This window comes from Quercus lobata, chromosome 6 (genome assembly GCF_001633185.2).
Source record: "Quercus lobata isolate SW786 chromosome 6, ValleyOak3.0 Primary Assembly, whole genome shotgun sequence".
NCBI lineage: Eukaryota > Viridiplantae > Streptophyta > Magnoliopsida > Fagales > Fagaceae > Quercus > Quercus lobata.
The window spans coordinates 8378515-8522693 of NC_044909.1; the positions used below are offsets into that span (position 1 = coordinate 8378515).

The following is a 144179-nucleotide window of genomic DNA, read 5'->3' on the forward strand; positions in this document are numbered from 1 at the left end:
TAACAATGGATTATTCTTTTGAATATAACCCATCTTTCTATTATATTGGTTTCTTTATCAAATTGTAACATAAATTGAAGTCATACAAGAACAAATTATCATGTAACGGTATAGTTTCATAATCAATTTAAGATTTTATTAAATTATTTTAGTCTACTTCACAATTAGGTAAGTTCCCGTGCATAACACGGGTTAGCGACTAGTTTCAATTATACAGTAAAGCACGAGGTACTTGATTGCATTTATAATACCTAGATGATATCCTGTGCGATGCGCAGACTACTTTATAATTTCATTTGAAATCATTTTTATGTATATTAAAATTTACATATAATACTTGTGGGGCCAGAGAATTCGCGGCCCAGGCCCACTCTACATTAGGGCCCAAGGCCCAAGCCGAGGAGAGCCATTGGCCAGGACGACCTCATGCTCGGCACCTCATGAAATGCTTAAAGAAAGGGGCAAACTGAGTGTAGGGGCAGGGTAAAGGAAAAAGCTGCCAACATCATAATACAAAACCCTGTATCTGACAAATCCATACTCTAAACCATGCCCTTTAACTTTTCCAACGACCCCAAACCACTCTAGGTATGGGTTGACAGGACAGGTTTGCACCCCAAAAAGTAAAACTTACACGTGGACTCTAAAGGGGGAAACGAACACTAGTATAAAAGGGAAACCCCTCAGAAGAAAAGGGATCCCTGCAAAAAGGGAGAAAAGGACGGATACAAGGCTCCTCGGACGCCGTCCAAAGACTTAAGTCCTACAGCCCGTACTAATGGAGGGCTTAGCTAGTCAAGCCAAGCCCACCCATATAAGAGCTTCCATAGAAGCCATGATTAAACCGCCCACCTGTGCCCAAGGTCATGTCTTTCAAGCCCACTCTCTACAAATCATATTGTTGGGGCCCTTTACATACGAGCCTAACGTCATTCATGGGTCGTTACAAATTGTGTCCCGACATATATGATTACACAATAGAGAAATAAAAAAATAAAAAAATAAAATTGATTACCTTCAAAAGAATAATGCATAGTACAATTATTGAAATCTGCTAAACATGTTGAAATATAATTACAGAATAAGTTATTGAAACAATTTAAAAAAAAAGACTATTCAAAAGAGAAATATAAGAAAAAGAAAAAAGTACATGAACTCATGAAGCAATAAATTTTAAATTTTAATGGGTCTAAAAAAAGAAGAAGAGTTTGTTGCAAACCTATTTGTTACATTAGCTTATCGCTTTACGTGAAGAGAACTACATCACCCAAACCTGTTGTAACCATCTTAGGTTTCTTAGCATCTTTGGTGTTGTGTCTGTCCATGAGATGTTCTCTGTAGGTTCCTGTGGTGGTATTATGACATAAAGACAATCTCCTTGAAAGAAAAAACAAAATAACATAGGGTTTCAAAAAGAAAGGAGGCGGCTACAAATAGTTTGAGAACTATTGAGTGATTACAATTTGGTGTTTTCTCCTTTAAAAAGAAATTGGTTTGTAAATTTTAAGAAAATAAATTAATTCTTAAATGAAATCTTGCAAATTTAGAGATAAATTACCAATATTTGAGTTTGAGTTTAAGTTGGATTTGTTAGAGAAATAGAGTTTTACTCCTTATTAAGTTTGTTTAAAAATAATAATTTTTTATAAAATTTTATAATTTTATTTAAATATTGTGTTGACGTGGAAAATTGTGAGAGTTTCAAAGGCTTCGGTTATATATATATATTTATAAGAAAATAAATTAATTCTTAAATGAAATCTTGCAAATTTAGAGATAAATTACCAACATTTGAGTTTGAGTTTAAGTTTAAGTTGGATTTATAAGAGAAATAGAGTTTTACTCCTTATTAAGTTTGTTTTAAAAAAATAATTTTAAAAATAATTATTTTTTATAAAATTTTATAATTTTATTTAAATAGACTAAAATTGATTATGAAACTATACTATTGCGTGAATTGCTCCTATCTTTTTGAGTTACAATTTGATGAATAAGCCATTACTTGAACATGCAATGGGTTGCAAAAAATCTAGTTAACAAATTTAGATATTGAAAAAAATAACTAAAAAATTCTGATGTTAAAACGTCCGAAAGGAAGGAAAAAAAAAAAAAAATTACTGGCACTGCCTAGAAATTATTGAAACAAAATAAAATATATATGACTACCAAATAGAGAAATATAAGAGAAAGATAGGTTACCCTCAAGAGAATAATCCATAGTTATAATAGTTGAAATTTGCTAAACTGTTTCAGATATTGCAAAAAATTGAACCAAAAAATTTAGATGGTCAAACTTTCAAAAGGCAATAAAATTAAAAATCAAAAGATTCAAAACCTACAAATTATGGTTTCAAAAAAAAAAACCTACAAAATTATAAAAACAAAACAAAAAAAAAAAAAAGTCATTATTGTGAGACAATTTTAGTAAGGATGGAAAGGTTTTCTAAGTTTTTTTTTTTTTTTATCTAATTCTTCCTAATTGATGAAAAATTTGGTTCAAACATTGTCAAACACTTTGAAGGTGCAAATAATATATGCTTCCAACATAATCTTTAATTAATAAACAAAGAAGCATGGCACTATAAGAGAAAACATAAGATAACATATAGTACATATACCTTACTCCACAGCTGTGAAAAAATATCCACACAAAAGGAATTGAAAACTTGTACAACAAATGCAATAAGCTACTTCTGATGTGAGACAACCTAACATACGTCTCCATAAGGTAAATCTTAAGATTATTCAATCTAAAAGAATATAGAATATAGCATCTTTGAACCACACAAAAAGTTAGCAAACTTACTACAATACTTGTAGTTATACTATATATTGTAAAGTACTACTCCATCGCCAATGAAAGTCATGTAAAATCCCATGGGGCCTGGAAGAACAGACAGCTGCAAGATCACCTCCACCAGACACAAAACAAAAGCAAAAAAAAAAAAACTTCTTCACAAAAAAGAGAAAAAACAATAGCAAGTGTACCAAAGAAATTGAAACTTAGGGTTTTTTCTTTTAGTGGAGACAGACAGAGGAGATTGCTTTAGGGTTTTCAAAGATTTTGTCTCTTATATATATATATATATATATATATATATATATATATAAGAGATTTCTGTTAGGACTCTTTCACTATTTAGTTTTAAAAATTAAAATTTTTTTAAATTAAAATGATGATGTGGAAAATTGTGGAAGTTTTAAAAGTTTCGGTTTTATTCATATAAATAATAATAATAATAATAATAATAATAATATAGATTATTAATTATTTATATAATTTAAATAAATAATAATTAAAATCATATATATTTAATTTGCTTGAAGGTACATTAATAATTTTGCAAAAAAAGAAAAAAAAAATGTACAATGAAACCCCTAATTGATAGCACACCCTAACATCAATGATAGTAAAAGACTTAATTAAATTCAGTTGGATTTTAGTTGATAGGTGGGGAAACTAAAGCATACCTTGCTTAGAAAAATTTTCATTTTGATAAGACCAAACCTTGAATGTCACAAAGGGATCAGGCCAATGTTCTTATCTTCAATGCAAGGTCTCAATAGAAATTCCCAATAAGTTTAGTCACTCCGAGTCCAAGCAATTAAGAAGAGCTTAATTCGAATAATTAAAGCAAACATAATTCATAAACTATGAAAGATGTAACCAATAAACATGTAGACTTTCATGTTCAAAAAGTCATATAATTGAAGGTCTATGCAATAATAAAGATATAATTTTGGTACACACATACCTTTCTTTTGGCTGATCTTCTAGCCTCCAATTCTCTCTCAACTTCTTCTTTCTTCCTAGTTGTTTATTTTTTTGCACTCTCTCTTGTCGCTACAATAGGATCCTTAGCAGCTTGACTATAAGCTCTGTAGGTACATGACTTGAAAACCCAATATGGATAAATGTTTTCTTGGAGGCAGAGGGAGACGCTGGCAAAGAAGGGTTACGTAAAGAGAGAAATAAAGATGTGTTCTAATTGGAATTGGAGCAAAAAAATAAAAATGATGTGGCAAATAAAAAGAAAAAGAAAATAACGGTGACGTGGAAAATTGTGGGAGCTCTAAAAGTTTCGGTTTTATATATATAGATAATACATAAGAGTTCAACAAGTTGAGAGACCACATAGGCAAAAGTGATTGATGATGCAATGAGCTTTGTGAAATATGGGTTAAAAAATGACCCAAGCACAGTCAACGATGACCTATGCAACTAGAATAATGTCTTGGGTTGACCCAATTCCAGAAGCATAGTTAACAAAGTAAATGATGCTGCAATTAGTCTTGCGGTATTTAAAGCAGAGGAAGGTGATATGACTCTAAATGATTACCTCTACCCCCATTACTCCAACCCATAGGAACATGTATCACAAACATTTGTATTTTATGGTATCAAGGTAGAATATTATGGGAATTTTTGATTAACACTGATAGATTGTCATGTGTAAAAATGGGAATATGTTTGTAATGTATAATAGCGGCATACACATGCATGTAGTTCATCTTCCAAGCAGACTGAGTTATTTTGTTTGATTATAACAAACTTCTTACCCTTTGCAATCTCAGATCTTTTTACACACTAACTTGGAAAATTTTTAATTTTTTTCTCCAGTATATATTCGTAAAAAAATAAAATAAAAAATGAACTACCTTTCTTAACAAGAAAATTGAATCAGATTCCAACATCAAAATAAACTTTATTCACTTTGATGGAGGGGTGTGGTGTCAAGGAGGATGGGATTGAAAGAGAAATTAGTGTCATTGAAATAGTAATTGAAGATATTATGTAACAAGTAAGATCAGACCCTTTGAGTAAATTAGTTATTTAAAGATCTATACAGATTTAACATGAAAGATCTATCCAAAAATGAATTAAAAAAAACAGGGAAGAGAAACTTATTAAAGACTTGGGTACTTATAAGGTCAATTAAGTGCTCGTTTGGTTAGCGCATTTTTGGTCAAAATAATGATTATATTTTCAAAACGTGATTTTTTTTTGGGTGTGTTTGGTAAAATTTTCAAATTGTGCTTTTTGGTCCAACAAAGGTGATTTTTGGTGTTTGAGCAATGGAGCTCCTAAGCAGAAAATCCAAATCCTGCGTTTTGGCCTACCACTTTTTCAAAAAGCAAGATCAATTGTTCAAGAGTGTGTAAACTTTAAAGTCAAGATTTATTTGATATTCAGTCAATGTTTTGTATTTAAAGTCCTAGGATAGGAACTTGGCTCTTATACCAAGTTTAGGGGTAAAACATGAGAGATTATGGTTAAAGGGGAGAGAGAGAGAGAGAGAGAGAGAGAGAGAGAGAGAGAGATTTGAGAAAAAAATTTAGGGCTTAATCAATTAGTTTCTCAACTTAGTGATATGAAAAAATTACAAGAATATTAAATGCCCCTATATCAAAAAAAAAAATATATATATATATATATATATATATTCATATAAGAGTAACTCTTAACAATTTTTTGGGCATGGAAACATGGACCAAGTTTTTTTTTTTTCAACTACAAGTCAAAATGTTGAACTAATATTTTAGGAATTCACATCCCAAGAAATAGAACGTAAAAAAAAAAAAAAAAAGAAAAAAAAAAGTGAAAAACATTCATCAAATCACAAATCAACATCTTGAGTCTTGACTTTGGAAGGTTGAGTGCAGAGAGGCTAGCAGCCATGTTTGAGAAACAAAACAAAACAAGGGCTGGACCCATTTCATGACTTTTGGAAATGACAACCCACTAGTAGAAACCTAGTGCTCACGCAAAGGTGTGCTTTGCTTGCTGTGCCTACTTGCCAATGTCATTACCACAAGTTATTGGAGGAAAGAAAACTTCACCTCCCTTTCCTCCAAACTATCTTTTTCCAATAATAGCTCTGTGTTTGTCTTTGGGGTTAGAGTTTGAGGGTGATCTCAGCAAATTGGTTCAATTCACAAGCTTAAATTGCGATTGCCCAACATGATTAAACAAATAATTTGTTGAAGACAAAAGCAAACCAAAAAGTGCAACCATTGGAAGAAAGAAAAAGACAAGCAAGTGTGTTAGTACTAGTAGTAGATTGTGTGTGTTCATGGGAGCTATTCTTAGTCTCTTTTTTCATGAGTGGGGAATGTGAAGAGGACCGTTAATTTTGCTTTCGTTTTACATAAGTGAATTGTGAATTTGGCACGTTTGTTTGTTTGTTCACATTCATTGAACCTTACTGCAACCCTTCTTTTTATGCATGTATAGTCCAACCTTGAAGTTCGAAGTTTATAAAATATTATAAATAAATCACTCATATTGTTCACACTAGAATATGGAGAAAACTCTGCAATTTTCTTTTGGCGTTTGCTTGCGCAAGAAAAACAAATTGTGCAGAACAGGACAACTTGTGATTATTATCCTAGAAATAGTTTCAGACAAATTTTACAAAAAAACTTTATTTAAAAAAAGAAAATAAAATTACTTTCGCCTCTAAATTTCACACCCGGCTTATGCGACAGATTATTAGTGATAAGTAAAAAAGTGATGTCAAAAGTGGGTTCAAATAAGAACCAGTAAAAGCTTGCCGACAAAACTCAATTGGTGTGAATTTCCTATCATAAAGATAAGTAGAACCTAGTTAGGCCTACACCAGCAGTGTGAGTCAATTATTTTTTTAATGATTTTCTTTTCATTGTTTGGTCTTTCAGTTAGCCTCAATTGGGTTGCAAGAAGTTAGTCTCGCACATTTGGACTAATCACGAGCTGTTTACCTGCCTAAGAAGTTGATGCCGTGTCAAATTGGTTAAAATAGCACATTACCACTCATACATTTCATTATCATGACCAAAATTGCAAATCTGAGTGAGAGCTACCTCCATCTTTGCCTGCCAACATAATTTGAGCAAATATCAATTTGGATTTGTTTTTGTTCATAAGGTAAGTAAGGCCTTGAAATTATTCTCACAACAGAAACGTTAAAAGATTCAAAGCCTTAAAACTCTTTATGACCTTCCTATCTGTTATCAGAACCCCCAACACCTTTAGGATTGAAATGAAAAATTGATGTTTTATAATTGTTACTTTCATTACAGAAAAGAAGTTAGGATACATCTAAATTTGCCAGCGGGCAGTCTGACAGTAAAGAGGTTCTATGTAGCAGCTGAGTGTATCGGCATCGACAAAATCAGACAGGACCAAACAACATAATTAAGAGGCAGTGAACAATTACAGCAAGTAGACAGCTACTATGCCTGTTTGTGTCTAAAAAATCATTTTGATACAATGACATCAAAGACATGCAAATGAATGGAGCTTGTGGTGTCTGTGTTAGAACCCCTCATTCACTCTTTAAAAAAAAATGCAAATGAGTTCAGATCTCATCAAAACTGTACATTTATAACAATGACTAGTTCTCTCCACATGCAAATGAATGGAGCTTGTGGTGTCTGTGTTAGAACCCCTCATTCAATCTTTAAAAAAAAATGCAAATGAGTTCAGATCTCATCAAAACTGTACATTTATAACAATGACTAGTTCTCTCCCCACAAATTTATTAGGGTCTTTGCATATGATGGTTTCTGGATACTATATAATCATACATCACAATACATAATTACCAATTGACAGGAATAATGGCTCCAACATGACATCACAATCCATGACTGACAATTGATTGGCAATAATACTTGGGGCTAACGGCTAGGAATTATTTAAATCCCATAAAGTGTGAAATTCATCCTGATCGTGTTTGAATACAGAGACTGATTTCTAAAACCATGAGAGAATATGAAACTCATTTAACTGTTGTAAATCCAACATAAGTCCCAAGCCTTGCAATTAAAGAATAAGCATCTTATGATTCTGGTTCAGGGACTCGGAATTTATATTAAGCAAATAAAATTATAGAAGGTCTACACTAATGCACAAAACAACAGAGCAATAAAGGCTTGCATATGGAACATCCATCTGATAGTTTCAAGGATTGACAATAAAAAGGCAATGATGAGTAATATTAAAGATACACTTTTCATTTTCTGCCCGCGCGTGGGGGGGTGGTGGAGATAAGCAATTAACAAGCAGGCAGAAACTAAGTCATGAGATGGACGTTACAAAAAATTACAACACCAAGATACAGGGCGGGATCCAACTGGTGCACTGGACCACTTTAAAGAATCAATTACAATTTCTCCAATCTGGGTGCTCAATCTACAGTAGTTGTCCATTACCTAGCTTTCAAGGTGAAATTTACAAGCATTCTACACTTACAGCTTCTAAGCAATCAACAAAAAAAGAGGCACTCACTTAGTGGCATTTATATACAAGCCTTTGCCCTCTCTCTCCACCATGAACTGACCCCTCTTTCTTTGTTATTTGCAGCATTAATAGTCACCAATTCATTTGGTGATAATCAACTAGGACACCTCATGCCAAGTATCTGAACAAATTAGGGTTGTCCTTGTCTCTTTCCAAATAATCTCGAGTGATCAGATCATCAATGCGCTTCTTTATTGCCTTCAAATCGGGCTGCATAATCACATTTCAAGCAATAGCAGTGAGATACAGCTGATTAAAAGAAACAGGACATAAATTATATATGAGGAAAAGAGGTGCCATAAAAACCTTGAACATGCGACCCAACTGCTCAACACACTCCATGACCAGCTGCTGGTGGTCTAAAACTTTACGGCTCTTCATGATGCGCACAATCGAGGCATCAATGGCATACCGTCTGTCTTTGTCAACATCTTCAATTACTTTCTTCTTCTCATCCACTGGAGGGACAGGAATCTGCACATCAAACCAAGCAATAGATTAAATATGCCTAGCAAAAATCAGTAAATTGAAAAGGCAAACTGGAACTAGACATTCAGAAAATAGCTCAGTACCTTGATTCTCCTCATTTTGTCAGTAAACATTGAGTTGAACTCAAAGTAATCAGTAGGAGATATTGTTTTCGTGTTAGGCTCCTTGTTCAGAATCTTGTACTTCGCACATGACAAGGAGTGGAGAAGTCTAACAATGTCATTATCGGTCAAGTTTAATTCTGTCATGATGTCTGAGTAACTCAATCTATCTGAGGAATTGAAAAGCAACAGGGCCGAAGTCTGTCCCACAAGAAGAAGAATTAACCCTCTATAATAGCAAGAAATAAATCCATTCGGAAGTGGCACTCATAACCACATAAAAGCATTAACAGAATAGAAATAAAACTTTGTGAACATATCACCTGAGAAGTGGTCACAATCAGTTCCATAGTTTTGGGTTCAAATTTCCCACTGATATTACAAGTACCCAAAGAGTATATCCACGTAAGTTTTCTGTGCTTTGTTTTTGTTTGATAGAATTCCTGGAAAACTTTGACACACTTGACCTAAAGCAATAGCAGTAAAAGAGAAGGATGTTAGCGACTTCCACAATAATTAACATTTGCAAAGTTATATCATATCAACAAAAGAATTCCAAATTACCAACTCTGGTGGAAGGTTGAGGTCAAAAGACTTGTAACTTGGCCAAAAGCCAGTAGTCAGAACAGTAACAGTCAAGTCAATCCCTGGATTTGCATGTGAATTATTACTCAGATACTCCTCAAAGGTGGTCTGGTTTTCCCTGGTCAATGTTAAGTCGGTAACCTAAAAAATTCAATGGAATAAGTTTGCACTAGAGTACTATTTTGGATATTGAATAGTGATAAAATATTGGGATCCATCAGTATAAAAAAAATGTACTTCATTAACATTAAAATTTAGTTCCTGAACAATTTTAAGGTAACTAAACATTCTCTCCATCTTTGAGGTGAACTGGCCACCAAATTTCTGCTTAATCTTCGTCAAAATACTCCTCTCATGGTCATCATTTGCACTCTCGTCAAAAAGAAGCCGTCGGGCAAGCTTCTTCCTGCCATAAATTAATCATTTACAACTTCTTGTTCTTAAAGTAAGCATAAAGCAATAATCAATGCAATTTCAATTTTAAAAAGAATTGATTGAAGACAACAGATATTTGAAAATATGACTATTTACCTATAGAATTTGGTGAACAGGTCCATATTGCTGATATAGTCAAGCAACTTTACTACCTGCAGGTTGATTAGAAAATTATGAAGTTCTAAAATATTTCTATTAGAAGCTAAATAGTATATCTCATCAGGAGTGAAGGAGACCTTTTCAAGTGTTTCTTCAATGTCTTCATCACTCAGTTTCCCACTACTGCCTTTTTTAAGAATGTTATCACAAAAGTTAGCAAGCAATTCTGCACTTGAGCTTCCAGAAACCCCCATGTTGCAGAAGACCTCAAAAGCCTCCTTGAGCACCTAAAATGAAACACAGAATATTTAGATGTAGAGAAACATATGTGTGTGATCATGAAAACCCTGAAGGCATTTTCTAACACAAACCTTACTAAAAGTGTGATAATCATTCACATACGCTAGGTATTTTTCATGCAGCTCAATCACTTTTCTGACAAAAACCTGAAGAGCACACAATCTATAACAGTTTCCAATAATTAAACAGTCCAGACAAATTCTACAAGTACAATCTTCATACAATTACCTGTTCCTGCAAACCAACCAAGTCCTTCTTCTCTGCATGTGAAAATAAGATAAGAAAAAACAATAATGAGCATTACAAGAAAAATGAACTGTTCAAATACTGGCACATATAAAAAAGATCAATTAAAAAAAGAAAAAAAGAGTAGTATGCAATGGTCAAGATACAATGGTCTGGAATAAGTCACTGATCTTATCATTCTGATCATTTTTCTTGCATCAGACTATACTAAGTCACTAATGCTAATATTATTTATCACTAATCATAAGATGATATGTAATGTGAAGGTATTTAAGATGTGGCTCAAATTGTAAGCCTATTGGAACTCACCTTTTAGATTGCAAGTGAACTTACAAAGTGTGATTTTCTGTTGGATTAAAAAAAAAAATTGAAGGATTTTCTCACTTATTCTCAAAAAAAAAAAAAAAATGGTCGAAAAACTCAGTAATAATTGGCTGAGTCATCTTTACATTTATCAATCCAATCAGGTTGTTATTTACTCATTACATTTTCTTAAATGATTAGCAACGGGTCGTTAAAAATGAGTAATTAAGAACTTAGAAATAATTTTAATTTTGAAAGATCATACACATAAGCCAATTCACCCATATAGGCTATGGTAACCATACACTTTATGGACTCATACTTATAATGGCTGTATTCATAATGAACTTATAATGACTGTATAAATTAAAATTAATCTGTTTGCATGTAATTATTTTTTTATATAACATTTTCTGCGTCTTCATGCCTCACTCTTTGGATTCCAGTATTCCACTTTGTTGTAACAAGTGATCTTTACACGCTTATTTTTATACTGTTATAAGTTTTGTTTTATATTTCCATATATACCTATCACATCTCTGAAACATATTCATATTGGCTAACTAGTACTCAACCTCAAAATCAATCTTCAAAACAAGGAACAAATTAGAATGTAGCATATGGCCTCAGATTACTGAAATTTCTGCCAGAGATCCCATTGGATACTTCAGACATTCTAAAAGTTTACCGAGCAATAGGGCAACAAAAAGGCCTACCAATTAAGTGCAAACAAAACACAAAAGTCAAGTAAATCAAATGCATCTAATCTTACATTTTGTACAGGGAAATGTACCATGTCTGAAATAATTCAAAGTGTTGCATGTTGTCACCAAGATTTTAGAATGGCTCCATGAATATAAGAACAAAAAAAACACTTATGTGAAGAAGAAGTATGGTTGCCACCTCAAGGTTATGAAAAGAAAGTATTTGCTTATTCGATTCCTACTGTGGTATTAAGTGACCAAAAACACCTTCTTGGAAAATCATTGAAAAGAAATCAAGGCACAGACCTTCTTGTTGCTTGCTGCATCTTCTGCTTGTTTGACCAAGGCTGTTACTTCAGCAGTGACATGCTGCATTACAGTGGAAAAAACAGCTTTAATGAGAAAGAAGGAAGATGTGCCACGCATAAGATCCCTTGTAAATTGAAGACAAATGGATAAAGCATAAGCTGGAGGCTACTAACCTGCTTAAATATGCTGGAAACTGGTTCTATGCCTTGAGGTATTTTAAAAAGAAGCCTGAACCTTTTTTTATTTTTTGATAAATAAAAAAGAAGCCCGGACATTCTTGACAAATCTTCCACCTTAGACATCATTAAACACAAAAATATAATAATAATAAAGTGATAAGAAAGCAGCAATTACTGCCAAAATTTTAAATAATCTCAACAAAACTATTTCAAAAATAATATAATTACTAAGTACCTTGTCGTCTCTAACCAATGCATGGCATTGGGAGTCATCTTTTTCAAGCAGTTGGGTCGCATATACAGACAAAAACTCATGTTGAACTTTCTAAAATGAAGAAAGAAGAAGTCATAATAACAAAGTAGCAGCCAGATTTACAGATTTAGTAATAAAATATTGAAAGGCATTGCAAGAATCAATGAGCATCACTAAAACATTTAATCTTTCATCAACCTAATAAAACATCATTCACAGGACTACTACACCAGGATAGCTAGATTACTTTTTTTTTTAAAATATAAAAGGTACAAACCTCCAGTAGCTTTGCCTCAGTACTAGAATGCAAGTAAAGAGAAACCCCATCTTTCTCTCGTCTTAAGCACTGCTCAGCCTGGAATTCCCAACACACATTAGGAATAATTCTATATTTATAAGAAATCACTTTTTACCAAATAACAAGGGCATATAAAGTTTACTTTGAGCATATAATCTGGACAAGAATCTTCTAGAATCCAGCTGGAAGCTTTCTGAGAATAGTAAGCAACAGTATCTTTAAGAAACGCTGCCTCAAAATCATTTTCATACTGATCCATTTGCCCCATTCCAATTGCAACAAATATATCTAAAACATTCCTCAGTAAAGCTGGATCAACCTGCTCTCCTTCACGTTCTTTATCGATCTGATTGAAAAGAATTGTTTTAAGTAGACTTATTTCAGGGCTATACAAGTGCAGTTTATAAAACAGGCAAAAGTACAAACATACCAGAGAAATTACAACATCCCTAATTTTTCCATTGAACTCCTGGAATACCTGAAATCAGAATTAAAAATTTTTTGATAGGTAAATAATACTTCATTCCAAAAACATTGAAAAGGTACAATGAAAAAGCCAAAGCACACAGGCAGCGTGCTTAGAACCAAAAAAAAAACTAGGATGCATGAAAAGCACAGCTATCTAGCAAATCTGGTAATTCTGTATCACGATTTATATTTCTTTTGAAGGAAAATGAACATAAAATTGGATGCAAGACTGTTAGGTCTTAATTTGGAATGTGAACTAATCCATTATCAAGAGGCAATAAAAATAAGAATGGCCTATACAACATTAATCAAGATGGAACCATCACATAGGGGTTCAGACATGACATACCAGATCACGGAAGCAAGTAAGTCCAACTTCATTAAGGTGCGGAAGGTTCCTCCGAGCAATAAAATATCGATCAAGATAACTGAAGAAATGAGAAAGCCATCTCCCCAGAACTTTGTAGATTGCCCACCTTTTCACAAGCTCTCTCAACATAAATTCATCATGCTTCTCTTTTAAAGATGGTAATACCTGTACAGAAGAAGAAACCGTTAGAAGTTGATTGCAAGAGAACTATAATTACATTTTATTTCTTGGTAAGTTACGCACCCAGTAGGTTTTGAACCCACAAACTCACCCTCAATCCCATTATTATTGGAGAAGGAAGAGCCAATTGAGCTATAACTCATTGGCAAGAGAATTATAAATACATACACAAATATATATATATATATATATTTATAAATACACATGCACACAAACAATATATTAGAGCAAAGATCCATGGCATTGCTTTAGCTAGATGTGAGATACTGATCCAGCAAATGTCCTTATCTTGTTAATTACTTTCAAGACAGTTTTCCTCACTCCTCATAGATAACTAAAGTCTAAAGACTAAAGTGCTGATATGATAATACTAATCTCAGAACCAAACAAACAATAACTGGTAATACTTCTTTTCCAAAGAAAAGAATAAGAACGCTTTCTTCATCTTTTAACATAATCACAAACCATTGATAACTTGAAAGGCGGAAAGCTTCTGAGAATGGTATAACAAGCAGTAACAATATTAAATTACAGTGGATGTGTAATATTACCTTTCAATGTTTCCTTAATCTCATTTTTGTATGCAAAAAATGGGCAACAAAGCATGAACATAAAATCCAATCAACATGCAGCAGAGGCCATCAAATGATTGACAAGTAAATGTGAAACCTATTGAAAATTAACAAAATTGTTCTCCAATCCGAGAATGAGGTAACTCAAAGAAATATAACAGCCACTTCAGAGATGGGAAGGATGCTCAATTGTCTTGACAGAGAGGCCAAATGTAGGGATCTTGGATCTGTGAGGGTGAATATAACACCTTAAGAAGTCTCATTTTGATGGCTCGATCTGTTGGTAGTGACCAGGTGATAATATTTACTCTGATAATAGTGTTAGTATCATATGTAATTATTCTATCAAATCTCTCCTTAACATTTAAGCTTTCCATCACACCACATCAAGCAACACTCTGACTAACCTCCCTTTCAAATGGAATTCTTTTTCGTAATAATTTAGGTGTCAGTGTCACAACAATCCAATGCTTGCCATTAGAGTGCCTTTACTCAATCATCGACCCATTGGCTCATATAGCGCATATGGATTTTAGGTTTTTGAGAGTTGAATGCTAACACCCTAAAGAAATGCTTCCCTTATTATAAACAAAAAATGTGTTTCAAAGTAAAAAAAATAACTGCCAACTCTGCTGACAGTAAAATAAAGGTTGAGCCTGATACATTTAACTCTTTAATAAAGCAAAGGTTAATAATAATAAAAAAAGAACTCCTCACTAACTATGGTATCAAGAGACCTCAGTCTAATTCTTCATGTTCAAAATAATATATCCAGTAATAGCATACTAAACATCTCTTAGCAGAGATCTGTCAATGCCTCACTATGTAATAACCTTCCCTTGTGGGCTAGCGAGATTTCAATTAGGGCAATAAACCATTGTCTTCGCAACCCACAACTGAACCAACCCAAAAACATAAAGGATAAAACCTAGTAAGGAGAACTCCAATTCTCCAATGTCACACAAGAATAAGATTCAACTAAAAATATTTGTTGCTTCCAAAGATGAAAGGAAGCCTGACGTCTTCCCTGATTTTATACAACTCACACTGCATTTCCTGTTCTGTAACCATTCAATCCTATACCACACATATTCTACAGCAAGCAGTTCTATCACACACATTTCTTCAAGCCACTTCAAAAAAAAAATCGCAAGAAAACATGTAGTATTCCTCACCATTGAAGTTATGTACTCTTCAAATGTTTCCCGGTACTTATAGTAGATCTGTTGGGAATAATCATGAGGAGGACTCTGTGTACACATGTTATAGATGGTTCTGTGCATATAACATCAAGCAAAACAAACAACATCACAATCATTTCCATCAAACTCTAAAACTTTAAAACACACAATTCATAAAAAATAATAATAATTATAAAACAAAGCAAATAAAGCAAAATGGCAAAGAAATCAATACGTGTAGAGCATCATGTAGTCCTCGCTGCTGAACTGCAGCTCGGGCAACCCTTCTAGAATGTTCTTCAGCTTTGTGATCGCCTTCTGCATAAGCTCCCATCCTTGCTCGAAGTGTATGATCTCTCGCTCACCCATTGGCATACTGCTATAGCCATAATTCCTTAACCCCCAAAACCAAAACCTGCAAAATAAAACACCCAATATCAAACTTTCACTCACATCCCATTATTTCAATTACAAAATTTCACACAAAACTTGTTGAACAAGAAAGAAACCCCCAAATTGAATTTCCCAGATGCTTGAATTGAAAGCTAAACAAAATTTCCTCTATCCTCAGTCCAAAAACCCTAATGCTCTCTGTTTTCTCAGCTGAGGAAGAGGAAGCATGAAAGTACAACTGAAAGAGCTCAAAATAAAAATTGGGATAATCTTTGTTAGAGAAAAAAAAAAAAAAACACCTTTCAATACAAAAACATAGCATAAAACGAATCAAAATGTTAATTTTTGAAAAAAAAAAAAAAGGATGAAGATTACAGAGGAAATTTCAAACAATTTTTTTTCTTTCTTTCTTCCTCTCTAAAAGAGTTGTGTTCTCTCTCTCAAAGAACACAAAAAGCTGTTATATGAGAAACCCATCAAAAGAAAGTAACAAGAATCAAGAATGCAACAAGAAAAATGCACAAGAATTCAACCAAAAGTTCAGTGCAAGTTGGTAACTTTGTAGAACCCAAAAAAGAAAAAAAAAAGAAAAAGAAAGAGTTTTTATTTGGCAATTCCTTCTTTGTTTGATTCTCCTAGAAAGACTTTCTTTGCTTGAAATGGCAAAGACTAGGAAAAAGAAAAGAGTACATTGACTACTGTGTGTTGCTTTCTTGATCCTTCTCTTTCTCTTCTCTTCCTCTGTGTTTTTGAGAACGAAAGTGAAGGAGATGGTCCCTTCTTATTCTCTCTCACCCAAAAACGAAATTCCTTTTTCTGTTTTTTCCCGCGGGAAGACAATGTGAAATTGGGTTTTAACTACAAATTGGAGTTGGAGGAGCCGTTATATACTCTCAATTTTTCATTTGGCTCCTTCTTTGTTTAGCTAAATTACAATTTTTGTACGTTTTAAGTTTGCGTAAAATTCAATCTAGTCCTTTAACTTCATTTTTTTCTCAATTTAATTATCTAATTTTTTAAACTTTACTTAATTCAGTCCTCTAAATTTTAACTTTATTTGAGTCATCCCTCTCTGTCAAAATTGTGGTGTTAGTGCCTTTGAAAATGACATAATTTTGGTTTTCTTTGAATTTTGTAAGTTAAAAAAAATTAAAAAAATAATAAAATACTTTTTAAAATTTTTAAAATTGTTAATTAAAATTTGTAAAAAAAGATTTAACAAAAAAAAAAAAAAAAATTAAGCCCAAAACACAAACAAATAAACAAATTCAGCAACAAAATCAAGCATCTTGCAAATTATTTAGTTGAGGTAAAAATCGAGCAAACCTAGTATCATAACCCATAACCATAATCAAGCAAACTCAAATCTACCATAAACCTTCAAATTGGACCCGAATCTTTGTCTTTGTTGTTGTCATGATGGAGCTTAGCGAGCAAGAAGATGCTCTAGAAAAGATCTAGTTGATGCAATACTAAGATCCCTAGAGTTTCCACCAAAGACATCAATTTCTTGCAGGATTTTAAGGCTATGTTAGAGACCCTAAGACTTTTGGTAAGTTTGTGTTATATTTTGAGTTATGCTTATAATGTTTAATTATAAGACTTGGTTTAGGTCCAGTGTATACAGTGCACTGGACTCGATCAGATAATGATATGTGTCTAAAAGTGAACACATGTCATCATCTTAACAGGTCCAGTACTACTGGACATTGGACCTAATCCTAACCCTTAATTATAATACATTGTTTAAGATGGCAATCTCACACTTTCATGACTTAAAAAGACACATAAGGGATGAAAAGTATATTGCAAAATTGGAGGCATGATTGAACTGGTAATTTCAATCAAGTCATACATATAAATCTCATGATCTGTTTAAAGGAGATTAGGAGTTATTTTAAATCCCATAAAGTGTGAAATTAATCAAGATAGCATTTGAATACACAGACTGATTTCAATAACCATGAGAGAATATGAAACTCATTTTACAGTTGTAAATCCAACTCATGTCCCTCCCAAGCCTTTTAATAAAAGCATAAGCACCTTACGACGTGAGCTCAGTGACTTGGGAATTACATTAAGAAAATAAAATTATGGAAGTACAGACTAATGCACAAAACAACAGAGCAATAAAGATTTGCATATGAAGATGGAGTGATGTACCATCCATCTAATAGACAATTAACAGACAAGCATAAACCAAGTCATGAGATTGGACATCTATATCTATTTATATATATATATATATATATATCTAAAAGCTAAAACGTAGTATTTATCGCTGTTACACTTTAGTTGAGCTACATCATCGATCATGATTCATGTTACATTTTTTATTTTCCCGTCATTTTTTAAACAATATTAATATATAAATAAATAGTACAACTTTGCACATTCTCTAACTCATTAAATCCAACTTACTATGAACAACCTTACACATTCTTTAACTCATGAAATCCAACTCACCATTAATTTGGCCTTCTTCCAATTCTCAACTCTTCATTTCCCCCTTCAATTACTACTCCTGTGATTAACTATGTTATTTTTAACATTATAAATTTCCAGTTGCTCTCTCTACATCTGCAGAAGTTGCCAAAGTAGCATTAGATTTGGAAAGTCCCTTTAAGGTGTGTTCTTTCCCTTTTTATTTTTTCTTTTCCCTCCAGCTTTAGTTTTTCCATTGGATTTCTAAAGTTTGTGGATAATATGCTTTTTTGTGGGTTGTTGACAATGTGATCACTTTGGGGCTATGGGTGGCTAGGATTGGTTTGTCGATTATGAGAAGGGTTTTCAAGAATTAGAAATCTCTACAACAACTTCTTACTTCATATTCATGCTTTACAATTTTTATTTTATATTTGTGTTTTACCCGTTCAATTTGTTTATCTTTGATATTTTAGTTTTCTTACATTTGACATTTGTTTAACTCTATGTAAAAAATAAGAAGAAAAGAAAACCTAAGTTTAATGTATTATACTCCAATTATTGCTTTCATGTTTTTTGACTCAATGGCTTTTTTTTTTTTTTTGTGGGACCTTTCTCAATTTCTGTTTGGCTTCAACAAATATTAACGCTCTGTTTGTTTTAGCATAAAGGTTTTCTAGAAAATGGTTCATTTTCCAAAGAGCATTTTCTAGAAAACTGTATCATTTTTCAGTGTTTGGGAACGACTTTGAAAATGAGCTTGAGAATGTTTTCTGGTGTTTGGTACGCAAATTTTTATTTTTATTTTTTATATTTCTTGTGTAATTTAAAACATGTGTATTATGTAAACCATCTAATGTAATCAATATAAATAAAATAAAATAAAAACCAAGAATGAATTTGGTTTTCATACTAAAATTTTGACAATAGATACAATCAAAATTAGTTGTTAAATTTTCATGATCTCTACCACTCTTTTTGCTCATATATATGGACAGTAACGTCCATACATACATACATATATATATATATATATATATTTATATCTGTATGTATTTCAACCATTTGTCTATATACATAAAATTGACATGGGAATATATATTTAATAAGTACAAAAAACAATAACTTTTAATTGCCTATTCTTTTTGTTGGTACACTAATTGTCTACTATGGTCAACCACAAGTCTTTAATATTACTTGAAATTATGTATTTATATAATGTATCTACATAATATATCATCACTGTATAGTATCTGCATAATGTATCTACCAACAAATACAATTCCCCTAAACAATTATCATTCATTATATAACAATATTATTAATTTACCGTAAATATTATCCTATGTAAAAGCAATTTAGAGCCGTATAGGCACTATGTTCAAAATTTTCGTCTTTTACTTTATTCATTCTTTCTTCTTCTTTTTTTATTTTTTATATATTTTTAGCACTTTTATGTGCAAAAAACAACTACCTGAAATCCATTAAACCAAAAATTTCTTAGAGAAAAAAATAAAATCAAGTTTGAAATTCAAAGTAAAGAATTGAGATTTTGGTAGAGAGGAATGATTACCGTTGCAAATATGTTCTCCTTTGCAAGTTGGTAGAGAGGAATGAAATAATTACTGAGCAATGAGGGGGAAAAAAATCTGATCAGAGAACTGTGTTATAAAGGAGAAGAGAAACATGGAGAGAGAGAGAGAGAGAGAGATCTATGGAAGAGGGCAGACCAGAGTTAGTGACAAAGAGGGTGTGAGGAAAGAAAAAGAAAAGGGAAGAGAGAGAGTGAGAGAGAGATTGTTTTCCAATTTTTTTTTTTTGGAAAACAACCTATAGAAAATAAGTTTTATTTTTATTAGGATTTTCCATTGACTAAAGATAGTTTTCTGTTGAACAGTTTTTTTTTTTTTTTTTGGTGCTACCAAACACTGGAAAATGTGAAAAACTATCTTTACAGAAAGTTTTCCAGCAAAACAAACAAAGCGTACGTTTAGTACACTTTTTCTTATTATGTGCAGCACATAATAATTTGATCTTGCAGTCCAATAGACAATAAAAAGTCTATTTCAAAAGTTTCATTATGAGGAAATAGAAAATCTCAAAACATGATTGGGGGTTTAATTTTTATCTGATTTTGATAATGCTAAATATGGAATTTGGTTCTTGCAAGGTTTAGGATCATTGACTTAGATAATACTTCTAAAAATAGTTCAATTTTTATAGAGAACAAATTATTTTCAATATATTTAAAAAATGAAGCGTAACATTTATTGTTGCTATACTCATGGTGAGCCACATCATCTACCCATTTCAACATTCTCTCTTGTTTTAAACTCTTTTTTTTTCCTTAATTTCCCAACTTATTGTTATACTTTCTCTAACTTTTTCTCTTCCTTTTTCCTTTGGATAAATTATAACTTACTCACCTATGGTTTGACTGAAATTTAAGTTGCCTACCTGTGGTTTGAAATTTCATGATGCAAGTGTTTCATTGGCTTTTTTTTTATCTGATTTGATCTTGTATTTTCATGTATTTTTGTGTTTTTGGAGGAAATAGATATAAAAGTTGAGTAAAATTACATATTTAGCTATGTTTATAATCCCAGTCTACAACTACAAAGGTTAGGCCCTTTTGTAGTTGTACTCTGGTTATGTAATGTATTATAAACCCGGTTTAAAATACTAATATTACTATTTTCGTGTATATTCTAATAAGTATTATTGTTTACTAAAAAAAAAAAACCTAAGCTAACCTCAGGTGGGTAAAGTGTCAAATTTCAAACCATAGGTAGACAATTTAAATTTTAGCCAAACCACAGATGGGTAAGTTGTAATTTGCCCTTTACCTTTTCATCTCTCCACTAATATCTACATTAATATCACTTTTCATCTATCCTTTTATCTTCTTTTAATTTTTGCTTTCCTTATTCCCCTATTCTTACTATAAATTTACAATTCTCTTTCCCATTCTATACATAGTTTTCCCACACAAAATGTTATTTTTTTCTTTCTCTCTCTCAAATTTTTTATTTTTCATTTTTGGTGGATTTTTTTTAAAATATTTTTCTTGCATCTCTACTTTAGGTTGATAAATTTTTGTATTATTTGGAACTCTACTTTGTGTTGATGCGATTAAGTTTTGTATTTTTAAGTTGTTATGTTGTTTACTCTCTTTGATTTTATAGATTTTATCATATTTAATTATAAAGATAGTATATGAAAATATAATGCTATTTTATTACATAAAATGACTAAGATAATTTGGTGTTTATTACTATATTTTTTCCATTTTTACTTATTTTTCTACTTGTATTATTTTCTATAAATTTCTTATTATTTTCTCTCACATCCTCTCTTGAAAAATTGGTTATTCTCTTTCTCTTAATTTTTTTTTAAATTTTTTCTTCAAACTCTACTTTATATTGATGAATCATTGTGATTTTTAAAACTCTATTTTGTGTTCGTACATTTTGATGTTATATATTTTTAGTTCTCCATAACAAGTACTCTCTCTCTCTCTCTCTCTAATAAAATTTAGAGAATAAATTATACATATTCAGTATAAGTGTGATATGAATTTTGATTATCACGATAATCTCTTTTAAGAGAATGAATAATTTGAATAATTTATTTAAATAAAAACTATGGATACATACATATATATATTTTGTTTAAATGTATAATCAACCTCGTGCAATTCATTTTAAAGTAACGATGTTAAAATAAATGAATAACTTCCCTAATAATTACATTTGTATATTCATAACTTTTATGTTTAGAAAGACTTTCACTTAAATTTAGTCGTTTCGAAGTGAACTAAAATGCTACGATAATGTGGCTTAACAAAAACATAATAACAATAAATACTATGCTTAAGATTTTAGATATTACGAATTTGAGATTTATATTTTTTATAATAAATTTGGATTTAGAATGGGTGGTTTTAACCCAAACGTGTTTTTTTCCCATTATGTAAGTGCACATAAATAGATCAAAGTAGACCAAAATGGACTGAAGTAGTCTGAATGGAACAAAGTGGACCGAATGGACATAATAGGACCGAAAGAAACAAGGTGGACCCAATGGACAGATTAGGACCAAAGTGGACAAATGGACGGAACAGGACCAAATTGGACTAAATAGGACTGAAGTGGATAGACTGAACTGAAGTGGCCGTAATAGGACCAATGTTGACTGAATAAGACCGAGGTGGACAAAATGGATCAAATTAAACCAATGTGGACCGAATAGAACCAAAGTGGACAAAATGGACCAAATAGGATTAGAGTGGACCAAATAGGACAAAGTAGGCAGAATGGACTGAATAGGACTAAAGTGGACCAAATAGAACCAATGTAGACTTAATAGGACCAATGTGGATAGAATAGGACGGAAGTGGACAGAATGGACCGAAGTGGACTAAATAGAAGTGAAGTGGACAGAATGGTATAAATAGGACCGAATAGACTGCATAGGACCAAATTGGACTAAAGATGACAAAATGGACTAAATAGAACCAATTTGGAACGAATAAGACTTTTGAATATTTATCATTTTTATTGCATTTTTAGGGCTTATATTTCTAATTTCTAATGTCCAATTTCTTTATATTTTTTAACTCAAAACTAAAGAGTTTAGCCCAAATATAATAAAATTTTATACTTTTCAACCCAAAAATTAAGAAAATAATAATAATTTTTGAGCTAAACTTGAAAATGCAACCTACAAAAAAAAAAAAAAAATCAATTTAAGGCCCAATTAGTCTAAAATGGACTGAAGGGACCGAAAATAACAGAGTGGACCAAATTGGACCGACGTAGACCTAATTGGACCACATTGGATTGAATGAGACTAAACAGAAATAGTTTAATTTTTAGAGAGAACAAATTATCTTCAACAAATTTTAGAGAAAAAAGTATACATTATATTATAATACAAAATAATTATTTATTCTCATGCATCTCGTAGGTTTGCAACTAGTCTATATCTATATATTACTAAAAGTTGAAGCGTGACATTTATTGCAGCTGAGCTCCTATTGAGCAACCTCATCGCCACGTCATTTTCTACATAATTATTATTTATTCCTATTTTTTTACAAAAAAATATATATAAATAAATTATTGATTTTACATATTCATTTTTGTCGGTTTTAACATCTATATATATATATATATATATATTTTTTTTTTCGGTTTTAACATCTATATATATATATATATATATATTTTTTTTTTTTTCTTTTTTTTTCCAATTTTCCTATAATTTTTTTTACATTCACTTATTTTTTAAATATTTACACTTTCTTCAACCTTTCTTCTTCTCTTATCTTTTCATCTCCTCACTACCTTCTACTATAATATTGCTATTCATCGTTCCATTCATCTTCCTTTATTTGTCTCTTCTTATCCCTTCCCTCTTACTATAAATTTGCCACTCATTTCCATTCTTTGCTTAGTTTTCTACCGCAAAAATGTTCTCTCTCTCTCTCTCTCTCTCTCTCTCTCTCTCTCTCTCTCTCTCTCTCTCTCTCTCTCTCTCTCTGTTTTGGTGGATTTTTATTTTTTATTGCATCTCCGCTTTAGGTTGATAAATTTTTGTGTTTTTAAGAACTTTAATTTAGGTTGATACGATTTTGTTTTGTGTTTTAAGTTATTATTACTATTATTTTGCTCTTTGATTGTTAATTTTTATCTGATTACATTATAAAAAATTAAAGATAGTAGATAAAAATAAAATAGTATTCCATTACATAGCATAATTTGGATAATTTAGTGTTTATTGTTATATCTTTTAATTTTTCTTATTTTTTTCTTCTCTTCTATTTTACTCAATATTGAAATTCAACCACATCCTCCTTATCATTAAATTATTTATATTTTCTCTCCTTTTGTTTTAAAAAAATAAAAAATGTAATATTTTACTTAAATTCAAATAAAAGAAAATTGTGCTCATCAAATTGTACTAATTTTTTTTAACATTTACACTTTCTCCAACCTTTCTCCTTCTCTTTACCTTTTCATCTCCCCAAAATTTTTACCTTGATATCATTCTTCCTCTTTCCTTTTATCTTCCTTTATTTTGTTTCTTTTTATTATCATCCTCTTAGTATAAATTTGTCATTCACTCTTCCATTCTTTGCATCATTTTCTCTCACAAAAAAGTGGTTATTTCCTACTCTTTCTCCCGTGGATTTTTATTTTTTTATTTTTCTTGCATCTCTATTTTTGCTTGATAAAGTTTTGTATTCTTTAGAACTCTATTTTGGTTGATGGGATTTAGTTTTGTGTTTTAAGTTTTTATTTTTATGACTTTGATTGTTAAATATTATCATGCATTATAAATAATTAAAAATAGTATATAAGAATGTACTATTATTATATTACATAGAATTATTTGGATAAGTTAGTGTTTATTGTATTTTTTTTCCATATCATTTTATTTAACATTTAAATTCTGCCACATCCCTCATATATATCATTAAATTATTTATATTTCCATTCCTTTTTTATTATAAAAAATTTAAAATATAATATTTTGGCTAAATTAAATAAATAAAATTATCCACATTAAGTGGAGTAATGCCAAGAAAACACCCATTCTCACACCCAATGCATCAAAAGAAGAATGAAATACAAAACAAATCAAGTTAGAAACACTAAATTAAAAAAAAAAAAAAAAAACTAATAATGCATATTTAATGTCATAGAATCATCATCAAATTTTGGAAAACGATAGGTTACCAATGGAGAGAGAGAGAGAGAGAGAGAGAGAGAGAGAGAGAGAGAGAGAGGGTATAGAAAAAAACCAATACAAAGTAATAAAGAGTAGATAAAGAAAAAAAAAAGAAGGTCAATTAGTAATCGTTGATTGGAAAACAAAGAGGTTGTAAGGAGAACTGGAGAAGTAAAAAATAAAATAGAGATTACCGTGTGAAAAATATTAAAAACTTTATAGTGTAGTAACATAAACCATTAAATAAACTTAAAAAATTAAATCAACAATCAAAAATTAAATACAATCAGAGTACTAAATTTAAATTTAAAACTAATCAAACTCTAATTATGGAAACCATATTAATCATAACTAAAAAAGAGATGTTCTTTGATAGTAGTAGAAATTACCTAAGAAATAAAGTTAGAAAATTTAAAAATCCATTTTTTGACATTTCATTTAACCTTATATATACATATATATAAAATTTTCATACACTATTACTTTCGAAAATCTAATGAACAATGCTACCTCTCATTTATCATCTTTGTTATGCAAATCATTAGTTAGTAAATATATGATAATGGTAAGAAGTGTTACAAATGAGATCACTAAAAAAAAAAAATAATAATAATTAGCCACTATCATTATGGAGTAGTGGTCTATAATTTTACGTATTTAAAAAAGTGGAATATATAGAGTTTTCTTAAAAATATGTATAAAGATTCACTATATATATGTGTATGAAGGTAAAAAAGAAGAAGGTATATTTAAAAACTAATGAAAAACCAATGGTTAATAACTAAAATTATAGTATTAATGAATTATCTCTGAAGGTTCTCGGTAGGTAGAGTGGTTCCCTCTCTTTCCTCACTATAGCATAGTTTTGTCCCTTCCCGAGGGAGGTAGTTTGTCCCCTATAGTAGCTGTGGTTACTAGTACGGCTTCAGTAAAGTTTTCTCAGTGGGTTTGCGAAGTGGTTTGGTATGGACGAGCTTGCTCAGAAGTGGAAAAAGCTGTCTCTCACTAACGTAGAGGGGAGAAGAGTTGATTTATCGAAGAAGAAGAAAGCAGGTAGTCATGTAGTGGCAGCAAAATTCCTAACGCGTCGGAATATTAATATTGAGGTTGTAGCTCGCACCTTCCGACCAATATGGAGAACAAGAGATAATTTTGAGATCAATGATGCGGGTGGAAACGTGATTCTTTTTTATTTTGAACTGGAGGTTGATGCTGTGAAGGTGTTGATGGGTGAACCTTGGGCTTTTGATAGGCATCTAGTAGTCATGGAGCGGTATGATAGCTCAGTACCGATTCAAGATTTGAAGTTCAGTTCAACGTCCTTCTGGGTGCAGATACATGAACTCCCATTCTCCTTTATGTCAATGGAGGTTGCTATCAGCATAGGGGAGTCCATTGGAGATGTAATACCTACGAAGGATTCATCAGAGTTGAAAGGTAGTAATTACATGCGTATAAGGGTTGTTATTGATATCACGAAGCCGCTGTGCAGGGGACGTAGAGTCACATGGGACCAGGATTCAGATGGCTGGGTATCGTTCAAATATGAGCGATTACCAAACCTCTGTTACTGGTGTGGAAGTTTATGCCATGATGATAAAGAATGTATCCTCTGGCTTCAGAGTAATGGGACTTTATCAGTGGAGGATCAACAGTTTGGACCATGGATTCGGGCTACTCAACTGAATTAGATGAAGAAAACTTCAATTGAAGTGCAAGGTTTCGAGGAGCATAGCCAGAGAACAAAAATTATGTCTCACAGAGTTACGGAGAGGTCGATACTAGGAAAGGATGTATCTCCGGTGAGTAATGGTCAAGTTACGAATCAGATGACAGTGGTTGTGTCCGAGGTTACATCAGAAAAGGGGTCGATGGCAAGCAGAGAAGGCACAAAACTGAATCCGGTTAGTCCGGATTTTGAGGAGGTTTTGCGGGATTTGGATGAGTCAATTAACGCTTTTCCAGGGACTTTAAATGCTGATTCGAATATATCTAATCATCGTGAGGAAAAAGGGGAGGAGATGACGCTTTTGGAGGTACCGGTGTTACAGGCGAAAAATAAGTTGATTCTAGAAGACAGATTGCATGAAAGTGGGGGTATTCAAAAGGAGATAATTTCGGTGGGCAGGTTCCAAGTTGGTTGGACAGTTGGAGACGGAGAGAAAAAAGGTAAAAAGAGTGGTGGAGGCAGAAATAAAGATAAGACACATGCAAGGAATAAAAGTCCATCTAAGGGTGACGTAATAAACCTGAATACTCTAGATTCTATTCCTGATAAACGTAGTGGGCAAAAAAAAGGTACTTGGTCCAGAATTATGCTAAGGCCCAACTCCACGAGTGAGATGGATTGCATGGTTGAAGAGATAGGCCCAAAACGCAAAGACAATAAGTTGACGGATGTTGAGGTCGTGCCGCATGCAAAGAAGTTGAAGAAGGCAGAGAGTTTTGTTGTACAAAGCAATGTTGCGATTAACCACTCAGGATCGGCGGAGGTTGTGGAGCAACCCCACCGGGTCCAATGAGTCTCATAAGCTGGAACTGCTGAGGGCTTGGGAACTTTCGGACAGTCAAGGCTTTGGAGAGGATGGTTTCCAAAGAAGATCCCAACTTTGTCTTCCTTATGGAGACAAAAGCAGACATGGAATGGATGATTATGGTTCGTGATAGATGCAAGTTCAAGAATGGTCTCATTGTGCCGAGTGAAGGGAAAAGTGGTGGGTTGGCTTTATTTTGGAAGGAAGGTATAAAACTGGATGTTCAAACTTATTCTCAATCTCATATAGATGCATTGGTTCATGGTGGAGGAGAGGTAGGCTGGTGGCACCTGACTAGGTTTTACAGTGATCCGGACACAAATAAGAGACCTGAATCATGGAGAAAACTTAGGCACCTTAGTAAAACATCAGATTTTCCATGGTTAGTTATTGGCGACTTTAATGAGATTACAAGTGTTTTTGAGAAAGAAGGTAGTAGTGACAGGCCACGGCAACAAATGGGTAACTTTGTGGACACAATAAACTGGTGCAGTCTTAAAGGTTTGGGCTATACTGGTCCAAAGTTCACATGGCTGTATCAAATTGTTGCTGGAGTTCAAATCAGAGAACGACTGGATAGAGCACTTGCTACGAATGGGTGGACGGATCTCTTTCCGGAGGCTAAACTCTTTCACCTTACCTCTGCGGCCTCGGATCACTCTCCATTATCATTGCACATGGTAAGGAGGAGGCGAATGTGAAAAATGGGCCGGGTGTTTAGGTTAGAGTCAATGTGGCTAAAGGAACCTAGATGTGAAGAGATTGTCCATGAAGCTTGGGATGAAGGTAAAGCTTTTGCCTCGGATTTTTCATTGATGTCATGTTTGGACCATTGTAGGGCTAGATTGGAGGATTGGAATAAGGTGGAGTTTGGCCACGTGGAAAAAACTATTGTTGATTTGCAAAAGCATTTAGAATGGCTAGAAAGACAACCTATGTCTCCGGAGAATATACGGTCTATGAAAGCAACTTGGGTTGAACTAAATTGTTGGTTAGAAAAGGAGGACGCCATGTGGTTGCAAAGATCTCGCATCAACTGGTTACAAAATGGTGATAGGAACACAAGATTTTTCCATGAGAAAGCGTCATCTCGCTTTAGGAAGAATTTTATTGAGGGCCTATTGGATGAAAATGGGCAGTGGCAAGAAGATGAGCCGTAGGTGGAGAGCATTGTGGTGGATTATTACAGAAGCCTTTTTCAATCTAACAACCCTATGAATTTTTCTAAAATTTTAGAAGTTGTTCAACACAAGGTGAGCCCGACGATGAATCAAAACCTCACTAAAGATTTTAGTGTTTGTGAAGTGTCGTGGGCCCTAAAACAGATGTACCCCTTGAAAGCGCCTGGTCTTGATGGCATGCCTCCTTTGTTCTTCCAACACTTTTGGCCTAAGGTGGGAGAAGAGGTCACAAAGACAGTTTTGGATTTTCTAAACTCAGGTATTGTTCCTCCAAACTTTAATGAAACTCATGTGGTGCTTATTCCTAAATGTAAAGAGCCAAAAAGAATTACTGATTTTAGGCCAATTAGTTTATGCAATGTGGTGTATAAAATTGCTTCCAAAGCTGTTGCCAACAGGATGAAGAAGATTCTTCCTTCAATTATCAGTGACATCCAAAGTGCATTTGTGCATGGCAGGTTGATCACTGATAATATTCTTGTAGCTTTTGAAACGATGCGCCATATTAGTCAGAAGAAAACTGGCAAAATTGGTGAGATGGCTCTAAAACTGGACATGAGTAAAGCCTACGATAGGGTTGAGTGGTGCTGGCTGGAGAAGGTAATGCAGAAGCTGGGTTTTGATGACAAATGGAGAGCTTTAATCATGAGATGTGTTACGTCAGTCACCTACTCTTTCAAGATTAATGGTAAACCACGTGGGAGTGTCACTCCTAGCAGAGGAATCCGACAAGGAGATCCTCTATCTCCATATCTCTTTCTTTTATGTGCAGAGGGATTATCAGCAATTATAAAGAAGACAGTGGACTGTGGTCATTTGAGAGGGGTAGCGGTTTGTCGAAATGGCCCTAAATTGTCTCATCTTTTTTTTCGCTGATGATAGCTTGATTTTTTGTAGAGCTTCTCTAGAGGAGTGCAATGCTCTTCAAAGAGTTTTACAGGTCTATGAGAGTGCATCTGGTCAGCAATTGAACCGTGCGAAAACATCGCTATTTTTTAGTAGCAATACGCCAAGTCAGATCAAGATGAGATTAAAATAAAGTTTGGTGCTCAAGTAATTAAGCTGCATGAAAAATACCTGGGATTGTCGTCTCTAGTAGGTAGACACAAGAGGAACACATTCAATGACATCAAAGAGAAGCTGAAGAAAAAGTTAGCCGGTTGGAAAGAAAAACTGCTGTCTAAGGCTGGAAAGGAGGTTTTAATCAAAGTTGTGGCTCAAGCTATACCAACTTATACTATGAGTTGCTTTAAAATACCTGACTCTCTTTGTGCGGAGCTTACTGGCTTGATTCAGAATTTCTGGTGGGGCCAAAAGCAGGATGAGAAGAAGATGTCGTGGCTGAGCTGGGATAAACTGTGTTCTCCTAAGGCAGAAGGGGGTCTGGGATTTAAGAAGTTAAAAGAATTTAATCTAGCTCTTTTAGCAAAACAGGGTTGGCAGCTTCAAAATAGACATGACACCCTTGTATACAGAGTGCTCAAGGCCAAGTATTTTCCACACTGTGAGTTTTCTCAGGCCTCTCTAGGTAATAATCCATCTTATACATGGCGCAATATCATGGCAGCACAGACAATTGTGAAACAGGGTCTGCGATGGAGGATTGGAAATGGGGAGCATGTATGGGTCTGGGGAGACAAATGGCTGCCAACGCCCTCCACTTACAAAGTCACCTCTCCTAGAATGTTTTTGCATGGTCAAACAATGGTGAGTGAGTTGATAGATAAGGAGAAGGCAAGCCGAAAAACAGAGGTGGTTGATGCTCTGTTTCTACCTCATGAAGCAGAGGTTATAAAAAGTATTCCTCTGAGCGCGCATCTCCCAGCAGACAAGCAGGTTTGGGCATGTAGTTCTAATGGTGTCTTTACGGTACGAAGTGCATATTGGGTGGCAGTGGAAATGACGAAAGGGGTGGGGAGTGGGTCGTGCTCTGATGATAGGCAAAATAGGAAGTTCTGGAGAAAGATATGGGAGCTTGCTACACCTCCGAAAATCAAACATTTCACCTGGAGAGCATGCCGGGACATATTGCCTACAAAAGCAAACTTAGTTCGGCGAAGGGTGTTAATGGAAGATGTATGTGATGGCTGCAAGTTGGCGTCGAAAAATTCGAATCACTGTTTCTGGACATGCAAGTTTGCACGTGAGTTGTGGGAGAGTTCTAAGCTAGCTCTGCCTTTTGAACCGGGTTGCGACTGTAGTTTCAAGGATATTATGTGGGGCTTGCTTATGGAGGAGGATAGTACACCGGAAATGGCTGCCAAAGTTGCGACGTGTGCTTGGGCATTATGGGGGAATCAGAATGAGGTTAGAGTGGGTGGGCAACGCAAATTCGAGCTGACTCTGTTTCAGAAGGCAGTACAATTCCTAGAAGAATACTATGCGATTCTGGGTACTGACACAAGCACATGCACGCCAAGACCTCAACAGTCAACGTGGGCCCCTCCACAAGGTTTGGTGTATAAGGTGAACGTGGATGGGGCAATATTCTCAGACCTGAAGGCAGTGGGTTTTGGAGCTATCATCAGGGATGAAAAAGGAGTTGTAGTAGCAGCTTTGAGTAGAAAATTCCATGCTCCGTTGGGCGCTGCAGAAGTTGAAGCAAAGGCTGCGGAGATGGGGGTACAATTTGCAAAAGATATTGGCGTGCGTGAGATTATCCTGGAAGGTGACTCTTTGAACGTGTACCGTGCACTTCAAGGCTTGTCAACGCCTCCTCCTTCAGTTGATGCAGTGATTCTTGGTGTGCAAACTGCTTGCTCAGAGTTTCGTTATGTTGAATTCTCCCATATTCGGTGTGAAGGAAATAGACCAGCTCATCTTTTAGCAAAATATGCCAAAGGCATTGATGATTATTGTACTTGGATTGAAGAGTTTCCTTGTTTTTTAGAACATGCTCTTATCCATGATGTAAATGCTATTCCAGTGAATTAATAAAGTTTTCAGTCTTGCCATCCAAAAAAAAAAAAAAAAAAATTATAGTATTACTAACATATTTAATGAGACCATCCTAAAAAAATTATCACATGCAACGCATGGGTATATAACTAGTTATAATAAATTACAACACAAAGATACAGCGCCGATCCAACTAGTGCACTGTACCACTTTATGGAATCGATTACAATTTCTCCAACATGGGTGCTCAATCTACAGTAATTGTCCAATACTTCTCTTCCAAGGAAAAATTTACAAGCGTTCTCCGCGTACTGCTACTAAGCAATCACCAAGAGAGGCACTCACATGGTGGCATTTATGTACATGCCTTTGCCCATTTTCTTTCCACCACGAACTTAGCCTATTTTCTTTGTTATTTGCAGCAGTAATAGTCACAAATTCATTTGGTGACATTCAACTAGGCCACCTCATGCCAAGTACCTCAACAAATTAGGCTTATCCTTGTCTCTTTCCAAATAATCTCGTGTGATCAGATCTTCAATTCGCTTCTTTATTGCCTTTAAATCGGGCTGCAAAATCACATTTCAAGCAACAACAGTGAGTTACAGCTGATTGAAAGAAACAGGTCATAAATCATAAATGAAGATAGTGACATAAAAACCTTGAACATGCGACCCAACTGCTTAACACACTCCATGACCAGCTGCTGGTGGTCTAAAACTTTACGGCTCTTCATGATGCGCACCATCGAGGCGTCAATGTTATACCGTCTGTCCAAAATAACATCTTCAATTACTTTCTTCTTCTCATCCACAGGAGGGAGAGGAATCTGCACATCAAACCAAGCAATAGATTAAACATCCCAAGCAAAAATCAGTAAATTGAAAAGTAAACTGGGACAAGACATTCAGAAGATGGCTCAGTACCTTGATCCTCCTCATTTTGTCAGTAAACTTTGAGTTGAACTCGAAGTAATCAGTAGGAGATATTGTTTTCGTGTTTGGCACCTTGGTCAGAATATTGTACTTCGCACATGACAAGGAGTGGAGAATTCTAACAACGTAATCATCGGTCAAGTTTAATTCTGTCATGATGTCTGAGTAACTCAATCTATCTGAGGAATTGAAAAGCAACAGGGCCGAAGCCTGTCCCACAAGAAGAAGAATTAACCCTCTATATTAGCAAGAAATAAATCCATTCGGAAGTGGCACTCATAACCACATAAAAGCATTCACAGAATAGAAATAAAACTTTGTGAACATATCACCTGATAAGTGGTCACAATCAGTTCCATAGTTTTGGGTTCAAATTTCCCACTGATATTACAAGTACCCAAAGAGTATATCCACGTAAGTTTTCTGTGCTTTGTTTTTGTTTGATAGAATTCCTGGAAAACTTTCACACACTTGACCTAAAGCAATAGCAATAGAAGAGAAGGATGTTAGCGACTTCCACAAAATAATTAACATTGCAAATTTATATCATATCAACAAAAGAATTCCAAATTACCAACTCTGGTGGAAGGTTGAGGTCAAAAGACTTGTAACTTGGCCAAAAGCCAGTAGTCAGAACAGTAACAGTCAAGTCAATCCTTGAATTTGCATGTGAATTATTACCAAGATACTCCTCAAAGCTGGTCTGGTTTTCCCTAGCCAATGTTAAGTCCGTAATCTAGAAGAAAAAAAAGAAAAAATTAAATGGAAAAAGTCTCCACTAGAGTATTATTTTGGATATTAAATTGTGATGAAATATTGGGATCCATCATTATAAGAAATGTACTTCATTAACTGTTAAAATTTTAGTCCTTTAAAGATTATAAGTTAACTGACCATTCCCTCCATCTTTGAGGTGAACTGACCACCACATTGATGCTTAAGCTTCATCAAAATACTCCTCTCATGGTCATCATTAGCACTCATGTCAAAAAGAAGCCGTCGAGCAAGCTTCTTCCTTCAAGAAATTATGCAACATAAATGAATCATCTACAACTTCTTGTTTTTAAAGTAAACATAAAGCAATAATCAATGCGGTTTGAATTTTCAAAAGATCTGACTGAAGACAACAGATATATGAAAATAAGACTATTTACCTATAGAATTCAGCGAACAGGTCTTTATCGCTGATATAAGCAAGCAACTTAACTACCTGCAGGTTGATTAGAAATTATTAAGTTCTAAGATATCTGTTAGAAGCTAAATAGAATAACTCATCAGGAGTGAAGGAGACCTTTTCAAGTGTTTCTTCAATGGCTTCATCACTCAGTTTCTCAGTTCCACCTTTCTTAAGAATGTTATCACAAAAAGTGGCAAGTAGTTCTGCACTTGAGCTTCCAGCAACACCCTTGTTGCAGAAGACCTCAAAAGCCTCCTCAAACGCCTAAAATGAACACTGAATATTTAGATGTAGAAGAACATAGGTGTGTGATCATGAAAACCCTGAGGGCATTTTCTAACACAAACCTTATGAAAAGTGTGATAATCATTCACATATGCTAGGTATTTGTCATGCAGCTCAATCACTTTTCTGACAAAAACCTGAAGAGCACACAATCTGCAACAGTTACCAATAATTAAACATTACAGACAAATTCTACAAGTGCAATCTTCATACAATTACCTGTTCCCACAAATCAACCACATCCTTCTTCTCCGCATGTGAAAATAAGATAAGAAAAAACAATAGTGAGCATTACAAGAAAAATGAACTGTTCAAATACTGGCACATATAAAAAGATCAATTAAAAAAGAAAAAGAAAAAGATAATAGTACGCAATGGTCTGGAATAAGTCACTGATCTTAACGTTCTGATCATTTTCCTTGCATCAGACTATACTAAGTCACTAATGCTAATATTATTTATCACTAATCATAAGATGATATGAAATGTGAAGATATTTAAGATGTGGCTCAAATTGTAAGCCTATTGGAACTCACCTTTTAGATTGCAAGTGAACTTACAAAGTGTGATTTTCTGTTGGATTAAAAAAAATTGAAGGATTTTCTCACTTATTCTCAAAAAAAAGAAAAATGTAGGTTGAAAAATTCAGTAATAATTGGTCAAAGCATCTTTGCATTTATCAATCCAATCGGGTTGTTATTTATTCATTAAATTTTCTTAAATGATTAGCATCGGGTCATTAAAAATGAGTAATTCAGAACCTAGAAATAATTTTAATTTTGAAAGATCATACACCTAAGCCAATTCACCCATGTAGGCTATGGTGACCATACACTTTATGGACTTCTTATAACGGCTGTATTCATAATGAACTTATAATGACTGTATAAATTAAAATTAATCTGTTTGCATGTAATTATTTTTTTATATAACATTTTCTGTGTCTCCATGCCTCACTCTTTTGATTCCAGTATTCCACTTTGTTGTAACATGTGATCTTTCCACACCTACTTTTATACTGTTATAACTTTTTTTTTTATATTACCATATATTTCTATCACATCTCTGAAACATATTCAAATTGGCTAACTAGAACTCACCCTCAAAACCAATCTTCAAAACAAGGAACAAATTAGAATGTTGCTTATGGCCTCAGGCTACTAAAATTTCTGCCAGAGATCCCATTGGATACTTCAGACATTCTAATAGTTTACCAAGCAATAGGGCAATAAAAGGGCCAAACAATCAAGTGCCACATAAATGACACATATCCACACACACAACACAAATGTCTAGTAAACCAAATGTATCTAATCTTACATTTTTGTACAGGGAAATGTAACATGTCTGAAATAATTCAAAGTGTTGCATGTTGTCACCAAGATTTTAGAATGGCTCCATGAATATAAGAACAATAAAACACTTATGTGAAGAAGTACGGATGCCACTTCAAGGGTATGAAAAAAAAGTATTTATCTTTTCAATTCCTACTGTGGTATTAAGTGACCAAAAAGACCTTCTTGGAAAAGCATTGAAACAATAAATATGCAGGAAAAAGAAATCAAGGCACAGACCTTCTTGTTGCTTGCTGCATCTTCTGCTTGTTTGACCAAGGCTGTTACTTCAGCAGTGACATGCTGCATTACAGAACAGTGGAAAAAACAGCTTTAATGAGAGATAAGGAAGATGTGCCATGCATAAGATCCCTTTTTAATTGAAGATAAATGGTTAAAGCATAAGCTAGAGGCTACTAACCTGCTTAAATATACTGGAAACAGGTTCTATTCCTTGAGGTATTTTAAAAAGAAGCCTGAACCTTTCTTTATTTTTTGATAAATAAAGAAGAAGCCCAGAAATTCTTGACAAATCTTCCACCTTAGACATCATTAAACACAAAAATAAATAAATAGAGTGATAAGAAAGCTGTAATAATTGCCCAATTTTCAAATAATCTCAGCAAAACTATTTCAAAATAATATAATCACCAAGTACCCTATCATCTCTAACCAATGCATGGCATTGAGAGTCATCTTTTTCAAGCAGTTGGGTCGCATATACAGACAAAAACTCATGTTGAACTTTCTACAAGGAAGAAAAAAGAAGTCATAATAACAAAGTAACAGCCAGATTTAAATCATTGAAAGGCATTGCAAGAATCAATGAGCATCACTAAAAATTTTAATCTTTCATCAACCTAATAAAACATCATTCACAGGACTACTACACCAGAAAAGCAAGATTACTTTTTTTATATATAAAAAGTACTAACCTCCAGTAGCTTTGCTTCACTACTAGAGTGCAAATAAAGAGAAACCCCATCTTTCTCTAGTCTTAAGCACTTCTCAGCCTGGAATTCCAAACACACATTAGGAATCATTCTATATCTATAAGAAATTACTTTTTACCAAATAACAAGGGCATATAAAGTTTACTTTCAGGATATAATCTGGACAAGAATCTTCTAGAATCCAGCTGGAAGCTTTCTGAGAATAGTAAGCAACAGTATCTTTAAGCATCGCTGCTTCAAAATCATTTTCATACCGATCCATTTGCCCCATTCCAATCTCGACAAATATATCTAAAACATTCCTCACTAAAGCTCGATCAATCTGCTCTCCTTCACGTTCTTTATTGATCTGATTGAAAAGAATTGTTTTCAGTAGACTTATTTCAGAGCTATGCAAGTGCAGTATAGAAAACAGGCAAAAGTACAAACATACCAGAGAAATTACAATATCCCTAACTTTTCCATTGAACTCCTGGTAGACCTGAAATCAGAATAAAATTTTTTTTTTTGATAGGTAAATAATACTTCATTTCAAAAACAATGAAAAGTCCAAAGCACACAGGCAGCGTGCTAAGAACCAAAACAAAAAAACTAGGACGCATGGAAAGCACAGCTATCTAGCAAATCTGGTAACTCTGTATCATGATTTATATTTCTTATGAAGGAAATGAGCATCAAATTGGATGGAAGACTGTATAGTCTTGGTTTAGAATGTGAACTAATCCATTATTAAGAGGCAATAAAAATAAGAATGGCCTACACAACATGAATCAAGATGCTGCATCACATAGGGGTTCGGTCATGACATACCAGATCATGGAAGCAAGTAAGTCCAACTTCATTAAGGGGCGGAAGTGACCTCCGAGCAATAAAATATCGATCAAGATAATGGAAGAAACGAGAAAGCCATCTCACCATTACTTTGTGGTTTGCCCACCTTTTTACAAGCTCTCTCAACATAAATTCATCATGCTTCTCTCGTAAAGATGGCAATACCTGTACAGAAGAAGAAACCGTTAGAAAATGATTGCCAGAGAACTAAAAATACATTTTTTTAGTGGTAGGTTACACATGCACCTAGTGGGTTTTGAACCCACGAACTCACCCTCCATCCCATTATTAGGGGAGAAGGAAGTGCCAATTGAGCTATAGCTCATTGGCAAGAGAATTATAAATACACACACATAAATTAGAGCTAAGATCCATGACAGTGATATGATAATACTAATCTCAGAACCAAACAAACAATAGCCGTTAATACTTCTTTTCCAAAGAAAAGAATAAGAATGCTTTCTTCATCTTTTAAGATAATTACAAACCATTGAGAACTTGAAAGGCAAAAAGCTTCTGAGAATGGTATAACAAGCAGTAACAATATTAAATTACAGGGGATGTGTATTTTCCTCCTTTTTTAAAATTTATTCTGACAACTACGCCTGTAATATTATTACCTTTTGCTGTTTCCTTAATCTCATTTTTGCATGAAAGTAAAAGGGCAACAAAGCATGAACTCAAAATCTAATCAACATGCAGCAGAGGCCATCAAATGATCGACAAGTAAATGTGAAACCTATTGAAAATTAACAAAATTGTTCTCCAGTCTGAGAACGAGGTAACTCAAAGAAATATAACAGCCACTTCAGAGATGGGAAGGATGCTCAATTGTCTTGATAGAGAGGCCAAATGTAGGGATCTTGTATCTGTGAGGGTGAATTTAACACCTTAAGAAGTCTCTTTTTGATGGCTTGATCTGTTGGTAGTGACAAGGTGATAATATTTACTGTGATAATAGTGTTAATATCATATGTAATTATTCTAAAAAATCTATCCTTAACATTTAAGCCTTCTATAACGCCACATCAAGCAACATTCTGACTAGCCTCCCCTTCAAATGGAATTCTTTTTCGTAATAATTTAGGTGTCATGTGTCGCAACAATCCAATGCTTGCCATTAGTGTGCCTTTACTCAATCATCGATACAACTAACATGGGAATCTTTTCGCAGCCAACGAGTTCTATCTCAAACGGCATATCCTCCCCCCAAAAAGAAAAGAGTGAAGTGTGAGGTCATGGATTCAAAAATCATTGGGTGCATGTGTGAAATTACCAATAGAAAAAAGGGAATCTTTCTTGCACTACTACGAGAGCTACCAACACACAAGCATAGTTGCGTTAACTCATCACTTTAAAGTCTTTACTCAACAATGGGTAGGACAACATAGGAGTCTTCCTTGCTCTTATGTGGGGGCACCAACAACATGCACGATCATATCAAACACTTGTCTAGTCGAACCATTTGCTCATATGGCACATATGGATTTTAGGTTTTTGAGAGTTGAATGCTAACACCCTAAGGAAGTTCTTTTTGACACCTTGATAGACCATGATAACACCCTAATTAATAATATTATATTAACTACTTACTCTGGTAATTACTACCTGATATGTTACTTGACCACTTAACCAAACACATCATTCATACATGAATATGCAACAACATTTGACTTGTGCAAAAATCAAGTCGTTTGACATGCAATATGCAAGTTATATCACAATTAAACATTTTTTTATTATATGATACTCTATCGCAAGCAGTTTTATCACACATTTCATATTTCATGCTATGCCAACTTATTCAAGCTACTTCAAACAAAATGAACAAGAATACATGTCAAATTCCTTACCGTTGAAGTTATGTACTCTTCAAATGTTTCCCGATACTTATTGTAGAGCAGTTGGGAATAATCATGAGGAGGCTTCTGTGTAGTCATGTTATAAATGGTTCTATGCATATAACGTCAAGCAAAAAAGATAATATCACAATCATTTCCATCAAACTCAAAATCTTCAAAACACACACAATTCATAAACACAAAGCAAATAAAGCAAAATGGCATAGAAATCAATACGTGTAGAGCATCATGTACTCCTCGCAGCTGAACTGCGGCTCAGGCAACCCTTCTAGAATGTTCTTCAGCTTTGTGATCCCCTTCTGCATTAGCTCCCATCCTTGTTTGAAAGGTATGGTCTCTCGCTCCATCATACTGCTATAGCTTTAATTCCTTAACCCCCAAAATTTAAATTAAAAAAAAAAAAATCCCGCAAACCAAAAAAAATTTCACACAAAACTTGTTGAACAGAAAAGAAAACTCCCAAATTGAATTTCCCAGATGCTTAAATTGAAAGCTAAACAAAATTGCCTCTATCCTCAGTCCAAAAACCCCAATGCTCTGTTTCTCAGCTGAGGAAGAGGAAGAGTGAATGTACAACTGAAAGAGCTCAAATTACAAATTGGTATAATCTTTGTTAGAAAAACACCTTTCAATACAAAACCATAACATAAAACGAATCAAAATGTTAATTTTTTGCAAAAATGGATGAAGATTACAGATGAAATTTCAAACATATATATTTCTCTCTCTCTCTCTCTAAAAGAGTTGTAATCCAAAGAACACAAAAGCTGTATATGAGAAACCCATCAAAAGAAAAGCAAAAATTAAAAAGCACCAGAATTCAACCAAAGTTCAGTCCAAGTTTTCATGAAACTTTAGGAGTAAGTTCTGATGAAACTTAATGCGAAAGTTTTACATTTTAGCCAAAAAAAAAAAAAAAAAGGTCTAGTTTAGTTTTGTTTGTTTGATTCTCCTAGACTTTTGACCTGGAAGTCGTTATTTGAAGTCTGAGTGGTGTAAATAGCAAAGACTAGGAAAAACAAAGTGTACATTGACTACTGTGTTGCTTTCTTTTTTTCTCTTTTTTTTGAGAAAATGTTGCTTTCTTATTGATCCTATATATATATATACTAGTAGTAGTAGTAGTACGAGTACGCAATTATTTAGAGCACCCATTTGGCTTTTCCAAATGTAACTCTGCTTCTCACTACTTTTAAGCACCCTGGAGCAGTACTGGTCTCCTATATACTAGTACTAGTAGTAGTAGTAGTACGAGTACGCAATTATTTAGAGCACCCATTTGCCTTTTCCAAATGTAACTCTGCTTCTCACTACTTTTAAGCACTCTGGAGCAGTACTGGTCTCCTCTTCTCTCTCTCTCTCTCTCTCTCTCTCTCTCTCTGTGTTTTTGACAACGAAAGAGAAGGAGAGGGTTCCTTCTCATTTAAATAAAATTCTTATTAACGGCTAAACCACAAGTATTTAATCTGTTGTAATTAATAATTATCCCAATTTTTTTTTTTTGGTTGCTGCCAAATTACAATTTGCACACTTTAAGTTTGCTTAATATTCAATTTAGTTATCTAACTTAGGGCCTGTTTGGTAGAGGAGTTTGAGTAGTATTATTTGTAATTTTTTGAAATACGTGTGGATAAAAAAGTGTATGGAAATGTGTATAATGTTATTTAAAAACTAAAAATGAGTGCTTGAAATGCCCTACCAAACGTGCCATTAATTTTATTTAATTCAGTATTATCTATTCTACTATTTAAGAGACTTCTCTTGTTTGAATTTTTCTTTTTTTTAGTTCAAAAATGTCCCTATACCCCTATATTTAAGTAGATACAAAACTAAAAGACAATCCGGTAAAAATGCAACTCTAACTCCCACTAAATATTTGCCTAAAAAAAAGGAACATTTTTCTATTAATTTTCAAATTGTTTTATTTATTTATAAATTAGATTCTCAAAATAAAAATTATATATATAAAATAAAAACACAAGATTTTTTTTTTTTTTTGCTAAAAAAAAGCCTCATCGCTCGCGCGAAATGTGTGTAATGAGGCTAGTAACTTTTAATTTTAATCAATTTGGTCCTCTAAATTTTAACTTTATTTCATTCAGCATCTAATTAGTGTCCATTAAAATTGCGTCATTAGTGCGTTTGAAAACAATCGTTGTCTTTGAATTTTATAAACTAGTAAGTTACCTGTGCGATACACGGATAATACTGTACTGTTTTATGTAAAATGGTTTTGAAGAATATTGTATCTGTATTATAGCATAATTACTATAGAACTTTATTAGTAATGAATTCATCATAAAAAGTAACAGCTATGTAAAATTTATTTTTTCTAAAATTTATGTGAATATTATTTTAAGTGTAATTTTTAGTGAGTTTTGAATTTGATGTCCAGATTAGGTTGTCAAAATTAGGATCCTACATAGAATCGTGAGAAGTAGGTAGGATTGTGGATTGTAGGATTAGATAGTGGACCTTAGATTTTTGCAACTAATAACTCATTTAATAGTTAATACAAATATTAATACAAACTCATATATATATATATATATATATAGATAACTCTAAGCAATGTTATACGTGGTGAAACTCTAAGCAATGTTACTACTCAATAACTTGGTGTTGAATTCATATTTTGAAAATTCAACCGTTGAATTACATGTTTTATACGTTCTTAACATGCATGTTAATTTTTATGCCTATATATATATATATATATATTGTTTGCTAAATTACAATTTGTATACTCTTACTTTACTTTCATTCATTTCAATTCTCTAATTTTTAACTTTACTCAATTCAGTCTTCTAAATTTTAACATTATTTAATTCAGTCATAGAATCGTGCCATTACTGCCTTTAAAAACGACGTAATTTTGGTTTTCTTTGAATTTTATAAATTAACCAAAAAAAATCAATAAAATAATAAAATACTATTTCAATTTTTTAATAATTATTATTTAAAATTAAGAAAAAAGATTAAATCCAAAACACAAACAAATAAACAAATTCATCAACAAAAATCGAGCATCTTGCATATTATTCGTTTGGGATAAAATTGAGCAAACCTAAAATCATAACCGAGAAAAATTGTATAACCTCATAACTTGAAAAATTGAAAATCACTCAGGAAAACCCATAACTATAATGAAGCAAACCCAAATTTGGCATAAACCTTCTAATAGAACCCGAATCTTTGTCTTTGTCGTAATAGAACTAACAAGGCAGAATATGCTCTAAAATAGATCGAATCGGTGCAACGCTGAGAAATCCCTAGGGTTTCGGCTCCGGACATCAATTTCTAGCAAGATTTTAAGGCTATGATAGAGATCTTGAGGCTTTTGAGCACAGTCTGAGAGAGGAACGTCTCAATCTTGGAGACATATTTACATGGTAATTGCTAACACTTTTCTTGGTTTGTGCTATATTTTAGGTTGTACTTATAGTGTTTAATTATAATACTTTTATTTTCGTTATTTATGTTCATAGCAAAAAATTCTTGATGAAGGTGGCAATCCCACACTTTCATGGTTTAGAAAGACATAGGTATGATGACTAGTATATGTCAATATTTGAGAAGTGAACAAATAATTTCAATCAACACACACACACACACACACACTCATGATCTGTTTACAAGGAGAATAGGGGTTATTTTAAATCCCGTGAAGTGAAATTAATCATAATAGCATTTGAATACACAGATTGATTTCTAAAAGCATGAGAGAATATGAAACTCATTTTACTGTTCTAAATCCAACACGTGTCCCAGGCCTTAAAAAACAAAAGCTTAAGCATCTTATAACGCTGGCACATTGACTTGGAAATTACATTAAGCAAATAAAATTATATGAGTACAGACTAATGCACAAAACAAGAGAGCAATAAAGATTTGCATATGAAGATGGAGTAATGGACCATCCATCTGATAGTTTGAAGATTGACAATTAAAAGGCAATGATGAGTAACATTAAAGATATACTTTTCATTTCCATTGGCAGCCGGTCGCAGGGGGTGGGGTGGGGATAAACAATTAACAGAAGCATAAACTAAGTCATGAGACTGGATATTACAATAAATTACAACACAAAGATACAGGGCGGGATCCAACTAGTGCACTGGACCACTTTATGGAATCAATTACAATTTCTCCGGCATGGGTGCTAAATCTACAGTAGTTGTTCATTACTTGGCTTCCAAGGAAAAATGTACAAGCATTCTCTGCTTACTGCTACTAAGCAATCACCAAAAGAGGCACTTACATGGTGGCATTTATGTACATGCCTTTTCCCCTTTTCTTTCCACCACGAACTGACCCTCTTTTCTTTGTTATTTGCAGCAGTAATAGTCACAAATTCATTTGGTGATATTCAACTAGGCCACCTCATGCCAAGTACCTGAACAAATTAGGGTTATCCTTGTCTCTTTCCAAATAATCTCGTGTGATCAGATCTTCAATTCGCTTCTTTATTGCCTTGAAATCGGGCTGCAAAATCACATTTCAAGCAACAACAGTGAGTCACAGCTGATTGAAAGATACAGGACATTAATCATATATGAGGAAAAGAGGTGCCAGAAAAACCTTGAACATGCGACCCAACTGCTCAACACACTCCATGACCAGCTGCTGGTGACCTAAAACTTTACGACTCTTCATGATGCGCACAATCGAGGCATCAATGGCATACCGTCTGTCTTTGTCAACATCTTCAATTACTTTCTTCTTCTCATCCACAGGAGGGAGAGGAATCTGCACATCAAACCAAGCAATAGATTAAATATGCCTAGCAAAAATCAGTAAATTGAAAAGGCAAACTGGAACAAGACATTCAGAAAATAGCTCAGTACCTTGATCCTCCTCATTTTGTCAGTAAACTTTGAGTTGAACTCAAAATAATCAGTTGGAGATATTGTTTTCGTGTTAGGCTCCTTGTTCAAAATCTTGTACTTCGCACATGACAAGGAGTGGAGAAGTCTTACAACGTCATCATCGGTCAAGTTTAATTCCGTCATGATGTCTGAGTAACTCAATCTATCCGAGGAATTGAAAAGCAACAGGGCTGAAGCCTGTCCCACAAGAAGAAGAATTAACCCTCTATATTAGCAAGAAATAAAACCATTCGGATGTGGCACTCACATCTACAAAAAAGCATTTGTAGGATAGAAATAAAATTTTGTGAACATATCACCTGATAAGTGGTCACAATCAATTCCATAGTTTTGGGTTCAAATTTCCCACTGATATTACAAGTACCCAAAGAGTATATCCATGTAAGTTTTCTGTGCTTTGTTTTTGTTTGATAGAATTCCCTGAAAACTTCAACACACTTGACCTAAAGCAATAGCAAAAGAAGAGAAGGATGTTAGCGACTTCCACAAAATAAATTAAAATTGCAAATTTATATCATATAGAATTCCAAATTACCAACTCTGGTGGAAGGTTGAGGTCAAAAGACTTGTAACTTGGCCAGAAGCCAGTAGTCAGAACAGTAACAGTCAAGTCAATCCCTGGATTTGCGTGTGAATTATTACTCAGATACTCCTCAAAGCTGGTCTGGTTTTCCCTCGCCAATGTTAAGTCCGTAACCTACAAGAATTTTTTTTTTTTTAATTAAATGGAAAAATTCTCCACTAGAGTACCATTTTGGATATTGAATAGAGATGAAATATTGGGATCCAATCAATATAAAAAATGTACTTCATTAACATTTAAAAGTTTAGTTATTTAAAGATTAAGTTAACTGACCATTCCCTCCATCTTTGAGGTGAACTGACCACCACATTGCTGCTTAAGCTTTGTCAAAATACTCCTCTCGTGGTCATCATTAGCACTCTTGTCAAAAAGAAGCCGTCGAGCAAGCTTCTTCCTACCAGAAATTATGCAACATAAATTAATCATCTACAAGTTGTTTTTAAAGTAAACATAAAGCAATAATCAATGTGGTTTCAATGTTCAAAAGAACTGATTGAAGACTACCAATATTTGAAAATAAGACTATTTACCTATAGAATTCAGCGAAGAGGTCTTTATCGCTGATATAAGCAAGCAGCTTTACTACCTGCAGGTTGATTAGAAGATTATTAAGTTCTAAAATATCTCTATTAGAAGCTAAATAGAATAACTCATCAGGAATGGAGTAGACCTTTTCAAGTGTTTCTTCAATGGCTTCATCACTCAGTTTCTCACTTCCACCTTTCTTAAGAATATTATCACAAAAAGTTGCAAGTAGTTCTGCACTTGAGCTTCCAGCAACACCCTTGTTGCAGAAGACCTCGAAAGCCTCCTTGAGTGCCTACAATGGAACACATAATATTTAGATGTAGAGGAACACGTGTGTGATCATGAAAACCCTGAAGCCAATTTCTAATACAAACCTTATGAAAAAGAGTGTGATTTTGGAAACAATCATTCACATAAGCTAGGTATTTGTCATGCAGCTCAATCACTTTTCTAACAAAAACCTGAAGAGCACACAGTCCATATCAGTTTCCAATCATCAAACAGCCCAGACAAATTCTACAAGTAGAAGCTTCATACAATTACCTGTTCCTGCAGACCAACCACGTCCTTCTTCTCCGCCTGTAAAAATAAGATAAGAAAAAACAATAGTGAGCATTACAAGCATAATGAACTTTTCAAGTACTGGCACACATAAAAAGATCAATTAACAAAAAAAAAGAGCAGTATGCAGAGGTCAAGATACAATGGTCTGGAAAAAGTCACTGATCGTAACATTCTAATGATCATTTTCCGTGCATTCAGTCTATACTAAGTCACTAATGCTAATGTTATATATCACTAATCATAACATGATATGTAATGTGAAAGTATTTAATGTGCGGCCTAAAATGTAAGCCTATTGGAAGTCACCTTTTAGATTGCAAGTGAACTTACAAAGCGTGATTTCCTATTGGATTACAAAAATGAAGAATTTCCTAATTTGTTCAACCAAAAAAAAAAATGAAGGGTGAAAAATTCAGTAATAATTGGCCCAGGCATCTTTACATCCATCAGTCCAATCAGTCTGTTTATTTAGCCATTACATTTTTTAAATGATTAGCATTGGACCATTAAAATTTCAAAAAACATGAATAAATTCAGAATCTAAAAGAAAATTTAATTTTGAATGATCTTTTTTTTTTTTTTATGGGTAAAATTTTGAATGATCCTATACATAAGCCAATTCGCCAGTCTAAACTAATTTGTTGAGGATCCATAGCCGACCTCAAAAATTTGGGACAAAGGCTTCATTGCTATTGCTATATATATAAGCCAATTCACCCATATAGACTATGGTGATCATACACTTTATGGACTCATATATATAATGACTGTATTCATAATGAACTTATAATGACTGTATCAATTAAAATTAATCCGTTTGAATGTAAATATTGTTTTATTCAACATTTTCTGTCTATATGCTTCACTTTTGATTCTACATTGTTGTAAGAAGTGATCTTTCCAAGTTTACTGTCATACTGTCATAAGTTTTGTTTTATATTTCCATATATTGCATCTCTGAAACTTTATTCATATTGGCTTTAACTAGAACTCACCCTCAAAACCAATCTTCAAAACAAGGGACAAATTAGAATGTAGCTTATGGCCTCAGGCAACTGACTTGTCCGCCACAGATCCCATTGGATCAGACATTCTAAAAGTTTACTGAGGAATAGAACAACAAAATGACTCACAATTAAGTGCACATAAATGACGCATGTTCATACACAAAACAAAAAAGTCAAGTAAACCAAATGTCTCTATCTCACATTTTGTGAAGGGAAATGCAACATGTCTGAAACAATTCAAAGTGTTGCATGTTGTCACCAAGATTTTAGAATGGCTCCATGAATATAAGAACGATAAAACACTTATGTGAAGAAGTATGGATGCCACCTCCTTAGCAAGGGTATGAAATGGAAGTATTTGCCTTTTCAATTCCTACTGTGGTATTTAAATGAGAAAAACACCTTCTGGGAAAAGCATTGAAACAGTAAATAAAGAGGAAAAGGAAATCAAGGCACAGACCTTCTTGTTGCTTGCTGCATCTTCTGCTTGTTTGACCAAGGCTGTTCCTTCAGCAGTGACATGCTGCATTACAGAACAGTGGAAAAAAAAGCTTTAATGAGAGACAGAAGGAAGATGTGCCATGCATAGGATCCCTTTTAAATTGAAGACATTGGATAAATCATAAGCTGGAGGCTACTAACCTGCTTAAATATGCTGGAAACAGGATCTAAGCCTTTAGGTATTTTAAAAAAGAGCCTGAACATTCTTGACAAATCTTCCACCTTAGGCATAATTAAACAGAGAAATAAATAAAGTGATCAGAAGCAGAAATAATTGCCCATTTTCAATTAATATCAGCAAATCTATTTCAAAAACAATATAATCACCAAGTACCTTGTCGTCTCTAAGCAATGCATGGCATCCAGAATTATCTTTTTCAAGCAGTTGGGTTGCATATACAGACAATAACTCATGTTGAACTTTCTACAAGGAAGAAAAACGAGGTCATAATAACAAAGTAACAGCCAGATTTACAGATTTTTAAATAAAACATTGAAAGGCATTGCAAAAATCAATGAACATCACTAAAAAATTTAATATTTCATCAACCTAATAAAACATCATTCATAGGACTACTACACCAGAAAAGATGGATTACTTTTTTTTTTTTTTTCTAAAAGAAGGTACAAACCTCCAGTAGCTTTGTCTCACTGCTAGAATGCAAGTAATGAGAAACCCTATCTTTCTCTCGTCTTAAGCACTCCTCAGCCTGGAATTCCCAAGTCTCAACAGACATTAGAGATCATTCAATATCTATAGGAAATCACTTTTTACCAAAAAACACGGGCATATAAAGTTTACTTTCAGCATATAATCTGGACAAGAATCTTCTAGAATCCAGCTGGAAGCTTTTCGAGAATAGTAGGCAGCAGTATCTTTAAGCATTGCTTCTTCAAAATCATTTTCATACTGATCCATTTGCCCCATTCCAATCTCGACAAATATATCTAAAACATTCTTCAATAAAGCTCGATCAATCTGCTCTCCTTCACGTTCTTGATCAATCTGATCGAAAGAATTGTCTTAAGTAAACTTTTTTCAGAGCTATACAAATTCAGTCTATAATACAGGCAAAAGTGCAAACATACCAGAGAAATTACAGCATCCCTTACTTTTCCATTTAACTCCTGGTAGACCTGAAATCAGAATTAACGTGCCCTCCGTATCACAATTGATATATCTTATGAAGGAAATGAGCATCAAATTGGATGGAAGACTGTAAAGTCTTGGTTTAGAATGTGAACTAATCCATTATCAAGAGGCAATAAAAATAAGAATGGCCTACACAACATGAATCAAGATGGTGCATCACATAGGGGTTTGGTCATGACATACCAGATCACGGAAGCAAGTAAGTCCAACTTCATTAAGGGGCGGAAGTGACCTCCGAGCAATAAAATATCGATCAAGATAATGGAAGAAACGAGAAAGCCATCTCACCATTACTTTGTGGTTTGCCCACCTTTTTACAAGCTCTCTCAACATAAATTCATCATGCTTCTCTTTTAAAGATGGCAATACCTGTACGGAAGAAGAAACTGTTGGAAAATGATTGCAAGAGAACTATAAATACATTGTTTTAGTGGTAAGTTACACATGCACCTAGTGGGTTTTGAACCCACGTACTCACCCTTCATCCCATTATTATGAAGTGCTAATGGAGCTATAGCTCATTGGCAAGAGAATTATAAATAAATATACTTACACATATATATACATTTATAAACACACATGCACACACACAGAGAAGAAAATAGAACTGAGATGCAAGACATTTCTTGAGCTAGAAATGAGATACTGATCAAACAAAGGTCCTACTTATCTTGGTAATTGCTTTCCCAACAGTTTTCCCCACACCTCTTAGATAACTAAAGTCTAAAGTGCTTATATCATAATATTAATATCAGAATCAAACAAATAATAACCATTAATACTTCTTTTTCAAAGAAAAGTACAAGAAAACTTTCTTTTATCTTTTAAGATAATGGCAAACCATTGAGAACTTAAAAGACAGAAAACTTATGAGAATGGAATAACAAGCAGTAGCAGTATTAAATTACAGTTGTGTTTTTTTCCTCCTTTCAGTCATTATTCTGGCAGCTATACTAGTAATATTACCTTTTGATGCTTCCTGATCTCACTCTTGCAAGCCACAAAAGGGCAACAAAGCATGAGCTTAAAATTTAATCAACAAACCGTAGAGGCCATCAAATGATTGACAAGTAAATGTGAAAGCTATTGAAAATTAACAAAACAGTTCTCCAGTTTGAGAAAGAGGAGGTAACTCGAAATACAACAGCTACTTCAGAGATAGGAAGGAGGCTCATTTATCTTGACAGAGAGGCCAAATGTAGGGATCTTGAATCTGTGAGGGTGAATGTTAACATCATAGGAAGTCTCTTTTTGATGGCTTGATCTATTGGTAGTGAGAAGGTGTTAATATTGACTCTGAAAAGAGTTTTAATATCTTATGTAATTATTTTAACAAATCTTTCCCTTCACGTGTGAGTATTCTATCTTGCCACATCAACAAACACTTTGACTAGCCTCCCCTTCAAATGGAATTTTTTTTTCTTAATAGTTTAAGCTTAGTGTCACAAGAATCCAATGCTTGCCATTACTCAATCATTGATACAATTGACATGGGAATCCTTCTTGTAGCCATTGAGTTCTATCTCAAACAGCATCTCCGCTGCCCCCCCCCCCCCCCCAAAACACCAAATGAAAAGAGTGGAGGGTAAGGTCATGGATTCAAAACCCATCGAGTGCATATGTGACATTACTAATAGAAAAAATGAATCTTTCTCACACTACTATGAGAGCCACCAGTGCACAAGCATAGTTCCGTTAATTCATCACTTTTAAAGTCCTTACTCAACCATGGGTAGGATATCATAGGGGTCTTCCTTGCTCTTATGTGGGATCCACCAACAACATGCACAATCACATCAAAGGCTTGCCCTGTTGAAACAATGGCTCAGATGGCACATATTGATCTCAGATTTTTGAGAGTTGAATGCTAAAGCCCTAAGGAAGTTCTTTTTGACAACTTGATACAGCATGTTGGAACACCACCTTAACTTAGAAGCTTAGGCCAGTAGGTTTGTGCCAAATATTATTATATTAATTAATTCTCACTGTGTTTATTATTACACAATATGGGACTTGAACACTTAACCAAACACATCATTCATGCGTGAATATTACAACAGGCAACAACATTTGACTTGTGCAAAATCAAGTCTTTTGACATGCAATATGCATTTTATATCACTGTTAAACATGTTTCTTTTATTTATTTATTTTTTTTATATCTTTTTTTTTTTTTCAAACGCTTCACCTTTCATTTAAAAAAGTGTGCTTCAAAGTAGAATAAATAATTGCCAATTTTGATGAAAGTAATAGAATAAATGTTAACTTTGATTCAAGGTTGAGCCTGACACATTTAAGTCTTCAATAAAGCAAAGGTTAATAATACTTCATTGAAAGAAGAAAAAATAAATAAATAAAAAAAGAACTCCTCACTGACTATGGTATCAAGAGACCTCACTTCATATTCAAAATAATAAATCCAGCAATAGCATACTAAACATCTCTTAGCAAAGAACTGTCAATACCTCACTATTATAATATTTTTACCTTGTGGGCCAGCAAGATTTCAATTTAGGGCAATAAGCCATTGTCATTGCAACTCACACATGAACCAACCCAAGAACATAAGATGAATCCTAGTAAGGAAAACACCAATTCTTAAAAGTCACACAAGAATAAGCTTCACCTAATAATATTTGTTGTCTTGCAAAGAATGAAAGGAAGTCAGACATCTCCCCTGATTTTATACAATTCAACCCACATTTCCTGTTATATAACTATTAGATTCAATCCTATACCTCACAAAGTGATATTCCGCAGCAAGTAGTTGTATTACACATAATTCATATTTCATGCTACGTCAACAAAGTCAAGCGAATTCAAACAAAATGCGGAAGAATACATGTAATCACAGTACACACAAAATGTTCCTCACCGTTGAAGTTATGTACTCCTCAAATGATTCTCGGTACTTATCATAGAGCTGTTGGGAATAATCATGAGGAGGCTTCTGTGTACACATGTTATAGATGGTTCTGTACATTAAAAAAAAAAAAATCAAGCAAAACAAACAATATCACAATCATTTTCATCAAACTCAAAACTTTGAAACACATACAATTAACAAAAAATAAATGAAGCAACTAAAAGTAAAATGGCATGGAAATCAATACGTGTAGAGCATCATGTAGTCCTCCGAGCTGAACTGCGGCTCGGGCAATCCTTCTAGAATGTTCTTCAGCTTTGTGATCCCCTTCTGCATAAATTCCCATCCTTGTTCCAAGTCTATGGTCTTTCGCTCACTCATCGTCATGCCGCTATAACCCTAATTCCTTAACCCCCAAAGCCAAAACCTGCAAAACAAAACACCGAATCTCAAAACCCGGTCACACTCACATTACATCCTATCCTAGTACCAAAATCATTACAAATTTTCACACAAAACCTATTGAACAACAAAGAAAACCCCCCAATTAAAATTCTCAGATGCATAAACTGAAAGCTAAACATAATTTTCCCCCAAAAACCCTAATGCTCTGTTTTTGCAGCATGAAAGTACAACTAAAAAGCTCAAATTACAAATCACAAAGTTACCGAAGCTCGGTGGAGCTGTTGTACGATCCCAATTTTTTCATTTCGTTTCTAATTTTAGACTTTCTCGGGAACCAAACGAAGCTCAAGATTCCAAAACCAACCAAATCAAACTTCCAAAAAGTTTTCCCCAAAACAAAAGCAATCACTCTAATCGGAGCTCGAAAAGCAAAGATTTAGAATTACCGAACACTGAAAATTAAACCTACAAGAAAAGTCAGAGATCGAGATTTTATTGAAAAAATCAGAGAGAGAGACCTGATTTGGAATGGCGAAGAAACCCTAACGGAGAGAGAGAAAACGGTAGGGACGGAGGAGGAGGAGGAGGAAACGAGCTCCGACAGAGCATTGATGAGGAAAAGGAGAAATTTTTTGCTATAAAGGACTTTTGTTTGAGACACAGAAACAGATGTGGCTCCACCACCCAGTTCTATAATGCAATATTTTCTTTTCTCACCAAAAAATAAAATTAAAAAAAAAAAAAAAAAAAAAGAAATAGTTTAGAGTCATGAGAATTAACTTATTTTGCAATGAAGGTCATACACTTTTTGTTAATGGGTGAAATCCCCTCATGTTTCCTCAATTTTTTTTTTTTTTTTTAATATACACTTTCAATGTTAATTGATTTTTTTTAAGACGTCCTCGCGTAAGTTGTAAAAACCTTTTATAAGGTTTCAAAAACCAAAAGCTTTCTTTTTTTTAGGGTATAGAATCGGATTCCAAAGATAGTAAGTCATTTCTTTCCTAAGGAAGAAAAGATTTTTTTTCGAAAAAAATTATATCTATATAAATTATATGTGAAACCGAGATATTTACCTTTTAAATTCAATTAATGAATAGAACAAAGGAGAGGGTAGTATATAAAAGGTTATACAAAGTTATATAAGCCCCCTCTTTTGTTCTATTTATACCTATTTATTATTATTATAAAAAAAAAATGTCTACTTTCTAGATGAAATGTTTGTAAAAATAAATTTAAAAAATCAGGGGTAGGAAGTTTATAGTAACAAAAGCTGTTGAAGTTTTTATTTTATACATTTGAAAAATCCGTTTTGTTATCCAATAAGCGGAAGAAGTGATGAAGTTGCATGAAACCATAACAAGGGCTTATTCTTACAAATAACAGAGACACATGCATGGGTTGTATCCGAAGACATGGAAAGTGATGTTTTTATATCAACAACAAAAGCTCAAGCTTATGAAAGTTTTGATCATGTAGGAGTAGAATAAAAAAATAACAAGGATTTCTTGCAAATACAAAGATGCCTCTTATTTGCATTTATCGCCGTTCTTTTTTCATGAGTATTCTAATTGTAACATTCTTAATATTACAAATTAATCTGTTTCCTTTTTCTTTTTTTTATCCAGACTTCTACTATTTCAATCATAATCAATTCTTTTGGCTTCTTCCTATCAACAAAAAAAAAAAAAAAATCTGTGGGTTTGGTCAAAGGTTCAAATGTTTGTTTGCAAATTCAGGGTTGGAAATTATTACTACACTTGAATTGTAAAAGTGATTTTAGAGGAAACTTGCTAAAAATTTGTGTTGAAATAAAGAAAAACGTTTTATAAAGTGAAATAGAATTTTAAGGGAAAAAAAAAAAAACATTGGCAGTTAAAGACAGGTACAAAATAGTTTCTAATCATTGTACTTTGTTTAAGTAAACTACTAGGTTAATGATAACTCCCATGTCTTGTTATAATAACTTCAAACCTTTTTTTTTTTCTAAGCTATAATAACTTCAACCTAGATCGGCATTAATTATACCCTTCTGACCTGGATCGGCATTAATTATACCCTTCTGACCTGCTTGATGATGCCACTAAACAAGAACAAAGCACAATGGAATATCATGATCCTAATAAAACGTTGAAATTGAGACAATGCAATAAATCTAAGTTAACCACTATTTTTTCACACATCTTCAAATTAAAAAAAAAAAAAAAAAACAACAACAACAACAACAACAACAACGACGACTAGGACAAAAAGGGCATCAGCAATCAAGGGTTTCTCATGGGAAAGCCCTTAGTTGAAGGCACCACGAGAAATTACACATTTCTGGGCCCATCTACATAGCTAATGGACCAGAAAATTTAGCTTCTATGTTAACCCACGCGGCCAGGCCTAAAAAAAGAAGTTAAATTGCTAGACGCACATTGGGCTTAAGAAAAGCAATGCCATACAATTAGGATATTGTTACTAGATTTCTTTGGCAATTAGAGGCATTTTTCACCATTACATTGAATTCAACCTTTAAATTTATTTTAATTGATTGCTAAGGAGCAATGCCATACGATGTTAGGACAGTAACTGGAGCATGCAACCATATGATACAGTAAGAGGTATGAATACAAATAGAGTTAAGCAATACTACATATACAAAAAATTTCATAATAAGCGTTCGTTTGCCTAAGGATTATTAGGCGTTTTGCATTTTTTGGCTGGGTCCCACAGTACTATTCATAGTTTAAAAATTATTTTGCTACAGTTTTTTCAGCAATAAATTTTCAATTTTTAGCAAATAAGCAGTATCCAAACAGACTCTAATTTAGTTGGTAAATTTTTACAGGTTTTTATTTGGACCCATTATTGACATTATTTTTCTTCCTACCATTAACAATATGTCATATCAACTGATGTGAGATTTTTTGTCAATTATTTTTGTGCTTATAGACTTTTTTTTTTTTTTTTCCTGAGTTTTATAGACTTTCTCATACAAATAACATATACTAAGATTATATGATGTGAAGTTGGAGGAGATTTAACAAAAAAAGTTGGAGGAGCTTTTGAAGGCAATTAACAAGGGAAAATTAACTGGAGGATTGGCTGCCGAAGGGCAAAAGGGTCAAAGAGAATCAACCTATTAATTATTTGTTTTATTTAATTTTCAAAAGAGAGTCAATCTTATAGTCAAATCAATAATTCAAGAATTTCTTGGGAAAAATAGGTAACTAACTCTAATTTTCCAACTATCTAGTTAGTAGGTCCAGTTTTGAAAGAAATTTTTTTTTTAACATCTCGAGCCTCAAAGACTCCATTTAGGGCCTATAAATCGAGTTTTTGGGACTCGATTTTTATGGATTGATTACGTCCGATGTGGATTTTTTTTCCACGTGGAGCCTACCTGGAAATCGAGTCTCTAAGACTCGATTTCTAACCCAAAAAGATTTTTAAAAATTTTAAGTCTCATAGACGAGCCAAAATGCCCAAAAACAAATTTAAGAAATCTCAAACAAATCAATCCAAAGACTCAGATCAGAGGGAGATAAATAGCTTAGAGGCAGAGAAAGACTCAGATCAGAGGGAGAGAAAGAGCTGGGTCGCGTGGCCTGGATCGCGTGAGCCCAGGCCTCGCGCTACTTGGGTCGCACGAGCCCAGGCCACGCGCGGTCGGGTCGCGCGACCCACTCCGATCTGAAGCCGATCTCCCTTTCTGTTTTTGGTTTTTTTTTTTTTTTTTTTTTTTCCTGCTTTCTTCTCTGATGTTCTGGTTCCTCTCTGACTTGTTTCTATTTATAAGGGTTAGAAATCGAGTCTTAGAGACTCGATTTCTATGTAACCACGTGGAAAAATATGCCACGTCGGAAGTAATTAGAGCATAAAAATCGAGTCTTTGATGCTTGATTTATAGGTCAAAATCGAGTTTAAAAGACTCGAGATGCTAGTAAATAATATAATTTTGTAACTAAAACTACTAACTAAATGGTTGGGAAATTATAGCTAATTACCCATTTCGTTCGAATTTCTTAGTCTGCTCTTAAAGTTGGTAGTAATACTAACACTTATCTATTTTCACAACTATTCTATGCAACAGATTTTGATTAATTATCTATCACTTTTATATAGAATCATAGTTTTTTCTTCACTATTCATAGACTGGCACATCAAAGTTGTGATAAAAATGTATGTGATATTAGATTTTTTAATAAGATAAGGAAGGGTTCCCTCCGCACAGGGCGGGGGGTCAATTTCCAATGTCCAAATGATGGAGTGTGGATCATAGGAATAAGCCCAACTACACACAACCAAATTTAAACTGAATTTCACAATATGTTTCAATGTAAACTTTTTTTTGGATGAAAATGTTCACTTGTTGGTATTCGGTGAAAAGTTGAATAATTGTGCACCAATCACGAAGCACAAGTTGACACTTAACAACTTTTAGGTCACGATGGTCAAAATTTTTAGGTCACAAGACATTAAAACAATGGTCAAAATTTTAGAACCAAAAGATTGAATGAACATTGCATGCAATTATATATTATATGAGAACAAGGAGTTGCAAGAGACGATAACACTAAGGTTGGGGCCACCATAAATGTTGACATAATTGTTAGATTGAATTAACCTTCTGATCTTGCAAATTAGCAAGAGCATGTAAAATTCTATTCCATGTTGGAAGCTATGGGTCTGCTTCCAAATTGACCTCCCTATCTGTGAAGATTTAAAGCAAAAGGTGTAATTAAGTCTTTATTTTTATTTTTTAAAATAAGAAATAGAGATTCGGACTCAAGTTCGTCACATAAGAAAAATCATGTGATAGTAATACTATTGACTTTTTTTCTTAAGAAGTTTTTGTTAACCACCTCAACCAAAAATACGAGCACATAATTTGCCTCTAGATAGTGTACACAAAAATTATTCCTCATTGTTTACACATCTATATATACTATAAAACAAAACCTTTGACTTTTAGTTGACCAGATTTGATAGCTCCACAATCTTACAATCAGCATTTTTTTAAAAATTTTAAAATTTGACCTTTTATGCTTGCTTTCCTCTATCTCAAACCCAAGCTTGCTCCTCTCTCGCAAACTTGATACTCTGCCTCTTTTCAGTCTTCACTATCAATTTTCTCTCCACAACCCAGACCACCATCAGTCCTTCTCTCCCACAACTCAACAACTCCACCTTCTTCGGCTCCACCTTTGTCGGTGCCACCCATCTCTCACTCACAACAATTTCTCCCCCTCTCTCACCCTTAGTTCTACTCTCCCACAACCCAATCAACTCATCACCCTCCATCTTTTGGCGCCACTCATCATTGGATCCACTGTCGTCAACGCAACTAGTTTATTAGAAAAACAAGGTCAACATTTAAGATATGATATGCGTATTCCTTGTCTAGAGGACGTGTATAATTGGTGTACATATTACACTTTTTTTCTCATCTATAATTGGTGTACATATTACACAATTTTTACTCATTTTCCAAAATAAAAGTGTTAGGATTTAAATATCGATCATTTGTATTGGCAAACATGTGAATATAAACTTGTCTTGTTATTAGCTATCAATTTTTTTATTTTTTATTTAATTCATTATGAGATGGGAGTAGTTGAAAAGAAGGGTTTAGTTTTTTTCATTTCTTTAGTTGACAATTCGATAATTGGGGGAGAGAGAGGATTTCAATTTTGAATTTTAAATGTCTCTAGTAAAAACGTTAGAAAAGTGTTGATTCATGAGCTAAAAAGCTCTTGAATGTATTTTACTATTTTTCTATCAATAAAAAAATAATGGATGGGTTGCATTTGAAATCCTTTGGGGGCAAACTTTTTTTTTTTAATCTACAATCAACATGTAGAGTTCAAATTTGTCTTAAAAAAAAAATTATATATATATATATATATATATATGTATGTATATATCACTTCACTTACATTTCGCGTCCTTCATTAATTCAAACAGGAACTTTAGCTCTATTATGCTCTTAGTGCTGGTGTTGCTCTAGCATTGAGACTTTGAGAATAGTTCATAGTTTCTTTTATTTACTTTATCAAATTTTTTATTTTATACGTTCTAATTTTATTATCTACCAGCTATATGATTATATCCCCTCTATTTTTTCCGATGTAAACAATGATAGGTAACATACATTTATTTATTTTGTGGGGTTAGTGCAAATCTATATTCTATATCTATATATTACTAAAAGTTGAAGCGTAGCGTTTAATGCTGTTACTCTCACATTGCGCCACATCAGCTGCCACGTTATTTAAAAAAAAATTGTCCTACAATTTTAAAATGGTTTTTTTACAATTTTCAGCCCTATAAATGCAGCCCACTACTTATTTATTTACTTCCACTATCACCCTATAATAAATCCAGCCCACCACTTATTTATTTACTTCTATTGTCATCCTATAATAAATTTGTATAATTAATCCAGCTCACTTCTTATTTATTTAGTTCTACTATTAAGCCCAATCTAAAGCATTTTCAGTTCAACTTAAAGGAAAAAAAAAAAAAAATGTTAAAGCCTTCGGGGTTTTGTGTGAGCCTTTTCAGCTTAAAGGAAAAAAAAAAAAAAAAAAACATTGAAGCCTTCAGCGTTTTGCGTGACCAAATAGAAACGTGAGGAGACAAAGAGTTTGAAGATTGTAACATGGAGGGAAGCTTAAAGGAAAAAAAAAATGTTGAAGCCTTCAGGTATTGCATGAGAAAATAGAGAGTTTGAAAGCTACCCACCTTCCTGCTCTACCGTTTTGTAGTAATGATTGCCTATTTGATTTCCTTCCTCCTTGTCTTCCTTTCCACACGGTGTATAAATACTAACAGAACTTGCCTGCTTCAGTTGAGGTATCTCTACATCTCAGTTCTTTTTTGCCCCATTATTTTGCATTATGGTTTCTATTTCCCTTATTAGATTTTGTTATAATTTCATGTGATTCCAACTACTTAGTGTGACTATGATTTCCTAGCATAGTGCTGTGGTGTTTGCTTCCACTATCTACTTCAATATCATGATTGTATAACATGGATTGGGTTTTAGAATCAAAGCAAATTGTTTTCCTGGTGTTTCAATCTTCTGCAGTAATTTTTTTGCATAATTGTGTTTACCGTGGTCTTTGGTTTAGACTTCGTTTGATATTCATGGTTTTAATTTTAAGTCACTGTGTAAGTGTTTTTATTTTGTGCTAAGATTGTGTTTTTTAATTAAGAGTTATAAGGTTGCTATGGTGTGGCAGATTGTTTACTGCATCTTTTTTAGGGTGTTGAATTTTTGATTGTTGGGTTTTTTAATTAGATCTCTACCTCTTTTGGGTCTGTTCATTTTGATTTTTTTGATTGCTGGGTTTTTAATTCTATTTGCTTCTGCTATTTTTCGACAGTTGATATCAGAGCGTACTTCAATATCATGATTGTATAACATGGATTGGGTTTTAGAATCAAAGCAAATTGTTTTTCTGGTGTTTCAATTTTTGCAGTAATTTTTCTGCATAATTGTGTTTATCATGGTCTTTGGTTTAAACATGATTTGATATTCATGGTTTCAATTTTATGTCACTGTGCAAGTGTTTTATTTTGTGCTAAGATTGTGTTTTTTAGTCGAGATTTATAAGGCCTAAATCTCTCTCCCCACCTAAGATGTATCAGTTTCAACTTCCCATTAAATATGTAATTAACTTGAATACATCTGGAAAGTTGATGCATCCCATTAAAATACGTCTTTCAAGAAGAGCAAAACATTATAGTAAACATTTTATGCATCCTATTAATCTGGGTGGTTCTTACTTGCAAGTTTCAACTAACCATTAAATATGTAATTAACTTGATAGACGTATTGTAAAATGTTTTGCTCTTATTTAGTTAATTTGTTAATTACATACTTCAAAAAATTGGTTCTTTAGTTCAAATTAGTTAAAAAAAATTAGTTCTTTAGTTCAAATTAGTTAAAAAAAGAAAAAAAAGAAAAGAAAAGAAAGCAGAGCGAATTAGTTCTTTAGTTCAAACATTATATAAATTACGTCTTTAGTTCTTTTTTGAGCAATACGTCTTCCACATATTTTCAATACGTCTTTACCATTTAATATCTGAAGTTGAAAGTATGTAATTAATTTATGAAAAAATATTTTTAATTAATTTTATAGATCTATTTCATGAGTGAATGATATATTTTTAATGGAAAATTTTTAATGAAATTGGAAGGAAGACCTAAATTGCAAAAAAAAAATTAATTTGCAATATCTCGATAGGGGATATGTAACTTTTAAATTTGACAATTTTTAGACTACTATTGCATACTGCTCAATCAGAGGCATTTGTAAAAATGTTCATGCCCAAGTCAGTGATAATTGAATGATTACTTTTTATGTTACTCTGATCAAATAAGCTGCATTTACTCAAAAACTTCTCCACTATTAGATTTGGTCACATCAATTTATGGTTTCTGTTTCCCTCATTGGGTTTCCATAGTACTTTTTCTTTGTCTTTTTATTTTTATACTTTTCTTGGGAATTATATACAATTGAAAAGTTGTTTGACAACATTTCAAATGATCAAATGGCAATGAAACTTAATCATAGCACAACAGTAAACTGTCAATAATTACAAACTTACCATTATTTGCAAAATCAAACATTGTGTTTTAATCCACAGACTGTGTTTTAGGAACCACCACAAAAGGACGAAATCAAGAAAAGTCCAGAATAGACTTCTGACAACAAAACATTTGAAGTTATTGATACAAAACCATCCCCACATGCAAATAATGATCCAAGTGATCCACCCACAAATAATGCTGATACCACAACAGTAAGCTTTCTACTGCTATATTTATTTGCAAATTCATTCAAAAAAAAAAAATATCTACAATATAATTTAATAAACATTCTTTGGTGTAGGAAACATTGGAGAATTATGAAATCAAGAAAAAAGCAAATCAAACTTCAGACAAAAACACATTTCAAGTTCTTGATACAAAACCATTAACAAATGCAAATAATGATGCAAGTGGATCAAAACAAGAAGACAATGATGATGCCATCCCATCAATGAGTTCTGCCTCAAATGTTGAAGATGCGAAACCAAATGACAATAACATGTTTCTTCAAGATCTGATCAATCATCGAAAAGCTACAGAACAAAAGTCATCAAAGAAGAAGAAGCTTCAAAGACGCAAATGATATTGGAATTTTATATTTTCCTGTCTATATAAACTTATTTCAGAGTTGTATTATTTCTACATATTGTGTCAAAAAAAATGAAATCGAATACTTTCCTTCATTAATAATAAAACTTTTTGGAAAATCAAATTGTTATCCAATTAAGCATTAGCACTAATAAAATCAATACCAGCCAGCAACTATAGCTACTTCTATTTCATGAAATATACTCATTTAAGTTTAATTACAAACTTCATTATTTGACAATCAAAACATCATCTTTTAATTTAACATCTAAATTAAACCACATCCTCCAAATCTATTAAAATACATATCTTTTTTCCTCTAATCTTTTAATTTTTTTATTTATAAAAAAACGTGTTAAAATACAAACAATGTTGTATTTAAAAAAAAAAAAAAATCTAATTCATTTAGGTGGATTTCATTTGATTGAGGAACCTAAATATACTACCACCAACTACTGTGCCAAAATCTTACCCATTACCACACATATATTGCTTTCAATAATTGATTCATTAGTAATTTTTAATATCAAATTTTATAACTGAATGTCATTAGAAAAATAAAAAGACCTCTATATATTGCTCAATAGTGCTGTAACTTAACAGCCAAAAACAATATTTTATTTTACCTTTAAACATAATTTACAAATTTTTATTGCAAAGACTCTTCAACATCCTCTGTTTTCGATTATCTAATAAATCAATTCATGAAAGTATATTACCTTTCCATTTATTTCAAAACTTACACCATCCCAATCTGAATCAAACATGAAGCTTTCAAATCATTTACCTCTCACAACCAAATACTTCAATTATTTATGACAATTTCCCATTTTTAAAAATATAATGAACCTATCATCTCTTCTCCGTAATATTCTAATATTCTTACAATTAAAATCATACAAATATTTTATTGTTATCAACTAAAATTATTAAAAAAAATCTATATTATGTCATCCTGTTTAAACATAATTTATCTATTAAAAAATGGTGGCAAGTATATCTTTCATTGTAAAAAGGCAAAGGTTGAAGAGGATGAAGATTGAACAATTCAAACGACTCCTACGCTAATGAACATCACTCACACGCTACTTCAAGGTTTGTCTTCAAGTAGTCACATGTTTATGTTATTATACCATATCATGGGACAAGATATGAATCTAAAAAACAAATTGACAATCACCAAAATTAATTACTTTGTCTTAAGTAACTGATGTGAATATTAATCAATTGGCAGCTATTTACATGTATTTAATAATACATTTTTTGGGTCCCTGTTGTATAGATATTGTCATAGGAACGTTATAGGTTGTGCTATTTAGAATATACAGATTACTAGGATAGGATACATATGTTGGTGTCTTTTGTCCTGTTCTGTAGAGATTTCTTTTCCCTATCTCTGTTTGTTTGGATGCCTCTCTTTCAGTTACTTCTGCCAAAATTCAATACTTGCTTATCAATAGATATCCAACGGTTGTAAGTGAACTTTTGTTGCTAATCTCCTTATTCAAACAGTCAAGAAAATGAATAAACTTCTCCCCTTCTCTACTTTGATTTAAAGAACAGAAAATCAACTCACAGGTGGCAGGGTAATACTTTCTTAATTACTTCATGATTTGCTTAAATGAAGTCTCATTTCTTCTAATTGGGAAGTAGTTGCTTTGTCATAATGGTATGAGCATACTATAATTTTTCAGATAGTAATTTAACTTAGTTGGTATTTTTGTTTTTTTCCTAAATTTTTAGTATTACATATACAAATTTTAGAAGTCATAATTTTTCTGGAATGAAATTTAACTTTTTAAATATGGGGATACAAAATAAATTGAACTTGAACCAAATTGTAGGCATAAAAAGTATGTTTAAAGGAAAATAAATGTTTCTCAATTTTATAATATAGTATTAAAATATGTATTTTTTTAGCACATTAATTTCTTAATGTGTTTTTTGTTTTAAAAAACAGCTGCAAGCGATTCAATCGGCTAACCAAAAAAGCAAAAGTTCTTCACCACATCAATCTGACTGGATTGCTTCAAAATCCTTCATTCCTTCGAAATGATGAAGAAAAACTCATTCATTGATGCTTTAGGGTCGGAAACAAACAAACAAACACTATTTTGGGTCGGAGCTCACAAATATTTTGTGCAAGGTAAAACTAAAGTAGGAAAAGAAATCCTTCTTCAAGCCAACAAATAAGGGGACAAAAATGCAAAATATGGACTCGCAATTGCACTCTTCTGTGAATCAAGTAAGGAAGGAATCCAGCTACTATTATCAATTTTAAACCAACAAGATGGGAAACAATTGCTGCAAAACTATCGACAAATTCTTCCACATACAACTTTTGGAACAAACACATTTTACATCCCAAAAAACCAAGCATGCAAGAAAAATGGAGTGGGTCATTGAGATTGTGACTGTCCTTACCCTTATGGAAACAAAGAATTACATGTAACATGCAAAATGTGCTCAATTGACTGGGAAATGTACAAATTAGCAAATTGAGTATGGTAGAAATTATGTTCTAAAAAATTAATTCAACAATAAAATTTCATCTTTCTATTTCAAATACTAATCTCTAATAATACAAAATAAATTCCATAACCAAAACATCCAATCATCATAAAAGAAATTATCACGCACAACGTGTGGATCCGCGACTAGTATTCATAAAATTTGGGTCTAAATTAGTGTGAGATTGTGAAACCTGAGACAACATTTATATTATATTAATGTTGTTCTTTCCATACGTTCATAATTAACATGTTAAGAATTTTGTATTTCAATGGCACTACTTGGACTCAAATCCTCTCATCCTCATAATAATTTTTATTTATTTCAAAATAACCCTAAGAATTTTGATGTTTAGTTGCCTTTTGGATTACTTGCTACATCAAACTATTCATATGTCATTGTGTATAAAATGAATATTATTTCATCAAAAAATATAAAAAAAATTGTATCTCATTTAGGAAGAGTGTGATTCTCATTTCTCCTATCTATTTGTTGCCCATAATCAAATTTATTTTTTTGAAAAAGTTGTTGCCCATAACTTGATTAATGCTTTCTTCAATATATGTTTTTCATAAAACTTTGATTAATGCTTTATTTAAGTGTCATGAAAAGCAGTTGTTGAGAAAAGCAAACAAAGAAATTAAGTGGAAAATCAAGTTGATGGGTACAGTTGTGTGTGTATATATATCTTGCTTCTTGCTTCCACAAACAAAAAAAAAAAAAATCATTCCTCTCTCTTGCTTTTCTTCTTATAACCGAGTTTGTATTGCCCAAACTCTCATTTTTTTCACTCAAAATATCTCTCTCAAGAAAAAATCTCCAACAACACCTCCTGCATTTTCAAGCAAATCTCATTACGTTCCCACCATTAATTTAGGTAAATCTTATTCATGAGCTCAGTATCCCACAAGTTTGTTAATGGAGGGTACCTTCCTCTATTGTTTGCCTTGACTCTTGTGACCATTATGTATTTATGGAATTATGGCTACCAGAAGAAGTACAAGTATGAACTAGACAACAAAGTTTCTACTCATAAATTGGTGGAGGTAGCCTTTGATCCAAGCATCCATCGTGTCCCGGGCGTTGCTCTATTTTACACTGAGCTTGTCTATGGAATTTTCCCTATATTCACTCATTATGTTGCGAATGTACCAGCTTTACACTCAGTTCTTGTCTTTGTTTCAATCAAGTATCTAATCATTAGCACAGTCCCTCCAAAAGAACGCTTTTGTACCAGCTTTACACTCAGTTCTTGTCTTTGTTTCAATCAAGTATCTAATCATTAGCACAGTCCCTCCAAAAGAACGCTTTTTGTTTGGACAAATAGAGCTTTTCCGATGTGTTATAAGGTATGGATATGAGGATTCAAGATTTGAGTAAGAGTTTTTTGAGAAGATGTTGGTGAATCAATTGAAGGAGTTCATACGAAATGATGTGCTCAAGCCTAATGAATTAGCTGATAACAACAAAGTAGAAAAGGTTGATGAAGAAATGGTGCAAAGAGAAATGGGAATTATGGATGATGCACTAAAATTTGGGGATGTTGTTTATCTAATAGGTGAAAATGAAGTGATGGCTTCAAAGGGGTCTAGCTTTCTGAAGAAGTTAGCAATAAACTATGCCTATAATTGGTTGAAAAGATGTGTGAGGCGGGCAGATGAAGTTTTCATAATTCCTTGCAAGCGTCTTCTCAAGGTGGGAATGAATTATGAGGTCTAGAGATTTTGATCGGTTTGTTGTGATTTTCTTTCAACTTTAGTTTGCTAATGGCATGAAAAACCATTTCAAATTTTTGTATAGCAGCCTCAAAGAAATGAATATTCAATATTGATAAAGAGAGAAGAAGTAGCTAAATTTGTAATGGACCCAAAAGCTGTGCTGGACAAAACCATGGTGGTGTTGAAAGCTGAAGGGGGAGACGGTATTCCACCAATATAATCAACAATCTTGACTTGAATTGTCTGGTTTGTGATCACAAGCATCTCTTACTGAACCACTAATGCACTTCACTAGGTATTGTCTCCCACATGCTACTCCACCATTCCAAATTTCATCACTAGCTACAGCAAACAAGTTGATAGACGGAAATTCAGATTTATTGGTTCCATAACATGTTGTGGCTATAATATATAAAAATAAACAAGTAAATTGATCAAAAATTGTTGTGTGAGATTCAATTCATTTTATCATAATCTCTATAACTTATAAGTCATTCCCACCTTGAGAAGACGCCTTCGAGAAATCATGAAAACTTCATCTGCCTGCCTTACACATCTTTGCAATCAATTATAGGCATAGTTTATAGCTAACTTCTTCAAAAAGCTACCTCTTTGAAGCCATCACTTCATTTTTAACCATTAGATAAACAACATCTCCAAATATTAGTGCATCATACACAGTTCCCACCTCTCTTTTCAACCTTTTTTACTTTGTTGTTATTAGCTAATTCATCAAGCTTGAGCACATCATTTCGTATGAACTCCTTCAATTGATTCACCAACATCTCCTTAAAAAACTCTCATTCAAATCTTGAATCCTTATATACATACCTCAAAATACATCGGAAAATGCCTAGCTCATAATGCTCTATTCGTCCAAACAAAAAGCGTTTCTCTGGAAGGACTGTGCTAATGGTTGGATACTTGAATGAAACAAAGACAAGAACTAAGTGTAAAGCTGGTACATTCACATAGTGAGTGAATATAGGGGAAATTCCATGGACAAGCTCAGTGTAAAAGAGAGCAACACCCGGGACACGATGGATGCTTAGATTAGAGGCTACCTCCACCAATTTATGAGTAGAATCTTTGTTGTCTAGTTCATACTTGTACTTCTTCTGGTAGCCATAGTTTCATAAATACATAATGGTCTCAAAAGTCGAGGCAAACAATAGAGGAAGGTACACTCCATCAAAAAACTTGTAGAGTACTGAGCTCAAGAATAAGATTTACCTAAATTAATGGTCGGAAAGTAATGAGATTTGCTTCAAAATGGTGGGGGTGTTGTTGGGATTTTTTTTTCTTGAGAGAGAATTATTTTAAGTGAGAAAAAAATGAGAATTTGAGCAATAAAAACTTGGTTATAAGAGGAAAAGCAAGAGAGGAATGAGATTTTTTTTTCTTTCTTTTGTAAGTGGAAGCAAGAGGCAAGATATATATATCCAACCGTACCCCATCAACTTGATTTGCCACTTAATTTCTTTATTTGCTTTCTTCAACGGTTGCTTTTCATGACACTTAAATAAAGCATTAATCAAGGTTTCATGAAAAGCGTATGTTGATGAAAGCAAATAAGAAATGAACAAGCCAAGTTGGTTAACAACTTTCTCATAAAAAAAGTACAGTTTCATGAAAAGCGTATGTTGAAGAAAGCAAATAAGAAATGAACAGTAACAGTCAAGTCAATCCCTGGATTTGCATGTGAATTATTACTCAGATACTCCTCAAAGCTGGTCTGGTTTTCCCTCGCCAATGTTAAGTCTGTAACCTACAAGAATTTTTTTTTTTTTTTAATTAAATGGAAAAATTCTCCACTAGAGTACTATTTTGGACATTGAATAGAGATGAAATATTGGGATCCAATCAGAATAAAAAATGTACTTCATTAACATTTAAAAGTTTAGTTATTTAAAGATTAAGTTAACTTACCATTCCTTCCATCTTTGAGGTGAACTGACCACCACATTGCTGCTTAAGCTTTGTCAAAATACTCCTCTCGTGGTCATCATTAGCACTCTTGTCAAAAAGAAGCCGTTGAGCAAGCTTCTTCCTGCCAGAAATTATGCAACATAAATTAATCATCTACAAGTTGTTTTTAAAGTAAACATAAAGCAATAATCAATGTGGTTTCATGTTCAAAAGAACTGATCGAAGACTACCAATATTTGAAAATAAGACTATTTACCTATAGAATTCAGTGAACAGGTCTTTATTGCTGATATAAGCAAGCAGCTTTACTACCTGCAGGTTGATTAGAAGATTATTAAGTTCTAAAATATCTCTATTAGAAGCTAAAAGAATAACTCATCAGGAGTGGAGTAGACCTTTTCAAGTGTTTCTTCAATGGCTTCATCACTCAGTTTCTCACTTCCACCTTTCTTAAGAATATTATCACAAAAAGTTGCAAGTAGTTCTGCACTTGAGCTTCCAGCAACACCCTTGTTGCAGAAGACCTCAAAAAGCCTCCTTGAGTGCCTACAATGGAACACATAATATTTAGATGTAGAGGAACACATGTGTGTGATCATGAAAACCCTGAAGCCAATTTCTAATACAAACCTTATGAAAAAGAGTGTGATTTTGGAAACAATCATTCACATAAGCTAGGTATTTGTCATGCAGCTCAATCACTTTTCTAATAAAAACCTGAAGAGCACACACTCCATATCAGTTTCCAATCATCAAACAGCCCAGACAAATTCTACAAGTAGAAGCTTCATACAATTACCTGTTCGTGCAAACCAACCACGTCCTTCTTCTCCGCCTGTGAAAATAAGATAAGAAAAAACAATAGTGAGCATTACAAGCATAATGAACTTTTCAAGTACTAGCTCACATAAAAAGATCAATTAAAAAAAAAAGAGCAGTATGCAGAGGTCAAGATACAATGGTCTGGAGTAAGTCACTGATCTTAACGTTCTAATGATCATTTTCCTTGCATTCAGTCTATAATAAGTCACTAATGCTAATGTTATATATCACTAATCAAGGTTGAGCCTTTTCTTAGAATGTTATAACATTAGCCTTTCCGTCACAATAATCCTTGAGACTTTTCTTGTAGTTAAGAACAACAGGCTTTTCCTTTGATCCCGGTTTAAGGGGGAGGGTTAACCGCTGTCTTGAAGGATAGAACTTTTTGGCTGTTGACGTAAGATGAAAATCAGGTGAGTTAAATCATATGACATGCAAGTCTGTCAACACATATCCACATGCACTCACACTTCAGTTTTTGGGGGCAGGGGTCAAACTCACAATGAAACAAAGCATATAAGTAGTATCTCAGGCAGTAAATCAATAATAGATTTAAGTCCAACAGCGAATACACCTAATATGATGAACTACAAAAGGCCATGCCTCAATCTTAGACACACCAGAGGTCCAGAAAATATAAATCAAATCAGACAGGAAGTCTAGTGCTGATTTTGTTAAAAATTTTACAGATCCCACGGACTTAGAAATTATTTTGTTCTAGACAGAAATATTGAACCCACGGACTTAGAAATTTTTTTGTTCTAGACAGAAAAATTGCATCATGAAAAAAAAAAAAAAAAAAAAAAAAGAGCTCCAGTGGTAAGTGTCAAGATTTCCTTTCAGTGTGCTTGAATTCACACTGCATACAATTTTTTTTTTATATAAGTTTGTTTATCTAATTGTAATTAACACTGCATACAAATTATAGTTCTCTGAAATCTGAAAATAACTTAGTCAAACAAGCCCAACAAGACCTGGTGCTTTAACAGATAATTTCTAAAAGTGATCAGTCATGCCCACAAATAATTGAATTGAATTAATAGTAAAAATAAAATTCCTGTCAATGTCATGACTCATTATCTTTGGATACTACCGTAGTAGAAAAATATTCAATGATTTGGGAGAATCATTTTCAAGAAAGTACATTACCCTCCACAGACTGATATGTGTACATTCTAGTAGAAAAAGTGAACTTCCTTCCTTCTATGGGGGGTGGCTGGGTGGGGGAGGGGGGAAGAGAAATGCAGTTCAAGATGCAAATCTGTATAAAAAAATTTATCACTAGAAAGGTTTCGCCTATGTGGTACGGACAACCAAAGCTCTAATTTAGCTTTAAGCATAAGGATGTTACTAATTCTTACTAGGATAATTTCAAGAAAGAAAATTAAGTCCTTAAAGACAATAGAGAAGATGTCCTTCACATTTGTGTGCAAAAAACATCATGTAGAACCCACTTGTCAAATTTGCAGCCATTTATAGAAGTTTCAGTAATTTCCATAATAAAGAAAATCTCTTTTCATCCTCAAACCCATACTAAAACCAGTATTAACACCTACATCACTACATGTGGAAAATAACACTTTTTGGGCATTTGTCTTTTAAAATCAACCATAACTATTTCGCTAAACATAGATTAACTGACTAAAAAAGCATACTTAGCAGTTCAAGCCTTCAAGGTAAAAATTTGCATAGAAATTCTAATAACAAGGAAAGCAAATCCAGCACTTACTTCGTTGATGAATTGCCTCCTGCAGATCTGCAACCGTAGCCTACAAATTAACAAAAAAGACATATACAATCACAATTGGATATTATTCAAATACATGCAAAGGAAAACAAAAATCATGAAACTAATATAAACCCAAGAAAACAAGAAGAAGACCATTTTCGGGTCTTAATCATTTTATCCTCCAACAACAACAACCCAAAAAAAAAAAACAATCTTTTACTTAAATTAGAACTAACAAACCCAGCTGAATTGAGATGATCGTTACCACTGATTCACAGAGAAACTATGTTAATAAATTACAAAAACAAAGGAAAAAAGGGAAAGAGAAGAACGTATGGAATCACTGAGCTCAAGGCCACCCTTGACAACATCTTTACCACTTCGAGAAACTACACTGACCTTCATTTTTTGAGACCAAAAGAGAGTGACCCAATTCACGAAATGGTGTAAACGACGAACCCTTTTATTTTGTGGGTGGTTTTATTGAAGATCCAAGAGCTGTGACCCAATTGAGGAAATGGGAAACTTGTATGAGATCCCAAAGATGGGTAGGGTAGTATTAATTTTTTTGCAGAGTAATTAAGGGGTGAAGAAAAATAACTATTACATATAAAAATTTTACAATTATAAATGGTCTCTCAACACCAACTTAACTAAGCCTTAATCCCAACTAATTGGGGTTGGCTACATGGATTGTTTCATGTTACTCACCCTATGAAGAGCCATATCTCCAATTGAATTACCTATCTAAAAATGGCATCCCCACTCCCAAAAGGGAAAAGCAGACAAATCTAAGAGCCTACCAAATGGATAATACATGTCAAACACATGATGGTCTTGCAGAACAAATAAAACAAAAGCAGACATTCTAGTGGTAGCAAACCTATGACAGACCTAAATAGCATAATCAAGCCAGTAATTGCAAGATCTTAAATTTATAAACAGTATCCAAGTCATTAATCCAAGTGAAACATACATATTTAAGAACACAAGAAACATCATACATTCATTCAACAGATTAAAGTTTCTTAACAGAATGAAATTTTGTCAAACAACTAAACATAGCAAATATATAATCCATTATCATTTTTCTAATCAAACTCACTGGGGAAGTTTACAAATATCATCATACTCAACAGCTTTAAGCACTCTACCAACATAAGCACCCTTCTCTATCTGCACCTTGGCGCAAAACTTCTCCGTATCAACCCCCAACAACTTGGCAATCGTGCCACGATATGCCCCATTCACAATCTTCACGAGTCCCCCAATTTGCGGAATCACAGTCTCGAGCTCCAACTGATCAACTCTCAACACATGCTTACTCTCAAGCATCTCAATTTCCCCAACATACTTATCAATCACTTTCTTCACAACCCCTTTTTGCTTATAGTAACCCTTCTCGGCCAAAGCTTTGCTCATAACCTTGACAACAATTCCCTCACACAACCAATAGTCCTTCCTATTAATCCTCTCCTTCTTCATCTCCTCCTCCCTCATCATCTCCCCCAAAACGGACTTATTATTATTATTCGTCTTCGCCACACTGGCTTTGTTATCGGTTTCCATTTCATCAAACACCAGTTTCGAACCCTCTCCTCTCTCTTTCGGCTTCAAATTCGACGAGGCGAGCTTCAAACCGATCTTAACACCAGCTTCGGGTTTCAATTCCCTAACAGGTTCAGCCTCGAGAGGCTTCGGGGGCTCGGTAAATAACTCAGCGGCTTTCTCGATCTGTTTCTGAATCTCTCTCTCTTGCTTCTCTTCCTCGGCCAAATCGGCCTTGATTCGCTTATTTTTCAATCTCTCTTTGAACAAAGTCTCCGAATCTCTATCTATATACGTAATGAACCAACCTTTAGGGGTTTCCTCGACCTTACACTTTCCGGTTCGACCGAGATACTTGACAAACTCAGTGAGCGTGGCCCACTCCGTCGAGTTCATGTGGACGTGGTGGCGATCGTTGATGTACTCGTTGTAAACGACGGTGGCGGCGATGCGACTGAACCGGTGGCTACGCTTCATGTGGTCCAAGAAAGTGCGTTCGAATTCTTCGGAGTATCCTTCGACGATTCGGGTCGGGTTTTGGCCGAAAACCTCCATCTGACGCTGGTGGCTCTCGCTCATGCAGTGGCACTTGAAACCGTTCTCGTCGCGACATTGCTTCTGGCACATCTGGCAGTACCATCGGAGCTTCTGGAGCCCCTTCGCTTTGATCCGATTCGCGATCGCTTTTGGGGTTAGGAACTCGTTCTTCCCCATTGAGATTTGTAGCTGTGTTAAAATGTGATGGATTTGATTTCTTTGCCTTCAATGGCGGAATCGAAAATCAACGAAGAGGCCCTAAAATCCTAATCCAATTTCCCCAAATCTGGTTCCAAGAGAAAAAAATAAATAAATAAATAAATAAAAAGAAAGAAAGAAAGTGAAGGAACGAATCCTATGGTTTGTGGAATCATACGGTACGTTGGGCCTATAGTCGAAGATGGTAGGCTGTCCGGAATTTTATCATTTTGGGCTTTTCCGAGTGAAAAACTTGTACAACCCAACCTCTTTGGGCTTTTTCAAGTACAATATTAGTTTTTTTTTTTTTTTTTGGGGGAGAATGAAGTGCAATATATATTCAAATGACAAAATTTAGGAACAATACTTTATGTGTTGTTTCTTAGATGGGAACTTAAGATTGAGCTTTGTGATTACTTAACAAAAAAAGTACTTTCATCTATAAGGAAAAATCCACATGACAAAATTTTAAAAAAGAAACTTAAGGAACAATACCTAAGTATTGTATCTAAGTCTTACCCATATTTAAACTTAAAGTACACTTTTAGCATTAATTAAGGTTATTTTAATTTAACATTTTTAACCAATTAGAATTTATTTTATGAAATAGTTAATTAGGTTACCAACAAAAATGAACAAAGAAACCAATATTGAAACATAGTTAAAAAAAATTGTAAGGACTAAAATTGATCCTTAGCCCACAAGAAATGAGTGGTGGCCCAATAAGCTCATAACAATAGATTTGTTAGAGAGTGGATTTTACAGGTGAAGACTTAATGGATCAAGTGTATGCCATAGTAGATTAAACTAGCGTTAGAATGATTGAGAAGTAAAACTTGAAAAGAAAAGTATTCCTTGATAAATTCCAAAGAAGGTTTGTTCTTAGATATATTCCGACTTTTTCCAAATACACAGATGTTCTAAATACACAGAGTTCTTTTCCTTTCTTCTCTCCTAGATCAGATACCCCCTCTGTCAAGGAGTCCCTCCCCTTATATATTCTTTCCCCTTGCTTCCATCCTATCCTTCCACTTATTGATCAAATTGGTGATCTCTTGGATGCTTATTTCATCAGAACCTTCTTGAAGCCTCTGTGTGTAGCTGTAAGGTTGAATATCACTGTTCATGCATCACTTCCATATAAATGTGGCCAATTGGTTAGGTGCAGAGCATTCAATATGGTGGTAGCAATCTTCTTCTCAAATATTTCTTAGTTCACTGTTGACTCTTCTCTTTGAAACTTATCCTCCCAAGTATGGTTTCCTCTTGCACGGTATTTGCTGGGTGGTTGGGCTCCAGACTCTCACACCGCTTTCCGAGGAAGTGTGGCTCCTTGGGAGACATCAATTGTTCATTGTTATCGGCCCTTGTCCTCGGTCCACTAACCCACTTGCCCTTCTTACTGCTTGACCGTCCTCGAATTCCTTGATATCCGCGGGCATGGCCCATGGCCCGATACCCATACTCAGTTCTCTTATCTCCATAAAAATAATGGGCCAAAATGAATTTTTTTGAAATGCAATGTAAAAATGAAAACAACCTCATATTTTAAGGGGGGGAAAATATTCTTTAATTTTTAAAATTTCTTGAAGATGGTGGCGGTGATGATGTGGATGTGTAGGTTAAAAAAAAAAAATTATATTATAGGTAATTAAAATAAGATACATAGTTTTATGATTTAATTAAATAGGTGGACATGTGACATGTTTATATTTTTGAGCATAGAATGGAACATAAAAAGTGGTAAAAAAGAGCTGGATTCATCATTCAAGTCAAACGTTGTTCAAATATTACAAAGTTTTGATATGCTCAAAAGATAAAAGGTTGATCATATGTAACATGTTGCTCATATTTTTTGTACCATAAATGATATTTGAGTAAGTCATGTTTAATGGAAAGTAGAGTTTTGAATCTTCAAAGCATATACAAATTCTACTTAATTTGAATTTGAAATAAGTGAAATATAATGGTTTAAAGTTGACATTGTTGTTTTGGTTGTCCCTAATATATTCTTATATAGTCCAGCAAGTAGAACACATAATAGGACTTAAATTGATGACGTAATGGGCTTGATTGACAAATCTCACAATTTTCGTTTGATCTAGATTAATTTTCAATCTATCCAATAGTTTCGACACTGCTTTGATCAATTGAAGAGCCGTCGAAATTCCAAAGGCTTGCCTTTCTCTCCCTAATAACTTGCTTATAAATAAAAACTAGTTGCTAACCCGTGCAATGCACGAGAAAATTCTTAGAAATGCTAAATATTTTTTTAATCAAATTAAATGCATTTTTTGTTGGGTTGAGAGAAATTTAGTTAACTTGAATGAATCTTTTTGCTTTGGATTTTAAGAAATAACTCACACAAAAAGGAATGTACAAATTTCATTAGGATTTGAGTTGGTCAACCAAGGTAGGTGTGTGTGTGTGTGTGTGTGTGTGTATTAGTGTATATATATATATATATATATATATATATATATAGTGACCTTGTCAAATTTTTCTTAATTTGCCAACAAAGCAAATTATTGCTCATTTGAAACAATTTACAACATTCATTCTAGGCAAAAGCTTACATACTTTTTGTTGTTGTGATTTACAATTTGAGTAGATGAAAAATAATATGATGTCCTATCATTGGTTATTGCCATCACAACAAAAAGGGTAAAATTTCAAATCAAAAGATTACATATCACATTTAAAAGAAACACTAACAGAAAGTAAAATATATGACATGCATTAATAACAAATGATCATAATATTCAAAGAGTTTTGTAAATCAACAATGAAATCTTATTAAAAATAAAACCTTCTTCATAAGACTTGTATAAGTTATCATATTAAATATGAGAAAACAGGTGCAAGCATATTGTTGTTGACTCTACACTGTATCACAAAGAGTATCTCTTGAATTGCTTCATTCTTCTCTCTGCTCTACACTAATGCTCCCCCATCATAAGCTTCCTACCTTGCAAAACTATGCAGACAAAAGCAGAATTCCAGAATTTTCATTTCCTACTTTTGCAACCCTCAACAAAAGTTAAGATTCATGATTTTATCAAAATCTTCCATGCCATTATTATTAAAATTCTCAATATATACACCATTAGCATAGATACAAATTGATTCAAAAGTAGCCTTGTTTTAAAAACACCATAATGCAGAAATATCACCAACTAATAAATGTAATATTTGAAGAGAGAAGAATGAAGCAAAATAAAAATAATTAAAATTCACAAAATGAAGATCCAAATATCAAGAACATAGAGGGAGATTGTTGGAAGTAGAATTAACAAACCTAGCATAAATTGTTAAGATTTTAGACTTGATTGGAAAGGAAGTAACTCTAAAAGTTTTAGCTCGCCAAACTTTCTTGCGTTGTTTTATACCTCCTGGAGCAAGGATAACAAGAGAGTTACAAGATGAGTGGATAGCAGACCAAACAAATCAGCCCGTATATCAATCACCAATAACACACCCAAAATGATAAAAATCTAAATAGATTAAAATGTTAGATTGAGAAAGAACTTAACTGTTTATTTATAACTGCCAAAAAAGTTTAAGGATTTCCAAAATTACTAAAGTTTGTTAGGGTTAACAAATTTTATACACCTATGGGAATCTAATTCTTTTCAATCCAGTCAAAGAATAAGATAAACAAACAATAAGAATAGAAAGATATAATGCCTGTTTTCAAAGTTTTCAAGGGTTTTAACTAATTTCTCATACTTATATTCCTTTATCTCCACCTCTACCTCTACTTTCTCCACCACTCTGGCACCTTTTAAAATGCCAAAATAACCCAACGACATCGTTTAATGCAATATTTTTTAAATTAAAGCATGGACACAATAAAAATGAGTGAAAAAGATCATAAATTTATGCAAACATTCAAAAATTTGGGAATTTAGATTCAGATTTTGTAATAAGAACAAAACAGTCAGGTATATTATCTTAAAGGTGCTGTCTAACACAGAACAGATTGGGTTGCTGAGCTGTTTGGTTTTTCCTTTCTTTCGCACTAACAAAAAGTAGTATTGTTTATGAGAAAAGTTTGAGTTGAAGCCAAGAGAAGAATTTTATAGATACAAAATATTCAAGGGCAGGTTGTATGATTGAAGACAAATATTTTACCTTCCAACCATTTAAAAGAAATATTTTACCTTCTCACAATGAATTATTGGAAAAACAACTAAAAACAAATATAACGAGTATAACAATCGCAATAAACAATATGTTCCAACCGTTTAAAAAAAATATTTCTTTTATTTTGTATAACAACTCAGCTGAGTTAAATATACTTTTAAAAAAATTTTAAAATGAAAATAGTCTAAAAACAAAAGAGTCAGTTTTTTTTTTTGTTTTGTTTTGTTTTCCTTTTGTGTATTAGTAGCAAAGCAATAAATGATCTGATTAATGGTTTTATATTGACTATTTATATATAACTTTTATGCAATAGGAACTTTTTTTAAAATTTTTTTACAGAAATTGTTAACAAACCTTGAGTCGATGCAGTTAAGTATGCAACTCTTTATCCAAAAATGAAAGTAGAACCCGCAAAATAAGTATTTTTTTTATTTTTTAATTAAAATAATTTGTAAAAAACAAAATAACAAAGATCAATAATATTGCAGTAAATGACCACCTAAATCAAGTTAATACCTACTCACAAAAACAACAGCGAGAGAATTAACTCCTACGTTCTTTGCAACTCCAAGCACACAAAAAAGAAAGTAACATAATATATATTTCTAAACCTAGACATGGATCAATGTATGTTTGTCTATGTGTGGTACCAAAATGTTCAGTTTCTCAGAGAAAAGAGGTACTGGCTTTGCAATCTTTAATAGTCGTAAATTGATTCACATGCTCAGGTGCATTATGATTATAGAGGTATATAACTACAAAGATTGCAATCGTTAGGAGGCAGCAAACAAATGTGCAAGATCTAGAAGACAGCATCGAAAACAGGTCATTCTAAGCTTTAGTAGTTGGAAACAGATTCACATGCTCAGTAGCCAATGCGATATTAGAACTAAAATCAAAAGTCATATCAAGCATAATTTAACATGAAATAAAAATTGCAAAGTAAAAACAACATTAGAAATTAAGCTACCATAAACAAAAATGTAATCAAAAGAAATCATAATACCATCACTTAACTGGGAAGAAGCCAAAGTTTGAAAAACCCCACTAAAGTATTCGATTTGTACCATAAGAAGACATAGAAACAATAAATATATTAGTAAGTATATGAAAAATTGATAATCACAATCAAATTCAAAAATCAAATGGAAAGACATGTCAATCTCATTGTCCATAAAACTGTTTTTGAAAAGAGAAATGCATGTTTTAATTTACTGTGTAGTTTTAGAGAGACAAAAAAGAAAAAAACAGTTCTTGACAATATCTGAGTACCTTAAACAATCATATATTATGAACATTTTCTGTTAACAAAAATAATTTTTCTTTCAAAAAATCACATGCCCAAACATAAGCCTAAATTTTTGATAAATCCAAACATAAGCCTAAATTAAAACAAATTCAAATAAAAAACGATATTAAAAACTCCAACAACCTGAAATTGAAACAAACCCCAGTAGCAACCCAAAATAAATTAATTAAACAAACTCCAGTAACAACCCATAACTATCTGCAACACACAGCTCATATATATCACTGAAAATTCTAAAACCACAATCTACATCAATATGAATTAATTTTTCAGCCAAAATAAATATCATCAGGCCGACTCTTAGGCCTTTCAAAAACACAGAAAAAAAAAAAAACCATTAGAGGCATATAATTGAAGACATAATTAAAACATATAATTTGAAATCCCTAAATCGATAGAAAACCTAATTGAAGACATATAATTAAAACATAACTTTGAGGCTCTGTTCCATTTAAACCAATTTCAATTTGAATTTTAACCCATATCAATCAAATAAAATTGAAACTTGAAAAAGATCAGATTGGAATTCTTCATACCTAAAAAATCGTCCAACATCAGAAACGGAAAAGGATCCAAATTCTTCAAGTCTATCTTGAAAATCAAATGCCCAGAAAGGGGGCCAAAAAATAATCAATGCCTGGATGATAAAAACTCAAGAAAAAAAAAACCATGAATCAAAATTGACATCAACCAGAGGAGTTGTGGCTAAGAAAAGGAGGGAGCTGCAACTGATATAACTAAACTAAAATTTAAAAAAAGCTAAGAAATCCAAACTATTCTAAGTCTGAACTTGAAACAATCAAAACATAAAACATCAACTATGTCAAAGAATAAGAAATCGTTTAATGATATTAAAACTCCAAGCATAAAAGCATATTTAAAACAGCAACCATATATTTGCTGTAACTATTAAACATACACAGGGGAAATAAAAAAAAAACTATATTATTAGATAGATAAATATTTATAAGGTTAAAATAAGATATTAAAACTCCAAGAATAAAAGCAGATTTAAAACAGCAAATGAATACCAAACATAACTTTTAGAAGAGAGCATTAAATGATCATTAGATTCATGGATTAAAATTTGATTTTGCAGAAGTTCAAAATAACTCACTTAAGAAGACTTTTTGTTGCAATGCAAGTACAATGATGGATAAGAAACTAAAGTGATTACAATCCTTAAGAGACTAATTTTCAATTTCTAAGTCTAACTCATATTCCAATGCTATTGATTCAAAATAACTTGATTCAAAACAAACTAACTTGAAGTGAACTATTCCTAAATAGACTAACTCAAAGTGCACTTAATCAAAGAGAGACATATAATTCAATATGAACAATGTAATGAATAACTAACCTCAACGTACTCCACACCAATTTCGCTAAGATTATTAGGAAGCAAGCTGATAACTCCACCTCGCTTAGTTTCCACTAGACAAATTCAAAACCATAGCTCAGTTTCCACAAAAAAAAAATTCAAATGGATTATCACCATTTTAATATCTATTCAAATTGATTATCTAAGTGTGTGCACAAACTCAATTACAGATACAAAGAGAAACACAGCTAAAACTACGATTCAATCAACTCTAGAATACAAAATAGAAATCAATGAAGCTGGGGTAAAAATTTCAGAAAGGTTGGCTACATGGGTTTGCAAAGATACAAAGAGAAACACAACTAAAACTACAATTCCATCAACTCTAGAATACAAAATAGGCTGGGGTAAAAAATAAATCATGAAGCTGTATGCTAAAACTGATATAACTAAACTAAAATAGTTAGAAATTAGATGTACATAGATTATCACAGAGGTAAACGAATACCATACCTTTAACCCTAATTCGAATGGAGGAAAAGAATTATGAGAAAGGCAATAGCAATAAACTTAGAAATTAAATAGCCGTGAAAAAAAAAGAAAAAGAAGAAGACTAATAAGAATCAACTATTTATAAGATAATAGTTATAGAGTCCTAATAGTTATAGAGTTTGGATTCAATAAATAAATAAATATATTATAGAGTTCTAATTAAATTTGTTTATTAGATACATTTGGGCCGGTTTCAACGAGTTGGGTTGGTTGTATTGTCGACTAACATAGTTGATGGGCCATGGGCTGGATGAGACCCACGGTGAATGGGGCGTCATTTTTGGGTTGTAGAGGTTGCATGTGGGTGCTCTGAGGAAGGAGGTCGACCTCTGTTCTGAGGAAGAAGATGGGTGGTCTGAGAAAGGAGCTCAACCTCTGTTTGATGTTTGTGGATTTGTGTGTTTGTGGGTATGGTGGGCATGGTGGGTTATCTGTGGCCTTGGGGCTGATGAAACCCACGGCAAATGGGGGGCCGTTTCCGGGTTGTAGAGGTTGAATGTGGGTCGTTTGTGGCAAATTGATGGTCTGAGGAAGGAGGTCGAGGCTTCGGTTTATGGGTATGGTGGGTCTGATCGAGGAGGAGCTGGTAGAGGACTGAGGAAAAACATGGGGATGACAGACCATTGTGAAAGGGAATGTCAGAGCTTATGTTTTTTTGAGTGTCGGGTTTATTACGTTTTTTTTTTTTTTTGGTTTTATTATTATTTTTTTAATATTGTACTAACGTGGAAAATTGTAGGAGTTTCAGAAGTTTTGGTTATATATATATATAGATAAGAAAAAAAAAAAAAAAAAACTTAACACCTAAATTGTACAAATTTTGAGTACCTAGTTAAGGCCATGAGCCTTGTATTTTAGTTAACACCTCTTTATGTATTTAATGGGGAATCATCGAAACCTGAACAAATCTAATCTCTTGAAACTTTAATGGTGTTGGTTAGGTTTAGACCCCTACAACGACTTATTATTGATTTTTCTAAGTTAATTTAGTGTTTAAACAAGTTAATTCAAATCTCAATCACAATGGATAACACAATAGAAAATTAAAAAAAAAAAAAAATACTATACACACATATGAAGACATGAAGGTATGGTTAGGTTTCACTCATTGTTTTGGTTATTTACCTCTCATCGACGGAAGAGGGAGGGTGAAGGTATGTGAGAATACAAAGAATTCACTCTAAATTTACAAGAGCCTCTACCTTTGTTCTACCATGATTAGGGTTTATTTTTCGTTAATATAAATGGTTACAAATCAATGGTTAAATGACTATTTTCATATTTGGAAAAAATACTAATAAGAAAAATTACTAGGAAGCAAGTCAATTTTAATTCCCTCGCTTGCCATTTTCATACTTTGCTCAACCAAGATATTCACAACAACTTCAACTTTCATCTTTTCTTTTCCCTATTGACTAGATTGAATGCAACTCACAAGAATAAGATACATGGAAATTGATGCAAATACACATTTGAAACTTTTGATATGAAATTTTGCTAACACTAATATAATCCTAATAAATGGAAATACACGTAGCCTTTGCAATAAGAATAACGTGTTTAAGGCTCTCAAAACTGGGAAAAAGGGACATTTGCTCCTAATTTACAAACAATGCAGCTAAATGCCTATATTTTGAAACTATTTAGCAAAATACCCTTGCTTTTGAAACTTGACTTTAACAAAATTGAGTTTTCTGTAAAACTCGATATCCTCAAAATTGAGTTTTATGCATATTTTTAAGTGAAACCCAACATAAAAAATGTTGAGTTCCACTTAAATTTTCAAAAAAAATTCAAGTAGTAAAATATGCATAGAACTCAACATTGCTAAAGTTGAGTTCCACCTGTAAATTAGGGGCAAATGCCCATTTTCCCCTTAAAACTTCATAGCTTGGGTTTTAATTAAAGATTTAGGATCTAGAATACTCTGAAACATAAAAAGGATTATAATAATGTGATGATTACCTTAATATGAATAGACCTAGAACACACAACTATTTCGGGAAAAATGGGCTTTTGTTCTTATTTTTTTAAAAATCCAGTGAATTGTCCCTATTATGAAACTATTAAGTACCGTGTCCCTGTTTTGAAACTCGATTTTCTAAAAATCGAGTTTCAATGTAACTCGATTTTATGATTATTGAGTTTTAGGTAAGTTTTTCCCTAGAACTCAATTTCAGTAAAATCGAGTTTTGGCTGGATTTTTTAAATTGGGAAAAGTCATGGGTGCTCCTTCAGCGTTGCAAAAACTTACCTAGAACTCGGTAATCATAAAATCGAGTTTCAAAACAGAGACATAGTGCTTAATAGTTTTAAAACATAAATATTGTGCTAAATATTTTAAAAAATAAGGGCAAAAGCTCATTTTCCTCAACTGTTTCTCAAGAAAAAATAGAACATATAACTTATAGAAATTTAAAGTGATGATGAAGGCACCAAATTATTTAATTAAATAAGGAAGAAGCCACCAAAACTGATAGAGCTAGAATAGGTAAACTCATTATTATTATTATTATTATTATTTAATTTTTCAAATATTAATACGTATTTTTTAATTTTATTTTTATAGTAAGCTTACATGGTCGAATTCGAATTGCCTTGCAGTTGCACGGCTCAAATTTCAAAGAATGATTTTCCTCTTATTTTAAAGGGAAATAATGAAATATCTTTCAAATATAGATATTTCCCTAGTCTATACTACTATTTAAGGAGCTTCTCCTATCTGGATTCTTCATTTTTTAGTTCAAAAATGTCTTTACATCCCTATATTTAAGTAGAGACAAAACTAGAAAACAATTCGGTAAAAATGCAACTCTAACTCCCACTAAAATATTACCTAAAAAATAAGACAACTTTCCTGTTAATTTTCATATTGATTTATCCACTTATAAATTAGATTGTCAAAATAAAAATTATATATATAAAATAAAAACACTAAGTTTTCCTATCAAAAAAAAAAAAAAAAAACACAGTTCTTTTTTTTGCTAAAAAAAAGCCTCATCGCACGCGCAAAGCGCGTGTAATGAGGCTAGTTTAACTTAAAAATTTTACTCATAAGGATACCCACCCCCACCCCCCCCCCCCCCCAAAAAAAAAAAAAAAAAAAAACCGAATCCCTACATACATAAGACTATTCGACTCTCTCTCGCTTTGTTTGAAAGCTGAATCGCTTTCAGTGACTGTTGAGAAAGAGTCTTCCGTATTCATGGCTGGCAAAGGAGAAAGCCCGAAAGTTGGTATCGATCTGGGGACGCTATATCCATGCGTGGGACTGTCAAAACCCCCTTCCTATGTTGCCTTCACTGGCAATGAGTGCTTGATTGGTGATGCTGCCAATAACCAAGTCGCCAGAAACCCTACCAACACTATCTTTGGTAATCTAAATCTCCATACTTTTTTTTTTTTTTTTTTTTTTTTTCAGCAGCATCCAACTCTCCAAGTTGACAAAATTGACCAAACTCAGTTTTTCGTGGGCTCTATTTAAAAAAAAAAAAAAAAAAATTATGATCCCAACGTACATAACCTTTGTTTATGGTTTAAAAAAAAAATTATTTTGAGGATTGATTTTGATGAAATTAGAATATAATTTAGAAATATTATGTGAATTAATAATTTACGACTGTATTAAAAAAGTTAAGTAGTTACTTATTTTTTTAATAGCTTGAAAGGCCAATTTCTTAAAATGTATGAAAGAGTTTCTGTATCTGTTTGTTTGGGTTGGGAATTTCTTCTAAAAGATTTATATTCGTTATAGGTAATTTATATTGTACTTGTAAATTTAAATGTTTTTTACTACTATACTACGTGCATGGGAAAAGGGAAATTAAATAATGGTTGGATTTATTCAGAAAATAATAATAATAATAATAATAATAATAATAATAATAATGGTTGGATTTGTATACTTCTTAATATTTTTATTACTTGCATATGATAACAACCTGCATGTTGGGACAATTTGTGGTTTCTGGCATTCCTCCAGCACCCAGGGGTGTTGGAAAGTTAATAGTTTGTTTTGATCTTGATATCGCTGATATCTTGAATGTTTCTATGACAGAGAAGACCACTGGTGTGAAAGGGAAGATCGATATTGCCAATGATAAGTGGAGACCGTCCAATGAAGAGGTTGAGAGAATGGTCCAGGAGGCAAAGAGTTATAAGGTTGAAGATGATGATCACATGAAGAAGGTTATGGCAAAGTTATCAATCGACCATAATTTCAACATTTTAATGACAGAAAGATGGTAATTTGAGAGCTGCCATTGCCAACCAGCACCATGGCCATGCAAGCCAGGGTAGTATATCTGATGAGATTGAAATTTTGATCAATGATCATGTAGCACCAGTTGAGAGATGGTAACTTTTTATCCAGAAAAAAAAGATAGTTATTGTTTTTTGTTTTTGTTCCTGATATGATTTCGATGGTAGCTGTTTATCCGAAAAAAATAGAGATGGTAATTGTTTCTGTTCCTGCAATGAATTAATTCTTTTACTTATTATTCAGCAAATTCAAAACCCTCTAATTATACCACAAATGTATAATTTAGTTGACATTTATTCGCGTATATCTAATGGAGAATCATCCATTAGATAATTGCCAAAGTGTGCTTCAAAGTAGAATTTCTTCGCGTATTTAATTTTTTTTCAAACGCTTCACCTATCATTTAAAAAAGTGTGCTTCAAAGTAGAATAAATAATTGCCAATTCTGATGAAAGTAATAGAATAAATGTTAACTTTGATTCAAGGTTGAGCCTGACACATTTACGTCTTTAATAAAGCAAAAGGTTAATAATACTTCATTGAAAAAAAAGAAAAAAGAAAAAAAGAACTCCTCACTGACTATGGTATCAAGAGACCTCACTTCATATTCAAAATAATAAATCCAGCAATAGCATAAACATCTCTTAGCAAAGAACTGTCAATACCTCACTATTATAATATTTTTACCTTGTGGGCCAGCAAGATTTCAATTTAGGGCAATAAGAGCATTCGTAACAGATGTTGCCAAAAAAAAGTTATTTTGACATACCAAAAGCTTACTTTATTATTTTACCACTTCATTTTACAATATCTCATTTATCAAATGTTCTATCATTCAATTCTATACATTAAAATAATATTTACTACACATTAAAATAATATATTATCTCCTCCCTCTCATCACCATCAACAACAACAACAACACATCCACCACTGCCACAACAACAGCTACCAACAACCACTGTCACAACAACATTGACTAGTCACCATCGGCACAAACCCACATTCACCAGCGCCACCTTGAAAAAAAAAAAAAAAAAAAACAGAGAGATCGGCACGGCAAATCAAACAAACCCAAAAGCAAAACCCACATCAAACACAACCAAAGAGATTGAACAGAGAGGAGAGAGCAAACAAAAGGGGAAAAAAAAAACTGATGAAGGAAACCACCCCAAACCCCATCTGAACCCACCCATCAAAACCCACTCACCTCTGCCGTGAGCCCGACCCACGTCACTGCGACCCAGCTCGCCGTGACCCACCATGCCGCCATACCTATGACCCACACCGTCATCTGACCCACGCCAGAATATACCCACTTCGGAACCCATCCTTCACTCGAGAGAGGGGGATTAGATAGAGAGGGAGGAGAGAAAGCAGGATCTGGAGAAGTGGAGATGGAGTGGCTGAGTGGGATGAGAGAGAAAGATGAATAATAAAAAAATAATAAAGTACAAATGCCATTTGAGTCCGTGCCATGTCAAAATGCAATGGTACTATAGCATGTTGACAAAATTTGACACATTTAACACATTTGATAAAGCTCCGTTTTTGTGTTTGGTGTGCCAAATGTACCAAATATTTGGCATTTGGCACATTTGACACATCTGATGTGGATGCTCTAAGCCATTGTCATTGCAACTCACACATGAACCAACCCAAGAACATAAGATGAATCCTAGTAAGGAAAACACCAATTCTTAAAAGTCACACAAGAATAAGCTTCACCTAATAATATTTGTTGTCTTGCAAAGAATGAAAGGAAGTCAGACATCTTCCCTGATTTTATACAATTCAACCCACATTTCCTGTTATATAACTATTAGATTCAATCCTATACTTCGCAAAGTGATATTCCGCAGCAAGTAGTTGTATTACACATAATTCATATTTCATGCTACGTCAACAAAGTCAAGCTAATTCAAACAAAATGCGGAAGAATACATGTAATCACAGTTAGGGATGGCCATACCCATTGGGTAATGAATATCCAACCCTACTCGATCCAAATGTTTTGGGTAATACTCGGTTCTTAATGGATAGAGTTTAATCGAGTAGGGTATGGATATTATCCATACCCGACCCGTTAAAAAAAAAAAAAAACAAAAGCAAACCTAAACTATTAGGTTTTGAGTTTGTAATGTTGGCAAACCATGACAAAACATGACAAAAACTAGGTCTCATTAGTTTAGAATGGTCTACATTGAAGCCCAAGATAAAAAACTCAAGTTTGGGATAAAAACAAATGAGTTACAAGCTGGTTGGTTCGATTGATCCAAAATTTTAGCAAAATCAGCAAACGTAAAAAGGCCATAACTTATTCGTTTGAAGCCCAAATCACGAGCCGTTTTTTCCAGTATTTAAAGGAAATTATAAGCTAACCCTAGGTGGGGTTTTGAGAGTTTTTTAGAGAGATTAGAGTGCATCTTGTTCCTCTTTTGTAGATCTAGGGTTTTGTACCTAAAAGCTCTCTTATGTCTTCTACCGGTGTTATTCCTTGAAGAATCTCAAGATCCGGTATTGTAGAAGTTGCTGTCTTTTCTTGTCATCAAAGGTGTTGATGATCTAAACCTTCAAGGGTGGTCTTGGAGTCACAAACATGAGAGTTTGTGTTGCTAAACCTTTGAGTGGGATTTCAAAGTCACAAACGGGGGTGTTTGTGTTTTGCAAAGGCCAAAGAAAGAAGGAGTCCGTGGATTCGGAGCTTGCATGTGGTTGTGTCAGTAAGTTCTGCTGGTGGGTAGTAATAAGAAGTCGAGCGTGGGGGCTTGTAAGTCTTATTGTATGAACTTCGATTCTTTCTAGTGGATTTGCCTTTTACCTTGAGGATAGCTAGGTTAAATCCTCCCCAGGTTTTTTTACCGGTTTGGTTTTCCTAGGTTATCATATCGTTGTGTTACTTATCTTTCCGATGCTATGCATGATATGATTGTTTGATTGTGATAACCTAGACTTGTAATTTGGACTAAGTAATCACTTGGCTAATTACCTAGGTTAATCTGATTGTGGTTTTAAGGGGTCTTGGATAATTTGAAGTGTCTTGGATAAATTAACTATCTGCTCAAAAAAAAAAAAAAAATTTGGAAGATGTGGCACCATAATGTTAGACACAAATAATTAGTAAAATGCATAATTTAATATTATGCTACCCCAAAAGGCCATACGAATCATAATTAGCCAATAAAAAGTACATGTAATAAAGGAACATCTTGGTACCCAGAGGGAGAGAGAGACGATAATTACCTTAAAGGACTATGGGCAGGTATCTGCAAGATGGGGAATATTTTTGATTACCAATTCATGTGAATGAACATGTGCTTCCATGGAAGATTCTTTTGCACTTGAATCCAGCACAAATTTCAGGAGATGAAGATAATATTTCCTAGGAACACAATAAGACAACATGTTATTTCAGTTTGAGTAAACTATACAACAAATAATTATAATCTTAGCAAATAGCAACATAAGCAAAGCAAAAGTAAAAACAAAATGCATATGGTAACAGACGAAGACGAGTAGGCGTGGTGTGTTCCTCAAAAAAGAAAAAGAAAAAAAGATGGCGCGGTATGTTTTGGGAATTGGAAAACTAAACATATGAAAGTTAAAAAACAAGGAAGCTGAAGAACCGATGGTCAATTTAAATCCTTTGGAGAGTGTGGTTAATTCAGAAAAGAAAGAGTCATTAACTATCTATTACTTGAAGCTTAGTGAAACGAAGAGTCATTCAAAAAACGAAGAGTTTTTTTTTTTTTTTTTCTTTTTTTTTTAGAAAATGGCAAGAATTTACTTTTCCTTTTAAAGGAGTGTGCTACTTGGCAAAACCTTAGACCCTCATACGATGATGTCTCTTCTTTTATATATATACTAGTTGAAGGCCCGTGCGTTGCACGGTTTTATGTTAAAAGTTGTAGAATATATATAATTATTATAACCAAATAAGTAATTATTATGACAAAAGGAATAAATTGTTATAACAACCATCAAATATAAAATGATAACACCTTAATACAAAATCACTTTCTAACATACCAATTGTGCTATAATATCATTTGTAGTTACATGTATCAAACTATTTGCATATGAATCTTATATCTAATGAATCTACAATAATATAAGTGATTTGCAGTATTGTTAACAATAATATTAATGATTAATATCTTTAGACAAAGTAACATAAAATTAGCCACTTTTTAAAGATAGAACTATTCGAGGAATAAAACCTTTGTTCTAATTAAAAAAAAAAATTGCAAAGTTCTACATCTAGATTACGAACCTTTCTTAGGATGCTTGAAATCATTTTTGACAAACCTTAAAAAAAAGAAAAAAGAAAAAAAAAGAAGGTGCCATTGCAAAATTGTATGTAAATTTAATAGTCTATGATTGGAATTTACTACGACAACCTACATATATATTGGACAACAAAATAATTAAATTGGATCAAACCATTAACATATCAATTATATAAAATATAAGGAAATTAGCTTAAACAAAAGGCAACAAATACATAAAACGTATTTAATTTATTATAATAAAAAATTAGAGTAAAAAATACATACCTACATGATTGTAGGTAGAAAAATGGAAGCCTAAATAAAAAAATTGTACAATAAGTTGGAGAATGAAAAACTAGTTTAGGTTAATTACATATTAGTTTTTTTTTTTAATACTTTATCCCAAAAAAAATAGTTAATGTTATTAGCTAGATTGTTATTAGATTTTTTTTTTTTTTTTTTTTTTTTTTTTTTTTTTAAGTATAGAGATACACTTACTTGATGATACAATGAAGTAGAGTCCTGATTAAAATACCTAAAACAATTTCTCAAAACCCAAATTGTTACAAAGAGGAAAAAGTTGTACCTGTTGGGTTATGATTTACCCTATTTGACTATTTGTGGGCATGATGTAAAATTTTGTAGGCCTTAACCTTGAGTTCCTTTAAGGCTATAGGGATTGCACCAAACCCTTTCCAAGTATATTGATTCTCGACTCTCCTTGCAAGAACCTAAAAAAATTTAATAGCTAAAAACAAATAAAGATGAAATTTTTTTTTGAATTAGAAGGTGAAAAAATTAAATCAAAGTTCAAATTTCAGAAATTTGTACCCCTTTCTTAATTTTTCAGAAACCAAGCAATATGAAGAAAGAAAAATAAAATAGAAACTTAATTATATCAACAATTAAACACGAATACACACATATACAGAGAGATATAACATTAAAAAAAAAAAAATGAAGAAATTGAAGCTAACCTTTCTAAGAGCAGGTCCCTGCAACGACACCACCTTTCAAATAGTTGGATGTTCACTTTTAATTTGGGTGTGTATTTTTTGATAGTATGGGTGTGATTTAATTTGGGTTTTATTTTGTGTTGTTGTGTGCAAAGGTTTTTGTTATGTTTTAGGATTACTTTTTTGTGCTTTGGTTTTGTTCATGTGTTTGAATTTTGTGAGTCTGTGTTCTTGCGTTAGTTGCATGTATTTTTTTTTTTAGTTCCGTTAGTTGTGAATGTATTAGAGTCATGATTAATATTAATCTGTAGTTTTAATTTCAATTTTTTTTTTTTTTTTTTATAGAGATACACTTATTTTATGATAACAATGAATTAGAGATAAAAATGAATTAGAGTTTTGATTTTTTGAATTTGAGATATGAATGAATTAGAGTCTTGATTAATTTAATATTAATTTGCAGTTTTTTATTTCATTTTTTTTTTTAGAGATACATTTACTTTTTGATAACAATGAGTTAGAGATAGGAATAAATTAGAGTCCTGATTGATCTAATATTAATTTACCTACAATCTTACATGAAGCAGTTTTTATTTTACGCTTACTATATAATATTTTTTGATTAATCTAATATTAATCTATACAAATTAAAATAAAAAAGTTGTGAGCGATAGTCCCAATTGAAACGTTCAAAAGAACCCGGTGACATAGATGGTAGGAGTACAACCTTTTCTTTATTTTTTAAACCGTCTATGTTCATATCCACAGGAATTACAGCCAGCTAGCTTGATTTTATTTTTAAAAACTTGGAAAATTTTATATTTATTATATTTTTATATTTTTTAAAAGAGATAAACTACTTAATGATAAAAATAAATTAGAGTCTTGGTAGTATACTATTCTTTTTTAGTTCTTTAAAAATCTAAGAATTTAATAAATTTTTTGCAATTTGGTGAAGCCGCATGAATAAGTCTTGGTGGTGGACTTGTGAAAATTTTTGGTGGCTCATCAGTCACCCATGGTATCTATCAACCCCCCTAACTCCCCACTTTATCATAATGAGGTCCAATAGTAATTTGGGCTAGAGTATACATTATATAATGTGTCTCATAATCTTCTCCCAAAAAAAAAATGTCTCATAATTTTACACTTGAGTTCAATTAAGGTGCTAACTGCTAAGTAATATAGTTGTATACAAATTTTGATTATGTCCAAACTTTTTTTTTTTTTTGATAATTTAGATAGCTGGGGAGGGGGGGATGTGAACCTAGACATCACTGTTGGAAACACTAAAAATTGTCAATTGTGATACAAGGTACTTGGCATGTCCAAACTTTAAAATTTAAAATTTCCATCATTTTAAATTTTCTACAAAGATTACAGCCAAACAAGGAAATTTATAAATTATGGGATTTTAAATGATGGGGATGAAAATCTCATCATTTGCAATATTCTTTATATTTAACAATTTCTTCACCCCAAACACTGTGTTAAGTTTTAATTTAAGTCCAAATAAGCATCTAATGTTCATAAGCTTCTAGTCACTCACTGTCTGAAGTATGAATCAGTAAAGTATTGGATTCAAGCCCCACTTACCTTCCAATCGATTTAAATAAAATTAATCTAACTTCTTATCCGGGAAAAATGAAAACTATATGGTAAATCTAAAACAGGAGATTTCCCTATTGATGATGTCAGCTTTCAACATTAAAAGATGCGATCAGGCTAACAAAATCATTCACAGGGATCTTGAAGCTAATTGAAAATCCTTGTCTTTCTGTTCCAAATTGGGAGGGGGGGGGGGGGGGGTGAAGGCACGTGTCTTCATGTAAGATAAATGGTATATAATCAAACCTAGAAAATGCGCAAGCCCCTGTGCCTCAAAAGGATCAGAGAAGCTGCCCATTCCTACACACATAGCTGCTGCTGCCTGCAACAAAAAAAATACAATTCCTATTAACAAATTAAATCCAATGCTGGTAATTTGAGTTGACTAATAAAAGAAACAGGTCAGAAAATGCAAAGCTTTAATAGCAATATCATAAGCACCCCCACAAACATCCATCAGATTAAAACAACATATAAAAGACACCAGGGATGCCAATGAATATGACATTCAGACAAGTTTATTGAAATTGTATCTTAACAATCAAATTTGACTAAAAATGTAAAATCTATTTGAGTTACAACAAATGCAAATGAAATTAAACAGCTCAGCGATCTTAAATTTATTATTGGCAATTAGATTTTCTACTCCTTTGGATTTTCAGTAAGATCAACAATGCAATGCAAGTGTTGCAGACTTGAAGTTTCTTCTTTTATCCTTTCCAATCATTCATTATTAGCATTCTGTTACTGGGTTTTGATCAATAAGTCCTGTAAGGTTAAATTTTATCAATCATCTTGTTAGATTTATTCCATGCCAAATTTACTTGTATTTTAGCAATTAGTAATCCTGTATTTAGGTGGGAATCATGTAAGAGTAGTGTGTGAGAGAGTATGAAGAAATGCTCAAGATTGTACAAAGAAGTAGGGACTCGCGACTAGATCTCGCGGGTGACTCGCAGCTTACAAGCCGCCGGAAGTTGCACACGTGCCAAGCATGCCAGAAGTTGAAGCGTCATGCCAGCTGTTGCACTACAGGACAAAAATCCCAGGCTGGCCAGGCCATTAGCTTGCGACTTGAACTCGCGACTCAGTCCAGTCACGAGGCCAAGTAGCCAGACCACTTTGTTTGGGAAAAACTGACACTTCGCATTCCTTTCTCACCCCACTATATATAGACCCTTATACCCACAAAATATAGAGAGTTTTCAGAGAGAATTTTGAGGGAGAAACCCTAGAGAAAAACAAGATTGACTCATCCACAATCTTCACATAGAGACTCTTCAAATTCCTCTACTCTCTTCCTTTCCATTGTTACATCCTTGGGAGGTATATTACCAAAACATTTTCTCACAATACCCATATCTGTGAGAAAGCCATTTGGTGTTTGGGAAACAGTTAAGAAGGGACCAATTTCATATTGGTTGATGCTATGATTAAGAAGCGGAATCCGGTAAGGAAAAGAAGAAATATGTTCGGCGTAACATCGTTGGAGTAGGAGCTTGGAGGGTTTAGGTACATTGGATAGATTAGGATTGGAGGGTCTTCTGCTGTTCATGTATCCCAACTACATTTCTCTTCCCTTAAGAGTATAGTTGGGATACATGAATAGCAGAAGACCCTCCAATCCTAATCTATCCAATGTACCTAAGCCCTCCAAGCTCCTACTCCAACGATGTAACGCCAAACATATTTCTTCTTTTCCCCTTCGATAACACATCGTTATGTTGTCCTTGTGTTTACATTTCTCTTCCCTTAATCTTTACCATTTAATTTCTGCTGTGGATGTGATTTTATTTGGTTTAGATTGTTTATCAATTCTGTACTTAGCTTATGTTCATATTCCACATATTAATTGTTTAATGTTAAACTTGAATTGGTAATTTTTTTTATTGGGGGTCTAAACGTTCATAGTGTTTTATACACTAATTGAACTTTCAAGTCCCAATGTCAACTGGGTATTGCCAGATTCGGCTATAAAATACAAACACTAACCCTTTTAGTCTGAGAAGCAGCACCTCTTAAAAATCAAGTTTTTGACAGAACCAAGGTATTGCATGGTCCTCGGACTCAAACCTATGGGACTCAAACCTATGGGGAAACCAACTACTTAAAAATCAAGTTTTGGACAGAACTAAGGTATTGTATGGTCCTCGAACTCAAACCTATGGGGAAACCAACTACTTAAAAATCAAGTTTTGGACAGAACCAAGGTATTGCATGGTCCTCGGACTCAAACCTATGAGGAAACCAACTACTTAAAAATCAAGTTTTTGACAGAACCAATGTATTGCATGGTCCTCGGACTCAAACCTATGAGGAAACCAACTACTTAAAAATCAAGTTTTGGACAGAACCAAGGTATTGTATGGTCCTCAGACTCAAACCTATGGGGAAACCAACTACTTAAAAATCAAGTTTTGGATAGAACTAAGGTATTGCATGGTCCTCGAACTCAAACCTATGGGGAAACCAATTATTTACAAATCAAGTTTTGGACAGAGCCAAGGTATTGCACGGTCCTCGGACTCAAACCTATGGGGAAACCAACTATTTACAAATCAAGTTTTGGACAGAACCAAGGTATTGCATGGTCCTCGGACTCAAACCTATGAAGAAGTCAGCTACTTAAGAAGAATTCTAAGTCACTCAGTCCCCGGACCAAATACCAGAAAAGGTTAAGGTTATGAAAGTTATTAGGAAGATGGCGAAACGCCTTATTACACAGCGACCAACAGGGGCTGTACATTTTGGGTTATATATCCTTGGATGATTACTTCCTACATGGCATCGAGCATTCAGCCATCACCTCGTTCAAATTTGGGGTATACAACCCATTTTCATGTCGGCATCGAGCATTCAGCCGTCACCTCGCTCAAGTTTGGGGTATACAACCCATTTTCAGGTTGGTCTTATTGTACACGATACCTCTAATAAGTTCATCATGACATCTTTTTTCTTGGTAAAGGATTTCGGTCCAAAATATTGTTTTCTTAGGTTGGCGTTATTATGCCAGACAGCTCTAATAAACTCATCATAATATCTTTTCCTTTTCTTCTTAGTAAGGATTTCAGCCCTAAGCATCATTTGTTCAAATCGGCCTTATTATGTCGGATAGTTTCAATAAGTACAGAGCAAGGTCTTTTTATTGACTAAGATTTCGGCCCTAAGCATCGTTCATAGTACAAAAATAAAAAAGAAGTCACAGGGTAGTACGTCTATTCACGGCATAACCATTTCAAAAAGAAGAGATAAGATATACGAAATAAAGCATGATGACTTTTATTAATATAAAGAGGCATTACAGCGTACAATGAAGGGTTTAAACAAGCCTATATAGAAAACGAATTAAAAAAAAAAAAAAAAAAAAAAAAAAAAAAAAAAAAAAAAAAAAAAAAAAAAAAAAAAAAACAAACAAACAAACAAACAAATAAACAACCAGAAATTTTTGTAAGCTCTGCTCCCAAGTCTTTCCAAATTCTGCCTCAGTGGCGCCCATATTGAGAGGAGGACCTTCTTAGGTGGAAGAGGAGAAGAAGAGGAAGAAGGAAAAGCACCAGGATGGATTTGGTGATGGGAAAGAAGAAGAAGGAGAGGTAAAAGGAGGCACCAGTGAAGGAAGAGAGGAAGAAGCAGAGATACTTTGTCCCTGCGTCAGTCCTGACTCCTAACACGCTGGTGCCATGTTAGCTATGCTCATAAGAGAGCGGCTGGTACTGATAATGGGTGACCCCAGCTCAGTCGTGCCAAAATTTTGACGCGACATGCCCTTGCTTCAGATTTTGGCTGAAAGGAGGATGAGAAGTATCTTGAATCTCTGCCATCCCTGCCCTGACCGAGCCATTCTGAGCTTCACAAGAACGTAGCATTTCTGGGAAGGGTATGGTCTCTTCATTCCCGCTCCTGTCTTGGACGTATCACAATCCAAGGTGTAAGCGAGTGGATAAGGGATACTCTGGGGGAGGCTAAGGGTATTCAGACTTTAAAAGGATTGAAAGGTCTCTGTGTGAGGGAGGTAACCTCTTGCTTTCCTTCTTATATGAAGGGCAAAACGGGAGGCATTTAATCTGTCTAAATTTCCAAGAAAATCTGTAAATGAGAATATGTCCACTCCACTTCCCCACGCCGTCAATAACCGTTGAATTTAAATGGTCTCGTAAAGGGAAATCATTAAAGGCGCGTTTCGGATAATGAAGCGGCAGGAACACATCATGAATGAATTCAGAGGAATGTCTCGTAGCCTGGTATGTTTCCTGGATAGATGAAGAGACACCCGCATTAATGAAAGGCAGATCTAAGCAGACCGCAATAAAGGCGTGGTATTACCAAAACCCTCCTCTCCGACCAAGAGGTCGGACAACAGGATTTTGAGGGGCTATTGTGGGGTCCAATAATTTGTGGCCCTGCCCCATTTTTACGTTGGGGCCCAAGGCCCGAGCCGAGGAAGGTTATAACTGAGGATAGGTAATAAAAGTCCAAATAGTCTTGAGACACAGCCGAGGATGATTCTGTCCCCGGCATATCCGAGGTCTCCCTGGAAGAAAGGGCAAAAACGATATAGGAACAGTTTGGGAAAAAATCTAAAATATCTAGGTCAATAGAGAAGGGTACGCTGGATAGTATAACAACCAAGGACAAAGGGAAAGCTGCCCTTACTGCCATTCAAAACTCTGCATCTGACAGAGCCACACTCTTCAGCTTTTACAACCACCCCCAACCACTCTGGGTATGGGCTGATGGGACAAGTATCAGTCCTGGAAAATCGAACCCACACATGGATGTTGGATAAGAGATACAGGCTAGTATAAAAGAAAAAGTAAGTAATCCGGGGAAGGGGGATGGGAAAAATGGCCAAAAACCAGAGCCTCCCAGCCCGCTTCCAGGAGAAAGACTCCTAGAGCGAACACGATTTAACTATGTATGAACACCACGAAAAATACACTATCTGGTGACCAAGGCCTAGCCTTTCAAACCCACACTCTATAAATGATATTGTTTGGGCCTTTTTACGTGCGAACCCAATATCATTTCGGGTCGTTACAAATAGTGTCCTTACAGTGTATAAAATGAATATTATTTCATCAAAAAATATCAAAAATTTGTATCTCATTTAGGAAGTGTGATTCTCATTTCTCCTATCTATTTGTTGCCCATAACCTTTTTTTTTTTTTTAGAAATTTGTTGCCCCTTACTTGATTAATGCTTTATTTAAGTGTCATGAAAAGTAGTTGCTGAGAAAAGCAAATAAAGAAATTAAGTGGAAAATCAAGTTGATGGGGGTATAGTTGTGTGTGTATATATATATCTTGCTTCTTGCTTCTTGCTTCCACTTACAAAAGAAAAAAAAAAAACCTCATTCCTCTCTTACTTTTCCTTTTATAACCGAGTTTGTATTGCCCAAACTCTTATTTTTTTCTCTGAAAATATTTTTCTCTCTCAAGAAAAAATCTCCAACAACACCCCCACCATTTTGAAGCAAATCTAATTACGCTCCCACCATTAATTTAGGTAAATCTTATTCATGAGCTCAGTATCCCATAAGTTTGTTGATGGAGGGTGCCTTCCTCTATTGTTTGCCTTGACACTTGTGACCATTATGTATTTATGGAACTATGGCTACTGGAAGAAGTACAATATGAACTAGACAACAAAGTTTCTACTCATAAATTGGTGGAGGTAGCCTTTGAACCAAGCATCCATCGTGTCCTGGGTGTTGCTCTATTTTACACTGAGCTTGTTTATGAAATTTTCCCTTCACTCACTATGTTGCGAATGTACTAGCTTTACACTCAGTTCTTGTCTTTGTTTCAATCAAGTATCTAATCATTAGCACAGTCCCTCCAAAAGAACGCTTTTTGTTTGTACAAATAGGGCATTATGAGCTAGGTATTTTCCGATGAGTTGTAAGGTATGTATATGAGGATTCAATATTTGAGTAGGAGTTTTTTGAGGAGATGTTGGTGAATCAATTGAAGGAGCTCATACAAAATGATGTGCTCAAGCCTAATGAATTAGCTGATAACAACGAAGTAGAAATGGGGCAAAGAGAGATGAGAATTATGGATGATGCACTAAAATTTGGGGATGTTGTTTATCTAATAGGTGAAAATGAAGTGATGGCTTCAAAGGGGTCTAGCTTTTTGAAGAAGTTAGCTATAAACTATGCTTGTAATTGGTTGAAAAGATGTGTGAGGTAGGCAGATGAAGTTTTCATGATTCCTCGCAAGCGTCTTCTCAAGGTGGGAATGAATTATGAGGTCTAGAGATTTTGATAAGTTTGTTGTGATTTTCTTTCAACTTTAGTTTGCTAATGGCATGAAAAACCATTTCAAATTTCTATATAGCAGCCTTAAAGAAATTTGTTTAAAACTCAGTCCAACAAACCAAGTTGAATATGAATTGATGTCCAAGTCATGTTATTTCCCACATATCATACCCTGCAGAAAATATTGCAATATTTCAAAATTAATTAAACCAAAAAAGAAAAAGAAAAATCTCTTATAGGAATTAAGGGACAACAAAAACAAGAATCTCATTTTAGATATATGTTTTCTACCTCTCTTATTTTCCTAATATGAGAAAGAGGAAACATATGTTAAATTCATGATACAATTATTGAACAAGCAGTTGATAGTCAATAACACAAATTTTAAGTAAAAATACAGAATTGCATTAGAGCAATTAAAAGTTCATTCATCCTTAACTTTAGCTCAGGAATAAAGGTTGAGGTGGAATTAAAGTAGATTTTAGATTCATATCTTACTCGAACTGAGAAAGAAAGATGTAAGGTTGAATTTAATCAACCATCTTGTTGGCTTTATTCCGGGCCAAATTTGCTTGTATTTCAACAATTAGTAACCCTGTATTTAGGTGGGATTCTTGTAAGGGTAGTGAGTGAGATAGTGTAAAGAAATGCTCAAGAATGTGCAAGAAAAACAGGGACTCGAGACTGGATCTCACGGGTGACTCGCGGTTGCAAGCCGTTAGAATTGCACACTTGCCAGGCATGCCAGAAGTTGAAGCGTCATGCTAGCTGGAGCACTACAGGACAAAATAGGACAACTGGTCGTTCAGTTACCTCGCAGCTGGAACTTGCGACTCAGTCAAGCCGCGAGCCGGCCTTATTTTGAAAAACCTGACTCTTCACATTCCATTCTCACCCCAGTATAAATACCCCTTATACCCATGAAAGAAAGAGAGCTTCCAGAGAGAATTTTGAGAGAGAAACCCTAGAGAAAAACAAGATTGATTCATCCCTAATCTTCATTAAGAGACTCTTCAAATTCCTCAACTCTCTTCCTTTTCATTGTTAAATCCTTAAGAGGCTTATTACCAAAACCTTTTCTCACCATATCCATTTTTGTGAGAGGGCTGTTTGGTGCTTTGGGAAGCAGTTAGGAAGGAACCGATTTCACATTGGTTGATGCTATGGTCAAGTAGCGGAATCTGGGAAGTTAGAAAAGAAATAGGTTCAACGCAACCTCGTTGGAGCAAGAAGCTTGGAGGGCTTAGGTACACTGGGTAGATTAGGCTGGGGGGGTCTATTGCTGTTCATGTATCCCAACTACATTTTCTAGTGGATTACTTACCGCTTGAAGGGTGGCGGAGAGGTTTTACGCTGAGGGCTTCGGTTTCCTCTTCGATAACACATCGTGTGTTGTCCTTGTGTTTGCATCTCTCTTCCCTTAATCTTTGCCATTTAATTTCTGTTGTGGATGTGATTTTATTTGGTTTAGATTGTTTATCAATTCTGTATTAAGCTTATTCATGTTCCGCACACTTATTGTTTGTCATAAAGCTTGAATTGGTAATTTTGTTATTGGGGGTCTAAACGTTCATAGTGTTTTATACACTATTTGAACTTTCAAAAGAAATAAGGAATAAATTTCAAGGTATGGAATATTTATATTGGTTATAATGACACCCATATTAGGAAATAAGAAAACAAAAACAAAGAAGGGACATTGAAGAAACTTACGGTTGATATTCAATATTGATAGAGAGAGAAGAAGTAGCTAAATTTGTAATGGACCCAAAAGTTGTGTTGGATAAAACCGTGGTGGTGTTGAAAGCTGAAGGGGGAGACGGTATTCCACCAAGATAATCAACAATCTTGACCTGAATTGTCTGGTTTTGATCATAAGCATCTCTTACTGAACCACTAATGCACTTCACCAAGTATTATCTCCCACATGCTACTCCACCATTCCAAATTTTATCATTAGCTATAGCAAACAAGTTGATAGATGGAAATTCAAATTTATCGGTTCCATAACATGTTGTGGCTATAATATATAAAAATAAACAAGTAAATTGATCAGAAAATTGTTGTGTGAGATTCAATTCATTTTATCAAAATCTCAACAAATTGATTAAAATCTCTATACCTTATAAGTCATTCCCACCTTGAGAAGACGCCTGCGAGGAATCATGAAAACTTCATCTGCCTGTCTTACACATCAACCAATTATAGACATAGTTTATAGCTAACTTCTTCGAAAAGCTAGACCTCTTTGAATCCATCACTTCATTTTTACCTATTTGATAAACATCTCCAAATATTAGTGCATCATCCACAGTTCCCACCTCTCTTTACATCATTTCTTCATCAATCTTTTCTACTTTGTTGTTATCATCTAATTCATCAAGCTTGAGCACATCATTTCGTATGAACTCCTTCAATTGATTCACCAACATCTCCTTAAAAAACTCCCATTCAAATCTTGAATCCTTATATCCATACCTCACAATACATCGGAAAATGCCTAGCTCATAATGCTCTATTCGTTCAAACAAAAATCGTTCCTCTGGGGCGACTATGCTAATGGTTGGATACTTGATTGAAACAAAGACAAGAACTGAGTGTAAAGGTAGTACATTCGCAACATAGTGAATGAATATAGGGGAATTTCCATGGACAAGCTCAGTGTAAAGTAGAGCAACACCTAGGACACGATGGATGCTTAGATCAGAGGCTACCTCCACCAATTTATGAGTAGAATCTTTGTTGTCTAGTTCATACTTGTACTTCTTTTGGTAGCCATAGTTTCATAAATACATAATGGTCACAGGAGTCGAGGCAAACAATAGAGGAAGGTACCCTCCATCAAAAAACTTGTAGAGTACTGAGCTTAAGAATAAGATTTACCTAAATTAATGGTTGGAAAGTAATGAGATTTGCTTCAAAATGGTGGGGGTTTTGTTGGGATTTTTTTCTTGAGAGAGAAAAATATTTTGAGTAAGGAAAATGAGAATCTGAGCAATACAAACTCGGTTATAAGAGGAAAAGCAAGAGAGGAATGAGATTTTTTTTTCTTTTGTAAGTGGAAGCAAGAAGCAAGATATATATATATCCAACTGTACCCCATCAACTTGATTTGCCACTTAATTTCTTTATTTGCTTTCTTCAACAGTTGCTTTTCATGACACTTAAATAAAGCATTAATCAAGGTTTCATGAAAACCGTATGTTGATGAAAGCAAATAAGAAATGAACAAGTCAAGTTGGTCAACTACTTTCTCAAACAAAAGAAGTTTAGTTTCATGAAAAGCGTATGTTGAAGTTCTAGCTAACAAGTAGATAGGAGAAAGGAGAATCACACTTTCTAAATGAGATACACATTTTTTTTTTTTTGATGAAATAATATTCATTTTATACACAATGACATATGATTAGTTTGATGTAGCAAGCAATCCAAAAGGCAACTAAACGTCCAAATTCTTAGGGTTTTTTTTATTTTTTATTTTTTTAATAAATAAATAAAAATTATTATGAGGATGAGAGGATTTGAGCCAAAGTTGTGCCATTGAAATATAAAATTCTTAACACGTTAATTATGAACATATGGAAAGAACGACATTAATATCATATAAATGCTACCTCATGCCCTTGCTGTCTCACACTATTTTAGACCCAAATTTTACGAATATTTGCCCTGGGCGCACAAAATAATCAATATATGTTACCTATCATTGTTTACATTGGGGAAAAAAAAAGAAAGAGAAAATGTAACCTGTAGATAATAAAATCATAGAATCTAAAAAATAAAAAATTTGATAAACAAATAAAAGAAACTGTGAACTATGAACTACTCTCAAAGTCTCAATGCTAGAGCAACACCAACACTAAGAGCATAATAAAGCTAAAGTTCTTGTTTGAATTAATGAAGGAGTGAAGGACACGAAATGTAAGTGAAGTGATATATATATATATATATGTGTGTGTGTGTGTGTGTGTGATTTTTATTTTTATTTTTATTTATTTATTTATTTTTTGTTTTTTTTTTTTGTTTAAGACAAATTTGAACCCTACATGTTGAATGTAGATTACAAAAAAAATTGCCCCCAAAGGATTTCAAATGCAACCGATCCATTATTTTTTTATTGATAGAAAAATAGTAAAACACATGCAAGAGCTTTTTAGCTCATGAATCAACACTTTTCTAGAGACATTTAAAATTCAAAATTGAAATCCTCTCTCCTTCAATTATCGAATTGTCAACTAAAGAAATGAAAAAAAAAAACCAAACCCATCTTTTCAACTACTCTCATCTCATAATGAATTAAAAAAAAAAATGATAGCTAATAACAAGACAAGTTTATATTCACATGTTTGCCAATACAAATCTAGAAATTTAAATCCTAACACTCTCATTTTGAAAAACGAGTAAAAAATGTGTAATATGTATACACCAATTATATATAGACGAGTAAAAAAGTGTAATATTACACCAATTATACATGTCCTCTAGACATGGAATATGCATATATCATATCTTAAATGTTGACCTCGTTTTCTAATGAATGGGTAAACAATGAGGTATATTTCTTTGTGCACTATCTAGATGCAAATTATGTGCTTGTCTTCTTGGTTGAGGTGGTTAACAAAAACTTCTTAAGGAAAAAAAAAAAAAAATCAAAAGTATTACTATCACATGATTTTTCTTACGTGAAGAATTTGAGTCCGAATCTCTATATCTTATTTTTAAAAATAAATATAAAAATTTAATTACACCTTTTGTTTTAAATCTTCACACATATGAAGGGGGAAATTATTGTGTACTCCTGGAGTATCATAAATGTGTACTTCCTCCTCTCACATGAATGGTGGGTCCCACTAATTTATGGTGAGACCTACCATTCATGTGAGAGAGGGGACTACGCTGAATGCTTGAAAATATGTGAAAACACAAGAGCTATTTAGACTTTCAAATTAAAGTTACGGCTCGATTGATTTTACTCTAACTTAATACTAAGTGCGGAATAGAGTAAATGCGAGCGGATAAACAAACAAGCTACTCTAACCCATAATAATTATAACTCAACAGTAAAATGAAAGATAAAAGAGTAGGGAAGAAGAATGCAAACACAAGATAACACGTCGATGTGTTATCGAAGAGGAAACCGAAGAACTCGACGAAAAACCTCTCCCCCGCCCTCTAAGTGGTAATCGATCCACTAGACAATCAGTTGGGATACATGGGTTAGCAAGAGACCCTCCAAGCCTAATCTACCCGATGTACCTAAGCCCTCCAAACTCCTACTCCAACACGGCTTCTCGGAACTATGTCTTGTCTAGTTCTCCGGATCCCGCAACAAGCTCCATGTTGCATTTGCCATCTTTGGCTTCTTCCAATACTTCCCAGCAGCACCAAAACCTCACTGAACACTCTGAAAGGGTGTAGTAAGTGTTTGGGCTATTAACCTCTCAATGGTATGGAAATTGAGAGGTAGGAGTTGAGGAAAATCTACAAGCAATTATGTAGAGGATTCTGGGTATAATAATTTCTAACTCTCAAGGTTTGTGGCTAGAGTTTTCTCTCTGAAGCACTCCTTAACATCTATGGGTAATGTAGGTATATATAGTGTGGGTACAGAAAGTGTGTATCAGATAGCACAATCTAGCAAAACAGAATGTTTCGCGAGTGTCTCGCGGGAAGGCTTTACCCGCAAGCTACTCGTAAAACATAGTTGTCTCCATCTGTCTTGACTCTTTGCATTCCAATCATGTGTAGGGCACATGCATCATTTCGCGGGATTCTTAGTTGCGAGCTACCTGCAAAAACTTTTCTGTCTTCAATTGCTTGAGTCTTCACACTCTTTCTCTCTCTATCACACAACCCTTATAGTTAGATCCCACAATAAATATAGGGTACAAAAGATTGAGCATAATTACAATCAAATTTGGCACAAAATTAAAGCCAACCAAAACATATAATTGTAAATTACAAATTTACATACGCATTTATGGTACTCTGGGAGTACCTAATAATTTTCCATATGGAGGTCAATTTAGAAGTAAACCCATAGCTTCCAACATGGGATAGAATTTTACATGCTCATGCTAATTTGTCGGATAAGGTTAATTAAATCTAACAATTATGTCAACATTTATGGTAGCCCAACCTTAGTGTTATCGTGTCTTGCAACTCCTTGTTCTCATATAATATATAATTGCCTGCAAGGTTCATTCAATCTTTTGTTCATTTTTTCTTTAATTTTTTTTTTTTTTTTTGTTCATTTGATTAGTCAGAGATGGTTTGGGTCTTAAATGCATAGATCTTCAATAGGTTAAGAGAATGCGCAATTGCTAGTTGTTTTATAATGATCTTTCTAGCTGTTTTAATGTCTTGATGTGTCAGTCTGTGAGTGGTGGAAAAAGAATTATGATGGCAATAGTTAATCATAATTTATTGCATAAATAGTTGTGAAAATAGGCATGGAATTAGTATTAGTATCAACTTTATGAGCAGACTGATTCTCAAAAAAAAAAAAAAAAAAAAAAAACACTTTATGAGCATACTAATTGAGTTGACCATAAGATTGACTCTTTCTTTGAAAATTAAATAAAATAAATAATTAATAGGTTGAGTCTCTTTGACCCATTTGCCCTTTGACAGCCCACCTTTTATTATTATTTTCATGTGTATTTTAATAAGTATTACTGTTTACTAAAAAAAAAAAAAAATGCCTTTGAAAGCTCCTCCAACTTCACATCATATTCATTCTCAAAAAAAATAAAAAAATAAAAAATAAAACTTCACATCATATAATCGTAGTATATATTATTTGTCCGAGAAAGTCTATAAACACGAAAACAATTGACAAATTTTTTTACAACAGTTGATATGAGTCATATGACAGATTGTTAGTTTTAGCAAAAAAAAAAAAAAAAAAAAAAAAAAAAAAATGACAGATTGTTAGTGATAAGTAGAAAGAAAATATTAATAGTGGGTCCAAATAAAAATTAGTAAAAATTTGCCAACTAAATTATTGTAAAATTATTTGTGTATGTAGCATTGCTCACCTCTATTTGTATTCAGACATCTCACTGTGCATATGGTTGCAAGCTCCAGTTACTGTCCTAACATTGTATGGTATTGCTCCTGGTAGGTAGCGATCAATTTAAACAAATTTAAAGGTTGAATTCAATATAATGGTGAAAAATGCCTCAAATTGCCCAAGAAATCTAGTAATTTAACTTCAGGGCTAGTAAAAATATCCTACATAATTGTATGGCGTTGCTTTTTCTTAAGCCCAATGTGCATCTAGTAATTTACCTTCTTTTGTTTTTAAGGCCTGGTCACCTGGGTTAATATTAATATAGAAGCTAAAATTTCTGGTCCATGAGCTATGTAAATGAGCCCAGAAATGTGTAATTTCTCGTGCTGCCTTCAACCAAGGGCTTTACCATGAGAAACCCTTGATTCCTGATGCCCTTTTGACCTAGTCATTGTATTTATCCTTGAAAACTGACACAATGAAATTAACTTTTGAATTCATTTCCAAAAAAAGAAAGAGTGCAGGACTTTTTTTTTTGGGTTAAAAAAAAAAAAAAAAAAAAAAAAAAAACAACGGTGACTTGAGTGGGAGTCGATTTTTGCGGTTACCTGAATATTAAAAGATCAAAATAAAAGCATAAAATTTAGGTGTTTTCTTATTTCCAAAAAATCTTTAAAAATATAGTAATTCAAAATTGAATGATTTTACGTAGTTGACTCTGTTCTTTAAACATTTTCAAGACTTAATAAGGTGTGTGAGAGGGTATTTTGGGACAGGAAAAAGGTCAATCCCCAAACCAGGAATCATCATCATCATCTTATTATTAATAGCATAGAGTATAGAAGATGTATCTTCAAAAATAAAGTATTTAGCCCAAAAAAAAAAAAAAAGTAAAGTTAAATTATTGCCAAATATAAAGAAAAACACATATAATCACAATTATTTTGTACGTACCTATAAATCATCAATGAATTATTATAAAGTAAAAGTATATTTTTATATTAGAAAATTGTTTATTACTATTGTAGCACATAATTGAATATTAACAATTAGGCAAAACTTAAATTTAATTTTGTAGATTAGGTTCCTTAATTAAATTCAAACACATGATTGTATTAACTAATAAAATATAAGAAAAAAGAAAAAAGAAAAAGAGGAATTGGGAGAATTAAATGGGAAGAACGCCTTTCCAGAATAGTAAATATGAGTGGCATTGTGTTGCGTGGATTAAGAAACAAAGAACCAATTAAAAAATTCTGTGTGGAAATCGTGTGTGTGACCCTGGTAATTCAGTGTGGTTTATCACAAATGTACAAGTACAACTTGATTGTGTTGCGTGGATTAAGAAACAAAGAACCAATTAAAAAATTCTGGAACCAATTAAAAAATTCTGTGTGGAAACCGTGTGTGTGACCTGGTAATTCAGTGTGGCTTATCACAAATGTACAAGTACAACTTGATTGTGTTGTGTGGATTAAGAATTAAACAAAGAACCAATTAAAAAATTCTGTGTGGAAACCGTGTGTGTGACCCTGGTAATTCAGTGTGGCTTATCACAAATGTACAAGTACAACTTGATAGCATCAAGCAAGCCATAGATATTAACTTCTATCTATAACTAGGCCTTTCTTGTCAGTCCCTTCCACGAAGTAAAGCAAATACAACTAAAAGATATAGGATTAGCCTTAGACTTAAATAAAAATACAAAAAAATACAAAATTCAATCCTCTACATTAGAGAGAGAAAAAAAAAACTTTTAATTATTCTTTTGTAATTTTCGAAATTATTTGATTGTAATATTTATCCTTTCGTTTAGATAGTTGATGCGTGTTCAAGAGTAGATTTTTTAGGCAAAGATTACTAGTAGTAGTAGGACTAGAAATCTAGGACTTACCAGTTATTAATAGGATATAATTTAAGCTTTCAACGATATAAAGATTTTATTTTTAAATTTTTTTTTTTGGGTGGAAACTAATCAGCAATTAGAGCCTATAAATTACCTTGCTTAATTAAGGGCTTTCTCATTTCAGTTTTAACTCCTGAGTTTAGATAGGTCATAAGATTGTAAGTTTGAGTGAGATGGAGGGTGTTGATGCTATAGAAGAAGAAAGCTCACAAGAAAAAATTCATGTAGAAGAAAAAGAACAAGAACATGAAGTTGATCAACCTGGGATTCACAATGGTCTCAAATGTAAAAAACTCTCTTGGAAAAATCTTATTAGACTTGATTCTTTTGATTTGGAGGCTGATAGATTCAACTCTAATCAAGGCCTTGGATCTTCTCAGGTATTATTTTTTGTTTTCTCTTTTTTACTTTTCGTTTATCTTGTTATTCTTATGATATCTATAGTCTATTCTAAAAATTATAGGACTAATGTAATTTTAGATAAGCAATAAACTAATAAGTTAGTGTAGAAAAAAAAAAAAAAAAACTAATCCAATTATTATTATTGTTATTATTTCGTTTCCAATATGATATTTGAAGTGTTGGAGTGCAGGCCTTGGATTGGGGAAGCATAATGAAACTAGCATTTCAGAGCATTGGGGTTGTGTATGGTGATTTGGGCACGTCGCCTTTGTATGTGTTACCAGGCATTTTTCCTACTGGGGTTAAGCACAATGATGATATACTTGGTGTGCTGTCTCTAATCTTTTACTCGCTCATGTTAATTATTTTGATCAAGTATGTTTTCATTGTGCTGAAAGCCAACGATAACGGCGATGGTAATTGATAATCTTCTCTCATGCTTAGCAATTTGTTTTAATAGATTAGTTATTGTAGTTCTTGGATTCTCATTTTTATTGCTAGATGATAATTAGAAAGAAATTAATATTTCTTGATGATAAGACTTGCACACAAAATAAAAATGACATTGGGTGATGCTATATTAGTGTGTCAATAATAATGCTTTGAACTTTGAATGGTGTTGATATGTTATATATTGAATTGCTAGCAAGGAATACATTGTCATCAAACTATTCATTATTTTATAATGGAAATTGTATTGTTGTAGGAGGAACTTTTGCTCTATATTCTCTCATATGCCGCTATGCCAAGGTCAGCTTGACGCCCAACCAGCAGGCTGAAGACAAAGAAGTGTCTAACTACCGACTAGATGTGCCAAACTGACGGCTGAAGAGAGCATCCTTTATTAAATCTATGCTTGAGAGTAACCAAATACTAAAGTATTTCATCTTGTTCATGACCATGCTTGGCACCTCCATGGTGATTGGAGATGGCATCCTCACACCATGCATATCAGGTACAATAGAGTGATATTCCTAAGTCCTACTTATCTCTTTACTGTTGGTTAAGATGGTGTAAAAATTAAGTTGTTTATTCAATTCATTTAGCTTAGTTTCAATTATTTATAACTTCACATTTCATGAACTCTTTGTATCTAATATTCTGAATAATAATTTACATTATGATTTCCTCCTTGTGTAGTATTGTCAGCAATGGGGGGAGTTAAGGAAGCTACTAGTGCGCTTACTGATAATACGATCATGTGGATTTCAGTAGGAATCTTGATTATTTTTTTTGAAGTTCAGAGATTTGGGACAGATAAAATTGGCTATAGTTTTGCTCCAGTACTAACAATTTGGTTTCTTTTCATCGAAACTATTGGCATGTACAACTTTGTGAAGCATGATCTAGGGGTTATCAAGGCAATCAATCCAATGTATATTGTTGACTATTTCATTAGGAATAAGAAGGATGCGTGGATCTCTCTTGGAGGCGTCATCTTATGCCTAACAGGTGTGTATCATAATCTCATCTCATTGTTTAAGCACTTTGAATGTACATAAATAAGATGTAGTGATGGACTTGTTGCATAGCTATTGTCTTAGGTTTCAGCTTTAGAAACATACGATTTACGGTAGTGATTGGAATTATTTCTAAAATCATAGTAAATTTTAATAAGAAAAAATCCTTGATGATTTAAGCACAATGCTCCTAGAAAAATGGTTAAGTCCATCTTCATTACCAGTCCATCTCAAATCCCAAATTATCCCTGATTGTGCTTTCGCTGCAAATTTATGGTTTCCTTTATTAAGAACATGCTTTAAATTTTCTACAAATGTCTTGTCCAGGACTTTGAACTTACTTTGAATAGTCCTAACAGATGACTGTTGTCTTAGGTATTGTTTGAAGTTTCATAAACCAATAAATTTATGGAAATATGCAAAACAGACTCATTGGAGGTTTAAGTTAAGTTCAAACAGGACTCTTTGCACTTTTAAATTAATGTTATTGACTACTGAGGAACATTAGTCTCATTGTCACAATTGACAGAAGTGATGAAGGGATCAATTTTGTCATTCTTGATATCTTAAGAACCAACAGCACTAAACCAAGAGTACAATGGATATGTTTGAAATTTGCCTAAACCTCATGCTCTTTTTTACTATTGTAAACTAAAAAATATTAGTTTTGCTTATTTGTTTAGGACTAATCCTATAGTTGCTACTCATGTGGTGAACTTGGTCAAACAATGTCAGGTTCTGAAGCATTGTTTGCAGATCTTGGTCACTTCAATGTTCGTTCAATTCAAATAAGCTCATGCACTATAGTTTTTCCCTCGATTGTTCTTGCCTACTTTGGTCAAGCTTCATATCTCCGGAAACACAATCAGGATGCTAGCAATGCCTTTTATAGTTCTGTTCCAAGTACGTTTACTGTTCCTTATAATATGGTTTTTTTTTTTCCTCTTGCTATCATATTAAGGTGGTATCTTTATTTTCATATGACTCTCTCTTATGCAGAACCACTGTACTGGCCAATGTTTATTGTGGCTGTAATGGCAGCCATCATTGCTAGTCAGTCGTTAATCTCCGCTTCTTTCTCCATCGTCCAACAATCTTTGGCCCTTGGGTGTTTCCCACGGGTTAAGGTAGTGCACACATCTGCTAAATACAAAGGGCAAGTCTATGTACCAGAGATCAACACCCTTCTCATGTTGGCTTGTGTGGGTGTCACTCTTGGCTTCAAAAATACATTGAAGATAGGGAACGCTTATGGTAAATCACCTCAAACTTTTCTTTATTTTTTAATATAAATTTAGAATTCTGAGAGGTAGTAAAAAACAATTGTACAATTTTTTGGATTTATTTGGATGTTGATATGAATTAAGACTTGTCGAAACTCAAAAGCTATAAAAATATTGAGAGCCTTGTGGCTTAGCGTCATGCATTACCTGGAGAGAACCTTATTCAAAATCCTCTTCCCATGATGATGATGATGATGATGATGTTTCAAAGCAATGAAGTGTCCTAATATGAAGTTAAAGTAGTCAAAAAATGTCTTTTATGCTTGTTTATGAGAGTTTATTTTCATTGACTTTTTAGGTTTTGAAATTAAGTTAGGAAAAAGTTGCTTCAAAACGTTGTACATAAGCTAAATAAACATAATAAACAACTAAATTCCATCATACAGTTCATTCAAATGAACACTTAAAGTTGTATTCTTTGTATCAATATGTTATTTTACTATGTTCTGTTGTGAAGAGTGAAAACATTTTCTGTTAGCTTCCTTTTGAATTCTACATGTGCAAGTCTTTCCAACTTTTTTTCTTGATATTCTTTCAACAGGAATTGCAGTGGCATTTGTATTTACAATCACATCTTCATTTCTTCTCCTTGTGATGGTCATGATATGGAAGACAAACATCTACTTGATCATCATGTATGCTCTAACTATAGGGCTCTTGGAATTCCTTTTCTTGAGCTCAGTACTCTACAAGTTTGTTGATGGAGGGTACCTTCCTCTATTGTTTGCCTTGACTCTTGTGATCATTATGTATTTATGGAACTATGGCTACCGGAAGAAGTACAAGTATGAACTAGAAAACAAAGTTTCTACTCGTAAATTGGTGGAGGTAGCCTCTAATCCTAGCATCCATCGAGTTCCGGGTGTTGCCCTATTTTACATTGAGCTTGTCCATGGAATTTCCCCTATATTCACCCACTATGTTGCGAATGTACCAGCTTTACACTCAGTTCTTGTCTTTGTTTCAATCAAGTATCTAACCATTAGCACAGTCCCTCCAGAGGAACGCTTTTTGTTTGGACGAATAGAGCATCATGAGCTAGGCATTTTCCGATGTGTTGTGAGGTATGGATATAAGGATTCAAGATTTGAGTGTGAGTTTTTTAAGGAGATGTTGGTGAATCAATTGAAGGAGTTCATACGAAATGATCTGCTCAAGCCTAATGAATTAGCTGATAACAAAGAAGTAGAAAAGGTTGATGAAGAAATGGTGCAAAGAGAGATGGGAATTGTGGATGATGCACTAAAATTTGGGGATGTTGTTTATCTAATGGGTGAAAATGAAGTGATGGCTTCAAAGGGGTCTAGCCTTTTGAAGAAGTTAGCTATAAACTATGCCTATAATTGGTTGAAAAGATGTGTGAGACAAGTAGATGAAGTTTTCATGATTCCTCGCAATCGTCTTCTCAAGGTAGGGATGACTTATGAGGTCTAGACTTTTTGATCAGTTTGTTGTGATCTTCTTTCAACTTGGTTTGCTAATGGCATGAAAAACCATTTCAAATACCATGTAGTGTTTGATGCCACTGCAACCACTGTAGTTTTTAAATATCATGTAGTATTTTTTTTTCTTTCATATAACAATAAAATATGGATCTAGCTATATTGTGCTAATTCAAGGCATGAAATGGGAATTAATATTTTAAATGTAATTTTGCAAGGATGGATAAAAGTTTTTGTGTTTGACATTTTAAATGCATGTGCTTGACTGCTTAATTATTAGTTCGGAGTACAAATAAGTTATACCATGATAAGCAATAAATTATAAAAGATCATAACTAGTTGTTGAGAGACTGATTCCTAGATAAGTAATAAACTAGGTTGTTACCCTTGCTTACAATCTAAAATCTAAATCGAATCCAAATCATTTCTAATTGTAGCTTGAGTTTTTGTAATGTTCATTTTAATTTTTGTGCCGAGTGACACATTCATAATACTTAATGTGAATGTTGAGATGGTCTGCTTACTCACCTAAGTAAAATCACCTTATCATCATTATTATTGAATGTTTCCATACGTAACCACCGGTTATAGGCTTACAATCTTAAAAAACCAATATGTTTTTAAGGATTGTGTGTGTTACAACTTACAAGGATTAGGACTAGCTTAATTACCCAACTGTTACTAGAACAACATAAAATAAACATTTCTTTTTCCAAATCTAATTAACATATTATATTTATTTGCGACATTGAGAAATTCAAAAAATAAATTAAATAAACAATATTAAAACCAATATATTTCTTAATTATAAAACTTAAAATTCTAAATTTATTTTATTCAAAACACTAAAATTATTATAAACTCTTTAACATTACATTGCTTTTTTTTTTTACACCTACAAATTAAAATTTCTGAAAACATAAAAATTATAGGTATTAATTAAAGTCTTTTAATTTCAAAAATAAATTAACAAGGGTAAGGTTAAAAAAAAAAAAAAAAAAAAAAACCTCAATTGTACCTAATCCAATCTCAGAAAAGGCTCAATCATGCGTAAAACAAAATCATATAAAGGGATTTTGGCCCAATACAATTGAGCGACTCAAACTACTTGAGTCAACAAGCCAACCATAGGACAAGGTTTCTCTCTAAACTAGTATGGAGAGAAATCCTTCAAACTTCTCCTATATCTTTTTATTGGATGTGAATTTTGAAAATTTAACTGTTGGATTGCATGTTTTTTATGTTCTTAGCATGCATGTCAAATTTTGTTTAAATAAGATTTTATTTACTATTTGATCAATAAATTTATTTTTTATCTATAATTTTAGATCACAAAAACTTGAAATTTAAATTAGATTGATAACATAGCTATTGATTTTTATAAAATTTTCAAGAATGGAGGATATAATAAGAAAATGCAAGTCAACAGTTAGATTTTCAAAATTCATACCCAATAAAAAATATAAGAGACATTTAAAGGGTTTTTCTCCAAACTACCTTGAAATTTGCTCTTGGAATTGACCAAACCGATATGTGGAGTGATTAAAAAAGGGTCAATTTTACCAACCACAATGAATCATGTACAACTTTACCCAAAAGTAGCCCTAGACTAGGTGACATTAGAGATATATATATATATTCTTAATGTGAATTTTGTAGGGCAATGTAAATACTTTGGACGTTTATTTGAAATTTTTTTTTTAATATTTTAAATTTGGTTAATTATTTAGTTTTTTGTTTGTCTATAGTTTTTAAAACCTACATTGCAATTATACTATGCCCAACTTTTTATCTTTTCAAATAATTCGATAATTACAACGGTAAAAGAGAGATTTGAACCAGAGATGTCATAGAAACACTAGAATATGCTAATTAGTTGAGGTACAAGACTCTTGACCAACTTGTTTTTTAAGAAAAACTAGTTAGTAACTTAGGTCCCGTTTGGTTTAGAGCTAACTCAAACTCAGTTCTCAGTTCTCATAACTCAAACTCAAAACTCATAACTCAATTTTCAAACTCAATTTCACTCAAAAAATGCAAATCACATGTTTGGGTTGAGTTCTCAATTACATATCTCTACCACTTTTCCCCAAACCCGTGGACCCCACCACTGACATTACCCACTATTGTGTCTATTGCTACCCGCGTCTCTCCGTCTCTATCTCTCTATCTTCTCCCTCCCTTCAACCCACAACCACTCACTGGCACCATCAACCACTACCAATCCACCACCACTAACCCAGCCACCAGCTACCATCAACCACTACAAACCGATCCACCACCACAAACACAGCAACCATCAACAAAACCCATTCATTAACAAACCCAGCAACCAACAACAAAACCCATTTATCAACCATTGACAAAATCAAAACCCATTCATCAAAATCAAAATAAAACCCATCAATAGAACCCATCAACCATCAACAAAACCCATTCATCAACCATCGAAAAAATCAAAACCCATTCATCAAAATAAAAATAAAACCCAACACCGGTGACAAAATCATAGTGACAAAATCAAAACCCAGCTTCGGTGATCATGGTCTTGGTGTTTTGAGGCTCTCGCTTTGATGGTGGCGGCGGAACTATATTGAACCAGCACCGGCAATCATAGTCTCGTGGTTTTCCTTTTCTGGGTCATTGGCTTGTGGCAGCGAAACTGGGCTAAACTGATCTCTGGTCTCTAGTCTTGGCTTAGTCCGATTCACCGGCGTCCCTTTTCTTTTCTGGTCTTGCTCTCTCTTTGGGTCAATGAGAAGAGAGAGCTCTAGGTAAAAGAAAAAAAAAATGAAGGAGAAGTGACAGAGAACGGGTTGGAGAGAGAAACTTTACTTGATGGGACAAGTCATACGGGTGGGCTCCACGAGGTCAAAAGATTTACAGAAATGCCACTGAACTCAAACTCAGTTTGAGGGGTGAAAACAAAAAACAACATTTTGCTGTTTTTGGTTTTCATGTTTTTCACTCAACCCAAATTGAGTTTGAGTGATGAGAACTCAGTTTGAGTGATGAAAACAGGCTAATCCAAACGGGCCCTTAGTAACCCATGCAATGCACAACACAATATGATTTTTTTTTTTAATCTTTTGCTATTTGTTAAAATATGAAATATGATAATTATATTAACAATTAATAGGCATTTATTAGACCTTATGAAAAAGAAGATATTTATTAAGATTTTGGCTTACATCTAGTTAATTTTTAACGGCACATCTCCTTTACTTTTTAACAAACGGGCTGAGATTAACGCTCTGTTTGTTTCGAAGTAAAATATTTACAAATGTAAAATATTTTACAAGTAAAAAATTTTACAGTAAAATATTTTCAGTAAAACATTTTCAGTAAAACATTTTCAAGTGTTTGGATTGTCCTAAACTCTTGAAAATCCAAGAACAAATCAGCCACCACCAACCACCATGCAAGCATAAACCAACACCGGATGTAAGCACAAACCACCACTAACGGTACCAAATCCAAATTCCAGATTAAGAAGAAGGATAATGAAAAAAAGCCATCATTATTGTTGCTAGCAAAACCCAACGCTTCAAATCACCGCAATAGCCACCCACACCACCACAACAAAGAGAAGAAGAAAAAAAATCCAAGATCAATGATAAACCCAGCCCAATCGGCCACCATCAACACTGGAACCCAACCCCAACGCACCACCATTGAACTGATGAACCATCGATCACCCAACACTATACCTAGCCACCAAATTCAAAACTAAACCCAGCAACGCCATACCCAGCCATCAAAACCCAACACCGAAACCCACCTAACAAACTCAAAACTCAAAACTAAACCCAACAACGCCATACCCAGCCACCAAAACCCAAAACCAAACCCACTACCGATGACCCACCTATCTAAATCTGAGAGATGCGGCCTGAAAGAAATGGATTGCCAGAGAGATCAACGCTGACCGCCTCATCACTCACCAGTAGGAGTCCCAATGGACTGCCGAAGAGAAGAAAAGAGAGGACGGAGAACTTGAGAGTAAGAAGGGATAGTAGTTGTGGGAGAGGGAGAGCAAAAATTGAGAGGGACTGAGGATTGAGGAAGTTGAAGAATCGGGTAAGAGGGAGAAGAGCAAATGTAAAATATTTTACCAAAAATTTAAGTGTAAAATATTTTACACAAATTTGTCTGGTTGATTTAGTTGACCGAAAATATTTTACTTTTGACTAAATGTTTTACTACAAAACAAACACTGTAAAATGGGAAAATATTTTCCTGAAAATATTTTACATCGAAACAAACAAAGCGTAAGCCATGACATTTTTCTTTTGGGCAAATTAACGCCTGCCAAGGTTTCTTGAGTGAAAAAAAAAAAAAAAAAAAAACACACTGACATAAGGGTAACGCAAATTGCAGAAAGCTTGAGATCTATCTTCGTCAATGTCTTAATTTTTCTTCTTCAGATAAACTCAGAAAGAAGTCCAAAAGGGATCCACATCCTTTCTTCGTTCTATTCTTTCGCTTGTAATCAAACGGCATGGTAAGCATAATCCCAACGGCCAAATCTCAGTCTCAAAAGAAAAAAGAAAGAGAGAAGCAATTGTTTTCTAATTTATCAGTCCACGCTATTCCCTTGGATTGAATTAAAAAATCAACGCTGACTGACCTCCAAAATCAAAGACATAAATAGAGACTTGAAGCTAAAAATGGAATACTTGTTAAAACTCTGTATGTGATTAAATCTATGATTTTTTTTTCTTTTTTAGTTTCTGTGAAGAAGTAGAGGACATTGACGAAAATATCTCATTTTTTTTTTTCGATTCTTTTATTCAAATAAATTTCCTTGGTTTCACTGGCAAAGAATGAAATCTTCACATCATGTAGCCTAGTCACTAAGGCAAGCGTAACCAAACTGGATCCGAGTAGGAAAAAGCATGGTAAAGATGAAACCTTCTCTTCATAGAGGAAAAGATCTCGAGTTTGGCAAACGATTTCTGGGGTAGTTAGAGGCTTGGACTTGAAGAGGCCATTCATCATCTTCGTAGTCAACACTGAACTCTGAAGGAACCACTGTCTTGGTTGCTTCAGAGGTCTGCCTTTTCTTTTTAAAATAACGTGTACTTCCTTTTTAATCTTAGCCGTTTGTTAAGTTTATTAAAAGCAAAGGAAATGTCTTGTTAAAAAATAACTGGTTGTAAACCAAACCCATTTATTATACAGGGAACTATCTATTTTACCATTTAATGAAGATATGAAGTGTCAAGATTCTATGGAGGGTTTAAATGTAGAATAAAAATTAAATCAGTTAATATATATATATATATATATATATATGAAAATAATGACATGTAAAATTATAGAACTGTAAAAACTTATGTGACAAAATATTAAAAGATTAAAAAAAAAAAAAATCAAATGCCTTCAATTGTATATATCCCTAACTCTACATACAAAATGAAAAAAAAGAGTTGTAAGAAAAAAAGAAAGAAATTATGAGAGTTTGTTTTTAAAAATAAAATTGAACTTTTATTAAAAGGTATGTACTCTGAATAATCTTAAAATAAATGAGTTATACATGGAAAGGAATGATTATTAGAAGGGAAAAAAAAAAGGAGACGTTAATACTTTTTTTTTTTTTTTTTTTGATACCAAAGAAGACAACTTCAATTAGGGGTGTCCAAGCAGACCCGGAACCCGATCAACCCGCCCAATCCGTCCGACCCGGCCCGAAAACCGTCCGACCCGATGCCGGCGACGGTCGGTAGCAAATCTTCCCCCATAAAACCCGATGCCGGCGGGTTGGTTGACGGGTTTGAGCATGAAAAACCGAGAAAAACCGACCCGACCGGAAAACTCTCAGAATTTCTATTCTCTGCCGATTTGAGTGGTTACTGGTTTGATTTTGTCCTATCTCCTCGAGTTACACTAAGATCTTGCCGGATCTCTTCGAGATCTGGCGTGATCTCGTTGAGATCTCGCTGGATCTATTTCGAGATCTGCCGAGATCTCTTCAAGATCCGGCCTGATCTCATTGAGATCCGGTCAAATCCAGCAAAAACCAAAGATTTTGGCAAAATCCGGCGACGATTTTTGTAAAATCCAGCTACCATTCACACAGTCTGAAACCGACCAATACCCGACTGGAACCCGATGACATCCGACCACCCGATCCGCTGCCTTCGGCGGGTCGGCTGCGGGTCCAAGTTTTGGAGACCCGATCTGGTCGGGTCGGTTCCGGGTTGGGCACAAACCTGACCCAGACCGACCCGTGGACAGCCCTAACTTCAATAACAGAAACATAACCAGTACACACAATAAGGACATCAGGCATTAGGATTTAGCCTGCACCTATGTACAGGGAAACAAGTGGTGATATAAGCTAAATCTGTTACATGGCTAACTACATAGGTAGGAACAAAATGGAAGTCTATGAGTATTCCTTGATTTCGAAGAGGGGTTATATCTGCAATCAAAGTCTTCTGATGCCAACTTGGCTCTCTGTACTGCTTGCAGACCTGTGTGAGGTCCTTACAACAATTCAACACAAGCATTCTGTTATATCCCAGCTCCAGGGCCTTAACCATTGATTTTCCAATAGCATGCTGTATTGCAAGACAATAGGTCTTCCTGCCACAACTAGCACCACCTGTGAACAATCTTCTTCCATCCACTGTTGTTGCCTCAAAAGCATAGGCACTCCTTTTGGTTTTCCTATTGATAGAAGCTGTTACCTTTATGACAAGCTGCCAATCTTGGTTTGTGAATTGCTGCTGAGTTTGTTGTCTACAACTGGACCTCTGACTTTGGCTATTGTTAAAAACTTCCTGATACCTGCACAAGAGAGATTGGGATGTTAGAAGAACTTCCATTGGATTAGGATCCTTCCCTTGATGAAGAACCTGATTCCTATGGTTCCATATAGACCATAGAGTTGTGAAGAAGGATTGCAAAATTCCCAATATAGTAGATTCTCTAGGATCATTCTACCTAACACAAAACTCCACCCATTGATTGATTGACAGATTGAAGGAATCAGAAGTTCTTATCTTCAGGTTTGATCCATACCACACAGCTCGAGCAAATTGGCATTTAAAAAAAAAAAAGATGATTAAGAGATTCCTCCTCCTCATTGCATAAAAGACGCTTGATACAGTGATGCCCCTGTTAACCAGAACCTCAAGGACTTGTAAACTTCCATGAAGTAATTTCCAAATGAAGTTCAGGATTTTGAGAGGAAGCTTAACTTTCCAAATTCTTTCCCAGACCTCATTTTCAATACCAAAGTATCTATGGTTCTGTGTAGAAGTAGGGTACTGCTCTTTGAGAAGCAATTGATATGCTTTCTTAACCTTATAGTCTCCTGAATTTGAATGCTTCCAAATGAGTTTGTCATCCATATTTGGTAGTCTAGATATAGGTAGAAGCAGAATCTCCTTAGCTACCCGTGGGTGATATATCTTCCTAATTAACTCCACCTTCCATGATTTAGTCTCTTGGTCAATAAGGTCAGCAACTGAACCATTGGACATATTGTTTTCCGTTAGAATAAGTTCTGAAGCTTGGTACCAGTCAGGATGAGTCAGGGGAATTTGATGCCCACTTCCAACCAACCATTTGCCTTGAAGGCAGGATTTTGAGTAACCACAATATTTTTCCAAATCCAAGAGTGGGTAGGTTTAGGTTTGTACTCGCTTAAGGAATTGGATGAATAGTATTTTCTTTGAAAAGTTCTTGCTAGAAGGGAATTGGGATTATGCTGGATTCTCCAAAATTGTTTAGCAATCATGGCTTGATTAACTAGACTAAATTTTTTCAACCCAAACCCTCCCCTACATTTAGGTTGGCAGATCTTATCCCAGTTAATAAGATGAAGCTTCCTATCACCTAGATCATGACCCTACTAGAAAGCCCTAGTAATAGCATCAAGCTTGTTACATATAGTTTCAGGAATTTTAAGACAGGAAAAAGAATACAAAGGCATGGCTTGAAGAACAGAAGCAATCAAAGTAGCTCTACCAGCTTGGGATAAGAGTTTGGCTTTCCAACATTGAAGTTTGCCTTGTACTCTATCAATTATATCCTGAAAATCCTTTACCCTTCTTCCCCTAAGCTTGAAGCTGATTCCTAGGTATTTGGTTGGATGTTGGACAAGATTAACTTGAAGTGAGGAGACAATAGCTACTTGGACCCCTTGAGGAGTGTTAGGTGAGCAAAAAAGGTCAGATTTGTTGAAATTAATGGCCTGTACAGATAATGAACAATACCACAGAATAGTCCTCCTAAGATTGGATAAAGAGCTTTTGTCAATTTGGAAAAAGAACAAAGAACCATCAGCAAATAAAAGGTGTGTAAAGGATAGTCCATTCCTATCCACACGGATCCCTTTAATGTTCCCAAGATTTTCCTCATTTAAGAGAGCAAGGAAAGTATATTTGCACAAAAAAGGAATAGATAAGGTGAAAGAGGGTCACCTTGCCTAAGACCTCTAGTAGGGTTAAAAAATTGAGAAGGACTCCCATTAATTAGTAGAGCATATTGCACTGTGCTAACACACTCCTTAATCCACTTGATCCAACAATTACTAAAGTTCATGGAAATAAGCACAGCCTTAAGAAACTTCCAATTGACCCTATCATAAGCCTCGGACATATCAATCCTCAAAGATCCATATCCTTTTTTCCTACCTTTCTTCTTTTTCAAGGTGTCATAGATCTCATGTGCAAGCAGAATATTATCAGTAATTATCCTACCCTTAATGAAGGCATTCTGATATGGAGTTATAAGCTAATCCATCAAAGGTTTAAGTCTAGAGACAAGGATTTTGGATATGATCTTGTAGGTAACATTGTAGAGGCTAATAGGTCTGAACTGAGTAGCCTCCTCAATAGGAAAGGTCTTAGGAATGAGGGTGATGAAGGTTTGATTAAGGGACTTAAGCATGGTGCCTGAGTGAAAGAAGGCATGCACATAGTTAAAGATGTCCTGCTCTACAACACTCCAAAAGTTAAAGATGTCCTGCTCTACAACACTCCAAAATTCTTGATATAATAGAGCTAGTAATCTATCAGGGCTAGGAGCCTTGTGGGATCCTAATTGAAAAACTGCCTCTTCAATCTCAGCATTTGTCACTTGCCTATCAAGGTGTTGTTTTTGGGATTGGTCTAGTTTTGGTATTGAAAGAGCTTCTAATTCCCTTAAAATACTATGCACATCCTTTAAATCAGACTCATTGTATTGGGATTTGAAATGATCAACCAAGAGTGCCTCAATTTCATTCAAATCTTCTATTTGTTGTCCATCAGACTTCTTCAGCATTGTTATTTTAGTCCTGGCTCTTCTCTGTTTCACTAAGGTCTAAAAATACTTGGTATTCCTATCACCTTGGATGATCCAATCACTATGAGCCTTTTGTGACCACATAAGTTCTTCCTTAATCATGAGATTTTCAATCTCTTCTCTTAAAGTTTTTTTAGCTTTAATATCCTCAATAGAAGAGATTGCATTTTGGATTTCTTGCAATTTCCTTTGTTTTTTCTTTTAAATCCCTATCCACCCTTCCAAAGGTATTCCTATTCCAATTAATGAACTGCCTCCTAACATTTTTGATTTTTTGTTGCAGTATGTAGGCCCTTGACCCCTGTGTGTGAGTAGTCCATGAATGTTGTGCCACAGTTTTACATTCAGCATGAGTGAGCCACATCCTCTCAAATCTGAAAGGTCTTTTCCTAAAAGGTTGTCTTAGATCAAAATCTAACAAAATGGCCCCATGATCAGATCTTATAATAGGTTGGTTTTGAAGGTCATAGTGAGGGTAAGTATTAATCCAATCAACAGAAGCATAGGCTCTGTCCAACCTTTCCATAACAAAGGTACCATCGTCATGCCTATTCGTCCAGGTATACTTCTAGCCTTTAGCTTCTAATTCATAAAGCTCTAAATCAAATAAAGTTTGTTGGAGTAATTCAGCACCCATAATCTTTCTAGATTTAAACCCAAACTTCTCATTTTGGGAGAGGATTTGGTTAAAATCCCCAATGCACAGCCAGTTCTTATAAGCAATTCTACTAATAGATTTTAAATCTGACCAAACTATGTCTCTCTTAGACGGAATTGGATGCCCATAAATAAAGGAAATAGATAGTGGGCTACCTCTATTATCAAGGAGATTTGCATGGATCAGGTGTTTGTAGCCGTATTGAATGCTTAGCTTGTAAGGTGACATCCATCCCAGAAGTAGTCCACAACTAAGGCCTTCTCTAGGGACTTCCCAACCCTCCATAAAGCCACATTTTTCCAAAAGTTGTTTGCCTTTGTCCTTACTTAGCCGTGTCTCCATCAAAAATATGATATTTGGACTGCTTACTTGGGCCTTTTTTTGGCATTGCAGAACTGTAGAAGGGCTGCCCATTCCTCTACAGTTCTAGCTTAGGAATTTCATAGTTGCTGGGGAAGCTATTGAAGGCCAGCTTCTCGAAGCCTTGAACTAGAGCTAGATTTTGCCTCAAAAGATACCATCTGATCTGAATCCTTTTCCTCATGTGTCATCTCCTTGTCAAACACAACACATAGAATTCTCTGCTTGATATTCCTTCCAAATTTGCCAATTTCCTTTCTGATTCTCTTCCTAGAGCAAGGTTTTGAAGTCTCCATTCCATCTAGCATAGGTCTAGACTCATTACACCAGAGGCTAGGTGTTTGGATAGTGGGGGTGGGTGTTGTGTGTGAAGTGGGAGGTCCTGGACCCAGGGTCAATTGTTCAAATGAGCCCAAATCTCTTACATTGGGCCCTAACTCAATGGGTACATCACTGCCCAAATTCCCACCCTGAAGGCCTTTCTGTGTCACTCCTTAACCAGAATTTCTTATCTGTGTTGCCATCAGCCCAGGCCCATTACTTGAATCCCCTAATTCAAATCTAAACCTCCCTCTGTCTACCCGTTGAACTAGGTTTTCAATGTAGGAGTCAGGGGACTCAGGAATACATCCTTTCTCCTAACCATGGCACTGCATGACCTCTGGACGAGTCTCATTTAATTTATCCAGGTTGAACAGGATTGCAGTAGTATCACTACCTGATTATAAGTCCACAAAATGTGGGTTAAAGCTCTGTCCATTAGTGATGAAAGGATCACTGCCCTCTATCCAAGCCCATTGTAAATTAGAATTTGTAGGTGGTTGCCAGGATGTTTTGTTTGAGATGGGTGGTATGTTGGTGTCAACAGGGGTATTATGGTTACCCAGAATGTCATTTAAATGCTCTTGGTTGGATTCCATTATGGCAGGGGAGTTAACAGGGGTTTGGGGCACAGTGGGTGGTTCAATAGGTATATTCTGAGAAAGTTGGATATTTTGGTCTGTGATGTTAAGGTTCAGTACGTTAATTGCTGTATGTATGATGGAAGTGGGATTGGCTTGAATCGGATTAGATGGTAAATTGGTTGCATGTTGGAAATGGGATGTGCTAGGTGTACTGGGTTCAGGGTATTCATTAAAGAGATGATGATTATAAGCTTGTTGAGGGTTTTAGGTTAACTGTCCAAAACGAAATTGAGTAGTCCATCGTCTCTGATGATTATGAAAAGCACGAAGTTCATTTGTGAACTGAGGTTGAAGCCCATCAAACCTGTACTGGGCTTGATATAGTTCTTGTATTTGAAGCCTCTGTCTAAACAACATTACCTCCACATCATCCAAAATTGTGAGAGCAATGCCCCCTTGTATGCCTGATTAGCCCACATCTCGTACACGACTTGTGGAGACACTTATAACAACATTGTATCCAAACCCTTGACCCATCATCCAAACGGAGCATGAACCTAACAATCAATGGTAGCCACGGATTAATACGAACCTTGATCCTCATGAAACGAATATTCCTAGGAAGAGTATCTTCCCAATCCACGCGCTACACTATGCCCATCATCTTGCCCATTCTCTCCACTAACTTAGGGTATTGGTACTCTAAAGGCAATCCGTGGAACTGAACCCATATGGAGACGAAGTTAATTTTCAAATTCCCTAATATTAGATTAGGTCTCCACCTTTCTACCACCAAAAGGGCACCATCCACAGCCCAAAGGTCCTTCATGGCAGATGTGGTGAAGATCCTCCAGAAACTCACAATGGAAAATGTAGAAGTAAGAATCCCTATCAACAATAGTTACATTCCCTCTGATCCGCCATACATGGTTGATAATGTGTTGTAAATGATAAACGAAGTATTTTCTATAGTTTATTATAAACCCAATGGCACAAAAGTTCCAAAGTTCCCTTTGACTTGCAACATCCTCTGCATTAGGTATAACCAAAGGACCATGCCTTGCAAAAGGCACCTCATCTTCATCGCTTGATAATAGATCAGACTCCATTTCTTCTTCAAACAAATCAGTACTGAAATTGGAGTCACTACTGTCAGTCCATCCATACTCTCTGACGTTGATGTTGTTGTCCATTAAAAGATGGTCACTTGGAGTTTTAGGAGGAAACTGGTTACATGCACAATCTCAAGACAGGAAGACACTGGTTACATGCGTAGTCTCAAGACAGAAGATAGTCACAGAATGATGCAGCTAGTGAGATATTAATACTTTAAATGAATAGTAGTACTATTTAATTAATTTTAAATGAGTATTAATACATTTAAAAATATATATATTTATATATATAAAGAGTCACATTAATACTTATATATTTTGAGTAATGCTACAGGTATAAACTATTTCACAATATTTTTACAAATGTGGCAAATTCTTACTCGTTCTAACATGGATCGATCCATCACTAACATCACATTTTTACTTATAATAACTATTTGGAAAATTCTAAAGCCATATCAGTAGTTTGTAATAATGTTGTAAAATAGTTTGTGTCTGTAGCAATACTCATATATTTTCATGAACATATGCTTTAAAAACTCATGAAATTAATGAGTTATATATGGTAGAATAAAAGTGAATATTATCAGGAAAATGATTAGACATTAATGCTCCTGAGCTTTTAAACTTTTTTTTTTAATATAAAAAAAAAATGAGGTAGTCGATTTTTTTTTTTGGAGAAAAAGGATGAAAATTCCATTCATATATGAGGTAAATATGTAAAAAAAAAAAAAAAAAAATTAATATTTTTTTATATAAAATATGTGGGTGTTAATTGAGTAAAATTTAAACAAAATTTTAAATTTTTTATTAACAAATATAGGAGGAGGGGGGATTTTTTAAAAAGGCCAAAGGGCCCTTTTTCTCTGCAATTTTATATATAAAAATAAACTTCTTTTTTTTCCATTTTTTGAGAGAGTTTTAATAAAAAGATAAACGTATCTAAATGCACAAGAAAAAAAGAATAGCCTGGTGAAAATTAGGAAACAAAGTGGCAAGGTGTAATTAAAAATTTTGAGTGAAACCGTGTGTGTGGGATTGAATACAAATTTACCTTGCCATTTTTTATGTTTTACTTTATACTGTATCATTGTGGTATGTCATGCGTTTTTTTTTTAATTTTAAAATTCAATTATTTTATAAGGGAAGTAAAAAGAATAAATGATAAAGTTGTAAATGGAGTACGAAGTGGAATACAATTTTTTTTTTTTAAATTAAAGTGGAATACAAAAAGTGATACAAATAATTTGTATTATCATGACTGGTCAATCATAGAATGAAAATTCTCTATCCAATTTTTTATGTTCCACTTTTTTTTTTAAATTTAATTTTTACTCTACTTTATATAATAAACTTGTTGCATACTATTTTTTCTTTCTTCATAATATAAACAAAGAATAAAATGAAAAAAAAAAAAATTGGATACATATCATTATGCAATTTTTTTTTGGTTGAGAAAAATATCATTATACAATTAGTTTAGTATAAAGTAAAACATTAAATATTGAACAAAGTTATAGTCCAATAATAATGACATTCGTTATGGTGTCATAAGCATATGATTCAAACCTCACCCCCTCTCTCCCACTATCTATCCATTTGATAAATAAAGAGAAATTGAAAAAAAGGAATAAAAATTGTCTGCCCATAAAAGTTGGACCTATGGCATTTTACAATTGGTGGAGCACAACTTGATATATATATATATATATATATATATATATATACCATGCATGCTATATAAAAACTCCTATCCATAACTTCTCAACCCCTTGCATTTAAGTAAAGCAATTAAAGTAGAATACAAGAAATGAGTCACTTTTGGAAATCATAATATTGTTTTATTTACTGTAACAAATATTAGACTACTTACAAAATTAAATCTCTACCATATAGGCTAGTGCAAAATTTAAATATCTAACAAGGTTGCTATTTTTCTTTATAAGAATTTGATAGTTACAGAAATTATGATTAAAAAGAAAAGCAAAAAATATCACTAATTTGCAATAGACTTATCAATTAATAGGCTATTACTTGGAGGATTTTAGAACCCATAAATAAACTTGCTTTGAGAGCTTTCTCATTTCCATCAAAAGTCCTATGTCCTGAAGCTTTAGATAGGTCAAAATATTGTGTTTTCGATTGGGATGGAGGATAGTGACTTCATAGAAGAAAGGTTGCACGTTTTTAGACCCTCTAAAACACAATCAAATTAACCTAGTCAATTAGTTAAGTGATTATTTAGTCAAATTATTCAAATCTAGGTTAACACAAATATATCATATCATTGTAAAGTGCGGAAAATAAATAACACAATAATATGATAACCCAGAAAAACCAAATCGGTAAAAAACCTGGGGAGGATTTAACCAAACTATCCTCAAGGTAAAACAGATCCATTATAAAAGAATTGAAGTTTACACAATAGTGACTTAGACTACTAACATCCTATTGCTACCTCAAGTAGGAAACTAACTACCACGATTACATGACAGCTCCGAGTCCACGGACTACTTCTTTCTTGGATTCATAACAAGTACAAGCACTCCCACTTGTGTATCTTTAAGCTCTTTATGCAGCAACCGAACTAATCATCAAGTTCTTGACATAATCTTGATTCTTGATAACCCTAAGTATATGTGAAGGCAAACACCTCTAGATCTCATAAGAGATTCACATACACAGCATAAACAACAACTATAAAACGTGACTAGGGTTTTTCGTTTTATACTTAAGGCAAAACATAAAACCCTACACATCAAATGGGCTTGGGCTGAGTTGGAAAATTTTACAGAAAAACAATCAGCACGAGCTTCAATTGATCAAGTTTAATTCTCGATCGATCGAGCCAGGCAGATTTACACAGTAAATCTTGCAGTACACTCGATTCCAACTTTACACATAAATTTACTTTTAACAAGTCTAAAACAAGACTAAATATTTTGATCATGGTTTGCCAACATTACAAAATGAAATTCTAATACATTTAAACCTAAAGTCTTAGAACCCAACAAAGGTCATAAGAAGAACATGAACAAGAAGTTGATCAATTCATGGGACTGACAACAGTTTCAAATGTAGAAAACTTTCTAGGAAAACCTTGTTAGACTTAACTCTTTTGATTTGGAGGCTGATAGATTCACCTCCAATCAAGTCCCTAGATCTTCTCAAGTATTTTATTTCTCTCTCTCAAATTTTATTATTCTTACAATACACTACAAGAAAAAAAGACTTAATACAACGAAAAAAGTCGTTGCAATAACAACTAATGTCGTTGTAACAGGTGTTATTGCAACGACAAAAAAGTCAATGCAAATTGTTGTAATAAACTCCGAGGTAACATATTTACGCAACACTAAATTTTCATTGCAATAAATTCCATATATTGCAACGATTTACTTTGAAAATCTTGTTGCAATAGGTTATTATTATTATTTTTTTAAAAGCAATAAGTTTATGCAACACTAGATTTTCATTGCAAAATTCCATATATTGCAACGAATTACTTTAAAAATTCGTTGCAATAGGGTGTTTTTTTTATTAAAAATGATTTTTTCAATTTAAAAATAAATAAATCATTTATTTATTTGAAGTGTTTGAGCATAGGCCCTAGATTGGGGAAGCATAATGAAGCTAGCATTTCAGAGCATTGGGGTTGTGTATAGCGATTTGTGCATGTGCCTTTGTATGTGTTACCGGCCATTTTTCCTACTGGGGTTAAGCACAATGACGATATACTTGGTGTGTTGTCTCTAATCTTTAACTCACTCATGTTAATTACTTTGATCAAGTATGTTTTCATTGTGCTGACAGCCAACGATAACGGCAATGGTAATTGATAATCTTCTATCATGCTTAGGAATTCGATTTAATAGATTAGTTATTGTAGTTCTTGGATTTTTATTTTTATTGCTAGATGATAATTAGAAAGAAATTTTTCTTGATGATAACACTTGCACACAAAATAAAAATGACATTGGGTGATGCTATATTAGTGTGTCAATAATAATGCTTTGAACTTTGAATGGTGTTGATATGTTATATATTGAATTGCTAGCAAGGAATATATTGTCATCAAACTATTCATTATTTTATAATGTAAATTGTATTGTTGCAGGAGGAACTTTCGCTCTATATTCTCTCATATGCCGCTATGTCAAGGTCAGCTTATCACCCAACTAGCAGGTTGAAGACAAAGAAGTGTCTAACTACCGACTAGATGTGCCAAACTGACGGCTGAAGAGAGCATCCTTTATCAAATCTATGCTTGAGAGTAACCAAATACTAAATTATTTCATCTTGTTCATGACCACACTTGGCACCTCCATGGTGATTGGAGAGATGGCATCCTCACACCATGCATATCAGGTACAATAGAGTGATATTCCTAAGTTCTACTTATCTCTTTACTGTTAGTTAAGATGGTGTAAAAATTAAGCTATTTATTCAATTCATTTAGCTTTGTTACAATTATTTATAACTTCACATTTCATGACCTCTTTGTATCTAATATTCTGAAAAATAATTTCCATTATGATTTCCTTCTTGGAGTAGTATTGTTAGCAGTGGGGGGGAGTTAAGGAAGCTACTAGTGCGCTTATTGATAATACGATCATGTGGATTTCAGTAGGAATCTTGATTATTTTGTTCCAAATTCAAAGATTTGGGATAGATAAAATTGGCTAAAGTTTTGCTCCAGTACTAACAATTTGGTTTTTTTTCATCTGAACTATTGGCATGTACAACTTTGTGAAGCATGATCCAGGGGTTATAAAGGCAATCAATCCAATGTATATTGTTGACTATTTCATTAGGAATAAGAAGAATGCATGGATTTTTGTTGGAGGAGTCATCCTATGCCTAACAGGTGTGTATCATAATCTCATCTCATTGTTTAAGCACTTTGAATGTACAGAAATGAGATGTAGTGACAGATTTAGGCTGTTGCATAGCTATTGTCTCAGGATTTAGCTTTAGAATCCTTGTTAGACTTGACTATTTCGATTTGGAGGCTGATAGATTCACCTCCAATCAAGTCCCTAAATCTTCTCAGGTATTTTATTTCTCTCTCTCAAATTTTATTATTCTTACAATACACTACAAGAAAAAAGACTTAATACTACGAAAAAAGACGTTGCAATAACAACTAATGTCGTTGTAATAGGTGTTATCGCGACAACAAAAAAGTCAATGCAAGTTGTTGTAATAAACTCCAAGGTAATATATTTATGCAATACTAGATTTTCGTTTCAACAAATTCCATATATTGCAACGATTTACTTTGAAAATCTCATTGCAATAGGTTTTTTTGGGTTAAAAAAAGCAATAAGTTTATGCAACACTAGATTTTTGTTGCAAAATTCCATATACTGCAACGATTTACTTTAAAAATTTCATTGCAATAGGTTTTATTTTTTTATTAAAAATGTTTTTTTTAATTTAAAAATAAATAAATCATTTATTTATTTGAAGTGTTTGAGCGTAGGTCTTGGATTGGGGAAGCAGAATGAAGCTAGCATTTCAGAGCATTGGGGTTGTGTATGGTGATTTGGGCATCTCGCCTTTGTATGTGTTACCGGACATTTTTCCTACTGTGGTTAAGCACAATGACGATATGCTTGGTGTGTTTTCTCTAATCTTTTACTCACTCATTTTAATTACTGTTGGTTTTTAGACCCCTTAAAATACAATTGGATTAACCTAGGTAATTAGCCAAGTTATTACTTAGTCCAAATTCCAAATCTAGGTTATCACAATCAAACAATCATATCATGCAAAGCAGTGGAAAAATAAATAACACAACGATATGATAACCCAGGAAAACCAAACCGGTAAAAAACCTGGGGAGGATTTAACCTAGCTATCCTCAAGGTAAAAAGCAAATCGACTAGAAAGAATCGAAGTTCATACAATAAGACTTACAAGCCCCCACACTCGACTTCTTATTGCTACCAACCAGTAGAACTTACTGACACGACCACGTGCAAGCTCCAAATCCACGGACTCCTTCTTTCTTTGGCTTTTGCAAAACACAAACACCCTCGTTTGTGACTTTGAGATCCCACTCAAAGGTTTAGCAACACAAACTCTCCTGTTTGTGACTCCAAGACCACCCTTGAAGGTTTAGATCATCAGCACCTTTAATGACAAGAGAAGGCAGCAACTTCTACAATACCAGATCTTGAGATTCTTCAAGGAATAGCACTGGTAGAAGACATAAGAGAGCTTTTTAGGAACAAAACCCTAAATACAAAAGAGGCACACTCTTTTCTCTCTGAAAAGCCTCATAAAAACGTACTTAAGGTTTCCTTTATATACTGGGAGAAGTAGATTAGAAACCCTAATCCTAAATGGGCTTGAACTGCTGTTTGGGCTTAATTAAAATTCTGCAGATACGACTTTCGATCAATTGAACTTGTCTTTCGATCGATCGAACCAGACAGATTATGAAATCTTCTTCCTACATCTTGTATATTCTTGAATCTTGACTTGAATTACCTTGAGCATTGTCTAATAATACCTATAGACTCTAAGATCTATATCTAGACAAATTTGTGTTCACGATTTGCCAATTGTTCTAAACATTTAGAACCTAACAATTACCTTGATCAAGTATGTTTTCATTGTGCTGATAGCGAACGATAACGGCGATGGTAATTGGTAATCTTCTCTCATGCTTAGCAATTTGTTTTAATAGATTAGTTATTGTAGTTCTTGGATTTTTATTTTTATTGCTAGATGATAATTAGAAAGAAATTAATATTTCTTGATTATAACACTTGCACACAAAATGAAAATGACATTGGGTGATGCTATATTAGTGTGTCAATAATAATGCTTTGAACTTAGAATGGTGTTGATATGTTACATATAGAATTGCTAGCAAGGAATACATTGTCATCAAACTATTCATCATTTTATAATGTAAATTTTATTGTTGTAGGAGGAACTTTCGCTCTATATTCTCTCATATGCCGCTATGCCAAGGTTAGCTTGATGCCCAACTACCAGGCCGAAGACAAAGAAGTGTCAAACTACCAACTAGATGTGCCAAACCGATTGCTCAAGAGAGCCTCCTTTATCAAATCTATGCTTGAGAGTAACCAAATACTAAAGTATTTCCATCTTGTTCATGACCACACTTGGCACCTCAATGGTGGTTGGGGAGATGGCATCCTCACACCATGCATATCAGGTACAATAGAGTGGTATTCCTAAGTCCTACTTATCTCTTTACTGTTGGTTAAGATGGTATAAAAATTAAGTTGTTTATTCAATTCATTTATCTTAGTTCCAATTATTTATAACTTCACATTTCATGAACTCTTTGTATCTAATATTCTGAATAATAATTTACATTATGATTTCCTCCTTGGTGTAGTATTGTCAGCAGTGGGGGGGAGTTAAGGAAGCTACAAGTGTGCTAACGGATAATACGATCATGTGAATTTCAGTAGTGATAGTTTTTAGACCCCTTAAAACACAATTGATTTAACCTAGGTAATTTGCCAAGTTGTTACTTAGTCCAATTTAACAAATCTAGGTTATCACAATCACAAAGATCATATCATGCAAAGCAGCGGAAAGATAAATAACACAAGATATGATCACCCAGGAAAACAAATCGGTAAAAACCTGAGGAGGATTTGACCTAGCTATCCTCAAGGTAAACTTGAATCCACTATCTTAAAAGAATCGAAGTTCATATAATAAGACTTACAAGCCCTCACGCTCAACTTCTTATTGCTACCAACCAGTAGAACTTACTGACACGACCTCGTGCAAGCTCCGAATCCACGGACTCTTTCTTTCTTGGATTCACCACTAGATACAAGCACACCCGCTTGTGTTTTCTTTAAACTTCAATGGCAGTAACCGAGTTGATCATCATGGTGTAGATAATATTTTCTCCTTGAAAACCCTAAGTTTGTGTAAAGGAAAGCTCCTCTAGATCTTACAAGAGATTTACACAAACAGCAATATGAGCAACACTAAAACGTGACTAGGGTTTGCCTTTTATACTTAGGAAAAATTAGAAAACTCTAAAACGTTTTAAACAACTAGGGCTAAGTTGGAAATCTGCAGAAAAAAACATTATGCCCGAGATTCGATCGATCAAGCCTAAGCTTCGATTGATCGAGCCAAGCCGAAATGCATAATACTTTCTGCATTAACTCGATTCTAACTTTACATAAAATGTACAACTTTGAACAAGACTAAAACACTTTTAAACACATTGTTTTGATCATGGTTTGCCAACAATACACATTAGAGTTCTAAATACATAAATATCTAAGTCTTTAGAACCTAACAAACTCCCCCTTTGGCAATCCGTTGCAAAACACAACTAGAAGCTCAAAGTTTACAAAATAAAAGCCCTTTACACAAATAATGCTCATAAAACAAATTCAATCCTAACTACTATCCATCAGTTGCAAGTGTAGACAACAGCTCAATTAAATCAACCTGTATATTTCCTGAAACACTAAACAAAATGCATAACCGCATGTGTGGAAAAAATACTAGTAAATAAAGTAAATTCTTGATTTCAAACAACACATAATAAAGACATATTTCAATGAAAAACTCATAAATATAAATCAATAAACAGTTGAAAACAAGAAACATATAAGGTAACAAAAATAACACTCCCCCTAACATGAATATCCCATCAAAAACATAGCAAGAGCTAAAAAGCTAAAATACAATGTGAAGCACCTAGATACAATCTAAACTCCACAAGCTCCAACCAACAAAATACTCTCCCCCTAAAAACAAAAACTCTACAATGTACTTTCCCTTTTTGTAACGGAATGCCAAAAGGCAAACAAATCCATAATCAAAAGGGAGGTGGTGTGGAAGAGCGTCTAAACTGTGCCAACTCCGCACGCAAAGCACGGATCTCATCGAGCACGTCCACCAAAATCTGTCCATGAGCCGCCTGAACAGTCAAGACATGATCTAACGTACGACGAATGTCTAAATCATCTGAAGTAGTCGGTGGAGGAACATCAACATCGGCAGCAGCAGCACCAGATGTCTCAACAGCATCAGCACCTGTAGAAGAGGGAGGAAGGGGAACAACACTAGATGACGCACCTCTAGGACGCGAGGGAGCAACTCTCAAGTGAGCATCCCTCTGTCTAAGAAAGATGGCACCTATAGGAGCAACAACATGAACAGGCTCACCAGAAGGGAAACCATCTAGACCCAAAAATAGCAGAATCCTATGAATGAAAATAGGATGAATAAGTGCATGCCCTATGGCAGAACTCCTATGAACCTCGTTCAAAGAATGAAGGAACAGATGTGGGAAACTGATAGACGCACCAGAAACAAATGCATACAAAAACACACATCGCTCTAGAGGGATGGTGTGGAGATGAGAAATAGGTCACAACGAATGACACACTATCCTAAAGAAAAGATAGGTAGTCTCGGTAAGCTCAGCGGACGTGATCCGAGGATCAGAACCCCACTGGATAGACGACCCAATGATGTATGACATGACAACATCTAAGAAAGGAGATTCATCATAGGGATAGTCAGGCTCTCGAACAATCGGAACCCCAAGAGCCTCAACCATTACCCGAGGGGTAATGGTGAACTCAACACCTTGTATCCAACTCCTAACAAGGGTGTTGGAATCATAGACGTGGCAAGAGAGGTTCGAGAAGAACTCTCTAATCAGGGCGGTCGAAGGTGGATGATCTATCTCTAAGAGAGGCAACCAACCTCTAGACTCAAAGTTAGCTCTAATGGCCGGATCAATCTCATCTAAAATCACAGCACACTTAGCCCAAATCTTACGCTTACAATTCAAAGTCTCAAAGGCCTCTCTGCTTTTATCATTCCTAAGCACCTCACTCTTAGAGGGAGACTCAAAGGAAGTGGAAGGGGTCCTATGGGCTCTAGTTTTCCTAGGCATGGTGCTAGGATAAAGACAAAAACACAAAGGAAAAAAAAAAAGAAAAAACCAAGGGCAAACTGCAAGTTAGCACAAGAAAAAAATATAGAACAAAAACTATACGATGCATGAACAGTTGAAATGGCATGATGCATGTCCTAATGCAGTGCAATTAAGTTCAAATTCACAAAATTGGCTTGAGCATAGAGTTTCTAATACAAAAACCCCAAAATTTTGAAAAACCACTTGATCAATTTGAAAGATATTGACTAATTGATCATCATACAAGATAGAATTCAGAAAATAATGACCAAATACATCAAATCAACAAGCCAATTTCATCAATTTAGCCAAATTTGAACAAAATCCCTAATTCGGGTTAATTACAAGCCCTAGAATTTTCAATTTTTCATAAAGCCCCAAATTGATCAAATTAACCAACATATATCATAAATATAACAATATAGGAACAAAACCCAATGATCAATTTCAAAAAAGGAGGATTGATTCAACAAAAATCCCAATTTTGAAAAGTACCAAAAATCCCACAAAAATGCATGAGTTTATGCATGAAAACATGAAAATAAATTCAAAGGAAAGGGTATAAAGGTCTTACTAGCCTTGGGAGAGAAAAACCTTGCAAAAAGTTTGGCCGAAAACGACAAAAAATTCTCAGTGGAAACTTGCCAAGTCGGAGAGAGAGAGGAAAGTTTGAAAAAGTAGATGAACAAGTCAAATCTGAGTTTTTAAAAAACCTGATTCACGAGTTTCAATTGATCGAAAAACAGCTTCGATCGATCGAAACAAATAGAGACTCGTTAAAACAATTTTAAAAAAATTCGATTGATCGAAAATCAGTTTCGATCGATTGAAACAGACAGAGGCTCTCTAAAACATTTTAAATTTTTTTTTAATTGATCGAAAAATAAAATGGATCAATCGAAACTGGCAGAGGCTCACTAAATTTGAGAAAAAACACAGTTTTTGGAAAAAAAAAATTCAGAAACAACTCAAAGCATTGAAATTGAAGAACAAAATGCATGAGTACGTGATGATGGGATTTTCAAAAACAAGAATTTAAGCCCAAAATTCCCAAAATCAAAATTTCTTGCATTCTCCTTAAATTTTCAAACATCAAGTTAATTTTGCACAAAATTCAAGGTATTTGCAAAAACTTGGTTGGTCAGACCATACACACACAAGAACATGTACAATGTTTAGCAAAGAGTAACTTGTGTAGTGTGTGCAATCTAGCAAAAACTTGAGATACATGTGAGGTGATATGTGAATAGCAATCAATCACAAAGTCTACAAAATTCATCACAAATAATTTAACAGAGACTATCACCTAAAGAGTTACATCATATAACTCCCACATCTCCTAGATCATAAGCTTGCAATCATGTAAGTTTCTTGAATTTTTGCCTCATAATATACACACCAATTTTAAGTCATGTGATTTTGGCATCAAGCCTAATAGTACACACCAATTTTAAGTATTAAGCAATTCAAACCGAGGCTTCACCTTATGTTCTTTTTGTGCATGTGCTACACTTTCTCGAGCACAAAATTTTATGATATGCACTAAGGTGTTCATGATTGGCTAGCGAACAGTGGTGAGACGGTTATTTATGCCTTTCTCTAAAAGTTCAAGTCCGACAGTCAAAAACATGTGACTTCAAGATTAAGACAGACACAACATGCACTACAAAGCTTCAACTAGTAAAGTGCAATAATTAAGCTCATCAAAGCTAAACAAGGTACAAAGGACATGTCATGTGAAAATAAATTGACCAACCTTGTTCTCAAAAACCCAAAAAAATAGTACAAAACACAATTTGCTTCCTTTTTCTTCCTTTTTTTTATTATTATTATTTAAAAAAAAAAACACCTAGAATGAAATGCATGAATGTTATGCAATGCAAATCCTAGAAGACAAACAAAAAAAAAAAAAAAACAAAACCAAAGAACAATGGTCACAAAGGGTAGAGCAATGAAGCACAAGGACCAAGAAGGCCAAGACAGATCAGGGACACAGAATCACACCAATTACTTGACGAAGTGTCTCGAACTTACTTCTATCAAGAGATTTGGTGAAAATGTCGGCATTTTGGCGATCAGTAGGAATATACTCAAGACACACAATCTTTCTTTCAACAAGATCCCTAATGAAGTGATACCTAATCTCTATGTGCTTAGTCTTAGAATGTTGAACAGGGTTCTTAGATATGTCAATAGCACTAGAGTTATCACAGTAAACAACCATGGTATCTTGGGATATCCCATAATCAGTTAAAACATTTTTCATCCAAAGAAGTTGTGAGCAACAACTTCCAGCAGCAATATATTTTGCCTCGGCAGTAGACAAGGACACAGAATTTTGCTTTTTATTCATCCAAGCAACAAGATTAGCTCCAACATAAAAACACCCACCAGTGGTGCTTTTTCTATCATCAGCATTACCAGCCCAATCAGAATCAGAGAAACCAGCAAGAGACAGATTAGACTCTTTACTATAAAATAATCCATAATCACAAGTTCCACCAACATATTTAATTATTCTTTTGACAGCATTTAAGTGTGAAACTTTAGGATTAGATTGAAATCTAGAACAGACACCAACACTAAAAGCAATATCAGGCCGACTAGCAGTCAAATATAAAAGGCATCCAATCATACTTCTGTATAATGTAACATTAACAGACTCACCTGACGAATCATTTGTTAATTTTGCATTGGCGGCCATTGGTGTTCTGGCATGTGCAGCATTGTCCAGTCCAAATCTCTTGACTAGATTCCTTGCATATTTTGCTTAGTTGATGTAGATTCCTGAGTCCGTTTGCTTCACCTGTAATCCCAAGAAATAAGTTAGTTCACCAACCATACTCATTTCAAATATTGCCTTCATTTCATCTGCAAAAGAATGAGCAAGAGAGTCATTAGTAGCACCAAAAACAATATCATCAACATAAATTTGAGCTACAAAAAAACTGTTCTTATCCTTTCTTATGAAGAGAGTAGTGTCTACAAATCCCCTTTTGAAGCCATGCTCAGTGAGATATGCAGTCAATCTATCATACCAAGCCTGTGAAGCTTGTTTCAAACCATACAGAGCTCTCTTCAATTTATTCACATCATCCGGTCTGTGACGGTCAACAAAGTCTTTTGGTTGTTCAACATATACTTCTTCTTGCAGCATTCCATTCAAGAAAACACTTTTGACATCCATTTGATATAGCTTGAAGTTTAGATGACTAGCTATAGCCAACAATATCCTAATGGATTCCAATCTTGCTACCAGTGCAAAGGTCTCATCAAAGTCAATCCCTTCCACTTGTGTGTATCCTTGAGCAACAAGTCTTGATTTATTTCTGATAACAGTGCCATGTTCATCTGACTTGTTCTTAAAGATCCATTTAGTTCCAATTACATTTACACCCTTTGGTCTAGGAACTAATTCCCACACATCATTCCAAACAAATTGATGAAGTTCTTCATGTATAGAGTTTACCCAATCAGCATCTTAAAGTGCCTCATCTACCTTTTTCAGTTCAAATTGGGACAGATAGCATAAGTGTGTAATTACACTTAAGACTTTTGACCTTAATCTCATTTTATCATTCAGACTTCCTAATATATTTGAGGAGGGATGATTAAGCCTTACTCTAGAGGAAGGACCTTTAACTAGAGATGTGGATGTACCTTTCTATTCTGATGAAGAACTAAACTCATGTTGAGCCTGTTGAGTCTCATGAACCGGAGTGGATGGTTCAAGACTTGATGGCACATAAATTGCATCATTTAACACCATTAACTCCTCATCACTATGTTTCCCAACATAATCAACAGGAAGTGAGTCATTAACCTCCATAGGCTTATCTTGAACCGAAGCAGTACTTTCTGAATGTGCTTCTGAACATACTTCGTCATTGATCACAACATTTGATGATTCCATGATAGTTTTGGTTCTCAGATTATACACTCTATATGCTCTACTAGTAGAGGAGTATCCTAGAAAATATCCCTTGTCACTCTTTGCATCAAATTTTTCTAAGTTCTCTCTATCACGTAGAATGTAACATTCACTACTAAATATCCTGAAATACTTAACGACCGGCTTCTTTCCTCTCCAGAGTTCATAAGGAGTCTTCTTGGCAATTTTTTATTGTGTAGCATGACATGTGCCATCTCCTGATCGACCCTATTTTTCCGTTCAACTATTCCATTTTGTTGTGGTGTCTTAGGTGAAGAGAACTCTTGATGTGTGCCTTGTTCATTACAGAAGGTAGCCAGCTTGGTATTCTCAAATTCTCTTCCATGGTCACTTCTGATCTTGGCTATCACAGTATCTTTTTCAACCTGCAATTTCTTACACAGATGTATCATCTTCTTAGGAGCCTCAGTTTTATCTTTCAAAAGCATAACCCAAGTATATCTAGTAAAGTCATCCACAACCACTAGAATATATTTCTTTCCTCCTAAACTCTGAACTCGAGCAGGACCCATAAGATCAATGTGCAGTAACTCCAAAGGTCTTGAAGTTTGAACACTAGCTACAGACGGATGTTTAGATTTTATCTGTTTACCTATCTGACATGGTCCACATATGCACTTATCTATCTTCTCAAACTTAGGTAAACCAACAACAGCATCACAATCAACTTGATCAATCTTTGCACTAAAACACTTGTTGCTTATGCTTGGTGTCAATCCATAACAGTTGTCCGCTGTCCTTACACCAACACACATACAGTCACCTCCTCCATCAAGTATCTCACATTCATACTTAGTGAAGAGAACATTTAGTCCATTGTCGCAAATCTGACTGATGCTGAGTAAATTTGGATTCAATCCATCAACATACCAAACATCTTCAAAGACAGGTAACCCTGGAATGTCCACAGTTCCAATGCCTCTGATTACAGATTTGCTTCCATCTCCAAAAGTGACTGTCCCAATCTTTCCTTCAAAGAGGGTCTTGAATAATCCTTTGTTTCCTGTCATATGCTTGGAACAACCACTATCCAAATACCAAAGACAAGAATCACGTGCTTTTAAGGCGGTTAAGGCAGTATAACACAAATAATTATTATCACACATGATAAGACCAAGACGTCCAAGGAAAGATTTAACAAAATCAACAAGTGACAAATACACAAAGTAAGCAAGTTGATGAATAGCAAAAAGAATTTCCAAGAATCCATAACAACAGGGGTCAAGGATCAGCTCAGTGATCAAAAGATCAACAACAAGAGAGCAACCCGCTCTGATACCACTTGATAGTTTTTAGACCCCTTAAAACACAATTGATTTAACCTAGGTAATTAGCCAAGTTGTTACTTAGTTCAATTTAACAAATCTAGTTTATCACAATCACAAAAATCATATCATGCAAAGTAGTGGAAAGATAAATAACACAAGATATGATCACCTAGGAAACCAAACTGGTAAAAACCTGGGGAGGATTTGACCTAACTATCCTCAAGGTAAACTTGAATCCACTATCTTGAAAGAATTGAAATTCATACAATAAGATTTACAAGCCCCCATGCTCGACTTCTTATTGCTACCAATCAGTAGAACTTACTGACACGACCACGTGCAAACTCCGAATCTACGGACTCCTTCTTTCTTGGATTCACAACCAAATACAAGCACACCAGCTTGTGTTTTCTTTAAACTTCAATGGCCACAACCGAGTTGATCATCAAGGTGTAGATAATATCTTCTCCTTGAAAACCCTAAGTTTGTGTAAAGAAAAGCTCCTCTAGATCTTACAAGAGATTTACACAAACAGCAATATGAGCAACACTAAAACGTGGTTAGAGTTTGCCTTTTATACTTAGGACAAATTAGAAAACCCTAAAACGTTTTAAACAATTAGGGCTGAGTTGGAAATTTGCAGAAAAAATATTCTGCCCGAGATTCGATTGATCAAGCCTAAGCTTCGATTGATCGAGCCAAGCCGAAATGCATAATACTTTTTGCATTAGCTTGATTCCAACTTTACATAAAATGTACAACTTTGAGCAAGACTAAAACACTTCTAAACACATTGTTTTGATCATGGTTTGCCAACAATACACATTAAAGTTCTAAATACATAAATACCTAAGTCTTTAGAACCTAACAAGTAGGAATCTTGATTATTTTGTTCCAAGTTCAGAGATTTGGGATAGATAAAATTGGCAAAAGTTTTGCTCTAATACTAACAATTTGGTTTTTTTTTTTTTTTTTTCATCTGAACTATTGGCATGTACAACTTTGTGAAGCATGATCCAGGGGTTATCAAGGCAATCAATCCAATGTATATTGTTGACAATTTCATTAGGAATAACAAGAATGCATGGATTTTTGTTGGAGGCATCATCCTATGCCTAACAGGTGTGTATCATAATCTCATCTCATTGTTTAAGCACTTTTAATGTACAGAAATGAGATGTAGTGACAGACTTAGGCTGTTGCATAACTACTGTCTCAAGTTTTAGCTTTAGAAACCTTGTTAGACTTGACTCTTTCGATTTGGAGGCAGATAGATTAACCTCCAATCAAGTCCCTAGATCTTCTCAGGTATTTTATTTCTCTCCCTCAAATTTTAATATTCTTACAATACACCATAAGAAAAAAGACTAAATACAACGAAAAAAGTCGTTGCAATAACAACTATTGTCATTGTAATAGGTGTTATTGCAATGACAAGAAAGTCAATGCAAGTTGTTGTAATAAACTCCGAGGTAATATATTTTTGCAACACTAGATTTTCGTTGTAATAAATTCCATATATTGCAACTATTTATATATTGCAACGATTTACTTTGAAAATCTCGTTGCAATAGGTTTTTTATTTTTAATTTTTTTTAATTTTTAAAAAGCAATAAGTTTATGCAACATTAGATTTTCGTAGCAAAATTCCATATATTGCAACGATTTACTTTAAAAATTTCTTTGCAATAGGTTTTTTTTTTTTTTTTTTTATTTTATTAAAACTGTTTTTTTTATAATTTAAAAATAAATTAATCAATTATTTATTTGAAGTGTTTGATCACAGGCCTTGGATTGGGGAAGCATAATGAAGCTCGCATTTCAGAGCATTGGGGTTGTGTATGGTAATTTGGGCATGTCGCCTTTGTATGTGTTACCGGGCACTTTTCCTACTGGGGTTAAGCACAATGACGATATACTTGGTGTGTTGTCTCTAATCTTTTACTCACTCATGTTAATTACTTTGATCAAGTATGTTTTCATTGTGCTGACAACCAACAATAACAGCGATGGAAATTGATAATCTTCTCTCATGCTTAGCAATTTATTTTAATAGATTAGCTATTGTAGTTCTTGGATTTTCTTTTTTTCTTTTTGCTAGATGATAATTAGAAAGAAATTAATATTTATTGATGATAACACTTGCACACAAAATAAAAATGACATTGGGTGATGCTATATTAGTGTGTCAATAATAATGCTTTGAACTTTGAATGGTGTTGATATGTTACATATTGAATTGCTAGCAAGGAATACATTGTCATCAAACTATTCAATATTTTATAATGTAAATTGTATTGTTGCAGGAGGAACTTTCGCTCTATATTCTCCCATATGCCGCTATGCCAATGTCAGCTAGACGCCCAACTAGCAGGCTAAAGACATAGAAGTGTCTAACTATCGACTAGATGTGCCAAACCGATGGCTCAAGAGAGCATCCTTTATCAAATCTATGCTTGGGAGTAACCAAATACTAAAGTATTTCATCTTTTTCATGACCACGCTTGGCACCTCCATGGTGATTGGAGAGATGGTATCCTCACACAATGCATATCATGTACAATAGAGTGATATTCTTAAGTCCTACTTATCTCTTTACTGTTAGTTAAGATGGTGTAAAAATTAAGCTGTTTATTCAATTTAATTAGTTTTGTTACAATTATTTATAACTTCACATTTCATGAACTCTTTGTATCTAATATTCGGAATAATAATTTAAATTAGGATTTCCTCCATGGTTTAGTAAAGTCAATAGTGGGGGGGAGTTAAGGAAGTTACTAGTGTGCTTACTAATAATAAGATCAAGTCGATTTCGGTTTGAATCTTGATTATTTTGTTCCAAGTTCAAAGATTGGGGGTAGATAAAATTGGCTAAAGTTTTGCTCCAATACTAACAATTTTTTTTTTTTTTTCATCTGAACTATTGGCATGTACAACTTTGTGAAGCATGAACCAGGGGTTATCAAGGCAATCAATCCAATGTATATTGTTGACTATTTCATTAGGAATAAGAAGAATGCAAGGATTTCTCTTGGAGGCGTCATCCTATGCCTAACAGGTGTGTATCATAATCTCATCTCATTGATTGCTTTAAAGACTTAATACGATGAAAAAAGTCGTTGCAATAACAACTAATGTCGTTGTAATAGGTGTTATTGCAACGACAAAAAAGTCAATGCAAGTTGTTGTAATAAACTCCGAGGTAATATATTTATGCAACACTAGATTTTCATTGCAATAAATTCCATATATTGGAACGAATTACTTTGAAAATCTCATTGCAGTAAGTTTTTTTTTTTTTTTTTTTTTTTTTTTTTTTTTTTTTTTAAAAGCAATAAGTTTAACTAACACTAGATTTTCGTTGCAAAGTTCCATATATTGCGTATATTGCAACGATTTACTTTAAAAATTTCGTTGCAATAGGTTATTTTTTTATTAAAAATGTTTTTTTTTTTTAATTTAAAAAAAATAAATCATTTATTTATTTGAATTGTTTAAGCGCAAGCCTTGGATTGGGGAAGCATAATGAAGCTAGCATTTTAGAGCCCTAGGGTTGTGTATGGTGATTTGGGCATGTCGCCTTTGTATGTGTTACTGGGCATTTTTCCTACTAGGGCTAAGCACAATGACGATATACTTGGTGTGTTGTCTCTAGTCTTTTACTCACTAATGTTAATTACTTTGATCAAGTATGTTTTCATTGTGCTGACAGCCAACGATAACGGCGATGGTAATTGATAATCTTCTCCCATGCTTACAAATTTGTTTTTCTAGATTAGTTATTGTAGTTCTTGGATTTTCATTTTTATTGCTAGATGATAATTAGAAAGAAATTAATATTTCTTGATGATAACACTTGCACACAAAATAAAATTGACTTTGGGTGATGCTATATTAGTGTGTCAATAATAATGCTTTGAATTTTGAATGGTGTTGATATGTTACAAATTGAATTGCTAGCAATGAATACATTATCATCAAACTATTCATTATTTTATAATGTAAATTGTATTGTTGCAGGAGGAACTTTCTCTCTATATTCTCTCTTATGCCGCTATGCCAAGGTCAGCTTGACGCCCAACTAGCCGGCTGAAGACAAAGAAGTGTCTAACTACTGACTAGATGTGCCAAACCAATGGCTCAAGAGAGCATCCTTTATAAAATCTATGCTTGAGAGTAACCAAATACTAAAGTATTTCATCTTGTTCATGACTACGCTTGGCACCTCCATGGTGATTGGAGAGATGGCATCCTCACATTATGCATATCAGGTACAATAGAGTGATATTCTTAAGTCCTACTTATCTCTTTACTGTTGGTTAAGATGGTGTAAAAATTAAGTTGTTTATTCAATTCATTTGGCTTTGTTACAATTATTTATATCTCCACATTTCATGAACTCTTTGTATCTAATATTCTGAATAATAATTTACATTACGATTTCCTCGTTGGTGTAGTATTGTCAATAGTGGGGCGGAGTTAGGGAAGCTACTAGTGCGCTTACTGATAATACGATTATATGGATTTCAGTAGGAATCTTGATTATTTTGTTCCAAGTTCAGAGATTTGGGATAGATAAAATTGGTTAGAGTTTTGCTCCAATACTAACAATTTGGTTTTTTTTCATCTGAACTATTGGCATGTACAACTTTGTGAAGCATGATCCAGGGGTTATCAAGGCAATCATTCCAATGTATATTGTTGACTATTTCATTAGGAATACGAAGAATGCATGGATTTCTATTGGAGGCGTCATCCTATGCCTCACAGGTGTGTATCATAATCTCATCTCATTGTTTAAGCACTTTAAATGTACATAAATGAGATGTAGTGACTGACTTAGGCTGTTGCATAGCTACTGTCTCAGGTTTTAGCTTAGGAAACCTTGTTAGACTTGACTCTTTCGATTTGGAGGCTAATAGATTCACCTCCAATCAAGTCCCTAGATCTTCTCAGGTATTTTATTTCTCTTTCTCAAATTTTATTATTCTTACAATACATTACAAGAAAAAAGACTTAATACAACGAAAAAAGTCGTTGCAATAACGACTAATGTTGTTGTAATATGTGTTATTGCAATGAAAAAAAAGTCGATGCAAGTTGTCGTAATAAGCTTCAAGGTGGTAGATTTATGCCACACTAGATTTTCATTGCAATATATGGAACGATTTACTTTAAAAATCTCGTTGCAATAAGTTTTTTTTAATTAAAAAAAGTAATAAATTTATGCAATACTAGATTTTCATTGCAAAATTCCGTTTATTGCAACGATTTACTTTGAAAATCTCGTTTCAATTGGTTATTTTTTTTATTAAATTTTTTTTTAATTTAAAAATAAATAAATCATTTTTTAAATTATAATTTTTTATTAAGCTATTCTGCAATTCAAACACCATATTTAGGTACTATACTAACAAATTAAAGATATGCATAAAAGATGAAAATTTTGAAATACTTCATTTCAATACATATGTCAAAAAACACAAATATATATACAACTTGTTGAATTTATATTCAAACACATAGTTTAGTGGCATTGTGTTGTGTGGATTAAGAAACCAAGAACCAATTAAAATTATGTGTGGAAACTGTGTGTGACCCTGGTAATTCAATGTGGCTTATCACAAATGTACTACTTGATATCATCATGCAAGCCATAAATAAAAACTTCTATCTATAACCAGGCCTTTCTTGTTAGTCCCTTCCATGAAGTAAAGCAAATACAACTAAAAGAAACTGGATAAGCCTTAAACTTAAATAAATAAAAAAATTAAAAAAAAATACGAAATTCAATCCTCTACATTATAGAGGAAAAAAAAAACTTTTAATTATTCTTTTGTAATTTTTGAAAATATTTGATTGTAATATTTATCCTTCTGTTTAGATAGTTGATGCATGTTCAATAGTAGATTTTTTAGGCAAAGATTACTAGTAGTAGTAGGACTAGAATTCTAGGACTTACCAGTTACTTGTAGGATATATATTTAAGCTTTCAACGGTATAGAGATTTTAATTTTAATTAAATTTTTTCTTTTTTGGTGGAAACTAATCAGCAATTAGAGCCTGTAAATTACCTTGCTTAATTAAGGGCTTTCCCATTTCAATTTTAACTCCTGAGTTTAGATAGGTCATAAGATTGTAAGTTTGAGTGAGATGGAGGGTGTTGATGCTAAAGAAGAAGAAAGCTCACAAGAAAAAAGTCATGTAGAAGAAAAAGAACAAGAACATGAAGTTGATCAACCAGGGATTTACAATGGTCTCAAATGTAAAAAACTCTCTTGGAAAAATATTGTTAGATTTGATTCTTTTGATTTGGAGGCTGGCAGATTCACCACCAATCAAGCCCCTGGATCTTCTCAGGTATTATTTTTTGTTCTCTTTTTAACTTTTTGTTTATCTTGTTATTCTTATGATATATATAGCCTATTCTAAAAATTATAGGAATAATATAATTTTAGATAAACAATAAACTAATAAGTTAGTCTAGAAATTTTTTTTAAAAAAAAATAATCCAATTATTATTTTTGTTATTATTTCGTTTCAAATATGATATTTAAAGTGTTTGAGTGTAGGCCTTGGATTGGGGAAGCATAATGAAGCCAGCATTTTAGATCATTGGGGTTGTGTATGCTGATTTGGGCACGTCGCCTTTGTGAAAGTTTTGCGGAAGCAATATAAAACAAAAATTTATATCTTCATTTAAAGATTGTTGTAACACACAACCATGGATTCTAAATATAACAAAATTGCGTACCTCTCTTAGCAACCCAAGCGTGCTGCCTCCCAAGGTATTCATGTCTCTCCCTCTATTTGTTTTTGAGTTTTCAGAAGACTGTAGTATCACTCAGTAGTTAGAGATATTATCTTTCTCTCTAGTGATTTTCAAAGTTGTAATTTCTCCCATGTTAAACGTATAG

The 144179-nt window shown here is 33.7% G+C and overlaps 6 protein-coding genes, 1 long non-coding RNA gene and 2 pseudogenes across 14 annotated transcripts; 4 read left to right on the forward strand and 5 right to left on the reverse strand.

Annotated features, from left to right (window-relative positions):
- Window positions 1-7949: 7949 nt before the first annotated feature.
- On the reverse strand, window positions 7950-16593 carry LOC115993970 (cullin-1-like). 3 transcript variants are annotated; one of them, XM_031117969.1, is made up of 20 exons: window positions 16440-16593; window positions 15592-15771; window positions 15351-15450; window positions 13403-13588; window positions 13016-13063; window positions 12728-12931; window positions 12565-12642; window positions 12270-12359; window positions 12029-12148; window positions 11853-11915; window positions 10522-10553; window positions 10365-10455; window positions 10131-10280; window positions 9991-10046; window positions 9745-9865; window positions 9439-9600; window positions 9198-9341; window positions 8857-9075; window positions 8591-8758; window positions 7950-8494 (listed from the first exon to the last, which is right to left on the reverse strand). In XM_031117969.1, coding segments are annotated over exons 1-20 (2316 nt in total). In that variant the 5' UTR covers window positions 16442-16593; the 3' UTR covers window positions 7950-8392. The 3 variants fall into 3 exon arrangements, with proteins under 3 accessions (XP_030973829.1, XP_030973828.1, XP_030973830.1); XM_031117968.1 differs by having other exon boundaries at window positions 9697-9865; XM_031117970.1 differs by lacking the exon at window positions 15351-15450 and having other exon boundaries at window positions 9697-9865.
- Window positions 16594-25873: 9280 nt separating this feature from the next.
- On the forward strand, window positions 25874-26599 carry LOC115949771 (uncharacterized protein At4g02000-like). The gene has a single exon (XM_031067052.1). It carries the CDS (start codon window positions 25874-25876, stop codon window positions 26597-26599), a length of 726 nt encoding a protein of 241 aa, XP_030922912.1.
- A 5035-nt stretch (window positions 26600-31634) lies between these two features.
- LOC115994099 (cullin-1-like) lies at window positions 31635-39807 on the reverse strand. Of its 2 annotated transcripts, none has more exons than XM_031118127.1 (19): window positions 39115-39807; window positions 38890-38989; window positions 37016-37201; window positions 36639-36686; window positions 36351-36554; window positions 36188-36265; window positions 35911-36000; window positions 35674-35793; window positions 35493-35555; window positions 34138-34164; window positions 33981-34055; window positions 33748-33897; window positions 33611-33666; window positions 33351-33471; window positions 33031-33192; window positions 32789-32932; window positions 32448-32666; window positions 32183-32350; window positions 31635-32090 (listed from the first exon to the last, which is right to left on the reverse strand). In XM_031118127.1, the coding sequence occupies exons 1-19, from the start codon at window positions 39246-39248 to the stop codon at window positions 31989-31991; spliced, it is 2247 nt and encodes a 748-aa protein (XP_030973987.1). In that variant the 5' UTR covers window positions 39249-39807; the 3' UTR covers window positions 31635-31988. The 2 variants fall into 2 exon arrangements, with proteins under 2 accessions (XP_030973987.1, XP_030973985.1); XM_031118125.1 differs by having other exon boundaries at window positions 34138-34173.
- A 2966-nt stretch (window positions 39808-42773) lies between these two features.
- On the reverse strand, window positions 42774-52071 carry LOC115994100 (cullin-1). Of its 2 annotated transcripts, none has more exons than XM_031118129.1 (20): window positions 51913-52071; window positions 51237-51416; window positions 50999-51098; window positions 48307-48492; window positions 48060-48107; window positions 47773-47976; window positions 47603-47680; window positions 47305-47394; window positions 47112-47192; window positions 46930-46992; window positions 45442-45477; window positions 45273-45359; window positions 45041-45190; window positions 44901-44956; window positions 44644-44764; window positions 44323-44484; window positions 44087-44230; window positions 43746-43964; window positions 43480-43647; window positions 42774-43383 (listed from the first exon to the last, which is right to left on the reverse strand). In XM_031118129.1, exons 2-20 carry the CDS (start codon window positions 51374-51376, stop codon window positions 43282-43284), a joined length of 2235 nt encoding a protein of 744 aa, XP_030973989.1. In that variant the 5' UTR covers window positions 51377-51416; window positions 51913-52071; the 3' UTR covers window positions 42774-43281. The 2 variants fall into 2 exon arrangements, with proteins under 2 accessions (XP_030973989.1, XP_030973988.1); XM_031118128.1 differs by having other exon boundaries at window positions 51658-52071.
- Window positions 52072-67157: 15086 nt separating this feature from the next.
- On the reverse strand, window positions 67158-71691 carry LOC115994101 (KIN17-like protein). 2 transcript variants are annotated; one of them, XM_031118130.1, is made up of 5 exons: window positions 70384-71691; window positions 69279-69318; window positions 67527-67562; window positions 67358-67444; window positions 67158-67273 (listed from the first exon to the last, which is right to left on the reverse strand). In XM_031118130.1, the coding sequence occupies exons 1-5, from the start codon at window positions 71538-71540 to the stop codon at window positions 67253-67255; spliced, it is 1341 nt and encodes a 446-aa protein (XP_030973990.1). In that variant the 5' UTR covers window positions 71541-71691; the 3' UTR covers window positions 67158-67252. The 2 variants fall into 2 exon arrangements, with proteins under 2 accessions (XP_030973990.1, XP_030973991.1); XM_031118131.1 differs by lacking the exons at window positions 67158-67273; window positions 67358-67444; window positions 67527-67562 and adding an exon at window positions 67679-67938 and having other exon boundaries at window positions 70384-71690.
- A 10369-nt stretch (window positions 71692-82060) lies between these two features.
- On the forward strand, window positions 82061-83330 carry LOC115994102 (probable mediator of RNA polymerase II transcription subunit 37c). Its single transcript, XM_031118132.1, has 2 exons — window positions 82061-82263; window positions 82947-83330. Exons 1-2 carry the CDS (start codon window positions 82095-82097, stop codon window positions 83135-83137), a joined length of 360 nt encoding a protein of 119 aa, XP_030973992.1. The 5' UTR covers window positions 82061-82094; the 3' UTR covers window positions 83138-83330.
- Window positions 83331-84047: 717 nt separating this feature from the next.
- On the reverse strand, window positions 84048-99390 carry LOC115994103. Of its 3 annotated transcripts, XR_004093120.1 has the most exons (7): window positions 98370-99390; window positions 97961-98177; window positions 90232-90307; window positions 88008-88169; window positions 86394-86532; window positions 84361-84533; window positions 84048-84169 (listed from the first exon to the last, which is right to left on the reverse strand). It is a non-coding gene; the product is annotated as an uncharacterized LOC115994103 (long non-coding RNA). The 3 variants fall into 3 exon arrangements; XR_004093121.1 differs by lacking the exon at window positions 88008-88169 and having other exon boundaries at window positions 98370-99389; XR_004093119.1 differs by lacking the exons at window positions 84048-84169; window positions 84361-84533; window positions 86394-86532; window positions 88008-88169; window positions 90232-90307 and adding an exon at window positions 94955-96419 and having other exon boundaries at window positions 98370-99384.
- A 5951-nt stretch (window positions 99391-105341) lies between these two features.
- On the forward strand, window positions 105342-109747 carry LOC115993891 (annotated as a pseudogene).
- Window positions 109748-126830: 17083 nt separating this feature from the next.
- On the forward strand, window positions 126831-129311 carry LOC115949773 (annotated as a pseudogene).
- Window positions 129312-144179: the final 14868 nt, after the last annotated feature.

Excerpts from the sequence above, each read along its gene's own strand:
- LOC115993970 (XM_031117968.1), bottom strand. Across the intron at positions 12,643-12,727 it reads GTCCAGATTATATGCTCAAA|GCTGAGCAGTGCTTAAGACG; the intron begins GTAAACTTTATA and ends TGGGAATTCCAG. Across the intron at positions 9,601-9,696 it reads TAAATTTTAATGTTAATGAA|GTTACCGACTTAACATTGAC; the intron begins GTACATTTTTTT and ends TGAATTTTTTAG.
- LOC115994102 (XM_031118132.1), top strand. The coding sequence starts at position 82,095 with ATGGCTGGCAAAGGAGAAAGCCCGAAAGTTGGTATCGATCTGGGGACG. Across the intron at positions 82,264-82,946 it reads CCCTACCAACACTATCTTTG|AGAAGACCACTGGTGTGAAA; the intron begins GTAATCTAAATC and ends TTTCTATGACAG.
- LOC115994100 (XM_031118129.1), bottom strand. The coding sequence starts at position 51,376 with ATGACGATGAGTGAGCGAAAGACCATAGACTTGGAACAAGGATGGGAA. Across the intron at positions 51,099-51,236 it reads GACTACATGATGCTCTACAC|AACCATCTATAACATGTGTA; the intron begins GTATTGATTTCC and ends TTTAATGTACAG. Across the intron at positions 46,993-47,111 it reads TTTCCAGCATATTTAAGCAG|CATGTCACTGCTGAAGGAAC; the intron begins GTTAGTAGCCTC and ends TCTGTAATGCAG.
- LOC115949771 (XM_031067052.1), top strand. The coding sequence starts at position 25,874 with ATGGACGAGCTTGCTCAGAAGTGGAAAAAGCTGTCTCTCACTAACGTA.
- LOC115994101 (XM_031118130.1), bottom strand. The coding sequence starts at position 71,540 with ATGGGGAAGAACGAGTTCCTAACCCCAAAAGCGATCGCGAATCGGATC. Across the intron at positions 67,563-69,278 it reads GGAGGCAATTCATCAACGAA|GCGGAGAAGAAGGACGTGGT; the intron begins GTAAGTGCTGGA and ends TTATTTTCACAG. Across the intron at positions 67,445-67,526 it reads TGGTTGGTTTGCACGAACAG|GTTTTTATTAGAAAAGTGAT; the intron begins GTAATTGTATGA and ends TGTGCTCTTCAG.
- LOC115994099 (XM_031118125.1), bottom strand. The coding sequence starts at position 39,248 with ATGATGGAGCGAGAGACCATACCTTTCAAACAAGGATGGGAGCTAATG. Across the intron at positions 36,687-37,015 it reads TTACTTGCTTCCATGATCTG|GTCTACCAGGAGTTCAATGG; the intron begins GTATGTCATGAC and ends TTCTGATTTCAG. Across the intron at positions 32,667-32,788 it reads TGATTGTGACCACTTATCAG|GCTTCGGCCCTGTTGCTTTT; the intron begins GTGATATGTTCA and ends CTTGTGGGACAG.